Source organism: Ascidiella aspersa, chromosome 3 (assembly GCF_963924565.1).
Source record: "Ascidiella aspersa chromosome 3, kaAscAspe10.2, whole genome shotgun sequence".
In the NCBI taxonomy this organism is placed as follows: domain Eukaryota; kingdom Metazoa; phylum Chordata; class Ascidiacea; order Phlebobranchia; family Ascidiidae; genus Ascidiella; species Ascidiella aspersa.
Window position 1 is genome coordinate 29,427,927 of NC_139449.1, and position 105,731 is coordinate 29,533,657.

Here is a 105,731-nt window from a genome sequence, read left to right on the forward strand (position 1 = left end):
TAATATCATGCCTACTTGATACCTCTGCCATAAACGCTTGAAAAACGCTTCATATACTTTCCTCTAGATTTTTAACTTTTTTATTAAATCACTTGGAAACAATTATTGTGTCCCGTCTTTAGAAACCAGAGTTACAAATGACAGATCAGTGTGATTTCCAAGATGGTACAGCAAGAATCCGTTACTTTAAATTGAACAATTTACACCACAAAGATGAAAAACAACTTTAACTTCACCTGCTATACACTTACATAAGTTTAAAACTAAACTGTTTAAAACAATTTCACAGAAGTGTACAACGTATTTGCTAAAAAAGCCTTAACCACACTGAATTTTTTCATTAAATAATCCTTTGTTTTTTTATTAAAGTTCGGGTTATTTATTTTTTACAGTGGTAGCCCAGCAGAAGATAAAGCACCAGGAAATAACCGAATCCGACATACAGAAACAAATTGAAAATCATCGCTGGAGAGAAAAATTGTAGGCTACAATTGTAAAAACGCGATGAAACGGTTTTAAAATAGAAACTTATTTTTATGCAATAGATACTTTTTTTCATTTAATTAAAGTAAACGGAATTACGTACGTTTGTACATTTCAATTAAATTTAAATTTTTGTTAAAACAAAGTGATGACATGTTTTACAATTTCTATAATTCGTAGGCCTAATTATATCCGATAACACTTACTAAGTTATTGATGCACTTTTGTGGAAGGAATGCTGAAACACTTGAAAAGCAACGCAACTTGACCAGGATCCGCTTGCAAGAAAAACTTGAAGAACGAAGGAAACTAAAACAAACAAAAGTCGGTGATACTGTTTTAGACGAGGTAAAATAAATTAAAAAAGTAAAAAAATTGAATTCTCGATTTTGATATATGTTTAAGCGGAATGTCCACCTAAGTTGGATCAATTGTAATTTGTAAATGATGTTATTAATTAAAGGTTTTATTGTAATTGTAATGTAATGGAGACATTTTCATTCTGTGTAACTCTAATTGTAATAAAAAAAAATTGCCAATATTTTGGCTCAATACATTGATATTAAGATAATTAAAGGTTTAATGCCCTAAACTGATGTTTTTAATTTAATGAAACATTTAGGGAGTAATTGTAATTGAACTGAATTAATGTAGTTTATCCAACTGTGATGTCCACACTTATAGGTGGATACAACTACTTTGAGCAGCACAGACAATGAGGAAACTATAACCCAGGAGGTGCCCTTAGATCAAAGTAACCGCCAAATGCAAACGACAACTAAAGAAGTACTGTACAGGTAATCCTACAACTATTGCCAAAGTCGCAATAAAGGACCTGTCAATTTTTACCCTTACAATTGTGTTTCAGTGGTAACAGCACGGACCTATTCTCGGAGCTGGAAGATTACGCAATACGACTTGAGTCGTCTAACGTTAGCTTTTCTGAACTAATGGAAAATCTGTTCATCAGAGATTTGTCTGACCTTGAAAAAGTAAGTTTACTCTTATAGAGTATGATTTTAGTGCATGGCAGTACGTTTAATACATATACCAACATAAAAAGAAATATAGACGCAAATAAATGTCTCTAAAAAGGTCAAGTTATTTTTCTTACTAGGTTCGCATTATTTTTCACTGGATTTCATCTCAAGATTTAAATTCCATCAGTTTTCCAAACGATTTAAATCCAGACTCGCCACTTGGGTATCTACAACAAATTAAAACAGAAAAGAAAAGCTATCCTTCGTTGTTTGTACGGCTGTGCAGGTATAATGGTGTAAATATTTAATATAAAGGCTGGGTATTTGTGATATATTGTATAAAGTTGTGAATAGTTAGTTTTCCAGTAATTCGTAACCTATTCCTGTGCACAGTATATTTATAATGCAGTATAATTTATAAATAGCCTTCGGCAGGGGTCGGAAACCTATGGCTCGCGAGCTATATATGGCTCTTTTTTAGATGAAAGAATCCTACTTGCAGATAATTCTAAGCTATCATTTCACAGCATGATCGGAATATAATGGCCCACAGCTTTTAAAAAATTCATTTAGTTTGTACGTCCACGTTAAAAATTAATTATCAATATAGACAAGCCTGTGCTACCCTGCGGAAACTGTCGAATGTCAAATGGACACCAATATCAAGTCAATTACTAATACTCAAATCATATAAAGGAAATAATTGAGTCTGGACGTTTAATTTTTGTTACTGTCGTTTTTGGCCATTAGTTATTTATTATCCAGCTAGAACTTTTCTTATGCTTTTAGTGCTGCAGGTCTCTTTGCAAAAGAAATTAAAGGATATGTCAAGGGTCATGGATATTACCCAGACCACAAATTTTCTTCGACGTCAGATCAAAGAGGAACCTGGAACGCCGTACTTCTGGACAAACAATGGCGTTTGATTGACACACATTGGGGAGCTCGGTCGATAATTGGTTAGTCTCGAGTTATCTGCATTTACCCACTGTAACGTACATAATTTTGATTTTTAAACTGTGACCCGCGGTTGGCCAGTGTGCCTATAGAGAGAATATTATAGAGTAATGCAAAAAACTTCCTGGGCTACCAGTATATATATATATATATATGTTAAGAGAATGCAGTAGGCCTACATCAGTTACAAAATTAAATTATTAAACCTTACATCCAGAGTTGCATTAAAATGTTGTGCAGAGGGCGGTATAGAAATCATTTTATGTACCTATTTCGGTGCCAAAAATCAGGCGAAGAAGAAGATGAGGATACAGCTAAATCAAAAAATCTGGTCTATGAGTACGAAGAGTATTACTTTCTGACTGATCCAGAACATCTGATTACTACACACTTTCCGGATGACACTGCATGGCAGTTGCTGCCTGATCGAATTACCCTTGCTCAATTCGAGGTAGGATAAGGTGTTGTTAAGGGAAAGAGGACAACTAAAAGCATTTAATTTAATTTTGAGTAAATTTTACCGTTACTTAAGTTCGAGGTGAAACAAATAAAATAATTAATTTGGTTTGATTTGTCAGAAAACTGGAATTTATTTGTTTTAAATTAAAAACCTCACTGAGACCTAATATTTTTTTAATATATAGAATTTGAAAGGTAGCGCACCATACGTTAAAAAATGTTATAAGTTTGTTTTTACTTCTAACAATAATAATTAGTCCCATAAACAAGATTAGACAATTGAGCATACAAAACATTCGCCATATTTTAAAGGATAACGTCAAACAATGGCCGCTCTTCAGCAAATTGAAGTTGTCGCTAATATCTCACAAAAGTGGCGTCATCCATGCCGACCAACACGGACACGTGCAAATAAAGCTGGGAGTTCCCCCTTTCGCTCGCGGTGACGCCGATTTCTCCACCGAATTGGAGCTCAGGCATAAACGAAGTGAGAAGTTCCCAAGATACGTGATGCATTATGCAAATTACAGCGAAGAGGTAACACCACTTGTATGAAATGTTAGTTTTTTTCTGAAGAACCAGGTAGTCGAACCGAACCCGAACCGTTACTTTATTAGCCGATTTTAGGCCAATTTTCCCCGCATCGTAACCGAACCTGAACAGTTTTTTGTAAATTTTTAACGAGTCGACCAGGTAGGCTATACTCAACCGAATATTTTGAAAAAACCTGAACCTTCCCCGAGCTAAAAACCTAACATAAAAGTGGTTCACTCCACCATGACGTGACCGCATTTTACAGAGTCAAGCAATGTTTTAAATTTTATAAAAGAATATGAATATTCAATACATAAAACGAGCCTTTTTTATATATGTTAATAATAATCGGCTTGTTTTCAGTATGCCTACGTCATCAAACTTAGATTACTCTATACATCTATTTGCCACAATTTAAAGTTTACCGCAACTCATATTGTATCCCATCCGAACTTTAAAAAACGATTTTGAAAATAAATTTATCGAACCGGAATTTTTTTATTGCTCCGAACTGATCCGGAACTGAACCAGATTTCGAAAAACATCTTTGAACCTGAACCGAATAACCAGAAGCGGAAAAGTCGGTTCGACTCCAAGTCCCTATAACGCATATCTCTTCCATAAACTACGAAAACCTTATTAATAATAAAAAATGCTTCGATATACTACAAAACGTAATTTTACTTTGTTTTATGAGAAGAATCAAGGACACATAAAGCTTAATTAACTAACTGGTGTTTTGTTTTAGGTATTTGATGTATTCTTGCCACACCCGGGTAAATATCTCTTTTACGTCTTCGCAAAATCAACAAAATTTAAGTATCGCGATGAGGAGTGTTACAATTGGATATGCCTTTATCAAATCGAATGCTCTAAAGTAACAGCCAAACCATCTGGACTTCTTGTCCCGCCCTTCTTTGAGAATGCGTTGTGCTATGGTCCTTATAAGGATATGTCTGATGTTGGAGTTCATGCTATTAGTCATCCTGGCCCAACAGTGGAGTGTGATGGCAACGGAGAGGCACTACTGAAGTTTTCGTTTGCCAAATCGAGAATGCCAATTTCTTTTATTGCTAACATGAAAGACGTAAATTCGGCGAAAGTGGATAATTCTGTTTTGCGGTCGGTGGAGCGTCTCGTAACCAATGATATGGCACTTTTTGTGTTTGTGCGTGTTCCTGCAAATGGCAAATACTGTCTTACTTTGTTTTACCGCGACGGCGAAGGGTCATCAGACACCCATTCCGCCTTTGTTAAATACCTTATTGTATCGCAGAAACAGTCTTCAAAGTCTCATATTTTGTTTCCTGAGATACAGTCACTTGGACCGAGGCAGCCAAATTTTGACGACTTGAGTTTGGCCATTTCTACTGATTGTGGCAGTTCCCTGTCGCAGCATTGGCTTGCTTTTAAACAGAGCGGAGAATGCACTGTGTTTATTGAACACGCAGAGTCAATCACGCTTCTCGCCGAATTGAAATCTACTAATGAGGAATACGATAAGTACGTTTTAGTAGCAACAGATAGAAACAGTTCGGTAATATCTTTACGTGCTCCACCAACTATTACAGACCCCAGGTCCATACTTGCTTTACACATTTTTGCAGCGCCAAGGGATACAACTGATCAAGTACCTCGTGTATATTCGGCTATAGTTTCAGGTATAACAGAATATAACCAAAGCACACAGGCCTTTATTCCTCCCCCTTCTAACAGATGGGGATTTGTTACTAGCAAAGAAATCCAACTAAATGAGCTATCTGTGAAATTCATCAATTCGGATCCAGCGGTTCAACAAAAGAAGCTACAAGCAGATACGTTCCCGTACAGAAGATATGGAGGTGGAGATGATTTTAAGATAGAATTGCAAACTAACGAACCAATGCACTTTCTCCTAAAATTTTTAATATGTAATGCAAACGAAAGTACGGAAAAAGAAGAGTTTATTATGATTAGCAAAAGTTCTCATAACAAAACTACAATTCAGGCAAGGTTCCCGGAAGCAGGAATGTACAGGCTGTCAATTTTTGCCAAATCACTAAAAGATACTGGAAATTCATACTCACCTCGCCACCATACTTTAATAGAAGCCCTGGTCCCCAGTAAATGTGAAACTCCCTTTCCAAAGTCATACGCTTTGTGGAACGCCAGCTGCTGTGAGCTATTCACTCCCTTAGAAGGAAAGATCAAGCGAAACATTCCGGCCAAATTTCGATTAAAGCTTGCGAAATACAGCGCGACCAAGATTATGCCTTACGGAAAAGTTCTGCTTTTTCTCAGTGGCGGCCAGACCCAAGAGCCAACCAAGTCAGGTCCAGACTTCGTGTACGAGTGGGATTACATTTCCGGGCCATCGGATTCTAACGTGAGTGTAGTTATCAAGGAAAAGCCGGACGACACCACAGTGAAATTCGTTCTACAGTTTGAGGTCATTTAACTGATTTTCGAAAGACAGCTCTTGTGTTCCTGTTTTTTCACTTGCTGGTTTTTGACACTGTCGCTTTGCTATTACAAAGAGTCTGTAAATATTTTTAATGCTAATTAGTATACAACTGGTTTATTTTTTAAATACTGGTATGTTTAAAAAAAGTGTTTGTTTTTTTGGTTTTATTCTATTTTTGCATTCAATTTTAGCTATTCTATATAGTTCGTTTTCTGAACGCTTCTTCCGTAATGCTTGAAATTGTGATTTTTTCGTAGTTCTTTGGTCGTGTGTTGTGAATTAAAAGCTAAAAAAGTATCTTCAGTGAAAAACAGACAAAAATAGTAAATGTTTTTAAAATAAAAGCCATTATTTTAATTCGAAACATTAGTGTAAACAAAAGTGAATGAAAGGTGTTAGATGCATGGAGTATGGAGTTCTACCATAATTATGTTGTTCGCAACTATATTCAGTTTGGAAAATATAGGTGGGGAAACTATGTACGACTTAAATGTGGCTGGGCCTGCGATATTAGACAAATACATAAGGTTACAATAATCTGTCGGGTTAACGTTTGAGCATTTTCCTGCGCAAAAAAAACGGGCGACTTTAAGCTAAATGTAAAACTGGCTTCGTAAAAAAAACTAAACGATTAAAGTACAATAATGGTCCAATCAAATTTTAACCTGATTAAGTGGCCGTAAGCAATAATGCGCATAAAATGGAGGCCGAAATCACTTTTTTTGTATTATTCAGATATTTCGCTATTACTCTTGAAAGCCGCCGGAAAAGTAAACCTAATTCTTAGATTATAGGGAGTTTATTAAACTTTTCCTGGTTTACTTGGGTTATTGGATTTAAGAAATAGGATGTAAAATAGCCTTACATGCAAAAATCGGGGCTTACCGTGTCCACAACCACGGGATTATTATGTTTTAAATCGTCATAACCTATTAACATATATTGTTTCTATAGCTATCTACAAGTACAAATATTAAAATGTTTTATTGCTCGGGTTCATATTTTTGTCAACGATAAACTTTGTTCCGTGAGCAAACCCGATTGCCCCAAATTGTGTTTGTGAAACAAGCTTTACAAACAATACATGACTGATAAGGAACTTTAAATACACATGCAGCTGAGTTGTGAAGTACCTTTGGTGTTCGGAGCGCCGTTGGCAAGGTAACGATAGGCACGCTTACAGCTAAAACATATTCGATGTATTGTAACTGTCAGCAAGTTTACGGTTAAGGTTGTTTCTACCCATCGGATTCTATCGTGAGTGTAGTTATTGAGGAAAAGCCTGACGACACCACAGTGAAATTCGTTCTACAGTTTGAGGTCATTTAACTGATTTTCGAAAGACAGTTCTTGCGTTCCTGTTTTTTCACTTGCTGGTTTTTGACACTGCCGCTTTGCTATTACAAAGAGTCTGTAAATATTTTTAATGCTAATTAGTATACAATTGGTTTATTTTTTTAAATAAGTTTAAAAACAGTGTTTGTTTTTTTGGTTTTATTCTATTCACTTTTAGCTATTGTATATAGTTCCTTTTCTGAACGCTTCTTACGTAATGTTTGTAATTGTGATTTTTTCGTAGTTGTTTGGTTGTGTATTGTGTTTTTTAGTGAATTGAAAGCTAAAAAAGTATGTTCAGTAAAAAACAGACAAAAATAGTAAATGTTTTTAAAATGAAAGCTATTATTTTAATTCGAAACATTAGTATAAACCAGTGTTTCCCAACCTTTTTGACACTAGTGCCCCCTTGGGCTCAATATTATTTCATATCGCCCCCCTCATCTTGCTTTACAGTAAAGTATTATATTAATCGTTGCCTAACATCATATTGTCTTTTTCGTTTCGATAAGCTGTCAGTCATATTTTAGGTTGTCTAACATACATTCACTATGGGAATTTATAGATACATTAATTCACCAGGTTATGTCATTACCAGGAAAAATTCAACTTTCTGCACCAATACTTTAAATCAGGGGTCGGCAAACTTTTTTTGTCACGGGCACCAGTCAAACTGAGAAAGGTCTCTGTGGGGCGCATAAAATGTTGACTAAGAATTGTGTTATTGGAATGTTAGAACAACTGTGAATCAGGTCAGGCGGACCTCGTATTTTTTTCCTCCATAGTGTTAGTACATATGAAAAGTGTAATAAAGCTAGTTTGAGTAAACTCGATAACGTTAGTGTTTATAGATAGTTGTAAGCTCTTTAAGTCCTGGCGCACCTGGCGAGCGAAGCAAACGCGATTTTTGGGGGGGTTATTAACATTTCTTTCAAATTTCGTGCTAGTGTTGATTACATTGCCGAAAAAAAAAATGTTAAAAAAATACATGTCTAATATTTTTTAATACGTTTTCCGTTTTTCGGCAACTGAAAAAAAGCGCTAATTTATTGCAAAGACAGCATCAAAACGTAAACAAACTGCACGATGTAAGATCATTCGCGCGAAGCGCGAAAAATTTTTGCCGGTACTAAGTTAAAATAGTCAAAAAGTATTTAAAATGGACTCGTGTCTAGTTGTCAAAGAGGTGGCGGGCCGTAAGTTGGCGACCCCTGCTTTAAATATACAAACATTTTACCGCGTATAAAACTGTGAAACGCAACAACAACCAACAACTTTACATAAGAAAGTCAATTATTACGTAACAATGGTCGGGAAACTAGTACAAGTTCGCAGTACGAAAGTTGCCATATAAGGTTAAAAGTTACCTACATTGCTGTTTGTTACTAATTTTATGTGAACTTTTTATAAAATTTAGCCTATAAGTACTTTTATGTAACGCCCCCTTATGTGCATTCAGCGCCCCCCAAATTAGAAACAGCCCCAAAACGCCCCCTTGTAGCTCACCAACGCCCACAAGGGGGCGGTACCGCCCACGTTGGGAACCTCTGGTATAAACAAAAGCAAATGAAAGGTGTTAGATGCATGGAGTATGGAGTTCTACCATAATTATGTTGTTCGCAACTATATTCAGTTTGGAAAATATAGGTGGGGAAACTATGTACGACTCAAATGTGGCTGGGCCTGCGATATTAGACAAATACATAAGGTTACAATATTCTGTCGGGTTAACGTTTGTACATTTTCCTGCGCAAAAAAAGGGCGACTTTAAGCTAAATGTAAAACTGGCTTTGTAAAAAAAAACTAAACGATTAAAGTACAATAATTGCCCAATAAAATTTCAACCTGATTAAGTGGCCGTAAGCAACAATGCGTATAAAACGGAGGCGGAAATCACTTTTTTGCATTATTCATATTTTTCGCTATTTCTGTTGGAAACCGCCGGAAAAGTAAACCAAATTCTTAGATTATAGGGAGTTTATTAAACTTTTCCTGGTTTACTTGGGTTATTGTATTTCAGAAATATGATGTACATGCCAAATCGGGGCTTACCGTGTCCACAACCACAGGATTTTTATGTTTTAAATCGTTATACCCTACTTAAAATATAGTTTCGACCTACTACGTTCTATAAAAGTACAAATATTAAAATGTTTTATTGCTCGGGTTCATATTTTTGTCAACGATAAATTTGTTCCGTGAGCAAACCCGATTGCGCCATTGTGTTTGTGAAATGAGCTTTTCAAACAATACATGACTGATAAGGAACTTTAAATACACATGCAGCTGAGTTGTGAAGTACCTTTGGTGTTCGTAGCCCCGTTGGCAAGGTAACGATAGGCACGCTTACAGCTGAAACAGATTCGATGTATTGTAACTGTCAGCAAGTTTACGGTTAAGGTTATTATATTTATTCTTGGGTTCCAGAAATTGGATGTGACAAAAAATCGTTAAAAAAACTATCTTATTTCGTCCTATGTTGCATATACACTCCAAAAATCGCTCGGTATCAGTGCGATAAGAAAGTGAATATAGATGTAGATAGGCGTTGAAACACTCAATTAAGTAAGACAGAATAAAACTTTGGAGCATAAAAGTTGCAGGTTTTGGTTAGGCCTGGTAAGAATATCAAAGCACATATAGAAGTATCGGTAGCTTTTTAAACGTTTGGAATATTTCTTTATTTATTTCAACAGAATACAACTGCTTTAAAACATAGGCATTATATTGCAGTTATTGTTTTGCTTTATGGAACTAACATGGGTTGTTCTGCATCGGTTGGCATACAGGTGAGGTTTTAATTATAAAATCAGATGGAAGTACGATGTACAGTTCTTAATTGATATACCCAACGCATGTTTCAAATACTTTAACACATAGCGTTTCTCAACGTTTCGCGGTGAACCTTATACTGAGCTTAAACAAATCAAGTTTTTCCGACGCAATTCTCTTCGCTGAAGATTTTGCAAGCGAACAAAACAGCATAAAAAAGTACAAACTTAATTAATATGAGAAATCTCTTCGTTTTGCTTCCGCAAAGTTCTAGTTTATTTTAAAACTTTCGCTCAGAACAAATATCAAAATATCCAATCATGTAAAATTACTGCAATCGGCGACCAAATTTTGTGTCGCGATCTATGGGTTGTGGGAGACACTTTAACACATTAAGGGCTACCTTAAGTTTCAGTTGCATTTAATAAAATTTTAAATAACGATTGCAAGGTTCATAAAATTAAATAAATTTATAGACAAAAACAACAGAGATCAAAGTGCTAATGCGATTAAGTGAGCAGACTCTTTACAAACTTTTGGCGTGTACACATCGCTAAGTTCCACTCTTTGCTATCAGGAGCACAAAGAAACTCAAACCAGCCCTGAGCAACACCGACGGTTAACTGACGAGAAAACGTCTTAGCATTTTCACCAGCAGTGCAGCAGGAAGAAGTTCGGAATGAAACCCTTGCGATATCAAGCGTTTCCTTAATTTCCGACAATCAAAAGGAGTTAGAAGAGAATGAGAAAGTGAATGTTACAAATAACATTTTGGAACCGACAGGTTGGTGTGTATGAATATAGGGAAACGGGTACTCTTATATTTTTTTTAATTTTGTACGCTGTAGAGATAGCCTACCTTTTCAATATTTTTTCAAATATTTAAAAAGCAGCTTCAATTCTACTAAGTAACTATTCCAAGCCTTAGTTTCGTTGACAAAGTCCAGGTTATTTATTTGTACAGTGTTCGCCCTGCAGACGATGAAGCATCAGGAAATAAACGAATCTGACATACAGAAACAAATCGAAAATCATCGCTGGAGAGAAAAATTGTAGGCTACAATTGCTTAGGGGCGGTTAAATATCTATAACAAGTCTGAATCTTGTTTTGCTACAGAAATAAACGCGACTTATGTCAATCTAGAAATAGCTAAAGTAATGTATTTAAATTAAACAAAATAACGTAGAGTTGTAGCTACGAATAAGCTTGAATATAAAGGACAACCGATTTATGTCACGCTTTTAATTTTTTTTTCTGGTTTCATTAAGTTAATATAGGTTTATAAACCACGTTATTAATCCACTTTTGTCAAAGGAATGCCGAAACGCTTGAAAAGCAACGCAACCTGACCAAACTTCGCCTGCAACAAAAACTTGAACAACGAAGGATGCTTAAACAAGCAAAAGTCACGGATACTGTTTCGGGGGAGGTAAATATAACCATGAACAACTAACAAAAGCCAGTAAAATCATCAATGTAAATGTTATTTTAAGAGCAACACCAAGACTGTAAGGGATACAGCTACGTCTAGCGATGCCGTAAATGTACAAACTGTAACCCATCAGGAGGTTCGACTGAAACAAAGTAGCCTCCAAGTACAAACGACAAATAAGGAAGTGCTGTACAGGTAACCTTTTAATTGTTTTTATAACCGCAATCACACCCAGCCATGTATAACCTTAAAATTGTGTCACAGTGGTAACAGCACGGACCTATTCTCGGAACTGGAAGATTACGCAATACGACTTGAGTCGTCCAACGTTAGCTTTTCTGAGCTAATGGAAAATCTGTTTATCAAAGAATTGTCTGACCTTGAAAAAGTAGGTAAAACTTACAAGGCAACCTAGTAAGGGTGCACAAAACAACCTAGTAAGGGTGCTCGATGATTTTGGGGAGTACAGAATACCATGGTACACACGGCATCTTGGGCTGGGACGTAGCCCCCGAAAATACTGTATTATTTTGCCTATTTTATCTGAATAAATGTAAAAAAGCTTCAAAAAAAGCGAGAAACCTCATTATGTTGGTAAAATGTCTTAGCCTATTTAATTAAAAATGTTTTATGTCAAAGGCGTCGTATACGACCTATCGCAAGTTCATCGAAAATAAAAGTTTCGGCAACTTAATTATAAATGCGTTTTACGCTTTGCGCGAATCGATTACATGGTGATTGCTTTGTATTGAAACACCTGTCCAATCGAAAACTTTAACCAAATAAACGAACTGTGTAGTGTTTTTTTAACGTAACCTTGTGACGTTACGGTGTGACGTAACTATGCGACGTCACTTTGTGGCGTCATCTTTGAACAATTGTCATGGTCCCCCAAATCAAATTTCTGGATCCGCACCTGAAACACGTATGGCTAATGTGCTAATTGCCGTAAAATTACTTAAAAAAGCGGGAACAGCAAACTGTATTTTTAACGGCACAGAAACTTTCCTTACAAGGTACGCATCATATTCCACTGGATTTCATCTCAAGATTTAAACGCGATAAGCTTTCCAACAGACTTAGATCAAGATTCGCCACTGGGATACCTACAACAAATTAAGAGAGAAACAAAAACCTACCCTTCGTTGTTTGTACGTCTGTGCAGGTAAAAAATGTGTAAATATTTAAAAGTGTGAGTTATGTTTTATACATGTCAACATAAAGTTATGCCGAACAATTTTTCGGGGTTTAATATGTGGCCTGCGTGTATTTAGCACTATATAGAGGGCACCTACTGAAAGAGAAATTAATAAGTAAATATTTAATCATTACCAGCCTTCAAGATTACGATTTTATCGCACATGAACAGTTTGTTACATTGTTCAAGTTTATTGGTTAGTAATTATCTCCCCTTTTCTGTTTATAGCGTTCTAAAACGTCCGAGCGTCTATATAATGATTCGCTTTTATCTCAACCTAATTTGACCGCACTGTAGATGGTATAAGCATTTGCCGAAACGAATGAAAATAAAAGAATGAATCTTTTATCATTCATTTGGGCCACTCTTTTCATACTGAAGATAATTATCCCGTTTAAACATATTTCACATTTTGTGCGATTTAGTGCTGCAGGTCTCATTGCGAAGAAAATTCAAGGCTATGTAAAAGGAAGTGGATATTACCCAGATAATAAGTTTTCTTCGAAATCCGAACTGAGGGGATCCTGGAATGCCGTACTGCTCGACAAACAATGGCGTTTGATTGATACACACTGGGGAGCCCGGTCGATAATTGGTTAGTACAGGGTTCACATACTTTGTAGTTAATTCAGATTTCCGTCTACCTCGGACCTGAGCGTCAGGGTTGTAGTAATAATTCTGTGTTGTTGTACAGTCGCGGGATCGTATACCTGGCAGCTATAGAGGATTCTCACAAGAAAAGCGTTTCCGTTTATTCTTGTGTAAATGTTTTACGTTTTTTCAGAGGAGGACGAGGATATAGCTAAATCTGAAAAACTAGTCTATGAGTACGAAGAGCATTACTTTCTCACTGATCCAGAGTATTTGATTACTACACACTTTCCGGATGACACTGCGTGGCAATTGCTTCCTGATCCGATTACCCTTGATCAATTTGAGGTGAGAGCGTATGTTGTTTGAAAAAGAGAGAAGACAAAAACTATTTAATTTAATCAGGAAATTAAATTTAATTTTGGGTTTGTATATATAAACCTTAAGTTGTGACCAAACTTTTTCCATTGAAATATGTTCAAGTATTGAAAGGTTTTGAAGTTATGAACCGTTTCCTGTAACTATTATTTCTGTTGTTAAGGATAACGTCCAGCAATGGCCGCTCTTTAGCAAATTGAAGTTGTCGCTAATATCTCACAAAAATGGCGTCATCCATGCCGACCAACACGGACACGTGCAAATAAAGCTGGGAGTTCCCCCTTTCGCTCGCGGTGACGCCGATTTTTACGGCGAATTGAAGCTCAGAATTAAACGAAGTGAGAAATTTCCAAGATATGTCCTGCATTATGCAAACAACAGCGAAAAGGTAACACCACTTTTAAGGAACGTTAGTTTTTTCTAAAGCTTTTTTACCTAGGTATTTTTTTCCCCGCACCGTAACCAAACCTGAACCGTTTTTTTTTTAATTTTAAAGAGCCGAACCGGAACTGAACCAAATATTTTACATAAACCTTAACCTTAACCAAACCCTGACCTGTCAATAAAGCGCTTCAGCCACCATGACGTCAAAACTTGCATTTGACAGAGTCTTGTTGTTCCATGCTCGAGATTATATAAAAAATATGAATATTCATTACATACAAAGTTGTTCCTTTTTTATTCTTTTATAGTTCAATATTGATCTGCTTGTTCATAAGACTTAGATTATTCTCCACATTAATTTGCCCATAATTTAAGGTTTAACGCAACTCATATTGAACCGAAGCTTTATAAACCGGATTTAAAAATAAATTTATCGAACCAGGGCTAAACCGGAACATTAAATTGCTCCGAACCGAAATGAGAACTAAACCGGATTTCGAAAAAATCTTTGAACCCGAACCGAATCTGAACCGGAAAAGTCAAACGGTTCGACTCTCTGTTTTCAACGCATCTATCACAAACTAGGCCTACTACGCAAACCTTATTATTATTGAAATATGCTTCGATCTACTACGAAGCATATTATTACTTTGTTTTAGAAGCATCAAGGACACTAAAAGCTTGTAACAAAAAAAAGTAAACCTAATAACTAACAGATTTTTTGTTTTAGGTATTTGATGTATTCTTGCCACACCCGGGCAAATTTCTGTTTCACGTTTTCGGAAAATCAACAAAATTTAAGTATCGAGAGGAGCGTTACAAATGGGTGTGCTGTTATCAAATAGAATGCCCTAAAGTAACACCCAATGCATCTCGACTTGTTGCCCCGCCCTTCTTTGAGAATGTGTTGTGCTATGGTCCTTCTAAGAAAATTGCTGACATTCAAATTTCTGTAATTAGTCATCCTGGCCCTACAGTAGAGTGTGATTGCAACGGTGAGGCAACACTGAAGTTTTCGTTTGCCAAATCGAGAATGCCAATTTCTTTTCTTCATGGCATAGAGGACGTAAATTCGGCGAAAGTGGCGAATTCTGTTGTTAGGTCGGTCGAGCTTCTTGAAACCAATGATATGTACCTTCTTGTGTTTGTGCGCGTTCCTGCAAATGGCAAATACTGTCTTACTTTGTTTTACCGCGACGGCGAAGGGTCATCAGACACCCATTCCGACTTTGTTCAATATCTTATTATATCGCAGAAACAGTCTTTAAGGTCGCACTTCTTGTTTCCTGAGATACAGTCAATTGGACCGAGGCAGCCCAATTTTGATGACCTAGATTTATCCATTTCTACTAATTGCGGCAGTTTTGTATCAAAGCATTGGCTTACTTTTAAACAGAACGAAGATTGCACTGTCTTAATCGAACACCCTAAGCCAATTACCCTTATTGTCGACCTAAAATGTGTTGATGCAGAATATAACGAGTTCGTTTTGATAGCAACAGATCAAAACAACTCAGTAATAATTTTATTACCACCACCAAATGTTACAGATCGCAGAGCCATACTTGCCTTAAATATTTATGCAGCACCTCTGGGAACATCTGTGGATGTACCTTGTGTATACTCAGCTTTAGTTTCAGGTATAACAGAATACAACCAAGGCATACAAGCTTATGTTCCATCTCCATCGAAAACATGGGGACTTGTAACCAACGTCCGCAAGGAAGAGTTATTTGTAAAATTTATTAACTCAGAGCCAGCTGTTCTTCAAAAGGCGGTACAGGGAGATACATTTCCGTACAGAAAGTATGGAGGGGGAGATGATTTTAAGATGGTTTTACAATCTGAAAAACCAATCGAAGTGATTCTTGAGTTTACAGAATGCATTGAAGGGAAAAACGTGGAAAAAGACGATTTTATTATAATAAGTGAAAGTAATTTCAACACAACTACAATTCAAGCAAGGTTCCCCAAAACAGGAATGTACAAATTGTCGGTGTTTGCCAAACCGCTTGAAGATAGTGGAAATTCATACTCACCTCGTCACCATACTCTGATAAAAGCTCTGGGCCTAAGTAAATGTGAAGTTCCCTTTCCAAAGTCATACGGGTTGTGGAACGCCAGTTGCTGTCAGCTGTTCAACCCTTTGGAAAGAAATGTCAAAATAAATGTTCCTGTAAAATTTCGCTTAAAGCTTGCAAAATATAATTCAGAGATAGAATTCAAGCCTTCTTCTTATGCAAAAGTTTTTCTTCAATCAGATGGTGGTTCGTTGGAAGAGCCAAATAAGCACAATTCAGATTTCGTGTACGAATGGGATTACTTTTCCGGGCCATCGGATTCTATCGTGCGCGTAGTCATTAAGGAAAAGCCCGACGACACCACAGTGTACCATGTTCTTGAATTTTTAGTCGTTTAACTTTTTGGCGTGAGCTCTTAATTGCATTCCTTGATTTTATTTAAATCATGAATTGTTCACATATTTTCGTGTGCTGTAAAAGTTCAAATTGTATCGTCTGTTTGAGTACAAAACTAATCCGCATCCATGAATTATTTTATAAAATACCCTTTAAAATAACAGTTTGATTAAACTTCTGTGGATGTTACCTGTTCGTTTGATGCTAATCTTTAACTTAGATTTCCTGTTTCCTTGCTGGGCCGGTGTGGCTATTTCAATCGGCGACTGGTCAAGTAATCCCAAACGCAGTCTCTTTTGCCCTTTATGATTTCACTCCACATCTGTAAATAACAATTATCCTATTTATTACAGTACTTGTAAGATGTGCGATGCTGCGTTGTGAGCTCTATCCAATAAAATCGAAACTATCATGAATTTTTCGAAGGCAAATTAAGGTTGAACGGTTAATTCAGTTGTTTAGTTTCGACTTATTAGAGTACTTTAGTGCCCTCCTTGTTGTTGTTTGAATATAAAAACTCACACCAATGCACAAATTTTCGATAAACGAAGCACATCACAATGAAGAAGATAAACGCATTATATGAACAAGATAACGCAATAGAAAGTGCAATTTGCGCTTGCCGCAAACTGATACAAGTTTTTTTAGTTTTTGCTTAGCCATAGAGTTGGGTAATTGTCTTCAAATTTTTAAGGCTATAGTTATCTCAAACTTGCTTAGCCATAGAGTTGGGTAATTGTCTTAAAACATGCCAAAATCATCTTAAAATATGTTTAACGCGTCACATATGTCCTTTAAATAAAAAGTATAATGTTTGGAACATATCTCAGTTTATGTCACCTTATGAAGTAACTTAGTACAGCAGATTAATAAATAGTCGTTTCCATGCCCATATATTCTAATCAACCTACTTAGAGTCGCGAGTCCGGCTCCGACTCTCCAACCTGTATTTCACCAATCTACTTAACTAAAATACTGTGGATGTTCTGCAATCCACTTATAGGATTGTCAAATAATTTATTTACTCACAATACATGGTTGAAAAATATCCATCATATGCTATTCGCATTTAAATTTAAAGCTAGCGACCATATTAGTTTCAAAGTTTGGTAGGCGTACTGCGCATGCGCACGTCGAAGTCGGGACTTGGGTAGTTTTACGTGATCTTACTCGAGTCCGACTCCAGCCAAATAAACCGACTCCGTCGAGTCCCGAGGCCGACTCCGCAGCCCTGGTTATGAGCTATAATGCTTCGCCTCAAACAATTTCACAATTATGTTAAATAAATACATCATCTTCAGTGATTGTTTTAAACTTGGGCGCGAATAAATCATCTTTAATATATTGTACAAAGGACGCTTTTATAATCGCAAGTTTTTATGTTAAACGTCACGTCTCGAATGTCTTGCGGTCGGCGTAACCGTTTCTATTTACAGAGGGCTGGTTAAGGGTATTTCTTCGCTGGTTTTTAACCCCTCGTATGTTAGCCTAAATAGCGGTTTACATGAGTTTCGCGATGCCAGGTTCGTATATCTTACCATCCGACAAATAATTTTAACACATTGAGAGGTATAGCACCAAAAACCCTATTTTTATTCAATTGTTTTTGCAGAGTCACAGCGTTTTAGCGCAAATGAACAAAGTGACCGAGGGGCGAAACTATATGGGTATTATGCATGGGCTAAAACGTTAATTTGCACAGGCCCTCAAAATGTTCAATTGACTGGCTGCAAGTTGCAACATAACTGTAAGGAAAATTACTCTTACGTGGTGTATTTCCAGAAACTTTAGTATTTCACAGAAGCTTCAGGCTGCCCCAGGTTCGATTTTCAGTTACAATTCTCGTCAGTCATCGCTTTTTCTTGTTTATCTAATCGTTCCACAGAAATTCGCACACAACTGTCTTTAGCCAACAAAAATTATGAACTGTTTTTAAAGTTTTTTAACAATCAGGGCATTCTACAATTACGCATGTTAATTGACTTTTTTATTGTTGGGGTGTTTCTATAGTAATATATTTAACTGAATATGCGCATTATTTGATATGCTAAAATAAAATGTTTAACCAGTTTACATGGTGGTAAACGTAATAAAATTTGTAAGTTTGTTAGTGGTGTACGTAATCTCGTGGATGTATTTATTTCACTTTTTATTTACTGGTAAACAGCTTTGTAAATTTATTCACCCAAGCATAACCGTATCGTGTAAACAAATTCTAAATGGAACTCCAGCCTTAACGGCGAAACTTTATATTATCAAGGAAGGGAAATATAAAAAGACAAGTAAATAAGCAAATTGCAATGACCGGCCCTGGTCTAGAACCTTACCACAGGGTTGAAACAATTATGAAAACAATGTACAATATTTGGGTTAGGGTGTCGGTTAGTGTTTGTTTGAGAGTGGACCAAGTATTTTTATTTTATAATATTTCTTAACCTACCAAAATCTAAACGCTAACCTGTACCCTAACCCAAATAATGTTTGTTGTGGTTGGATTCTAGACCAGAGCCGTTTTTCTAATTTAACAATTTTTGTATGGTACTTCATTTTCAGCCTTGTGAGTTTCTGTAACCTAATTACAGCTGCGTAGGTTTATGGAATAACTTCTGCCGCGCAATTATAAGCTTCATAAACATATCCATGTATATATTTTTGTTCGTCATCTATGTATATTTGCTGTCATAGGTCTGACAAGTGTTTTTAAATGAGCTTAGGCATGTCCGGTCACATTACGGCGACGCAGGCACCGAGGCCCAAGTTCCGCACGAGCAAGCCTTCGTCACGGCACCAACAACACATGATGCCGAACACAAGTGAAGCCAGAGCGAGAGGCTCATACAACAACACAAGTCACAATCCCAGCTACCAGCACAACTTCAGCAGTCCAGACAGTGACACAGAGATCATGGTGGACGATTTCCTCGTTCAGCCGACACCTCGCAGTCGAAAACAAGTCGACCGACAAGGCAGAGCTAAGGACAGGGGTCAACCGAGGCCCAGAAGCCGAGGCCATTCCCTCGACAATTTGCTAACCTCAGCGGAGAAGTCTATGAACTCCCCTGCCTCGTTTGACGCACATGGCATTTACTATGAGGATGACAGCAGCGAACCTGAAATGAGACAATATGTGAAGACTTACCAGCCACAGCAGGAGCCCTCCTATAACCGGCGCCGCACCCGGACAGATGACGGCACTGGAAGAATGTTTTACCAACAAGAAAAGCAAGAACCAGAGTCAAGGTGAAGCATTTAATTCAACTTTTCGCAATTTGTATTAAAATAATTAACCTTCTTAAAATGCATTTTAATAGTAGTCATCAGAGAAATTTGTATATAAATACATAGAGACGTTGTTGATGAACTTTTTTGTGTTTAAGTAAAGTCATATGTGACCAATGTGGTTGTTCTACATTATTCAGGGAAGTGTACGAATTGCAAATGAGGATCCAACAAATGGAAAAGACACTGAGGTGGTGGTCAGATTGCACGGCCAATTGGAGGGAGAAGTGGACTAAAGTAAGAGCAGAAAGAAACCGGGCAAGAGAAGAGGTTGGTAGAAATACTTGCTTTATTACACAATGCTTGACAGTTAATTGTCATTAACAATATTATATATATATATAATATATAAAGATAGGAAAGTCTGATACTTGTATTTTGGTCTGTAAAACAGGCTTAGCCACCTGATTGGATACCAAACAGCATTGTGGCCAAATGATCTAAATTAATTTCAATTAAAACTTGCAAAATTATTTTTGCAAGTTATTAGTCTAAAACTTGCTTTAGCATTAAAAAGGTAAGTTACCTTCTGTGTTTTTTTTTTCAAGTTAAAAATGTCACAACCCCAGCTGAATATCTCAGTCAATTTGGCATCAGGTAGGCACTATCCCACCTTGGTATGGTCGTCGGACAAGTACAAATAATAACACTTGTCCACTTGGCACCTTGTGAAAGCTACCATTTATATTATCAGACAACTGCAACAGCATATCGTGACTAAAAGTATAACTTTTTAATGCAGCTAAAAAGGACCAAGGTTAAGTTAGAAGATACCAGCAAAGAAGTCCTTGTACTGAGAGAACAGAGCTCTGTGCTGCTAAATGAGAATGTTAGGCTGAAGAGTGAAGGTGCAACCCTGGGCAAAGATGAACCATTATCTGATGACAACTTTTCTGCCCTGGAAACCTCAAGAACTCAAGTCAGTAGTATTGTGTATTTAAAACTGGTAAAATGTTACGTTTCAGTGTTATGATTTTGCAGTGGTCTTTGTGCTAATTGGTCCTCACTTACCCAACTAAGAAGTAACATAAAGCAAAAATTGGTAGATGTTATTATATCTCCTAGAATTAGTTTGTTTGTTAATGATCCATGCTTGTATTCAACTTTCAGTTTCTAAATATGTTAATGCACCAAAGTAAAAAGGGAGGTTAAACTGTTGGTGAAAAACAATTAGGTACAGTAAAATATTGCAAAAGGTGAACCTAGCTGTTTGGCAAGTGTTATTTCCTCTGGGCAAGTGCTAAAAATCCAACGCTTACCTGACCGCTGTTAATTCAATATGAACCCTGCATAATGCATGATGAGCTGTTTTACTTGTCTTGCAGTCAGGGGAGTCAACCACCACAAACACAAAATCAACAAGATCGGAGACAAAAATTGTTCCCAAGCTAAGTGGTGAGTGCCTATTTGTGTATGTTTTTTTAAAAAACTACAAAAGTAAAGTGTTTCTTTTATTTAAAGATATGGTATTGTGATTAAAACTTTATTCCATTTTTTCAGAAACTATGTTTATTATTACGTTGCATTATTCACATATTTCGATTTAAATGTAAAATAAATATTGCTAAACAAATGTTAAAAATAAACAAAATAAGATTACCAAAATGAAACTTCCTAATTTTCTAAAAATAGTGATTTGTTTTACTTTTTACTATAATCATTTCTGTTTCAATTTCTCATGTATAGGGTGATTATTTTTTTAATTGTCAAAAAAAATCAAAATTTTGTCAAAATTTGCTATAGTCATCATTTTGAAAAAAAAATATAGTGATCATTTTGAAAATGTTGTTCAGCGAACCACCAATAGTTAGTAAAACATCTAAAACATGTGGTTTATGACGCCAAGACACTAATGCATTACTTCAAACTACAACATGTTATTTAAATCAATGTATTTCCAATAGGTCAAAATTTTATTAAAAAAATATATTTTTAGATCAAAATTTCTCATCTTTTCGGTCAAAAAATAATCGCCTTACTCATGTATAATACCAAGCAAGTTGGTATGCGCTTCACATGTGAATGTTTTTTGCTTGCTTGTGTGCAAGTAGGTGAAAAGAGTACCACATCGGCCAACAGTAACACTTCAGCGTTGGATGAGGACCAATTATCACAAAAGGTGGCCGCACTTCAGCTGAAGGTGGAGGAGTCCGTAAAAACAATTCATGCTGAAAGAAAGTAAGTTCAAGTGCTACCAGCAGATAATATGGTTTTATAACTTTCCTTTTAAAATTTTTTATTAGATTGTGATTTTTTCTGTTTTTATTCATGGTTTGATATAAAAAAAGGCCTTTTAGTCGAAATAGAATCAATTTCCTTTTTATCCAAACCTTTAGAATGATTTTTTTAATTTAGTTATAAGAAAAACTTCAAGAAATAGGCAATCTTTTAAATATATTGTCATAATAAAAATTTAAAGGAAAAATTACATTTTAGTCATTTTTTTTCTTTTTAATACTAAACTTTAAATGACTTTTTTTTAAACTGATTATAGTGAAGAAAGGTAAAATAATAAATTCAAAATATTTAACACACAAATAGGTTTATCATTTTAATAATAAAAATCAATTTTAAGATTTCAAATAATAATATATAAAACTTATTTCCAGTTCAATTGCCGGATTCACCAATACATACAGTAAACACATAAATCACAAACGGTTTATTCTTTTGTGTAAAATATTTACTGTTGAAACAGTGCTAAGAAATTGGAGAGTGCTTGGCAGATAACTCTCCTATTATCTCCCTCTCTTATGTAAACAAGAGTGATCACCACTGAACTCAATGGACTCAGAACCGCCCCCAGCTTTTCAATAAATAGCAAACATTGTAGGAATTTTTGCAATGCTCTTTTTGTATAAAATATGATTTTATAGTTTTAAGCAAGCGTTGATGCATCAAAAAGCATACACCGGTAAATTTTTTGATAAAAATATAAGACAAATGTGTTGTCAAATGTTGTAAAATGACTTTTCCATCTTCAAACAAATGATGTGTAATGAGTGCCACATGTGCCTTAGAAGTTGATAAATGATGGCATGAACAGTCATTGTGTTGTAAATGATGGCATGAACAGTCATTGTGTTCTTGACAAGTAATCGCCAGTCTTTGTTCTACTAAGTGGAGTATATATCTGGAAACACGTTCCATACCCACTCCAGTCAACATGAATGTTGAATGTTAACTTAGAGCACTCTGTAACCTTGCGCCATGTTTCTGCTCGCAGTGCAAGGTTGAGTTTGCACAAGACAATCGAGGACCTCGAACAGCAGCTTTCAACTTACAAAAAGAAACACGAAGAGATAAAAGCGGGAAAACAAGACGCTTTAAAGCAGGTTGGTGGCGACTAGCAATCTAGTTCTCCATGTATACTTCTTTCATGAAATCCCACTTTCTAAGCTTACAAACACCATAATGGCTTGCTATATAATAAGAATATCAAACACCATGCAGAAGTAGGTATCATTTTTCTAATTGATATTCTTATTACATCTTACTGCAGTCTCCAACCACTATGCTCCATATGCTTGCTATATGTTTCTGGTGTTTCCATAAATTAAGTAAGTCAACTATTTTGTTGGGTCGTTTTGTAGCTATCACGGATACAAGAATCCCACCGGTCAGATTTGGTCCGCATCAATCAAAACCTTGAAGAGGAGTTGGAAAACCGTTCTCAAATGGAAAGAAAAATACATGACCTACGCGAAGAGGTGAACCTTTTCTTTAATTGAGTGTTGAAAAATGCATTTTTTGTTACAAAAACTAGCAGCGGTATGTCTAGCCCGGGAGAAAATCTTTCAGTTAATTTCTTAGCGCAATTTTTTTATACTTTTAAAACAAGAAAACAAAAATATCATAACTTGTACAGGTCACCTAAACGTTGGAGAACAAATATAATTACCAGAGGCTCTTTTATGATATAATTGTTTGATAAGTATCAATGCCTGGTAGCAACAGTTTGTGTCAAAAAATAGGTTTTTATTTTAATTAAGGTATCCAGATCTGCCATTTGTTTGTTGTTGTTTTTTGGAAATAGTTTTAATAAAATTTCCAGACGCCCACGCTTACAGCTTTACTCCACGTTTAATAAAATATAACGCAATTATTTAGGCTCACGAAAAGCGTAATCTGTTAAATTTTAACGATAGTAACGAACTTAGTACACCGAAAGCCATCGCAGACTCGCCGAATCTGTCGATCAATGATGCAAGCAGGGCAGGTTAGAAAAACAGCTCTACTGCAGTAAGGCTCAGAGAGGAGCGAGTCTCGACCTGTGTATGTAAGTTGGTAGAGCGTCGGTCCCGCTATGACCAGAGGTCGTGAGTTCGAACCTCACTGCAGGGAATTTTTGTCTAACCTGCCCTGCTTGCATCATTGATCTACAATTCGGCGAGTCTGCGATGGTTTTCGGTGTACTAATGGTACGTAAGCCGTAATCGTTGGTAAAAAAGCAGCTTTAGAAGGACTAGATACAGTCGTTAACATACATATGTTTGTGCATCTTTCATAAGTAAAGAACTTGCGTCTTTTCTAAGATCGAAAGGCTCCAGGAAGAGAACACGAGCGAGTGGGGCAAGCGCGAAAGGCTGGAAACGGAAAAGCTGCAGCTGGAGCGGGAAAACAAGCGGCTGAAGACGAACGGCGAGGAGCTGTCGACGGAAATGGAGCGGCGGAGAAAGTCGACGGCTGAGGAGCGCGACCACGAGTTGCAGCACGCACAGACACAGCTGCACGACCTTACTGAGGTAGGTAGGCGACTTGCAGGCTTTAAATGCTCAAATGCTCGTAGAAAGTTGGTTGTAGTGAAATATAACGCTACTTTGCTGTTTTAAAATGTAACTGCTCCCATGCTGAGTAATATGCATCTAATACTGCCCAGGGAAAATACGGCCCGCGGGCAGCATCCAGGCCGTCAAGCAATTTAATGCCGTTAAGGCTTATTTTGCTTAAAACAATTGTTTTTTGGTATTTTCTGCGCGAAGTTGACAACACATCTGTAACTGTATCCTAGTCTGTTTTGTAAAATGTTCACTGTGATGTCATTGAGGCAAATAAATAAAAAAACGAGACTTTGAATTTTTTTTTGTTTTTTTTGTAACATTTGGTTACACCACGTTTTCCATGGACGGATCCAATGATGACCCCACCAAACTCTATTTTTACCTGTTTTAAATACTAAAATAGAAATTTGTCAGCGAAAGATCACACCCTTAGCAAAACATGTATCCTCACAATTTTAATATACTTTACACTTTCTTGTCTGAGTTAAAATCGGTCATTTTATAAGTTCTAGTCATTAAGAGAGAAATATATTTCGCCAATCCGGTATCATTCGAATTAGGAGACTGATGATGCCTGATTTTCACTCAAACAACAATGAATTATACGACACTCCTATAAGTGGATTCCTGAACATCCACGTTATTTTAGTTACATCAATTGGCGGAATGCAGGCTGTAGAGTCAGGGCTGGACTCGGGACTCGACGAAATCGCACGTTTGACCGAAGTCGGACTCGGGTTGATTTTTTTGGCGAGAGTCGGACTAGGGTTATTTTTACCCGACTCCGCAGCCCTGGTTTACATATACAGTTTGCCATTGTCCTTACGATTTCATCGTGTCGCTTTAAACAGGAACTGAACGATCTGCGACGTCAGTACACCAAGGACCAAAAGCTGCTGGAAGACAAACAGGAGGAGCTTTCACACAGCAAGCGCAGGTCGGAGAAGCACGAGACCGAAGTCAGGGCGTTGCGAAACCGGGTCGAGGAAATCAAGAAGCAGCAGACGAGTACCGAGGACGAGGTAAAACAAATACAGTTTTCTGGCCGCTTTTTTCAGCCACAAATCGTGATCTTATTTTTTTTTTAAACGGGCGTGGGGAACATTTTTTATGCTGCGGACGGCGTTATGAGACAGGCAATGTTTTGCTTAACAGCCTTTGAAACTACACCTGTTACCTGGAAGATTTACCGAAAGTCGGGATATTCAGGAATATCGTGCAAGCAAGACAGGGCTAGAAAAATATAGACTTTGGTCAGGTTCAACCTAACGTTTTAATTTGCCTTACCGAAAGGCTAGATCGCAGTACATGCTGTAGAGCAGCTGTTCTAGATCGGGGGTCTACAAAGAATTTTCAAAGGGTCTGTGAAGTTTTTGAATTTGCAGCAGGATTGATGAAATATTATATTTCAAAAACGTTGGTGCTTTTTTTTTGTATAGTAGATTCGAACATTGGTATTTTTTGTGTTTATTTACCCTAAAAGCATTAAACATTTTCGATAACTTTTAGGTTGTCCGTGGCCGCCTCAAGGACATTAAGGGTCCGACAAGACAAATAAGTAGAAAACCACTGGTGTAAATTGTATAGTTAATTATAATAGCAATGATTTGAAAACTTAAATCAAACTTCTATACTCGGTTTTTAAGGGCTTATTTGGAAGCAAAAGTTTGACAATACTTAAAACAAATTTGACGTTGTTGCATTACTCCAGGTTCATAAATATGCAATTTTGTGCGTAATTTGGCCTTGGTTTTGCGCTTATTTGCCTGTTTTTCAAACATTTTTATGTTGCATATTTTCTAGTGTTTTCGTACTACCATTGCATGCCAGCAGGTTTGTGAAGAACCCGGTTCTCTGAATTATGTGGTCAGAAAATCGCACAAATTAGTCAACATAAATCTTGCTTATAGCAGCAGACACGACAATACGATTGCGCATAATATAAAAGGTCGATTCGCTATTACAACGATACTCTAAACCTAAAAACTTGTTAATCATGCTACAGTCCATTTCGAGTCAAAAAGGGACGCGAATGGTAACAGCCACTGGTTCTTCTAACAAGCGAAATTTGGCAACAGTTATTACATTTGGCACATTGCTGTAATTTAGAAAAAATGGAAATTAAAAAAATGGAAATTTTAGAAAAAATGGAAATTAAAACATGTCGTGCAATGCTAAACAGAAAAGCGTTTAAAATACGAATTGTGTTACGGTCTATATTTTGCCGACCATTTCTTATTTATTATTTCATAACCGCAACGCAATATTACATTACTTTTAATTTTGTTAGCTTGATGTCGCCCAAAATCAATCTAGAAAGCTGTTAAGGGTCGTAGAAGAGAAGGATGAAGAAATGGAGAAAATGCAAATGCAAATTGGCCAACTTCAAACGAGGTTGGTTTGTTTTCTTGAACCATGTTGAAGTTATTTAGGAATTATTTCTAAAACATCAGCTTCAGCTTGTTAATTCGATGTAAGTGACCCCTAAAAGCATTGTTAAAATTTTTTTCTAGAAATATTATAGTAGTATTTCACAGCATATTTACAAATTCGAAGGGTAATCACAAAACTAATTTATAAACTTTTTTTATCCTTAGATTAAGAAGAGAGGCACCGACACCATTATCTTGGCAAAAGCAAACGTTCAGCAGAAATACAAAAGATCCTGATATTACAATTAGCTCAGACTCTTCTTCCGATGTGTAATATAGTATATTTTATCGCTATTAGTGCCTTTTTATATCATTCCTATTGCATCCTGTTGTTCCTCTCCTCTATTGCAAATTGATACATTTTTGTTTCTCTTTTGATCACTGTTTTTATTATTTGTGCCAAAGTCTGGCTGCACTGTTTTACCTTTTTATCACATCTGTACTGTACTTTACTGAAATTATTTTTTTATAAACAACATTTTTTATATTACCAATACAGGAAATCAATTTCCATGTAAACCAATTCATTTGCTTTCCATGCGAGTTTGCTGTAAAACTTCAATATAAATCTTGTTCTGTTCTTTTCATATGAGAGCTGTGTCTATTTTTTTAATATCTGCAAACAAATTTTTAATGCTTTGTGCAATGTGTGTGAAGTTCATATAAAATTTATGTTTCTACTCACTGTAGCTTTCAACCTCAATCTACTTACCATGATGTAACAAGTGTATTTCAATGTGTTATTTGTATAATGCTTTCCTACCTAGCAAAATGCTTTAATAAAAGTAGAAGGTAACTGTAAATATATCCTGTAATACATTTTTATCTTCCTAAAGAAGGTAAGTTATCACTCAAAGTTCAGAAGTATAGCAGATTTATTTTTTTCAAAATGAATTCTATTGCACAGTGAAAATACAGAGCATGATATGACAAAACAATAATAATACACCAACATCAGGTTTGACAAAGCCTTTAAATTAAATGAGATGATTACAATTAAAGTGCAGTAAAACTGGTTAATTGTCTTGGCAGCGATTAGGAATACCAGACTGTGTTAGAAAATGGACTTTCTCTTTCCCAGAAATCAACAGCCTTTACTCTGAAAAACCCTTTAATTTGTTCTGACGCAATAAAAGTAAAAGATGTAAAAATAGTGTTAACCTTGTTAATTGTCTTGAAATTTTTCTGGTTGACAACGGTATATTGGACAATGTATGTTTTAATACATTTAGAACTGATATTTGCATCACTCCAAACAATAAGCACCTGATTAGCTTGTATGTGATGAATTTGCAGTTGAGTGGGTCCATCTGGAAAGTCATTTGGTTTCCAACAAATTTGCTGCAGAGTAACACCAGGCAGTGGTAATATAACATTGGAATGATAAACTCCTTGTTGATCTAAAATCACATCTACTGGATCAGAGCAATGTGGTCCTTCTACTTCATGCAGTTTATCTAGCTGTGCTGCAGTTGGAAATACAGGACTACCGAAACTTTTCCAAACAGCATAGGGGTTTGTATACTTGTTGCTTAACTCGCAGGTGACAGCCTTAATATTGAGAGGCTTCGGTTGGAGATCAGAAAAGTTGTTGTATGTAAGACTAACTTTAACAGATCCCTGACCAGGAAAAGTGTCATTGCTGTTGTACAGCAAAGTTGAAACCTCCATGGTTTTGCAGCTGGTACAAATTGCGGCAATGCCATCAATAGTTTCCTGAGAGTTTGAATTTAAATTTAGGTCAACTTGAACATCTCCCAGCTTTGCCAAGAGCCCCATAACAACCAAGGCAGGCTTCTTTACAAAATGCACATATCTCGGATTAGTGTTGTTTATTTGAAACCTAGCATTCAAAGTGCGCTGTGTAAAGAAATTTGGAGCAAAGCTAAGGAATCCATTGTCATTGCTGAGTAGGGCATATTTGATGTTACTCCGACTTTTGTTGGCAATAATTCTGGTTTGATGCTGCACTATAACTTTGGTGATAATGGCTGCATAGGTAACATCAGCGCGCCACCATTCTGGCTTGTTCCAACCTACCAAAGGGTCAGCTTCATCATTGAAAACTGGCGTAGAAGATAGAGATGGATACATAGAGAAAATTGTATCAAAGGTGTTAAGCTCACCATTTATAATGTTATCTGCCAAACCATTTCCTTTTTGGTGAATTGATATAAAGTCAATAGGAGTTCCAAATTTTCCTGTGATAAAGTTTCTTCCATTGGCACAATGTTCCAATAATGCATAGCAGCGTTTTGAGTGCTCTGTTGTTCTGCATGATCCGCCTGGGCCACCAAATGTCAGAGCTGGATGGGCCTCAAAAAGGCCTTCATAACAGGCATCATAATATTTAAGAAAACCTTCGACAGATATTTTAACATCGTCAAAATCTTGGTTGTCTGGTTCATTCCAGGTCTCAAAATTCCATTTGGCAACATAGTCTATTCCATGCATGACGATATAACGGTTTGCAATGGTGGACACCAAATTCTTAAACTGCGTAACTTGTGTCACATTGTCAAAGTTTGAAAAGACGTTTGAGGGATTGCCCATAATCTCAAATCCAAGATGTAAACCATTTTTGTAAAAGAAAAACACCAGTTGGTCCAACTTGTTAAAGTCATAGTGGCCATCTTTAACAGTTATCAAATCTAACAACCAGTGGATGCGAACTTGCTTTATTCCACTGTGTGGTACTGAAGAAACAAGAAGAAGATTCTGCTTCATATCTTCTGAAAGTAAATACTGACTTGCATTTTGGTGTGGCAAAGGAGGGCACAGGCCAGTGCTTTCCCAGAAATGTTTAAGGGGAGCTTTGTGCTCCAATGTTGTTACAACAATTTCGGAATCACCAAATGCATTAGATACTATACCCAGCAAAAACAAGCAATTTCCAAAAATAACCAACATGCTTTAAATGTAGTTTTCCACATAAATCAGTTAAAAACAATTGAATAAGGGTGAAAGGTAGTTCATCAAATATTTATTGCTGCTTGTTAAAGGTGACGTTTTTAAACATTTGTTTGAACAATTTTGTTGAATAATAGGGAAAATACCCTGATTATTTTTTCGCAAGGTAAATTTGTTTTAAGGGTAAATATTTCTCGGGTGAATAATTTTTAACAAAACTATAAAACAGAATAAAATGAAAGATTTTTTTTAAAACAATTTGTTTTGATCAAATTTTACTTCACCAATTTGTTCAAAAAAGTATACGAACCAAAAACCAGATAATTAACCAGTGAATTTAATATATATAAAGGATCGCAAACACCGCAAGCTGAATCAATCGGAAGGACCGCAACGATTTGCCAAGATTAATGGCGTGGATAGTCCTAACCTAGGGCTGCAAAACATCAGGATTTACCTGGACATGACTGCAATTTTAGGCATACTCTTTGTGTCCACGAGGCAGTCTTTACCTTGAGCAATCCAGTTAGTGGGATAATTTTAATAACGTTTGGTGTATAATAATAGAAGGAAGATATACCTTAAAACAGGAGTTCTTGAACTTTTTTACCGCAGACCCCTAAATTTTTGTTCCTGCCTCGCATGGATCAGTGTAGGCAAAATATATTTAGAGATGACGTCATAAATTTACGTCATAATACAAACAGACTTTAGAAACTTGCTGTTTCCGGTCCAAAAAAATGTGAAATGAAATCAAGTCAAGTCAAAGCATACTCAGTGCAAAAACGTTCATGTTTAACTATAGCCTACTCTTTTCTTTTAAAAATAGATTGATTAAATATACACTAATAGTTCAATTAGGCTTACATGGACCTCCTAAAACTAGTTCACGTTCCCCCAAGAGGTCCATCGACCCCAGTTTAAGAACCCCTGCCTTAACAGCACATTATGAGTGCATCGACGGGTGGGCCCTAAGTGTGTCTGGGATTCTACAGTTTCGAAAATGGTAGGCCTATGCCAACCCTAACCCCAACCACTCTCTCTAACCCCAGCCCCGACTCAACTCTAAACCCTAAGTGACCTATGCGACATCTGATGCAAGACTTGAGATCCTGTACATTTAGATGTACCAGATTAGCTAGACTTGTGTAACAAACTTTTAAGCAAGGAATTATCTCTTTTAAATCGAGCTGTGAGGGGGAGTGGCGCTTTATTAATCTGTAAGAGCAATGTGATCGCTACCATATTCACCAATAAAATGCGCTTGTATCACGAAAATGACATTTTGCAGCTCACAAAAAAGTATCTGCACAGGAGTTTGAACCACGGTAAAAGTTGAAGCAAAAAAGACGAACTTAAATGACAATCCTAAACGTACTTTCCATCAAAAAAGTAAAACCCACGTCTGTATTAATACGAAAATGAACGAAATGACAGACAAGATTTACCCACTGCCGCTTTAGCCTTCCACAGACATCTGTTAGAACCAAAGTGCAGTTCGCAACGGAAAACCTTTGCGGAAAACGTACACAGCAACAATGCGGATACTGAAAACAAACACCTCATCGCAGAGCGAAAGCCATTCTTTAATTACCAAAACTTAAAGCCATTACAATAAAAAAAACTTACGCAGCACATAGTATCTATGGACGACCGCCAAACAGGAGCCTTCAGAAGAATAATCTCTTGAGCTATTCCATGATATTTTTTCTCAAACTAGGGTAGCGCATGTTAACTCGAAGCCATTTTTTAGAACAAATTTTAAGGCGATTTTTTTGCCACGTTTTAACGACGTTAAAGCGTCAATTAGGCTGAGCAAAACATGCCCTTTGGACCAAAGGCCTGGATCAACAGATTAAGTATTGAACATGTATTGATGTTCTAAAAATGTCGAAATCCTGGCAAACTAATTTTAAAACATTAGAAAATTAAACCTTTTTGCGAAAAATATATCTGGCTCATAAATGCCTGGAATTTATGCGCAAATGAAAAGCCACGTAAAAAAAGCGAAAAGCTCGCATATTATGGAAGTGGCTGTAAAATAAATTGTACAAATCACAGTACAAGCAGAGCCATTACAATAGCTTCTCGTTTTGTGCAATGCGTAAAAAAGTTCGGAACTTGAGATATTGACAGGACATACGTTTTAAGTATTTTTAGTTATGGTTTTTAACTGTAAATAGACGCCATTTTAAACAGGATTTTAATTGTTTCTTTGACGATACACTGCACAACAACATCGAAATAAAATTTTCAGCCCGCGCGATTAAGGACGACACGCGTTCACAAATTCGAACTGCCACAGTCAGGGAACGAAGATATTGCCGCATACGCAAAAATGGGACAAAAGCAGTGGACGACTTGCCAAATACGCAACACCTCGAACAATGAGGAGCGGGGCGTGGTTTCGGCGACGCTTTGTGCAGCGCAACCTGTGTACAAAAATAAACACCACTTTCGTCACAAACTCTCGCGTGATTTCCTCTGTTTGCGCCACTTTTTGGGTTCCGACCAGTTTTAGCAGCTTCGAAGGCGCGCTATGCAGCGGTTGGAAATCACCTTCCGCGGTCGGTTTTGCTGAAACTTTTGATCAAAGTCTAGCCAAGGTCATGGCTTAAGGATCACTTGGAAGCTGGACGAGACCTCGTTCTTGATGAGCGACACGGCAAACGAGGACTCGTCCTTCATCGCCGCCACAACGTCGTCGGTGACCAGCACGTGAATGGAGGAGCGCGCTGGCTGGTAGAGAACGCGCGAGATGTGCGGGCGACACGAGGGCTCCTGATCCTCAAAGATACACGCGCCTGTCGCCTTTACCAGCTCGCCGACGGTTGGCCGCTGTAGGTAGAAGGCCTTGTAGATGGCCAGCCCACCAGTAGCGCTGTCGCCACTTGCTGATACTGCTGTTTCTGTGGCAGGGGTTAGGTACAAGGTGAGACGCGGACGCGTGGCCTTGGCCCTTAGAACGTTAAAGAGTCGGATGCCATCGGCGTGGCCGCAAATCTGGATCAAGTCGTCGCGCGATAGGGTCAGCAGGTCGGCGCCGTTAAAGTTGCCGAAGGTCTTGGCGAAGGCAGAGAAGCGCTGCCGCTGCAGCCACTCCTGCGTTTGTGCCACGGTCGCGCCCTCTGCTAATGCGCCGTGGTGCTGGCTGTGGTGATGTTGGTGGTGGTGGGCTTGCTGTTGGGAACTACCACCGTTTCCCAGGTCTGGTTTCGAGCCGGTTTGTTGGGCACTGAGTGACGATGACGTGGGAACGAGCGCCACCGACAGAGAGTCGTTAAGCTGCGTGTTGTAGCTGCCCACGCTCCGACATCGCCTGTCAGAGTAGCTCGAGCTGGCGCCGTTGTTGTGGTGCGGAATGATCGAGTATTCCTGCCGGGACATCACAACGTCGGACGCCTGCTCCATTACGCGCGTTCGCTGTTGTTGCTGCTGCTGCTTTTGAGGCAGGAGCTCTTTGCCCTGGTCGACTTCCTCACCTTGCGAGTAAATGGGTAGGCACTCGCTGAGCAGCGTCGAATCGTAGGACGGCTGGTACTTAAGCTTTTCTTGGGCGGAGCGTTTCTCCATTTTGTCCTTGTCGGTCTTCTGCTTGCGGTCGGCACCCTTGGGCTTGAAAACCTTGATCTGGCAGCTGGCCGAGTGGATGTGCTGGCCAATTTCGCCCGCACCGTCGATTGTGTAAGTGTCGAGCTGAATACGAAAGGGCACTCCCTTCTCACCACCGTGCTTGCGTGCTGTAAACTCGGTGCTAATGCAGTGCACCTGCACCCAGACTGACGCCTCCTTGTCGACATCCCAAACAAACTCAACCAGGTTGATATGATCCGGGTGCTCCTTTGGTTGGATGACGCCCATCGACATCGGCAGATCGATGTTAAGAAGGCGGTCGCCTGGGCGGCTAAACTTCCAATACTGGAACTGCTCAAACTCACTGTACTGCAGCCGGCGGTCATGGAACACAACACGCAACTGGCTTTTAACAAGGTGCATGCTGCCATTGTTTGAGATGTCACGTAGCTGCTTGAGCTTAATCTCGTACGACTGGCCCTGGTTGAGGTAGGTCAGAGTCTCGTCGCAGACCTTAGTGGCAGGTGAGGTGGGTGCACAAAGCATGTACTGCAGAGGGGGAAGGCCCTGGTTGGCGCTGAGCAGGCCGTCCTGCTTGAAGATGGGCAGGTTTAGCACCTCGCTCATGTTGTATGCGTTGGCGCCAATTTCTAGGCCGAGGCCAGACAGGTTCGTGTCAAAGTCCTTTACCAGGTCGGACTCCATTCCATCTAGTTTCACCCAGGACGATAGATCTCCTTTGGACAACTGAAACAAAGCAATCCAATAATTTAGTTAATCATACAACTTTTATTTCTAGGAAAGAAAATGAATTCCATTTAATTTTTGTTCAAGGTTAAGGCTGGCGATAAACCTTGACGGATCTCAACATAATGCATATGTACTGCACATTTCATTTTATCTACTACCTAATTCCATTATTACCTGACAAATGTACCCAGCTAGAGATTGAATAGATTGTACATATTGAATTAAGTAAACCAACGTTCATTGTATACAGCAAGATAATTTGCTTTTTTACACAATCAATGGCCCATTGTTAATATGACACACAACGTAAATAATTACCTTGTAATGCAAATAGCTTATATTCAAAGCAAAGCAGTAACATAATGATTAGCCAGTGGAGGTCAATGGGTTTATATACAGGTAAATAATTATGTGTTGAACCTGCCGAATTCAAGTTTGGCTCTGGCATCATTTATATCTGCTTTGAATTTTACCAAACACCACTGATATGATAATTTAATATATAATAAGTCAAAATACGCTTTGTATGCAGCAGGTGTAACTAGCTTATGTTTGAATACAATCAACTGAAATGTTTTTAGAGACTCTCGACCAACTGATTCGGTAAAAAACACTTATTAGACATTTTAAGCGCTAATTGCATTTTAAGCCAGCGATAGAGATTGATTTGTTACGTCAAATAATGCTTTATTAGGCTTGTTACGACAATAATGGTCATTTTAAAGTTCCGCTTGTGTGCCACAGCTACTGTAATGACGAAACACATATTAAATGCCATCGACCAGGTGAAATGTGGCGATCCACCCCCCCCCCCCCCCCCCTTTGGCTACCCCTGGTATATAGCATAACAATCCATTACCAAAAGCCTGTTCTGGGGTGATATATGTTTTATACCAAGTTTAAAATGATTATCTTAGAATAAAGAAAATAAAACATCAACTTGTTTTACTTATATATAGTAAGGCAGGTTACTGGAGAATGTAAATTATATAACATGTTGTTAGAATGCAAATTAGACTGCAAAAAATATGATTAGCAAACCAATCAACAAATATATGAAAGCTTCATACGAACATTTTCAGTGTTTTCAACTTCAGCAGTGTTGCTCGAACTGGAATTTACATCGCTGCCAGTTCCGCTTGATGAAACGCTTATTATTCCATTTGGGCCGATGTCAAAGGAATGGTGATTGTCGTTTTCAATGTCCTGCAAACTCTCGGTAAGAGTTCCGATAGAGGAAATTCGGGAAGTATAATTTGGTGCAGAACTGGATGAGCTGGTATTGCTGCTTGGTGGAGAGCTGGTATGTGGAGCTGGGGAAGTGAGTTGGCGGACACTGACAATGTGCTGATCTTTTTGTCTTCCCTGGATGTGTGACAAACGTTGGGTCGACAGAGGACCAACAGTGGTCGGAAGCTTTCTCTTCAAGGTCTTTTGCTGCAGCTGGTCATCGTCGAAAAAGTCCAAGAACTGGCTGGTGTTGTTGTCAGACAGCAGCAAGTTTCCGACCGCCTGTCGCTTGCTCTGCTCGCTGTTGGATGGAGCGACTGTGGGAACGACGAGCAGGTAGGTTTTCGATGACGATGAAGGAGATTCAACTTGGGATTTGGAAGCCAGGTTGCCCTTTTTATGGACCTTTTTCATGCATCAGCTAGTCTTACAGGTTTTGCCTACTTTCGCCACACTTCAGATAGAGATTTTAATTTTATTTACAATAATGCTGCAAATTAAGAGGTTTATGTCGTAACCTGATACAACTCACAGTTTAAAAAGAAATTCCAGTTTACATAAACATATATACAGTACTGTTTATTAAGTAACCAAAACAGACAATTTTTGTTAAAGGTTTTTATGAACTGCTGAGACCATGAGTTTAACTATTTAAAAAGGCTCCTATCTTCTTCTAGCCAAATCCTTGTTTCTTTGGACTGAAATCGCTTATTTTACTGATATCTGAGGCCTAACAAACCGAACAGCATGACTTCTTGAAGAGAAACAGTTACAAAAACAATTTATTACTGCAGGTGACTTTCGGAATAACCCAATTAAATTTTCTACGTTTTAGCCTCTTGATATGTCTTCTATTCGGATATTAAAATAAATAGGCCTTATTAATACAAGGTGACTACCGACAGCAACATAACATAAAGTAAATACTTTCGGATATTTTTAGTACAGAAACAATGATCTTGATAGGTTATAAAACAATAAACAGCAAATACCACACTTGGAGTCAAATAAGGACAGCAAGATTAGCATACAGCTTACCCTTGCTGTCAAACTTATAAATAACACCAGCTTAGTTAGTGTTACAGGTTCTGGAAAAACTGTAAATTAGCTATACAAGTGATGTGAAATTTTATATAAAACAAGTGCATAAATATTTCTGAATCTGTGGAATCAAACATTAAATGCACAACCAACAACGCTGAGGCCAAAACAACAACGAACATCAACAGTAAAATCGCTATGTTCCATAGTGTGCACTCTGAAATTTCCTGTCCTGTGATATGCGTTAATTAAAGCAGATTGTTTACAAATGTGTATGAAAGTGATGAATTGACAAACCACGAGCAAATTATCGTAATTTTTTAAGCATGCATTTTTTATGATAAGATTTTGCACGAACTGAACTTGATTTATTAATTTAAACTTTTACAAGATACAACATTTCGCATAAAAAATTGTTGCAACTCTACGCGTCGATCGTTTTAATTTATTTTGCGAACAGTTTTGTTATGGTTGAATGGCTATCACGTTCTGATTTCGGACAAAGCGCAAATTTGTTACATTGCAGTTTTGCAAATAAAATTTGCGAGACTACCACATGACATTAAAGTCAAACTAGGATATAAAATTGGCAACAAAACGCCAAAAACATGAGAAATGGTCAATACTGCGAGTGCGAAGTGTTTATCCCGTTTTCTTCAGTAGTTATGTAACCATCTAGTTTTTAAAGGTGTAACAAACCGATTTTATGTGATAAAAATGAGAATAAAGTCTAAATGCGACGTTTCACGACAACGATCGTCAAAATACAACCGGTCATGAATATGCGTATGCGACTGGGAGAAAGGTTAAGCTTCGACAAAAATCAGAAAATCATGCGGGACATTATAAAAATCTAAACTCAATAGGGGAGACCGGAAATACCGCGTACGCGGGAATGAATCGAACGCAACTTATATTTGTATCTGGCCTGGTTTTAAATTAAGTATTGTCAAACCGGGGCTGAATCGACACTTTTGCTTTGCTACGAAGGAACCGAACCGAATTCCCAAAAATCCTTTAACCCGAACTGAAAATTAAACCGGAAAAACACAAACGGTTCGACTCTCTGCTTTTTTTAGCCAACTTCGTTTGTCTATAAAATTATGGTTTAAAATGTAGGTAAAACAATACAAGCAATATTTATTAGGCTATAACTGCGGTAGGCCTATACGTGTACCATGAGTATAATTTGTTTACCGATTGCCAAAATGCTTTAGTTGTGGATCTGGTGGTGGGATGTAAATATACTTGGAGAAGTAAATTTTATATCACAGTGGGTTATGAGGCAGGCATCTTATTTTTTATTAAAATCACGACGGTGGCGACGTATCCCCGACAAAATTTACTAGATTTGAGAGGCGAGCCTGATAGTTTCAGGATATAAAAAAATGTTTTCTAGGATATTTATTTCGCCCATAAAGGATTTTTGTTTGGGCATGATTTTTTTTTTTCAGGGATGGCGTCGCAAAGTTACGTCATAACACACCGTTACAAGGTTAAGTTAAAACGTGACACCATAAGAAGTAACGATAAGAACAGCACACAGTTTAGATTTGAAGAAACCTCCAGAAAAATTCCAGTCGGGTGCCGAAAATCTATGTGCTTAAATTAGTGGGTTTGTGAATTTCGTTTCTTTTTTGGTAATATGTTAAACACGCAGAATATGTGATAGGTCTATTCTACGTTGCAAGCAAGTTGTCCTATATATAACCCAAAGCATGTCCAAACTTACCCTGGCATCGTGATAACATCGGACATTTGAGTGCCCATTCGGAGTCATTTTTGGTGCTTGTCTGATTGATTTAAAGCAGGGGCGGGCAACATACGGCCCGCGACGGGATTTTAAGCGGCCCACTGACAGTTTCCGGTTGTGGCCCGCGGCCACATTCTGCCACAAATAATAGTGATTGCTAGTTATTCTTTAGATTCTTTGTTTTGTGTTAACATTATATTTAGAATTTACACTAAATATTTCCCATGGATTTGATAAGAAACGTAAGTTTGACGAAGAGGGTCGCGAATTTAACAAGTATTGGATGCAAAAATACTTTTTCACTCAAGTCGACAATAATCAGAATTGTTCTATCGAATGACAAAATCTGCCTCAATCCGAATGGTGAAAACAAACGATTATGGTTGCACATCAATCATAAAGAATGTTTGCATGTTATAAGATGAATAGGCTATATTTCTCTACTAAATACATGATTAGTATTGATACTTTTAGTAGCGAAATATTGTTAACTTATAACATTCAAACATACTGATTTTTTGTTTACCAAGTTCTGTCTTATAGTTTATTTTTTGCGTCGGGAAGAAAGCAGTATGTTGGATGTGCAATAAAAGTGTTGCCGTGTTTAAATAGTACAACTTTAGCCGCAATTATTTGGCAGTACCTAATCCGGCCCGCCAAGTACTTTATTTTCCCATATCTGGCCCGCCGACCGGAGAAGTTGCCCGCACCTGATCTAAAGGAACCCTAAGCCTATCATTTTTCGACAAAGGATTGGCTTATTTAAAGAAGCAAAATTTATACACATATGTATTTTTACAAAAAAGTTATAGACAATAAGAAGGTACGAGCCATCCCCGGTCTCTCATATATTTTCGAATGCGTTCGTATTGATTGCCCTTAAAATGTGATTTTAGTTTCTTCTTTTTTGGTAGGTCACTACTGGACCAGCACGCCATTAATGGTCAATAAGAGGTAAACGTAACTTTAATTATTTTCAGCCGCGAGGTAAAAACTTAAAAAATGTTGCAACACTTTAAAATCGATCACTTCTACGTATTTTATGCCTACGAGGACTGCAATATAGTTTAACAAGATGATCAAAAAAAATAGTGTGGTCAAATCATGACGCAGGCCACTGAGGCAAGTAATGTAGCATCTTGTCTATTTATTTTGACCGAGCACAAAGGCAAGCAAAAACATAACGCTGTTGTTCGACTGCCTGGTTCGCAACAGGTAAAAGGGCGGCTTCGTGACCGGTTAGAATAAAAAAAGCAGGTAAAACACCAACAATAAATAAAATCGAGTGCACGCGTCGATACAACAGGAACACGAATTTCAACTAAAGCAGGCCGTATCATCAAAAAACGTAGGAAAAATTCACATTAGATGACAGTGGCTTTGATCACGCAATTTCCTCTTTAGAGTGTTGGTGAATCTTCGTCGACTTCTCGACGTATTTTGCGTAGGCGTACATGACCCCACCTCCGAAGTTTATTACCTGGCCGGTGACGAAGAAGGGAGTGGCGATAACCCCGCCAAAGACGAACATGCCTGTCGCGAGTAAATTATAGGCTAATGACCAAATGGAGGCTTATATAAGGGCTTGGAGGCTTATAAGGGCTTTGCAGACAATAGAGTCGCAAATAACTTACGCTATAGGTAACTTCACTTTCGGTAAAAAATCAAGTATAAACTGTTGGTTAAGTTTATTAGGTCGACGTCAGAATGGCAAATCGGTTTGAAAGGCGGACACGTAGGCTACGGCGTATTAAAAATAAGCGATTTAAAAAAGAATATAAACGATTTGAGTACATTTGCCGCAGTCCCTTGTCATGTATGCTAGGAAATTGGAAACGTGGCATGTAAAAACTAAAAATGATTCTGACCATAACGTCGGGTTGACCTACAATACAATGCAGGGCGTTTATATAGGTCACAAAAGGTCAAGATACGCTGTAAATTGTTTTAGTGTACTGTGTAAGTGCGCGGGAGACGCGTCGCCATCACTTTTCGTTCAAAGTTAAGAGTTTTCACACAAAACCAATAAATAAACGTGAAGCTCCACTTTTAACGCTTGTGTTGTTCAAACGCCACCATTGGCAGTTGACGTCGCCCAATATTGGTATCGCAAAGTTTGCAACAAATAAAATGCCCAAAAGGTTGGTAGTCATACATCATAAAAAATATATCGGTCCATTTTTGTTGGTTATACATAAACTCGAATTTAAATACCACGCCTTGCTAACGAGCGTTGTCTTTTAAGTTAACCTTATAAGCTGCGTAAAGTTTTGTGATGTTAAGCTTTACAAGAAACTCATAAATGTACTGTTTGTTTAAAAAAAAAATCGAAAGTTAAAGTGTACAGAGCAATTTGCATAGGTTATACATAAAAACGCGGTTTAGTTGACCATAACAACAGATTTACTATTAAAAGGCCACAAAACGCTGCCGCTACGATTTTACCGATTACAATCCATGCAACCCTTTTCGCCAAAGACATTCGACGTGCAATGCTTGTCCAAAGCCCTGCGAGAGACGTCATTTAAAATAACAAACGGTCAATATAGTAAATCTATACTAAAAAACCTATTTCTGGCTTATATTTCGTTAGCGTGGTATTTCGGCAAAAATCGTCCCGGAAAATTGTTTGCCACTAAGTTTGAAATGAAGCCAATGCTTACCTAAAATAGTGGTGAAGGCGCTTTTGATTACGCCTACACAGGTGGTGGTGAGCGCCGAGTTGACGGTGGTGCATAAGAACAGTGAGTAGTTGAGCACACAGCCCGAGAAGGAGACTGTCAAAAAGCTGACAATAAATCGAGCGTTCGTCCAGTGCTCGTACGACAGCACGTTTCCCGCTGAAACTGCAAAAAACAGTTTAAGGAGCACTTATTGTGCGCTGTTTAGTGCAATGCATCAACAATACCCCGTAGGGCTATACTTGTAACTGAAGGGAAACTTCCAGTCGATTGCACCGAGATGGAACTGTGCAAAGGCTTATAAATGACTCTATTTGGATCACTCGTCGTGCCATTCGTCGTGCCATTCGTCATGCAATAACTTATCCCGTATTTAGCGATAAACTGGGGCAAGATGCGAGCAACTTAAAGTTAAACATGTAACAGTACAACGAACGGTGTTGGTTTGGTTTGACAGTTTATCATGGTATGTCTTGGTCCAATTTATCACGCAATGTTAGAAAGCATTTGGGAACGTCGCGTTGGTCATTTTTTGCATAGTATGAGCACATATAAAAATTGTAGCCCCATTTCAGCAGGATTTGCAATAAACTTCAGCAGGATTTACAATAAAAGTGCAACATATTGTGTAAGAGGTATACACTGTAGTGTACACTGTACATAGTAATCAAAGAAGGTATGCCCCCTTTAATAGGTTGGTTTTATTATAGAAAACAAGTTTCAATTACAACATTTAGAAAGATTATGCAGTTTCAATTTCAACCAAAATTCAAAGCTTTTAACTCCAAGATTCTGTCAGGCTAAAAACACGCCGCGGGTTTGCCTTTCGTCGTCTATTCGACGTGTCGCCTACCTGCGCAAATTAAAAAGCTTATCGGAATGCAGTTAAGCGTGTTGATGTAGAGCAAGTCCAGCGTGGAGAGGTGCTCCTCGTTGCCGGCATTCTGCAGCGTGATCAGGTACATCGCCATAAGAATCACGCTCGACAGTCCGAACAGGTACGAGCGCAGGTCGAACTGCAAATCGCCGATGGCTACAAAGATAAGAAGGCGCGTTTATTGCAGTTTTTATTATGGCGCCTTGGCGTGTTTGGTAGGACCGTCGACAACGGAATTTGCGCTAGTCAGTTCGGGCTAATATATTACCTGCTCTCTTATATATAGCAGATGTGGGCAAACTGAGACTTTTGAGCTGTTTTTTGTTGCTCTTCTGGTCGAAGAAAAACATCCAAAAATGATAGAGGTTTTAGCTTATATTTCATCTTTGTCTTGTTTATTAATTTATTTTTTTTTAATAAAACGCCTCACTAAACTAGTTTAACCTGTGATGTAAAATTGCAGTTTTTCTCCTTTTTAGAGAACCAAGCCACAACGAGGCTCGGCTGTTGCTGTGACTTTATATAACAATGTATGTTAAACTCCATACTATTTCGTCTTTTGTTACAACGCTTTTAAAATTATGTTATGACCTCCAGAGGCAACCCTCGCGAGTTTAACACAAAAAACTTTAAGCCATGTTAAGCGTTTCTATAAATTATCACATTTAAAAAGTTGCTCGCGTTCATCCCTGTAATATAGTCTGTAAAAATAAGAAATGTTTAACCAGAGACTCTACTTGGCATTATTGTGCGATCACACGGCAAATTATTATTGTGGTGTCATTTTATTTTATAGTTAAGGTAATTAAAAAAGAGTAAAACGACATACCAGATTTGCGTCACATTTTAATCTGAATAATTAAGTTTGTTATTAATGGCAAAAATGGACAAATAAATGATTACGTACAACTTTAAACTTTCTGTAAAACGCACAAAAAAGATTATACTAGTAGTAGTACTCACAATTCGAGGACTCTATGCCGATTCAATAAGAAAATTTTCCCTAAGGCTCTTGTGTATAGATTTGGTCAATTTAAAATCCTTATATACGGCTTGAGCGAACCTCCTCAAAAGACCCATTTCGAAATAGAATAAGTGGCTTCGGCGTGGAACTGACTTTCCGTATTTCGCCCAAGGGAAATGCTTTTAATAAAACACAGTGAAGCGGTTTATGCCAGGCATTTACATGTGAGTAATTTATTCATCTAGAACAAGTAAGCAACTGTATTTTCGCACTTTAAACTCGCAAAAATTTTAGCAAAAGTTATAAGTTTTTCATTTTATGGCACGAAATAGTTTGGCAACTGTTATGTGCAAGAGTCGATTTTAAGTTACCACGTTCTGGTCCTTCTATACCTTTTTCGAACTGTTATATTTTTTAAAGTTCTACTTTCCCATCCGGTTTTGAATTACACTGCTCTATAAAGAAAACAAAAAAATCCGATTTTGCGAAGTTTTGTTTTCGCTATAGAACAAGAGCCTGTTCCGTATCGGAAACAGCTGTAAAGAGTCTAGAACACAACGTAACTTCCATTTAAATATGACAGGGACATCAATGCCTCGTCGGCTTGACCTAAATGTATTACCGTTATCGGGCAACGGCGCTCTAACAATGCAGTGTTACATTGTTGATTTTTGCCTGCTGTTCACATGTTTAAACTAGTTGTAAATCTCCGGCATCCTGCTATTGTGCGCGGTTCGCGACGAATGCGTAGCACGCGGCCGGCTAATTAGCTGGCAAATCGCATTGCAGCCAATATGGCCTGTCGTTCGCTCAACGCGCAAAAACGCATGACGCCGTTTCGAAGCCGATACTTCCTGCCTTGCGCCAACCGACCTGCTATTACTGTTCCCATGGTGATGACGATGATGGAGCAGATGACGAGGAACGTCTGTCGCTTCGAGAAAACGGCAAAGCCGAGCAGCATGCTGGCCAGGGGAACGCAGCGACGCATCGCGTTGTACATTGGCACGTTCATTCCACCGAGCGCGAACAACGCTGCGTACAAAATAAGATGTTTGAGTTTAAGTGAAACGCGAATGCTGGCGTTCTGGGCATTCATGGTCCGACGCCCACACTTAAACTATAGGGATTTCCGATACTTGACATTCAATTTTGAAATCCATACCAGATGTTTTATACAAAAAGTATTGCGATCTTATCCCATACCAAATGACAGTATTCCTGTACTTACACATGCAAAATAGATGAATTTGACCTGTTTGAACGATCAAACGTATTTGGTTTACCAGTTGTTGCTTTTCGATGAACTTATTGTTCAAAGTAAATCACCTCATTGGATTACATAACAGTCTAAAATTATTTTTTATTTCGTAAAGGATCGGTACCGATACTATATCTTGGCACCGGGCATCAACTCCAATCCGATATTATCAGACTTCCCTGCTTACAAATTCCGTTTATGCCAAACCATGTGACGTTTTGTTTAAGTTCAGTGTTAAAACCAAACTAGGCCTATTTGTAACTGTTAAACATTTATAGACATGGTTGATTTTAAAAGACAAACAGATCGCATTTTTCATAAGGCCACGCGTGGTAGATTGTAAAAATTTCACAGCCATTATTTCTTGAACTATTTCCTTTTGCGTGCCTGTTAAATCAAGGGCCCCAATTACCGAACAGCGTGTTGGAAAGGTAAAATACGCTGAGCGCGCAACAGGACCGGGCGCCGGCTTGCGTGTAGCCGTGCAGCTCAATCCTTCCAGCCCACTTGAGAAATCGAAGACAGGCGCCCAGCATACAGAGCTGCGACAGGACTAGCACGGCCGGGTGGTCGAAGGACCAGGAGGTGAGGAGAAATTTGTTGAGAAAGTTCATTGAGGCCGACGCGACGCCGTAAAATGTGGCGGCGAAGGCCATGGCAAACAGAGAGTGCTTTCCCGCCGACGGCGACATGTCTACAGCGGTTGCTTTTCCGTTGGCCGCTTCTCAAGACTGTTGCCACCTGGACAGGTGTTATATAAGCACCGCCTGCTTTTCGTTGACGGCCTGCTTGATTAGACCCAACACTTAACTGACTATTGAGGTATCTGCAAGAACACAAGGAAACGTCCGTTAATGTATTCGTAAAACCAACGAACGCTCAGTTTGACGTATCAAGTACACTACGTCACAGTTAAGCAAAGTAACGAACGATCATTGAAGCTATCTGAAAGAAGTCGGTATAAGGGGGTTCCTTGTAAGACAAGGTTATTAAATGAATGCATAAACAATCTGTGGTGAGTTTCGAACTTACATGCTCGGGCATGTCGGGTCCGTCGCTCTACCTCAGGGGTCAGCAACTTCACTAGTCGCGGCCCAAAGCCAAACTTAAGGTCTCCACGGGCCGTTTGTCATTGGTAAAAAGCAAGGGCGGCCGTCGCATTGAATAAAACTTTATAAAATTTGTTACTTCCGTTTTTTTTTAATAAATAAGCACTATTTTATATATTGGGGGTAAATCTGATATTCATCTTTGTTAATAGGGTAAAACATACAAAAAGGTTAAAAACACTGCTCTATAAAGTAATTCAAGTGCAAGAAATGTTGTTACAGAGAATTTTAAAGAAATATTGTTAAATATAGAGTCCTGTTGTCGCAAACCGGATCTTCGCTGTTTAAATGGAAACGGTTCCATATTACATAATATAAGGCTATTAGCTTCGGTCATTCATCACTAAAAAAAATCAAATGTGACGTCATAAATACAATTGTTAGCCAGCCAGACGAAACTGCTTCTCCGCTGCTAAATTATTATTGGTTTGTTCTGTTTATTTTTTTCCATTGACAACTAGTCTAGGGCGACCCCCTGAAAACCTCTTGCTATCCCCTTAGGGGTCGAGACCCCATGGTTGGTAACCACTGGTTTAAATGAACAAAACGTTCATTTTCGAGGAAGCGATGAGACACGCGACGCCTTTGGCTGAAAAGATTGTATAAAAATAGGCTTTGAAATTCCAGAAACATAATTGAGCTTCACACAATATTTTTGCATTTACTTTGTTTGAATAGGTTAAAAATAAAATTAGATGGGGCAAGTGGCGTCCTCTCCTGGGCCCGACTTTGGGCGCTTGTGTTTCATAGCTCAAGGTAATTTTTTTCGCTTAAAAAAACGAAGACCTTTGGCTTTAAACAAGTGTAATTCGGTATAGGTCTCAACATATAGCTGGTAACACACAATAAGACCTAAAAAGCAACAACACGTCAAGCAGAAAAATCTATAAAACCATGGTATTTAGACTATACCGACATAATCAAGCCAAATTCACATATCAACGACAGAATAACAACTTAATCGTCTGAATAAGACATTAACATGTTAGAATAAGTAAAAAAATTAATCGGAATAACACCTTAATGGAAAAAATACTGCCTAAAACTGATACGGTATGGGGCGATCAGGGGCCGTGGATCTGGCATCGGCCGGTTTGGTGACGATGATTGGGCGCCCTAGTTTAAATGGCGCTGCTGTTTTGGACCGGATTGTTTAGCCCTGTTTGGGGTTTTTGCTAGGTAATGCGTGGCGTTAGCAAATTGTTTAGGGTTGAAATTATTAGGGGTGGGGTTTAGGGTTAGGTAAAATGTTGTGAATGCCTAATTGTGATCATTTGTCTTATTTCGATTTAGACGAGATTACGTCAATTAGGTGATAGTCCTGTTTTGGTCTTATTACGAACTTTGTTTTATTCGAACATTAATCTTTTTTCTTATTTCGGTCGTATGGCTGGAGTCCGTATAACTCGTATATCTGCAAAACTATTTTTTGGTTATTGATAGATTTAGATTACACAAAAACATACTTCCATTGTTACTAGTTTCACGGCGTCGGCGGTATATGTATGCCGCATTTAGGATGAAAAGATTACCTCAAAACGTAATCATGTTATAGATACAAATAAATCCGAATGACGTACATTGGCGGACGGATCGTAGGTTCCGGACCACTGTTCTACCACAAAAAAATTCGTCTATAGGCCTACATCCGATATTAATTCGGTCGTATAGGGTATACCGGACTCCTGGCTGCCTGTTTAAAGACTTCTAAACTTAATAAATAGTTAAAAATACACCTAAATTGCCAAGCGTTTAAAATAATAATTTATTTCTGTTGAGACTTTTGTTAAGCTTTAAAACTTTTCATATATCTGTTGGGGCATCGTAAGTTTCAAAACTTACACATAATATTTCATCGATTAAAACATATGTTTACAACCTCAATAAAATTTTAAATTGTAACAATACTGGTAGCGGGCGAAACTTGTTTAGGTTGTATATTCACCTGCTTTCTGTTGGAACTCTGCATTTCTAAACAACAACATTCCCGGTCAGTAAGGCTAAAGAATAAATCTCGTCGGCTAAAAGCATTACAGTCCTAAAGCAGTGTCTAATTACCGAGATAACGTGGACTCTAAGCTGCCGTCCAATAATCAGCATTAATTGCCGGAGGCAAGCGCGGCAGAATGTAGTCACTCAGGAAATTGTTGCAAGACGAATTTGCTTTTCGTGCGCCGTGAAATAAGCTTGAACACACGCACACTCTGTTGTTTTGGCGTCTATCCAATATTTAGCTGCGCAGACAATGTACGCCCAAGATATGCCGTGTATTCCTATCACGTTTGTAAATTGCTACTGGTCTATTAGGCCCTCAGACTTAAGCTGTGTTAAACTGCTTTGTTCTGATCAATCAAGACATTGCACAGTATTAGACCATTCATAGCTCGCCAACGAATTACACTGAAAAACACGACGTTAGTTTCACCCGTGGTTGAATCAAACTAGCCAACAAGGTTGGTGTTTTACCAACAAGATATTTTTCAATAAACGGCGTGTTTATTACAAGCTATGGCTGGCTGGCTTGACTTGAATCACCGGGTCGTGAGACGAAAAAGGTTTTTCGTTTCGGTCGATGCGCTTTGCCACATACACTCCGAATGACACTACATATAACACTGATTATAAGTGCCTATTCCATTCGAGGTAAAGTAAGTCAAAGATGACGTCATCTGACAGAATTGCTTTGCTTTAGCGCTTTCAGTTATATATAGCACAGAATATTTGCTTAAGATTGAGGGCCGAAACATTTGACAGGGTTGTAATGATGTCACGCAAAATCGGGCGCGAAAACAACTCTGAGCTATTAGGTTAGCCAAGTCATTTTTGCAAAATAACTAAGTCTAAGTCACGTCCCAGACCAAGTCATTGTCTTTTAAAAAAATGCTAAACATACTCAATTGCTGAGCATTTCCCGTTCTACGTAATATTATGCATATCAAACATCAAAAAGGAAACAAATAGCAAGTTAGGATTTTTACATTTAACCAACCATTAACCAAAAGTGATCAAATTTTACTGATATGTATTCAATTAAAGAACTTATATTTGAATCTAGTCTCTTGCGTAAATGACTCAACCTTAACTCAGGAATAGTGACTGAAGTCATTACAACACTGATAGTTAATACAAATCTTTGTTGACTCAAAGGTATACAATAGTGATGTTACACTCCCTCATCAATGGAACCACTGGGAGCCTCCCTATAACTGCATGCTATCCCTGACCATTCATTTTATTTCAAACTCGAATCATACCCAACCACACCATTTGATTTTTTATTTAGTTATGTTATATTTGCCTTGCAAGAATTCATAAACTCTAGATTTTTTTGTGTTGTCAAAGCTTGACAAAGTTTATCTTTTTCTCCGGTCCGGTTTGAACTTGCGTTATATTAGGTTTGATTTGCAGGACAAGAACTTGAAACCATTAATTCTTAATTATGAACATAGGAATTTTTTTATGAATTTTATACTTATTATAGTTTATGTGGCAGTTCTGGATTAACATGCTTGGTTTTTAAAGTGTAAATTTAAAGCTTCATACAAAATCCTTATAACCTAAATTTTGAAATCTGATTTGTGATTTCAGAAGGCATAACATGGATGCTAAGGTAAATAGAAAACATACACTGTATGTAAAAGATGTCTTGCCTGCCAAAACCACTAGGCATATCAAAAATGCACCAGATATTAACACAATGGTTCAAGAGCAACTATCTGCAGTAAAATCCCTGGAAGAAAAATCCAAAGCAGAGAGAAACAATATAATTGCTATGCTTGGCAATGTTACCGAAGTTCAAAACTACTCCAACTGCACAGTTTTCGGTTACGATTTCCTGCAAGAATTGCTAGCAGAAGTTGAAAGCGATGAAATGGCATTGCGAAACAAAATTCTTGGTAAACAGGAAACTGTGGAAATGTTTAAAACTGCAGTGAACAGTAATGAAGTGGATGGTAGTTACCTAGAGGCCTCTCGTATGGACCGTGACAAACTTTCAGAAAGTCTATTTGTAATTGTAAACAATAGGGAAAAGTTATTTTCTGCCCTTGAGGTTTTTCGTCGAGTTGCTCTTCCCCCAACTCAAGCTGAGACAGATCACAAAATTATAAGCATAAAAGAGAACTATATTTCTTTACAAACTGCTCTGAAAGAAGAACATAAAAAATTAAAGATGTACACAGATTGGCAGAAAAACCCAGAACTAATGTATAAGCAGACAAAAGCAAAGAAAGAAATAAATAAAGAAAAATAAATATGATTCCGCCAAAACACCAATGACAAGTTGCTTGTTACTAAAATCTATGCATAAACTAAATTTTTTTAATACTTGTCCGTTTCAATTGCACTAACTGAAGGAAGCCCTTTTTTAAATTGCAACTAATGTTACTGTATTTCTCTTTATTTTTTAATCATAAATTTTTAGCGCACTTAATACAACATTCTGCAGCAATAAAGCCTGATTTTTTTTCAAACGCATCATATCCTTGTAAAATCATAAAATTATGAATTTTTTTTGTGGCAATATTTTTTCTATTTAGTAAAACATTTATCACCACTTAACAACTTGTATTTTATAAATACTAGAAAATAAAAATCACTGAAACTTGATTTTGTAAAAAATGATTTATTTTAAATAAAATATGAAACATTGCTACACAAAATATAAGGTAACAATTACCATAGTTTTTATATATTACCACCAGAAGAGCAAAGTATGTCTTCATTTCTGGTATCCATAAATTTTGTTAGAAGTAAGTGCACATAACATGTATTAATAAGAGCCAATGTGAATATTACTTGTTTTTCTGTTTTGTTGACTAGACTACAGCTAACCTATATAATAAAAACTCTTTATGTGGAAAGATATTCTTTGATAATGGAAATTGCTTGTTCTTTCCTTTGGAGTTTTACAGCTTTGCCTTGCATCCTGTTGGCCTTTGCCATGCCTTTTCCAACAATTAGTTCAGAAACAGATTGGCTGCATTTTTCTATAAATGTGCCAGGGCCCTTTAATAAAAACATTCCCTCTCCCTTTTCATCTCCAGTAGTGAGGAACAAACATACCTAAAAAAGCAGTCTTATTTGCATAGCAAACTACTTGAGGGTACAGAGTTAATACATAAACAAGTTTTACAAAAAAAACATTTTAAATATATGCCAATTCATTAAAATCAAAACTGCCATTTGAACTTACAGAATCATCCACTTCATTAGCAATAATGTTCATAAATTCAACATTTCCTTCTTTGCGATGGATGGCCACAAATCTAAACGGACAGGATGTTAATCACTATTAACTTTAATAACAGTGCAATCCAATATTACTTTTCATGAAGTTATATTACTTTTCATGTTTCTGGAGATATGATTCATTAATTTTGTGAGCTTCCAAAAGAGCAACATCCCTCAACAAGTTTGTGCAATTCTTTTGAGCAACTTTCATTTGACTAATAGTTCTTTCCACTGCACTAACATGTTGGTCTGCTCCGCACTATAATATACAGGAGTTATTCTAACATTGTGTACACAACAAGTATTAAACAGGTAATTTACTTTCAGGTGTTTTGTTAGTTGCCTTTCTGTTGCAAAACATTTGTCGGCATAGGTCAGAACTCTTTCACCAGCCAGAAATAACAAGTTTGTTTTCCCTTTTTTTCCTTTATCAGCAGATAGCAACTTGATACATTGCAAGTCAGAAAGATTTTTCACATGAGTGCCGCAACACATGTTAGCTTCTATGCCTTTCATTTCAACAATCCTAAATCAAAAGAGTAATGTTGACCTGGTTTTCTTGATTGTTATTCCTAGGAAATGCACAACACAATCCTGATAAATGTAATGTATTTGAATAGTTGAGAAGACACATTGTATAAGTCTAGTTTTAATTAGTATTTTATTTTAAAACATTTTAGGTGAAATATTTTATGTTATGTTCTACCTAGACTTTAAGTCATTTACAAAACTGAAATATACCGTCACCGGTTTTAACTTTGTGTAAACAGTATAAAATAAATCTAATAAAATTGTGGTTAAGGATTGCAAAAAGGTGGTTCACAGTAAAAAAATGTTCACAAAATCCAGGTTCGTCCTGGATTATATAATTACTTCAATAATTACAAATAACACAAGGTTACTGTATGTTTAACTTGCCTAACATCACCAACATGATCTTCTGGTAAGCCTCTGGTACGCACTGTATCTAAAAGAGGTGAATTTGCTTGAGTGACATGAACTACAACAGGGGTCGAGTCTCTTATTGCCTTGTTTATTAGTCTAAAAAAAGTTCATGTTATTGGAAGTCAGATGTACAAGTGATGGTATGCTACCTTTCAATGTGCTTTATTTGGCACTCTTTCATTTCTGGTGTGTCCAACTCAATAAAAGAAACTGATTTCCCCAAATCCCATGAAGTGGTTTTGAATCCGAACTCATTATCAACAATTGCAGTGATAAGATGTTGTCCACTACAAAGGTATAAAGGTAAATGATTTTTTGTGAAGCGATAACCAAACTTAAATTAAAAATTAATGACCTATGCTGTTGCATGTGATCAAATCTTCTTTCCCAATCCAACACAATATCTACATCTTTACCCACAGTAATTTCAGTCTCTACAAAATGGACCGCCTGCACAAAATACTCCAGGAAATAAACAAATACTTGCAAATTTAACTACAACGTTTCATAAACAAGTTGAAAGCTATGTACCTTATCAGCTTTCCTAGTCACCCTCTTAACAGGGACATTGTTTATAGTGCCTCTGTCATCCGGTTGGCCCCCGCCTTCAGGAAATAATATTGTATCCTCCAGCACAATGTTAAATCTGAACAACAAAGCAACTGCAGTATTTTTATCTTTAAGATGATTTTGCATTAAATTGTTTATAACTACCCAGTCGTTTTTTGTAGTTTTCCGTTGGTTTCGACTTTACAAGTAGCTGGTTCACAAGATATAACGCTGGTGTTAAATCTAGTAGCATAGCTGTCAGCCTGGCACATAAATACCATTTTACTTGAGAAAGATATTAAACTCCTTTTTAAAAAACAATGCTTCAAGTGGAAATAAAACATATTCTTCACTTAGGGGGATTCCGAATTTAACAACTTTATTTGTTTTAACATTTTTATGTCGTGATTGATTTTATAGTTTGCTGTTTTTTACAGATTATATGATCAAACTACAATATAGAAAAAAATAAAATGTCTTATTTTATTTTAGATTTTTCGTGTACGCTGGAAAATTCAAGAAGATTAAAAAATGGTTTTAGGAGAAATGCTTCAGTTGGGTCATTAGACCATGACGAAACTACCTGAGGGCCTGAGGCTAGGGAGAGCGAGGGGATATTGTTAAATAATCATCATACGATGCATCATCCACCAATATTAAGACTAAGTTGAGGTTTCGGTTTACAGCTTTTAACTAAGAAAAGTACTGGGCACTGGTCTAGAATCCTATCACAACGCACATTATTTGGGTTAGGTTGCGGTTGGATTCTAAACCAGCGCCGCAAGCACTTATTTTATTTCAATTTAAATAAGCAAAAATAATAACGTACATGTTTAAACTTTGGTAGTGATTTGTTCGTTATTTTTACTAATTGTATTTTTCACAGATAATTTTATATCACTTTGGTGAATTATAAAATGGAAGGTGAGCTTTATAAATGGAATGGCTATTTGACTGGTTGGACAACCAAATACTTTGTGTTATACAATGGTTCAATATGCTATTATCCAAACAAGGTTACTTTTTTTTATCATACTATGATTTTTTTGTTGTCAAATATAATTACCTTAAGGCAGGAGTTCCCAACCGTTTTGCGACCTCGTACCACTTGGACGCTCTGTACTGCCACGCGCATACCACTTCTCGCAGAACAACTAATTTGTTTGAATTGTATTGTCCTATTTTTAGCTTACAACTAGCAATTATTGAAATGCTTTATGTAGCTGAAGCTATAAAACAGTAGTTGATATTTATCAAGAGCAATGAAAATATATCTATTTCTATATTTGACATAATTAACGCCCACTGTCCCACAGCGTTGTACAGGGTTTAAAACAACTGTGCACAATTGACATGACCTATATTTTGAAGATCATAGGCTTCGGTATTATTTTTTTGTAAAACAAACCAGATAAACAAAGCATAAATTTGTGAATCCATTTTTTTGTGAAAAAAAACGGAAGCTACTCGCGTGCCACCTAAAAAGCCTTCACGTACCACTAGTGGTACGCGTACCACAGGTTGGGAACCCCTGCCTTAAGGCCTGTTTACACTACAGCTCCACATGAAATTTGTACTATGGCTGCATAACAGATTGAAGCAAAATCACTTTTGCTAGCTATATGGGGCTTGAGTTTAGCAAAGCGTTACGCTCGCCACAATAGAAATTAGTTCCAAATTATGCTGTTCTCAGCTCAGCATTGTTAGAATGTGTAAATGTAATTGTTTATCATTTTAATTCTGACAACACCGTATGATTTGGGGTATAGTCATACTAATATGATTTCAAGACATGTTTTAAAAACATTTTAACTTGATTACTTTTAGATTGCTAGAGATGACAACAAACCAGCAAGTGAAACTCTTAACATGGGTCTATGTGAAATTGTCCTTGACACCAACTCCACTACACAGTGGGAATTAAGGACACCAGCACAGTCTAAAATATGGTATTTACGTACCGTATCAACACCAGAAAGAAACCAATGGATAAAAGCACTTGGTAAAATAATGTCAGAAAAATATTTTATATTTTTAAAAATCGTTCAATCCTACTTATAAATACTTATGGTTAATTTTGGGCACATAGTTTTGCAAATATTTTACCATAAAAAATATTATATAGGTTTCCTTAAAACACACAAATAAACTAAATGTTGAACTACCGTATTTATTTGCAGGCTAACTGATTTAACATAATGGTTTGTTTACTGTGCCATGCAAAGTAAATTTGAAAAATAAGACTTGCATGATTAAATAGGTTAACTAAAAATACCTCAGACATATATATATAAAATCATTATCTTCATTTTCAATCTTTATATTTCCTATAACAAATATAGTAATTCAGACGTTTTTAACACTTGAAACCTAGGTTCAGCTAAGGCATGTTTGCTTGATACCACTTCTCTCCACTCATTTTCACGAAGCACTTCAGTTGAAAGTTCAAGTCAATTGATATCTTCCGAGCTTGTACAAACAGAGGATAAGAAGCAAGATCAGTCTCCTTTAAATGAAGATAATAACTTTGACAACTTAAAAGAGGAATCAGATGGAATTAATGATTCAGGTTTTCAACCACTATAGAACATATCTGATTAAGGTTGTATTGTTTTAAGTCACAAGCAGTCAAACATAAATTGGAACTACAATGGAGTTTGAAGTTGTAATTTTATTTTGTTCAGGAAATGGCAGTATGAACAATCTTTTGGTTAATGTTGATTCTTCAAGTTTTATGTTGGATCAAACCGTTGATTATCCGAACCATCTCAATGATTCCCTTGCAAAGCAGTGTGATAATGCACTGACACATGTAAGTTCGAAAATGCAACTTTTACTGCCAATTAAAATATAGACAGGATGGGTTTAGTAGTGTGGGGTTTTTTATTGGGCGACTATTATTTAAAAACAAGTAACACATTTGCAATAAATGCTAGTTGGTCTGAAAACAACAATTAAGCTAGAGAGTAAAAACATTCTAGTCTACTATACATGTTTAAACTCTTATTTCAATTCAATATGTCCTCTTCTTTTACATGGTAGATCAAACAACTGCATTCCTGTTTGACCTTACCTGAAGCACCAAGAGACATAAAAGATGTAATAAACGAAGTTGAAGTGTCAATCGAAATCCTTACTGGTAGATTAGCAGAATTCAAATTAGCGATCATGACTGCGTCTCAATCCAGCACAGAAGGACAACGAGTTCTTGATGATTTTCCCAGCAGTGTTGACAGCATCTCAGAAATTGTAGAACCTGATGTGAAAAAACAAGAAGAAATCTTTCCCACCTTTTTTTCCTCCTGTGAAACACACTTTGGCGATGTCTTGTCTGCCTCTTTAACAGAAGAGGGTCAGTCACAAATTCCATTGAAAATTTTTCTGGATGCTTGTCAAAGCTACATGGATTATTTTGAAAGACTGGCCAGTTCGTATATGACGCCGTTAAAAACTGACATTCAGGGTAACATTGACAAGATTCGCAAAGTTGCCGCAGCCAATCCTAGTTACCTAACCTTGCAAGTAAGAGGCTCTTATTGATACACGCTTTTTGATTGTTTCACAATGTTTTTTATCAGTGCTTTGAGGCCCCTCAATTTTCTTCATCTGTCTCTTAAAATATAGTTAACTTTTTTAACTACGGCAGTTTATATATATGGATAAACCAGATCATGCCTTTGGTTTCTTGTTTACTGAACCTCACAAGAAACTTGCTTGTTATACTTTTTAGGATATCCTCAAGCATGAGATTTCAACAAATCAACACACAGGTCCCGATACTGGAACTCAGGCACTTTTGTGGCTGAACAGGGGCTTGCGTGTCATGAGTAAGTATCTTCTCAATCTGTTTTTGGAAGATAGTGAAACGAAGCATGACCCTGCTGGCAGTCTTGTATCAGCCTATTCAAAGCTACTTTCTATGCATCACAATTGGATGGTACAGAGATTGTTTAAGTAAGAGCATTTGAAAATATGACTACGCTTTTATAAATCTTGTATTGCAAAAATAAACCATAACACATTAATAGGGTATTCTAAGTAATATATTTAGTGTATTGTGATAAACATTGAAGTTTGGGATATAGTGGTAATCTATTCAAAATGGGCAGATTTTACAATTCTGTGACTTTATAATTGCAAATTTTTTGGTGATAAACATTAAAAATTCAAACTTAAACTCTTTTAAAAACAGAATGGGATTAAAAATGGTTCCTAACTATGAGTCATTCAAAGAAAGCATGGCCAACAAGGATGCCTTAAAGGAGTTAAAAGCAAGCAAAGAACAATGGGAAAGTTACTTGGATGAAGAAATTAAAAAGCAGGGTATTTTGTACTCAAATGACATGTGGACTGTAGCAGAACGTGTTTGTGCCTTGTACAAAGCATACAATATTAAAGTTTAACCGTATTATTTGTTTACTAATGCTTTTGAATCATTTTATTTTTTTAGTATTTTCTATGCACTATACATCGTTGTGCCTTTTTCTTGCTTTTGTATCATATTCAGCAGAAATGTGCTTTAACTAATCTATGTCAACATATCAAGACAAAACTTGGCGGATGTATCATGTTTAAGTTTTTTTTGATTCTTTGCGACGCACTGGTTATTAATTGTTTATATGAAATGAGTTTCAACATGCCGCTTTTTTATACAAAGCCTCAAGTACACGTTCTATATTACTGGATGCTTATGCTTGCAATTAAATAAAGATGCATAATTGCATGCTAGTAACAATTACAACCTGTTCTGCTGATGGCTGACATATATTTAAATCACATGAGGGTAAGCTGGGTAACAGCCATTCAAACACAAATAGCTACTACAGATATATGTATTCTTAATTAATTCTTCTGAAAAACATAGAACCAAGCATATTTATGTGTTTCATAAAACTGTGTTGAAATTTTTGTCGAACCAGTTTTTAAGGTGTGCACATTGCTTTAATTGGCAATGTTTCTTCAATGTTGACAGCACAAGGGCGTCTGCTATAGTTGCTTCGTTTGTGACCAACCATGGTTGCTTGGTGATGGCCTTCTCAAGGCGCTGCAATGCAGAGGACTTTTCTTGTCCCGTACAGGTGGAAGAAGAAAGATTGTCGCATAAGTCCATGTATTCGTCTGAAAATGTGGAGGACACCAACATATCTTCATCTTTGTTGTAAATGTTTAGCAATCGCCCAAACAGTCGCAAGGCATTGCTTTCGCCTTGGATTGGGATGCACATAGTGGGACTTGTCACCATAAATAGAGCACCAGAAACTAAAAAATATTGCATATATGGTTAATGTTTTTCATACCATCTACCTTCATTCCATTTAATAAATATTTTAAGCTTAAATTAAGTTAATAGAGAAACAGCGTGGGAGTTTTTTTGTTTTTGATGTATATGTTGATAAGCTCTATATTAGACAAACCATTTTTCCAAAGAATTGTGATGATTATTTTTTTCTGGCCTCTGTTCACAGAAATCTCATTCACAAAGCTCTCATCAACAAGGCAGTTGTTTGGCAATGAAGAATGGCGGTGAACTTTTAACATAACATCAAACTGAAACAACAGTGATTAGTCACTTGCTTTTTAGAAACATTTTCACTAGGTAGCTTGTACTCTTTAGTCCACAATTTACACAGTAACTGTTACTTGAACTTTAAATTATTGCCGCTTGTGTCGAGAAACCTACCACTTTTTTACAGTAAGGAAACATTTTGTCAAAATTGAGAATAAACATAATATTAATACTTTACCAACCAAAAACAATGTAATCAATATAAATGCTTTGACGAAATGTGGTAGGATTCTAGACCAGCAACCAACTGTGACTTGTCTATAGAGAAATAAGGTAGGCTTTGCAAAGCACATACAAAATAAAATATTTACCTTTTTCCTCAGCAATTTCACTATATATTTCAAAGCATGGGGTGGGTCATTCGGATTGACATGGATAACAAAATCTTGTACTACATCCTCTCTTTTCTTTAAAATTTGACACTGATTAGTTCAGAAAGTAATGTTAGGTAATAATATTACTGTGTTTTTACCTGAACTGGTTGTTTACATAAAGAATTAGTTATTAAGCTCTGATCCTTATTTCCGATTTTACTTAAAAGGTGTTCGATGTTTTGTAACAACCTTTCTTGGCGAAGTTTCAACTGCTTCAGTTCTGGAAGGACCTGAAGTTACAAAAAATACAAAAAGTTGCAGCATAAAATGTGTTGTGTTGCAACTTCGTAATTTGTTGCACAAGGTGGATAAAAAACTTAAACATATTCAACAAAAAAGCAAAACATTATAGCTAGCATCAGTTAGAAGGTATAGGATAGCATGTGTTTTTAAGGTGCTATGTTGTGTCTTACATTTGACGCTTCTCTGGCAATGATCGGAGCAACCGCGTACATGACATCTGGTAAAACCACGTTATTATTCGAGAAATTGTAATGTGGACTGGCCGTGTACATTGTTGTTCCACTATCCATCCTAATTTTCTATTTTAAACGCAAACGTATAACTAAAAACGGAAGGTATGTATCAACACGCTACTACAAAGCATGGATCACTGTTCGAACTTCGAAGTCAAACGCACGCTGGACCCAGACGAAATTTTCTTTATCGATTCACTTTTGCGCGATTAGTTGCGTACCACGTGACGTCCATTTCAGAGTGATTCTATGGCGTTGTTGTGAACGGCCGAAGATATTGGTGGGAAAAATTAAACAACGTTTGTTCACTAGGGGGCCACGCTAGAAATCTGCACCAAAGTTGCGTGCCAGGGGAAGTTTTTAGCGGTTTGGGCCCTGCCAAGATGCCGCGGATTTCGCACAAGAAGTATTTGGACGATTTAATGGAGACTTCGCCGTCGGACGGGCGGCTTCGTCTCGAACTACGCAAGCTGAGCAATTCAGACGGCTGGATTTCGGCCACCCGAGAGTCCAGGTAGGGTCGGGCACTTTTGCTATTTTTGTAAACAACATTTTGCATGTTTACTCATGCATTAAATGTTATTTTAAGTTGAAGTGTGTGTTTACCTTGTTTAATTGCGTTCAGTTGTTACTTACCTTTTGAATTCCTTTGTTACAGTATGTTTTAAAAGTCGTTTACGGCCAAATTGACTTGTTTCTCATCTCATGAAAATTAACTTTATTTTCACAAAGACAGAAAAAATGTTATTATTTGTTTTAAATTTTAATTACTGTAAATGCTTATACAGGCCATGGTAAAAAATCTAGTGTTATGGCATTCAAATTTGGTTGCACCTCACCTGAAGAACGGTGCAATGTAATTTGGTTGACTATTGACATACAGTAAACTTTATGATGTATCAGCAGCATGCATTACTACACTTTTTCTGTAAGTTACTTTCTGTAATCCTTGGTTGTCATCATTTACCCAACCAATAATATTTAATACTGGCTAACCAAGTTTCCAAACCATTTTTGTTGGTGTTCAATCATACAACTAAACTCTTCAAATATACACCAGCAAGGCACATGTGCATTTTTCAAACACTGTGCTCAAAACCTAAACTGAACAGATCTGCCAAATTGCATTCTTTATGCTCTGAATTTTTTTTTTTTGCTTTTCAGTAACAGCAGCAGTAGAGCTTCCACTCCTGTCTCCCATTCTTCTAATCCAATTGGAAATGGTGGAACTAGTTCAGGGGCAAAACGCGGAAGGCCCAAGAAGAATTCGCTTGGAACACCGCACAACCACAATGCTGTCAAGAAGAAGAAAGGAAGGCCAAGGTCCGATAAACCCAAGCAGTTCAAGATGGTGCTGGAAAAAGATGATGATTTTGAAGTCGACTACATTTCCCCAGATGATGTATGATTTTTTATTATTAAAGCAAAATAAAAATATTTTTTAACATAAGTGAATTGCTTGTAACATGTACTTTAATTGGGGATAGACCAATATATTGATTTACAAATCCTCAACCCTGATATTTATCTTTTACTTAAATATTGGAATCAAAAAAATTTGGTTGATATTTTGGCCGATATTTTTTTTTGTGAAAAAGAAAAAAGAATTGTATTATTTTTACAAAAAAAGATCTCTTGTTCAGCATTATGACAAGTTAATAATATCGCAAAAAAGAGCTTAATAAAAGCAGGTCACCTACATAAACTGAAATGTTATTTGGATTTCAAATCGTCATGAAACTGAAAAAATTTCTGTTTAAACTATTGAAAAAATTTGTTTTCCAAAAAATGTTTTTGAATTATATTTTTATATATCTGTATGCAATACAATCTACATCATTCAGGCCTTTTTTGTAAAACCAACTAAATTTAAATTATGTGTGAAATACATAAATGTCCATTATATATATATAAAAAAAAATTGAATAATTTTACACAGTTTTACCAGATGTCATGTCCATAGCCCCTAAAAAAACATTAAATGTAAATTTATTAATAGGCAAGTATCTCTGAAAGCGAAGATAAGGAAGCCACATCTGTTGGATCACTTTCTGATCATGAACACTTCTTGGATAATGAAGATGAAGATGCTTTATCTATTGAAGGTTAATTGAAACTATTTGTTTGGCTTTTGAACAACGTCATTAAGTTTCTTTATACCACCCAGCTACCCACACACCTGTTTTGCTGTTATATGTTTTCTAAATTGATTTCTTACAAAGCCTAAAAATGTAGTCATATTTAGGCAACTCTTTTTTCTTTGTGTGTGGAATGTCCATGTTGTCATTTTTCTGTTTCTTCTTTAAATCTTTATATGTCTTTGAATTGATTTATGTTTTGAAAAGTCTTTGAAAAACACAATATTTTTCTAAAATTCCTAAAATAGTCTTTAAATTGATTTTATTTCCAAAAAGTGCCATTAAAACATCAAGAAAAAATCTTTGAATGTCTTTTTTTTTCTTTTTAAGTAAATTATGTTTTTACTATACAGGATTTACTTCTGCATTCTGGTCCGAAGAAGAAGAGGAAATGGATGATGATGAAATTCCAAAATTAGAACTGCCAAAGTCTTCCGAAGACCTCTTGATTCCAAATAAATTAGTGTTGCCTTGCTTGGCTGTCTATGAGGTAAATAACATACATTATTATTTTAGTAGTACATTATGTTTTAAAAATACTTAACTGAGCTATTACAACAATATGTTTGGTTGGATCACACTCAATATTATTCATTGCTTTAAATGAGTTTTCTTATATATCTATAAATATGTATGTATATATAACTCCTGTTAATTATTTGAGTTTAGTCCAAAATTCAATTTATATTGTTGTAATTGTGGAAAGTTTTTATGCCATGGGAATTTCATTCTACAAAGAAAACGCTATCTGAGGTTGTTTTACGGACATCTTATGTTCTTTACAGGTTTTAAGACATTTTCGTAGCACTCTCAAATTGTCACCAATGTTGTTTGAAGACTTTTGTGCAGCACTTGTGTCTACAGATACAACCATAATGCTCAATGAGGTAAAAATTGTTATTCATAATTCAAATCAAAATTGTTTGGGTACATTTATTAATTCATTGACTGAGTATATAGTTTTAAAAGTATATAGTTTTAAAATAATTTGAATATTTTAAATCCACAGTGTCACATTGCACTTCTCAAAGCATTGATCAAAGAGGAAGATAGCCTGAACACGACATTTTCGCCACAAGACCAAAAAGATGCGTACAATGTTGCCTTCTATTTCATTGACTATTTAACCTGGCCCGAAGTGCTCCGGTACTATGTTGAGAGTTCCCCAGAGTTTCATTCCGTCTTGCCTATTGTAGAGAACAAAGACTTTCCCTCAGTGGACCCTGAGCAAAAACTAAAGGTACATGGAGTTTTAGTTTACCTTATTATTACTTTCTTCATATTAGATTTTATTATCTGGCATAATTTATTTTTACCCTTGCAAAGAGATGTGGTAGGCCAGTTGTTAGCATAATTCACTGAGCGGACATTGTTGTATTTATTGTATTCTTTCCGATGTTTCAATTTTTTCCAAATTGTCCTTTTGTCAAAAAATGGCAAACTTTACAAAAAGTAATACTTATATAGGTACTTCAATTCCTTTGCAACATGTATGTGTCATCCACTAAAATTCGCGACGACCTAATGATGGACGGAACGATTCATTATGATGATCACTGCCGTGTTTGTCATAGACTGGGAGACCTTTTGTGCTGCGAAACCTGTCCAGCAGTTTATCACTTGGCATGTTGCAACCCTCCACTCAAAGAGGTCAATAATTGTATTTATTTTTTTTCTTGTTTTAGTGGTAGCACAACCGTGACTTGAGTCATTTTAATGTACTTTTGTGCCCCAGCATGTATTGAAATAATGAGCAGGGGGACCTGACTGAGTCTATTTATTTAGCTGGAGTTAGACTTGGTAAAGTCTTAAATCTGACGGTTGTTTATTGATCTTGACAGAAACGGTAAATTGTGCCGAACTCAGAAGTCTGACTAAAGTTTTTCTTACGCCCAGAGTTGGACTTGTTTCTTTTTTAAACGACTTCCAGCAGCCCTGTTAATTATAAATACATATTTTTCAGAAGCTTGACAAAGTAATAAATATATATATATCGCATAATTTTATAAGTAATTTTTCACACAATTTATTTTTCAAACTGATAACTGTTGCTTTCCTAGTTTAAATATTAGAAAAGTAGTTCATACAAAGTTTCTGCTTTGCAGCAATTTTTGGACTTTGTTAAAAAAATAAAATTATTGATCATTACCTATCCGGTAGTTAGTTACTTCTACTACAACAAAAGAAAAAATAAAGAAGAAATGGAAAAATGGAAATTTGCTTTTTAATTCACACAGTATGTGTCCTGAAGTGACCCGATAAAACTGTAATATTGGACATTCCTAAGATAAACATAGTGAATTGTTAAATATTTTCACATTCTTCTCTCTTGCAAATAGGTTCCAGATGATGAGTGGCAATGTGAAATCTGTGTGGCTCACAAACTGAATGGAGTCACCAACTGTGAGTCGGATAGGGAGACCAATGGTCAGTATCTACGCCACGACCCAATCGGCCAGGATCGCTACGGAAGGAAGTACTGGTTTCTAGCACGCAGACTCATAGTGTAAGTAAACTACTTGGTTTTGAAATACTACGATACTGCACTCAACAAGTTTTGCCTAAAGATCACTTTTTCCATTTATTTTTATAAATTTTACACTTGTAAGAAAAACTCTAAAAAAATGTCTTAACAAAAGTGTTGCTTTGATAATACTAAAGCCTATTCTAAACCACCTTATGATTGACTATAATTCAACTAAAACATATGAATATAAACTAATTTTCAGTAATCAGTTTACTGTATAATGTACCTCCATCAGGTGTGTTAAATGAAGGTCCATAATTAGTCTTAGGAAACCAGAGCACAGAAATGAAAGCTCTGTTTGTGACACACATATTATTTTTTTTAAGCATTCCAGCTAACTATTTTGCCAAGTGTAACTCTGTTAAAAGTATTTAACATACCAGATTTTCCAAAAATCAATTTCCATTATCAGTACTAATATTTTCTATTTTATACTTTATAGTGAGGATGAAAAGGAGACTCTGTATTACACAACATATGATGAGTTTCTTTACTTGAGGAGCAAATTAGATGCTGACAAATATGAAATGGCACTGTGTGAGGTAACCGGTCAACGTTAATCAAAATAGTGTTTATATTTTATCTTTTTTGTTCTGCATATTTGGATTTTTTTATATTTAACAAAATTGATTTAAATTTTTATAAATAAAAAAATTAGAAACAAGATTTTAACTCAATATATTTCCCTTTCATACATAATGCTAACAGCCTTAACTGCACACATGCATTACTGTTTTGCATTGTTGATTAGGCACTGTTAGATGTGGAAGAAGATTTTCCGAGACAAGCAAAAGTTACCGAGCAACTCACAAATGATGCCAAATGGGCAGAAGAAGCCACCACATTCATACAGAAGCAAAAAGGTGAAACACTGCTGAAAAACACATACACTTTGTTTGTTGATTAGTGCTGTAAAACAATATTGTTTGCTCAGATCATGTCAAGCTGAAGATTGAAGAAGAAAAAAAGATCGAAGATGAAAGAAGGGCGGAAGAACAGAAAAAGAAAGACGCAGAGATGAAACTTAAACGGGAGCAACAGGAAAAAGAAGAGGCAGAGATAAAGGCTAAAGAAGAAGAGGCAGCAAAAGAAAAGAAAGAAGTGGAAAAGAAAGCCACAGAAGAAGAGGCAGCTAAAGTGGAAAAATCACTTGATGAAGAAGTGGAAAACACTCTGGTTAAATCAGAAGCAGCAGCACAAGTGGAAAAAGCTTCCTTTGAAGACATTTCTAACAAAAAAGATGGACTGTCAGAAAAACCATTGGAGGATGACTTGAAGACAGGAGCCCTGAATACTTTGACAGAAAATCAAAAAGACATTATTGCCAAAGAAAACAATGACTCCCTTCAAGATGAGGTAAAAATGGAAACAAAGGAAGAACAACTTTCTGAACCGAAATGTGAGGCTTCTACTCCTGCAGCTACAGTTGGAAAAATGGATCCTGAAAAAAAAGGAGTAAAACAGGAACCTGTACCAATGGAAATGTCAAAAAATCCTGAAGGTATATGTTGTGTACCTTACTTTGCTTTATATTTGTATAATCAGTATGATTTCCAATTATTTTAGTATATACCAAAATAGCCATAATTTAAGAAGGCTAGTTTAGTGGAACAAAAAAATCAATCAATATATTACTTTTTGCATGTGTGTAAACTCAAATTAAAAACTCTAAAATAGTGGATTGTGGTCAGGATATTCGGTTTGCTCTTAAAAATACATTCATCTTTTTCAGGAAAATCTGTAGCATCGAACGAAGAACCACCAACTACTGGTACAGAACCGCCCAAACCAGAAGTTTTGCCTTTAAAAATCACGGAAGAAAAAGTCCCTGTTGAAAATGGAAAAATTGCAACGCAGACAGCAAAAGTTGAATTAACTGAAATGCAACAAAACTCACTTGCAATGATGCCTAAAACAACACCTCTTGCAAACAAGCAAAACAGTCCGATGCCAATTAGATTGGCTAACATCAAAGTTCCACTTGCTAGATGTGATGCAATGGTGTCTGCTGCCGGTATTACAAAACCACCTTCGAAATCTTTAGCTGTAAGTGTATTTTTTTGTTTTTTCCATGCAACTAGAGCAGGGGTTCTTAAACTCATTTTACCGCGGACCCCTAAATTTTTTTTTGCTTCGCGTTTTCCACAATAGGCAAGAAATTTTCAAAAATGGCGTCCTAAATTGACGTTACAATCATATGGTCTTTGAGAAATATGCTGATGATTAAAGTCTAAACACATTCAGTGCTAAAACGTTTTTATTTTTATTCAAACTCTTTTGTTTGAAAAATTGATTATTTCTTAAATATGCATCAATATTTCAATTTGCCTTTATGCACCCATAAAGTTAGTTCCCAGACCCCCAAGGGGTCCATTGACCCCAGTATAAAAATCCCTGAGGCTTTATGCCGGATGCATTTTAAGAGAAAACCGAATATCACTGACCATTGCCTTCTCCAGGCTGTAAATATCATGCCAAAGATCCAAGCGAAACCTGCACCAACTTCAGCAAACCTGACACAGTTACGCAATCTGTTTGTGCTCGGAAAAGATGGAATGCGGACTCCAATAACTATTGGTCCTGGCGGAAGGATTATTACTGGTCAGCCACAGAAAATTTTGTTGCTGAACCCTCAGCAAACAGCAAACAAAGTATGTTTTTATGTTATGAATCACTAGCATTTATAGTTTCTACAGTACTTAAATATTTTTTTTTCTTGTTAAATTTTTTTGTCACTTAAATTTTTTCCTACTTAAAATTTTTTCTATCTTAAATATGTTTTGTTGTTTTAACCAAGAATCAAACTCCAAATTCTACGAAGATTAGCAGAGAACTTCGGCGATTGCAGTTTAGTGGACCTGGTCCTAAAATGCAAAAGATGGTGACTCCCTTGATAAAAAGACCCCCTGGAAATGCTATAGGTATTTAGCGTACAATCTATCATAATTTTAGTTTAAGCGTATCTAAATAATATTGATATATTTTTTTAACATTCTTCCAGTAACTTCACAAGCTCAAGCCAAAGAAAGCAAGCCAAGCCCACAGAAGGAAAAGATCATGGTCAAAATTCCGACAAAGCCATTTAAGTAAGTTGTTGCCAACTAAACATATTTTGCAGATGCAGTTTACACATTAACATATTGAGAAAAAATTTTGTAATTTTAAACTTGAGTCTTCTAGATTTATATAGCAGGAAATAGGAATGTTACATGAGTTTGACATTTTATTTCAATACTGATACCAAATATATTTTTTGGAGTATCAAAATTCGATGCTATACCAAATATTGTCAGTATTTTCGCAAAACAAGCAAAATTAATAAAATATGTTGTTGTTCAGAATATTAGACCCAGTTTGGGTTTAGTGTAAAGTTTGTTATCTCCAATTGCTTTGTTAATCTATTTTAATATTTGATAAAATTACCTTTGAAGGTAGAATCGCTGCTAATAATTGCAATCATGACTGAAATTCCTATTTTAATTTATTATCGCATCTGCACCGATACCACTCAGCCACGGAAGTACAGATTCTACCACTTGGCATTAGGTGTTGGCTTCGATCTGATAAAATTGGCCATTTCTAGTAGGAAATAACAAGTCCTACCGATAACTTTGTTATTTACTTAAAAAAATCAATTTGTTATTGCGTGCAAATACAGTTGGCCATTAGTCATTCAAAGCCCTATTACAAAGGATTGGGTTGGTTGCAAATAAGAAAATTTATACTCTTATATCTCAGGTTGGGTGAAGATGGTGGTTACAAGCATTACAAGAACTACTACACTGAGAACACCCTGGCATTAAACAAGTACCAGCATAAAGAGGATAAGGATAGAGACAGGCATGTCGGTCACAAGTTCTGTGTTGGTGGTCCGGTGGAATTTGAATGGTCTGGAGAGCAATATGGATCTCGGGTACGCGAAATTTGTTTTAGTTAAGTAGTGACAGATAACTGTAAGGCCTGGCAATCAAGAGCCCGATAACTGTAAAAATTGACAATTCAGGGCCAGATATAAGATGTTGCTGTGCTATGTGCTTTGATTGTTAATGTTATAAACAAGGGAAACATAAATATTTAATTAGATAGAAACCTTTAGAGAGATTTATGAAATTTTTGTTCAGTTTTAAAAACATTAATTTTAATTTGAAATTGCATCCGGAAACATTCAAACAATATTTTATCCTCTTAAGGGCAATATCCTAATCAAAGTTTTGTGATTTGGACCGTTGGTGTACATTAAAAAATATTTGATTTCTTAAACCCGGTAAATCAGCCATTGGTTGTATTTCTGCACTAATGATGAGAACACACACTTACGCAATAAACTTTGTTTTGATGTGCGTTTAATAATCTTCTCTCTGAAGTAGCAAAATATTCTGCCAAGGCTGTGTCTTAATTACAACTTATTTCTTAAACGAAAATTTTAACCTTGCTTTAAAATTGACCAGACGGAAATTGTCCACACTCTTCGCTCTGCACTGTTCCGCTTCGAGCAGCAGATTCCGCTTTGTTTCATGCATTCCAAATGGGAGCAATATCGCAAGATGTGGGGTCGCATGTTCCTCAAGAATGACTCTCCGAGGGCCTTTGCTGTCGTGCTGGGAATCCTTGAGATGGCCATCAGGGCCAATGTCAAGAAATCTGTTTGGAAGGAATCAATGGGACAGTCTCGGTAAGTTTTTATTGATTTTTGTATGTAGTTGCGGTGTATCGGTGTTGAAAACGGTGTGTGTTGAATGCCCAGGGCTAAAAATCTTTAAAATGCACAGTAAATACAACATGTAATACTTTCGTTTTCTAGCATGAGGCGACTACTTGCTAGTGAGAAAGAGTTGCATGAAAAAAAGAAAAAGCACAGGATCAAAGCTGAAGAAGATACAGCAAACCGTAATGCTGTCTGGTGCAAATACCCCTTGCCAGTCAGAAGTGTGCTGGTCAGTATTGATTCTATTGCTTATCATAACCTGTTTGCTGTCACCTAACATTTAAAAAAAAATTTGCACAAGCTAAACTGTATGTTCACGATGTAACATTTTTTGTACTGGACTTGAGGTAATTATCATATGGTTTTGCATTTGCTGAAAATAACAGTCTTAAACTTTTTTACTCCACCTAAATCGTATGTTCAGTGTTCACACTAATATTTTTTGTGCGGGAGACTTGAGGTAATCATCAGGTGGTTTTGCAATAATCTTCAATATTAATTTTTAGGTCTGGAAGCAAAAAGGTGAAGAGTATAGGATCACAGGCTACGGAGGATGGATGTGGCTCTCATCCTCGTTCAAGTCAATGAACAAACCATACAAGCGGAAACCACATACCACTGTCAGAAAACCCAAGATCAAACAGGAACAGCTAAATAGCGAGAAGGAAAAGTCCTTGGAAAAAGATCAATCTCCTCCTGAAACCCCGTCACTGGCGACTGAAACTCCGTCAGTGGCGGCTGAAACTCCGTCAGTGGCGGCTGAAACTCTGTCAGTGGCGGCTGAAACTCTGTCAGTGGCGGCTGAAACTCTGTCAGTGGCGCCTGAAATTCCGTCAGTGGCAGCTGAATCTCCATCAGTGGCAGCTGACCCGCCATCAGTGGCAGCTGACCCGCCATCAGTGGCAGCTGACCCGCCATCAGTGGCAGCTGACCCGCCATCAGTGGCAGCTGACCCGCCATCAGTGGCAGCTGACCCGCCATCAGTGGCAGCTGACCCGCCATCAGTGGCAGCTGACCCGCCATCAGTGGCAGCTGACCCGCCATCAGTGGCTGCTGACCCGCCATCAGTGGCAGCTGACCCGCCATCAGTGGCTGCTGACCCGCCATCAGTGGCTGCTGAAGCTCCACCAGTGGCAGCTGAAACTCCACCAGTAGCAGCTGAAACTCCAACAAGTGTGACACCTTGTAGTGAAGCTCCAGTTAAAACTTACGAAACAAATGAGTCCCCCGACTTGTCAGTCAGCAAGGAAGAGCCAGAGAAGATGGAAACCTCCGAAACCCCACAAGACAACACAGAAGCTACACCGCCAGCTAACCAAGAAGAGGTGGAGAATACTATACCATCGACAAATAAACCTGATGAAGATCCAGTCATACACAATGAAACAAAAATGGATGCCTCCCCGAATACAGTAAAAGAAGAGGTTGTGATAGAAGCACCAGCGTCCAAAGCAAACCAGGAATCTGAAGAATCTATTGCAACGACAGCAGTTAGTGATAGCCCAAAAGCTCCTGTAGAAGAGACCGATACAAAACCAGAACAATCGGCAAGTGAAGCAACAGATAACAAGCCATCTGAACCAGCACCTATTGAAGAAAAGACTGGGGATCCCACTCAAGATACAAAACCTTCCTATGTTGATTTGGCAGCTGAGGTTGATGCGTTAGTTGCCAAATGTGATGTCATTGACATTTCGAAGAATTTGTTAGTACGATCGGTACTATACAATCTGAAATGGCAGCCAACAAAGATTGACAAACTGCTACGTTGGAGGTATTTTTTAGATTAAAGTAATCATTCATAAACAGTTGGAATTGTAGAAAAAATTGGGCAAATCTTTGCAAACCTATTGCTAAGATAAAAAATTTAAATATTGTTACTATGATTTTTATGCAAATTTAACTAAACCTTTACAAGTTGTTGTTATTTCGGATATTTTAAAATTTCAACTAGGATTAATAACCTTTCTTTTAAATATCTTTTGTGTTATTCTATGTGTGTAACAATGATTTTGTTTAACTTCAGGATGCTTCAAGAAAACGTTAGGTTAAAAATGTTGCAGGAAGCCAACAAACCACCGACAGACAAGCCGCCAATTGCAAAATCAGTCGAAGAAGACTCAAGCAATTGCACAACAAACTTAGAGATCAGTGACTCGGAAACTGATTCGGTTGCGAGTGCAAATTACTTGGATGAGTCGACAGAATCAATCGACAAACCTGCAAGCGTCCCTGGTCCAAGTAACTCTGATTCCGATGTTGCTAGTGGTGAAACTAATCCTGAAACTGTGAGTGAGGATATCGCTTCGGTCTGTCAAAGTACTCCACCTGTTGTCAGCTCGGCTCCGATGGTCACAGATAGTATTCTTGCTGACAAAATCACCAAAAGTTCTGAAATTCCTAGCACTACGCAGACTCAAACTACCTCTCCCAAACCAAGCACAGACCTTCCGGAGGATAATATGGAAGTAGATGTTGTTAGTAAACACTGTCCGAAAGACCATGATTCAGCTCTAGCTACAGAACATGGTAAAACAACCACAGACTCTGTACCAAATACAGAAACTGTTTGTAATGGCCTTGACAGCCCAATTTCTTCAACTACACTAGAAAAGCATGTGACGACAACCACGACTGTGACCACTACGATGACCAAAACAGTTCTTGTCGATTCTGAAACCAGTCAGTCGAGCGAAAATCAAATCTCCACGGTTACAACGTCAAGCACCAAAGTCGAGACAACAACCACTTCCAAAATTGATGTGGTATCCACCAGTGTTGCAACGGATTCAAAGTCAGCAGCTACTGAATTAAATTCATTATCACAGCCACCATATACCTCAGCAAAGAATGAAAATGACCGTATTTCAGAACCTGAGAAAAGTAAAGTTGTATTCGGTTCCTACGACTCTATTTTTAAATCATCTTCAATGGAGGTCGACCCATCTTTAGGTCTCACAACTGAAGTTACACACCGACAGGTATCCAGGCGTTTCCGTACCGTGAAAAAAGCCGGCATCACAAAGCACATCGAACTCTCTAAGGTGACGCAGTCAGCAACGTCAAAAACGTGGAAGCTTAAAAGATCACCTGCCGACACAACGAAAAAGAAGCTGAAAGATGTCAAGGTTAGTATTTAGCGGCTAGGAAAGTTAAATTGCAATATTTTAAATTTATTATTCGATTTTTTTATTAATATGACAGATGCCTCTTCCCTGGAAGTTTTCTTGTGGAGTTGGAAGAAAAAAGAACATATTCAGGTAAGTTGTGTTTTTTTACCTAGCGTAAAGGTTTCGGTTGTAAATTGTAATGGGTAGTACAACTTTGTTTGTAGCAATGTTTTTATTCTTAGTCGTTGTGTGTAAAAATCCAAATGTTAGATTAAAGTCGTATGACAATGAACTTAATAACGTTTTCCTTTTAGACTTCCTTTAAAATGCATCAGAAATTTGGCTTTAAAAGGAGGGATTGCATGGAATCCAAAAGGTTTTCACATCACTCCAAAGTGGCCTGCAGGCATTGGTAATTCAGATAATAAAGAATACTTATTGTAGTAAAATTCCAACCGTTTTTTTGTAAAATTTGTATAATAATGTTTTCTGGTTTTCTAACCCTAAACCACTGTGTCTTGGACCTTTATTACTGTAAAAGTCCTGTAAAGATTTTGTTGCTTGAATATTGTAAAATAAAACCCTTCAATATGCTTGATCCTTGCATTGCAAAACAAGTGAAAAATTAAAATTTTTACTGTTCTTGTACAGAGCTGTTTTGGCCATACCCATGTCCACGTCCGACGGTTGGAACAGTTTGGAGGTACAAGATTCAAAACGCTGCCACTTTGTCGGCGATAGCTCACTTGCTGCGAATTCTTTGGCACAGCATTAGATGGGATGACATCATTACCTCTCCACCAACAGAGTAAGGATTTTCTCAGTATACTTATAGGGTTAAACAGGCTGGCAGAATCTTGCCAGCCTTCCGGTGCCGAGAATTTTTGGCCTAAATTCTTTGTTTTTTTGGTTGCCCCCTTAAAGTTAAAATAATGTGTTTTCCCGAGAAATGTATAAAATTTGCCATGTTAAAGTGATTAACAAGGCTGTTAACAAGTAAATCATATTCCAAGACGTGGCGCAAAATTTTTGTGTTACTTTAACAAATATATAAATAAGAGACATGCTAAAGTACAACCTGGGGTCTGGAGTAGCACATGTCCGTTTTTTTCATTCCGCAACAATGTTACATAAATAAGCAGTATTCGGGCGAACTCATGAGCAAACATGCAGCGCAAAACCAGATTAAAAAACGCGAAACAATTTTTTGGTTAAATAGGGGAAATTTTTAATATATATTGCTTAAAATAATGATGTTTATAATCAAATTTAATAGGAATTGTTTACCCAGTTTAGAATCACACAGTCAAATGCAACATGCCATAGTATGATTAGTGGCTATGGGCTGAATAGATTTGCCTGAAACAGAGACAGAATCATAGCAAACCAAGGGTAAAGTTTGCGCAAACCGCGAAATTTTTTTGCATTTACGTAATTAAAATAGCCAAAAATATAGTTTAAGGCTTAAATGGAACAGCACGGCCTAGCTCCCTAGTACATCCTCTTAAGGCCCTTGCGAATGTTGTATACCTGTCTATTTAACAAGAATGGAGACTGAAACAACATGCTTCTGTAACTTTTTTAAGAATGACACAATAAAATTAATTTCTCCAAACTGTAGGGCGTAATGTTACTACATATTCTGCATTTCAAAAATATATGTGATTAAGTATGTGTAGAAACAACAATTTTTTCAAGGAAAAATGGATGTTTTAAAAAAAAATTTGGGGGGGGGGTAATTTTTTTTTGTACCAATTTTTTCGGTTTTCTGGCTCATTCTTTGGCCGACATAGTCGCCAATTCGCCAGCATTCTGCCATACTGGGGTTAACGAATGGATGATTTTCAAGGGTCCTAAAAACTGTAGTATAAAGTGACATGTTTTGGGTAAAATCTATTTATCTTAAACTTAGTGGAGAAATTGCGAAGGAACAAAAGCAATTCTTTAGCTTAGAAAGAAAGTTAAAACGGTGCCAGAATCTTACCTTCTTTCTTTCTCGTCAGGGATAATGTTCACGTTGTTCACAATGATGAAGATATCATCACCACTGAGTTGCTCAAGCGTCGTGATGTCGACAACAGTGGCTTACATTCAGAATACTTTGTCAGAAGAATACAAATGCCAACTGCTGAATATGACGAAGAAATTCCGCAAAGTGAGTAATTATTAACTTTGTGATTTTTACTGATTGATTTATATCTATTGATATGTCGCCTGGTGAGGCGAATTATGTTTTGTGATTTTAGTTTAAGTGTGTTTTGGCCACAATTTACAAGTTATCTCCAGTGAAACATTTATATTTAAAGAAAATTAAAATAAAATATTAATGTTCAGTTTTGTGTATGACCACTAGTTCAAGCATCTTCCATCAGACCTTAATATGTTACTATTAACTGTGTTATATATATGTCAAAAATTTGCGTTGACCCCACTAAGGTTGACAGCATTCGGATATATTGCTATCTTGACAGTGATATTTAGTACAAACTATTAAACATTCTAAAGATTTACAATGGTCGCACCAACAATACCCTCCCTAACAGAGACTGTTATTTGTCAGGTGAAGCTTACACCCCGTCATCCCGTTCAGGCCTGCGTGCCAGGGTCCGCAATATGGGCTTGAGAGAAAGAACGAAGAGAGAAACTTCCTCAAGCCCAAGAGTGGAAACGCTCTGGCTACCCGAGGATCGTATTGCTCTTTGGCAGATCAGACAGTTCCATGCAGCGTACGTTGGTTTTTTCTAATAAACGGGTTAATCCTAATCAGGCTTGTAGCTCACCAGACACCACTAATACAAACTGTAAAGTTTTTTTCAATTTTTAAGACAGATACGTGTGTGTTGGTGATAAAGTCTTAAAGGTCACGTTGTATACAGTATTTTTTGCATTATACAGTTATTTCCACAATTTTATAAAACTTCATCTGACTATGTTCGTTGGTTATACAATATTTTGTATGTTGATAAAATGTTATAAAGCGCTATGCTCCGGATATCAGGAAACTTTTCAACTTATACCTTATTATAAAGGAGAACAAAAAGTATCCTGTTTTTGTATTGTTTTCTAATGCAACATTAATAACATAACTAGTAATTAAATATTGGAAACTTCCAGGCTGAGGACACAGCTACAGCAGAAGACCAACCATATCTTCACCTCCACTAACACCCCTCCCAGTATATCGTCAGTGTCTGGTACAAGGTTACGAATCACGCCACACATGGCTAATCAAACGCAAACGCCAGTGGCAACTAAGCATGTAAGCATGTCTGATAATGTTGTTTTATCCGTCAAATCACCTAAAGGGTGGTCCCTTTTTAATAGTGCGTTAAATACGACTGGCTGTCTCTTGGCAGCTTGCGTTTATCAGCAAGACAACACTCTGTGCCTGGCCTTTTCCTGTGGCCAGCTTCAATTTTTCATCTTGCCACAATATTATAGAGATGCTAGTGCTCCAGCTATATACATATAGTTGGTTTGCTTGGACATCTCTGACAACTTTTAAAAACACTAGGATGGGGTTTCTCCTCCAACGTTAATATTTAGCCGTCCCTGTAATCTGTATAAAGTAGAATCAACAGTGTTTTAGGTTTCTAACCAATATTTAACCATTTCTTTCCTCCAGGTAACCGTCACCCCTGCTTTGTTACAACAAGCGGCTGCCCTTCATCGAACACAAATGGACACTTCGGCTAATCAGAGAAACCTTGATGCGGTATTTGACTGACACCATAATAAATATTATATTCTAAATCAGGGGTCAGCGGCCTAAGGCACTGATTATACAAGGTTTAAAATAACAATCAGTTTCTGCGTGTGTTTGGATTTACATGCATGTGAACCACCTACATAATATAACATTAAACAAAAGATGCAACAATGCCTAAAACTTTATTACGGTTTTAATCAGCCATAATCCGCACATGCTTAAAACAACTGATTCACGATTTAATGTTTGTTCGTGTTAGTAAACCAGCATTTTTTTTGTTTACTTCTATTTAGCTTCGTGAATATATTACAGTTTTTTTCTTATGATTATTAATAAAAAGTTGTTTTTTTATGAAAAGGTTTTTCAAAATTGTTTGAATTATTGGCAAAAAAAACAACTTTTCTCTGCATTTGTAGATGAAGAAGTTCGTGGTGAAGACGAACTTCGGTAACGCAGCAAAGCCAAATGAACAACACCTTATACGTACTCAGCAAGGTGCGTCCTGGAAAACGCTCTTTAAAATTAACGTCATAAGCTAAAAACCACCAAAAAGTATTTAAGAATAACAAAAGACAAATACTAGTGTGCAAAAATATAATAACGAACATATTGCGGTAGGGAAACATCAGTGTTTATTATTTTTTAGGTGCCATGCGCACGATAACTATCAAATCACCGAATACAGGCCAACAGCAATTCATTACATTAAAGGCACCCACACCAGGTATGGAGTAAAATAAATAAATAAATTTTTATGTGTCTGTTGTATTTTTGCATTTGCTTTCTGTCCAATGAAACAAGTATTCAAACACAACGTGGATAGCATTGTTGAAACTTTTTAATATGCATAACAAGTCTGTGTCTCTGTCTTCTCAACTACCACTATTATGGGAAAAATTAAATCTGCGTTTTTTGTCACACGTTTGTTTTTTGCGTCTAATCATACTAATCTTACCTTTATTTTTATTTTTGATTAGTTTGAAAAGTCGGCGAGGTCGAACTGGAAAGTTACAGCTGCTTTCTAATAACTCGTAGAGAATAAATCAGGGGTTCTTAAACTTTTTTTAAATACAGACTCCTACAAAAATTGGTTCGCGTGGACCAGGGTCGCCGTAAATAAAACAAGAAATACTTAAGAAAATTGCTGTTTTGAGTTCAGCAAATAGGAAACTCAAATGAAGTCTAACATCAAGTAGAAGGCGCCATGACGTTTTTTTTTCAATTCGACTATTTATTTTTAAATTATGCACTACTATTTTATTTAATCCTTTTGGACCCCTAAAATTGTCCACGTAACTCCAAGGTGCTACAGACCCCAGTTAAAGAACTAAAGTAATCCAGCGGAAAATGGCGTGTTTACAGGTCAAAACCAGTCGACCCCAATCTCTGGCGCTTCGGTTGGTAACACATTCATTCAGGTGGCTGGCGGACAAGCTCTCATCAAACCTAGCACCCAGTACATTGTACAGGGAAACAAGATGATACCTGGCAGACAAATCATCTTCAAACAGAGTAGGATAGTTATTTTTTTATTTTTTTCCACACTTCCAACTATTTCGGCTAACGCTAACTTTAAGTTACACCCTTTTTTGGCTCTATTATCCAATTTAAGAAACTATGCCATGTCATTATAAACACTTACTGTTTTGGCAAAGTTAATTTTTAAAAAGAGAAGAAATCTCCTTGCCCTCGCATGTAAATGACGTTAAATAAAAATTTTTCTGTCTCAACAAAAGTCAGTCGTTTCTTTGTTCTTAAGAGAAATATATTTCGCCACAAAATAAGGCATCATCTGTCTTAACTGTTTTGTTTGTGTTACTTTATTTAAAACACAGTTACATTTCGTAAAACCGATTTGATTTTACAATACTTGAACGTTGCAAAATTTTTATACATTTTATGACGAAACCACCTTGCTTGATCAATGATCAGGCTTTGACGCAAAAAAATTTCAGGCATACATTTTATGAAAAAAAAATTATGTCACTCTATACGTATTTAAACATTTGCTCGGAATTAGTAGCTACTTTATGTTGGATAAGGTAATTATGCTTTAGTTATTTTATGCATACAATCATATCTTCCCAGGTCTTTCGGGTAATTACGCTGCTGCCAACCAACAACCAAAGGCAGTGCTTGCACCTTCGCATCCCACAATCAGGTTAGTTGCAGGAAAATGTATAGAACTGAATAAAAGTTATAGCAGTTTAATTCTCTTGTTGTTCAACATACCGTGACGTTTTTCGTGTTAACAGGTTGGGGAGCAAGCCGTCTCCTGTGATTGTTACGCCAGCTCCCACGCCCCCTAAAGTTACCCCAACTCCACAACCTCAGCCCCAGCAACAGGTAACCCTTAAATGATCATTTTTACCCTCTTTACCCTATAACTAAGGATTTTGTTTTGGGGGGGGGGGGATTAAAATATATAGGGAATGGTAGCTAACCTAGCTGTTTTCGTTGTGGCAGAAAAAATATAATATTATCTTAATATCCGGTATGTCTAAAAAGGGCAGTAGGAGCTAAATCTTTGCCACTGAAGTTTTTTATATCAATTTGCAAAAGGCCCTAATTTAATTGCCAGAAGTACGTTAAAAATGCCTAATTGTGTACAATTTACAATTTTAAATCATTGGTTATAGTAGCGTTTTCTGGTATAGCGAAAATGTGATTGCATCGTTGGCCGCACGCGGGCCGCATTAAAAGGTTGTGCAGGCCTGCTTTACAGTTACAAAAATACAGACACTTGTATGTTCTGACAAATTCACATCGAGAATTTTCTCTGTACGCAGAGCACCCCGGTTGCGGCTGGCAAGTCGTCGACTAGGATGCAGGTGACACTTTCCAGCGCCCAACTCAGCCAGCTTATGAAGGTTGGAACCGACACCAGGGTTCGAGTCTCCATCAAGCTCAGCGACGGAAGGCCAGGTGAGATTAAATGCACTGAAGGAACTACCATGTTGAAAGGAGTAAAGAGATATTCGAAACGTTTAAAATGCTTTCTACTTCTATATGACCTATTCTTTCCACTTGGGAATAGTTTTTTTTATAAAACTCGAGGAGTTGTTTTCTGTTAGTGCATTGTACAACTAAACGGTGATGTTACACATATAAAAATTATCTCACTTTACGACTTTTGATTCATTTGATCAATCTACTGCCAGACGTAGCTTTTTTTATTGACATCCTCGTTTTACAAGTAAAGCAAAAAACGAACTTTATTGTTTATCGTGATTGTGATTAATAACAATAAAGCTTTTTAAATCCATATCTGTTTTAGACAACGTATTCACGAGTAAGGTAGAAGTTTTGTACAACGCCTAACGTTAAAAGCATCGTTTCGAGTTGTAACGCTTCCAATGTCAATCACCTAGGTATCGGGCAACTTCAGGTGATTCCCCCCGGGAGCCAGGTGAACCCAACTCAAGGTCAGCAGTTGATGCAGTGCAAGGTCGGCAACGAAGTTCGAAAGTTCCTACTCACGGCCCTATCGGAAAAAGGTCGGTTTCAAGTCGAACCCTTTGTCTGCCGTTATTGTGAAGAACTGGGAGCCTTTGCCATTGGATAAAGGGCGATTTGCCGGGCTTGCCACTCTTTTATTAGAATTAGATAGGGGTTGTTTCGCCTGCGCAAGTTATTTTTTTAGTCCAGCGAGTTAAACTGCCTCCTTCTTAAAATGCGCATGGGCGTTTTAAACTTCTCCGACTGTCGTTCAAAAGTATACCCTGTGCTACAAATAGGTTACTTTATAACTTAGACTATTTTACCAAATTAGGTAACGTTTTTTATCTTATAAATTTAAACACAGCGCTTAAGCCTACCTCCTTTTCTCCAACAGTCCCATCAACCCCCTCCACTCCTTCGGCAACCACCCCCACTACCCCGGCGCCGCTCCTGCCCCCCATCTCGGCCCTGCTTTCGCCCCCCGGCGTCACAGCGGCCAACGAGGTCAGCGTTGAGGCCCCGACCCTCAAGCACCGGCTCCTGCAGCTCCAGCAACGGCACCAAGGCCTGATGCGTCAGCCCGGAACCGACGTTAGGCAGCTGTTGACCGACAAGGACCCTCTGTGGGGCGGAAGGTAGGGGTGTTCTACAACTACGTTTTTTATGTTTTGGTGGGTTAGTTCAGGGGTGGCCAATGAGTTAAGGACCAATAGCCGCATGTTATACTTTGTTAACCGCGAAGAGCCACACTTTACACATTGGCATCAATTTTCGTAATCGCATTGCTTAAGTTTGAAACCACCTTCTTAGGCCGTCGGGCGCCAGCGAGAAGGCTCATGTTCCCGAGCGAACGTCGAAGAAAGAAATGTCGGAAAAACCAAGAAGAAAGCACATTCTCTCGAGAGAGACGAGGGAGGAACAGCAAAGGTTTGTTCAAGTTGTTTGGTTAAAGCAAATTTGTGTTCGCAATCCGATAATTTTCGGTCAGGCAAGATAACACTCTGTGCCGGGCCTGCTTAGTGGCCTGTTTCAATTTTTCGTCTTGCTACATTAGACCAAGTCGCTTACATTTCCTGTGTTTTGCATGTTTAGCCAGGGTGTAAGTTGACTTGTACAACACTCTAAAAAGCATTAATGCATGGTGGCCACGAGGTCTTTGATTGTCTTTAAACTGATTTACGTATTGAAAAGCCTTTAAAAAACCCTGTGTTTTTTTAACACTTTCTTATTGTGTTGCCTATGATATTTATAATGTTCAGGGTTGTTCCTAAGCAAAAATTTACACTCGCCAGTTTGGCGAGCGGCTATCAATCAGCACTCGCCAGGACGAAATAACACTCGCCAAATTGATTGGCACGCCGTCTGCAAATTTCCGTCCTAGCGCGGTCATTTCTTGGGTTATCGTTAACCTGTCTTTTCTATACGTAAACATCAGAGATTGGAAACTTTAGATTTTGCGCGGGAGAGACAATTTTGCAGCTTGGCTGTAATAATTGTAATAACGTCTTTGGTTGTTTGCCGGTAAACGACTTTTTTAAACGGGCCAAAGAGTCTTTATTACGAGCTTCGAGCGTGACTTCGACCAACCTTATTATTTGTGTAGTGTTGAAGGTATTTGCGTCTTAGTGTATAAGGAAATAACTGGCGCTAAGTAATATTTCGCTTAGTAGTGGTGCTTAACACAAGTTGTCCTACACCAACTAATTAAATTTCTCGCCGGAGCCAGTCGCCAGTCTGGCGAGTGGGTGTCAATCAGCACTCGCCAGGAGCGATTTGCACTCGCATTGGCGAGCCCAACCCTGATGTTTTTTTGTTTTTTTCGATTTATATTAAAAAAATCATTGTGATTTTGTCTTTGGAAAGCGATAATTTTTTTTGAAAAGTCCTTAAATGTCTTTGAATTGTTAAATAAAAATGTGTGGCAATCCTATAATATCTAAAATTAAAAAACAAGTTGTTTAACTTAGACAAGCAAGTCTAAACATATCAAATATTCTCGAGTCATATGGTTATAAACACATAGTTACAAATTTAAAAAAGAAAAACAACTGTCATTAGCGCGTAAACGGAGAACACAATTTAGTACAGGCGTTATGACAATCCTTGTTGTCAATTGTCATTGTTGTTTTCTTAATTTTTTTCAAACCCCAGTGAGTATTAAAAAGTATACGGTAATGTGGTAAAAAAGCAGTAGTTCTTCCTCCTTAACTAGTCTTTGTAAATGGCCGTGGTTGACTAATTCTAAATAGGGCAATCATGTGGCGCTATATAAAGACAAATCGCACAACCGCATATTAGCATTGTCAGCCACTGCAACTGAAACAAACAAGCATCAGTAGAAAGGCTAGAGCTCCTTACTGCTTGAAGCACATACACAACATGAAGAGCAAACCAAGAATAAAATCACACGAGCCCAACCCAACACATGAAATAAACCACAGAGAGATCAGACAACATAGAAAACTTAACAAAATTAGATAACTTAACAATACTGATTTAAACCTAACGAAACTAATGTTTATCTTCCAAGGACAGTTGGCGTCCATATCAGTTTCGAAATTTGGTAATGCGTATGCGTACGTCGGACTCAGGACTCGGGTAGTTTTACGCGGTCTTACACGAGTCCCGAGTCCAACTCCGACTCCGCAGCCCTGGTATATGAAAGAATTCGTTTTTCCTCGACTTGTACACCGATACCAAGTGCGTCATTTTTTTATCTAAACCTAACGACTGAGATGTTTGTCTTCCCAGGAAAGCGGTCGTCCAGCAGGTGATGAAGTCGCTCTTGGATCGGATCGAGCGCAAGGAGGAGCTGGATGCTCGCAGGAGGAGAAAAGAGGCGCACATCGAGCAGCAGAAGAGGAAGAGGGAGAGCCTCGACGAGGTAAAGATCAAATAAACGAAACAGAACTGTGTTTAAGTGACTTTGAGATTGCATCCGTTGGAAGCAATTATTTCTGTTTTACTGGTTAGTGAGAACTGTGCCTTCTTACTATGTTGAAAACGAATAGAGAACGTTCAAAATGGTACCTACTTCTCTGTGGGCTGATATTTTTATTACGTCGTACTACAACCTCCAACCATTATGCTCAACAACGTTCAAAATACAAAGCGATGAACGTTGTTTTATCGCTGTGTAGTTTGAACGTGTCTCGCACATTTTTTATCTCTTTTTTCTTAGTGTCATTTTATTTTGCGCCCTGTTGGCTGTGTGTGTCAAAAAGGCTTGCCGTGTAGGAAGCCGAAACGTTAGTTGAAGAAATATATGCCAGACGAACCTATTTCAAATATACTATGCCTGGTAGCAACAGCATATTTATTTATTTACACACATTGCTGATAAAAATAAGGGTCTAGTAGAAATCAATGCTTTGTTTGCCTTACTAACATATCGCAAAACGTTTGTGTGTCCATTCCCACTTTGGCATCGCCTTGAAGCAATCACAAACATAATGTCATATTGTGCGACACGCCATCATCTATTGTGTAAATAGGTGCATTATGCAGTGGCGCGTTAGTTAAACGTAAATCAATTAATCAATGTCTACCCTTGCTTCTCTAAACGAGTGCACCGCGACCCTTTTTCACTTGCGGCACACTTAACAGAGAAAAAACAATTCGGCGGAAAATCTACAAAATATATATCAATCGATAGAAGACAACATAAACAAATATTCAGGGCAACTGAGAGAAAAAGGACCCTTTCAGTCCAAAAATTTGACGTAATATCTTACGGCCTTTCTAAATCATCTATGCTTTTTAAGCAGCAACCAGGTTTTAACTTCTGCAATGCGAACCAAGAAGAAAATATAGGACAAAAACTGCAAATTATAGAATGACAATTCATGGTTTTTAAGGGTATGGTTATTCTCCCCTTCAGCTTTGGTATAAAATTCGAATATCTTTGTCTTATATTGTATAGCGTAGACGCGCGAATCACTTGGTACTTTATTTTCTTAATCCGGCAATTGAACGTAAATCTACTGATTGTAGAAATGTTGCCTTCCTATAATGTTACCCTAATTCTAGTGATTCTTTATATGTACCCTTATAAAAAACGCAAGTAAAACACCTACGGAAACGCCGCGGCGCATCTGGCATCTTCTCGCGTCACACCAGTTAAGGAGCACTGTTGTAAACCTCCCTAACTTTACCAGGTGAAGTCGCAGCAGCGTTTCCACCACCGACTGTTGAACGCGCTGCGCAAACACGAGGACCAAGTCAAGCAGGAAATCCGTAAGCGACGCAGCATCACCGAGAAGTACATGACCAGGGTCGTCGAGGTGCGTACTTTAATGTTTTTGTAATATTTAAAACAGTTTCCTCTGGCAATATATATATATGCCTGGTAGAAACAGCATATTTAATGTTTTTGTTGTTGTTTGGTAATATATTTCGGACGAGCATAGATCGTTTGCTTCCTTGATTGGCTGCAGTGGTCGTATGCTAAGTTGTAAAAAACTAGAAAAAGTGGATTTTTGTGTTGAGCTCACATGTGTTGGTATGTCTTCGTTACTGTGCGTTTTTAGGGCTAATTTTCGTACAAATAAACAAATTCAGTATCTAACTATCTTTTACACGTTAAGGCAATCTAGAAAATGTGAAACGATTCCTAATTAGAAATTATTGCGGCAACCAAATGCTAAAAGCCAAGGCAAAACTGCTATATATTTTGAAAATTACTATTTTATTTTAAAAGCCATTTTCAAATGTGAATAACCAGAAATTGAAAAAAAAATGTAGCACTGGTTTCCAAGGTGAAACTCAAATCAAAGAAACAGCGCGCTATAGGTCTAACAAAGCACACCTTACTTACCCAATACACTTGGCGTGGTTTAGAACGAGTTGTACGAAGACCAGCTCAAGCTCGGCAGGAAGCGCCCGATCGCCTCCAGCACGCCCCTAGCGGCCACTCCGGTGCGGCACGCCACCAAGCGGCCGCGCAAGTCAGGCAACCTTTCGGCGAGCGAGTTCCCGCCGAGCAGCTACGGCAACGTACTGGCCGAAAGCAACCGTCGCAAGTCGAATTCGCCCAAGAAGGGCCAGCAACGCCTTCTTCAGGAGCAGATAGATCCCGTGGCCGCAATCAAGCGTGAAGCCGCCGCGTCGATCGAGGATGACGTCACGGCCGGTGCGCCAGCCAAGAAGAAGAAGATGATCAACACGTCGAGCAAGCTCTACTGCGTCTGCAAGACTCCCTACGATGAGACCAGGTAAGCGTAAAGCCGACTTCCGTAACCAAGTATGCCGCCACTCAGTTGTCAAGCCTTATTTTTATACCGCTTTTGATTTCTGTTTTTTTTTTCGTCTCTATAAAAATGTGTTTTTTAGATTTACTGAAACGTTTCACAAACAGTAAAGGATGAGAAACGTGTATTTCGCAGAAATAAAATCTGCCCGTTGCTCATAAAACCTATTTGCCTATAGTTAGTCGTGTGTTTGAATTAAAAGCTTTGGAATACCACTGTAATCGGGAGTGATATTTTTCTCGAGCTTGCTTTGCTTGCGTAATTTATCTACCATTAGGTCTAACGGATTTCGCCCTTTAACCTCCAGGTTCTACATTGGCTGCGACCTGTGCATGAACTGGTTCCACGGCTCGTGCGTCGGCATCTCGGAGAAGAAGGCCAAGGCGATGGAGACCTGGGTGTGCCGGGACTGCGCCAAGGAACAGTCGGCACCGCAGCAGGAGCTCTACTGCTTCTGCAGGACGCCCTACGACGACGCCCAGTAAGTTATGGCCCCGTTAGTTTTTTTTGTTACAAACGTTTTTTTAGTATTTTCCTAGTTTGAAATGTGGTAGGTTTTTCTGTCGCACCCTTCGCCAGTCAACACCATTTTACATACAGATACAAAATTTTATAAATTTGCCCTTTATAAGATTGGCGCAAAACCAGCGAAAACAAGTTGTCGACTTTTAATAGTTTACTATAGTCCTGGTATCCTCGTACACAGCTAGCATGATAAATATTTTTCTTATTCTGCGTTAAATAGACTAACTGCAAGATAACACTCTGTGCCAGGTCTTTCTCGTGACCTGCTTCAATTTTTCGTCTTGCAAAATTGAATTTTTCGATCGTTCTTTGTATCTCCAACTTGTTGTTAGTTGTGAATGTGGATACATAGTTCGGTCGACACAACTGAACGTCAACGGCAAAAAAATCCTTGCTAGGAACAACTCGAATGTTCTATGTAGTAAATGCGAGTTAGAAATTTGCTTGAAATGTGCCCTAAACTCGAAAGACACCGACTTAACTGTAAAAAAAAACAAGAATCTTTATTTACAACCTTTATTTTTTTTTTATCTTTATTTTGACGTGAGTTTTGCTTAATCGTCACTCCCCGTAAAACAAACTATCAAGCTTTCGACTTTTAAAAGGTAAATTTACTTATGAAATTGAAAAATTAACAAACAAGCTAAATAATCTTGCCTACCTTAAACCAATTTGTTGCCATATAACCTGAATAACATGACCTTGACGTATTCCGTTTGCCCTGCTTTTTTCCAATGTTAATGGCATTAATTGGTATAAAAAGGCTGTTCTCACTCTGATGTAATATATCGGTCATCGGAGTAAACTACGTAGTAAGAATAACAAAACCCATACAGAAGTAGGTAACATAATAAGCAAATAAGCATATGCTACCTACTTCTGTATGGGTTTTGATATTCTTACTTACTACAACCTCCAACAATTCTACTCCGGAGTAAAACACAATTTACCGGGCATCTCTTTGACCCGGCGCACCCCAAGTAAACAAACCACCACACCTCAGCTGTGCTTAGCTAAAGTGTAAAAACAACATATTAAACATCAACGAGCTATAAACACTAAAGAAAACACCTCTCCTGTACTTAGGTTCTACATCGGGTGCGACGCATGTCAGGACTGGTACCACGGCTCGTGTGTTGGTATTAGCGAGGAAGAGGCGTCGGGAATCGAGAGCTACACTTGCCCGAGGTGCAAGGAGAACTCGCGCGACGCCTCACAAGAGGGCGCACTGAGCGAGCGCGACAACTTCAACCTGACCAAGATCGTTCGCCACCTCTACGTGAGTCATGTTTAGGGGATATCAAAGTATGTGAAAAATTGAAATTCAGGCTGCATTTCGTGTAATTTGTTAAATCAAACAGGATGCTAATCCTCGTTTAGTCCTAACACATTTGCAATTGACTTATAATGCAATATAAAATGTTTAATGTCATACAAAATGCGGCCATTGTTGTCACGAACAGACATTAATTTCATGCTTGTGTAGTTTTTTTAATTAAAACGATTCTTATCCTTATTGGCCCGAGCTGACTTCATGTCCAACGCCTCCCTTGTTTAACTCAAGAAGATTTATAAATGGATGAATCGTCCGTATATGCTCTGCTTTTTGCTTAGTGTTGCAGCTGTATAATGGTGTTATTTAAAACCATTGGCTCTTATAAAATGGATTGAAAGTTTGTTGAATAAAAAGCTGCTCCGAACAAATTATTCTACAGACCATAGATGTACTATAAACTTTCTTATCATCCAGGCAACTCGTTATCAACCGATTTTCATTGTTTTTTTATCCTAATTACCAATGATAAGTAAAGTGTGACTTGGGCAACACGCAGTCCTTCTTCGACTGAACACTTTGTCGTTTATTGTTTCAGGGCCACAAGATGGCGTGGCCGTTCCTAGAGCCAGTTCGCGAGGAAGACGCACCTAACTACTACAGGGTGGTCAAGCGCCCGATGGGTAAGTCTTTCTGCTGCGTAAACCGTGTCTTCTGAGTTATTATGGCTAAGTTACTGTCAACACCTAATCAAAAAATAATGTGTAAGAGTAAGTGAAACGTTTTTAAGGGCGTAATAACTGCGTTCTATCGAACTATTTTTCTATGTATGGCCAGCTAAACTAATATGCGCAGAGAGTGTATAATTTAACTTAATCGGTTGTGTTATGATTTCACAAAATCATAGTAACTTAGCTTTAAAATTATGCAAAACTCGTAAAACTAAAATCGATGAAATTGTGTATAGATTACAACAATCGAAATTCTCACAATTGTTAAATTTCGCCTTGAGTTTCGGTAATGGCTTCCGCTATAACTCTTTGTTAACCTGTCAGAGTCGTAGACCACTTCTGTATCACCTTACCAAATCATATGCCATTCTTATTTGCGTAAGGCCCCTTTGCGTTAGTTTTCCTTGTGGGTGTCGAGCTAAACCTAGTTTCTTCGGGTCGTCACGGCCATAGATATATCACATACGCAAGCCAACACTCTGTGTCGGGCCTTTTCAGTGGCCCGCTTCAATTTTTCGTCTTGCAAGATTATAGCGTCTCGGCCTAGAAAAAACACCCGCTATCTGTAACCTTAGATGCTGCATTGCTGTGTTTGCGGAAGTGCTAGTCGGGAATATCGTGGTCGACACAATCCACCTTTGACCACAGGCTGCGAACTGTTTTGGTCACCCTAACCGTGTTTGTTAAAGGTTTACAAGCCACACATTTTGTTTTTAACGCTGATGTGACAATTATCTTTGTCTCTTAATATTTATTCTCAATTACATTTATCAGGGTATGGCTAAAAAGCCGAAAAATGGTCTTTATTACAAGAAAATAAAATAAATCGACCGTTTTGAGTTGGCCCCGCTAACCGACCTGTTAAGCGTAAAATCAACGGCCCAATATTTGCGATCGACCTTCGCGGCTTTTGACAAACAATTACAATAAATTAAAAACGTTACCTTTTTTCTGAATGCCCAAAGCGGAACAACCAAGAACACAAATATAAATTTAAATGCGCGCGCTTCCAATGTATTGACGCACGAAAACGTCACTTAGCACGCCGCAATGTTGTGTTATCTGTTGCGGTTAGATAGCAATGGTGTTGGCTTTAGTTTTGTCCCGCGGTTCAACGTTGTTGTGAATCAGAGTGTAAGCGAAAACGACAACACAACTCCTTTTGTATGTCTGAAATAGATAAGGTTCTGTGTTGTGTAATGTGTATTGTTGCTTGTTTCGCGGAGTAAATCCCAGCGCTCCTCTAAAAATAAATAAAGACGAAATAGATTTGTAGTAATATTTTGTCACGCTTGGCCAATTTTTTGTATTGGTTACAAAAAATCTGATTTAATAGACATTTAAACAAAATAAAACAACATTGGAAAATGTAAAATATACGTACCAACTGTTGTATCTTAAGAACTTACACCGACTATTTAAATCAGTGGTTCTTAACCTATGGGTAATTACGCACATGTGGGTAATTTAAGGATAACAGTTGGGTTATCAGCTGAACCAGAATATTTAGAATTATAGATGTAACAAACAATGTCACAGATGACTTTTTTATTGTTTTGAGTCCGTTTAAAACAGCCAAACAAGCACAGTGATATTTATCATTTTTAAGAATTGTTTCGTCATAGTGTTGCTTTGGAATCGAAATCCCGAAACAAGCTGTTAAATCTGGAGTCAAATTTCGCGTTGTGCAGTATCTAATATTGCATCAATTGTATACAAAAATCAAGAGCAAATGTCTCGGTTAAGAACCCCTGATTTAAATAAAAACTACCGGAAACTAAGCAACAGATGTTTTGAACTGTTTACGCCTGTGGTTCTCAACCGGGGTGCCATTTTTAACGCTCAAGGGTTTCGAGGGATATTTTATTTTTTTAGGATTCTTTTTTTTTTTTTGCAAGGTTCTTTGGTACGTTTTTTTGTGTACGAAAAAAGTGCCAAAATTTAAAAAGTTTTTTTCCACCTTGTTGCACACCTAATGCGCTGTTTCAATCTCCTCTATTGTAACGGTACAATAAACCACTCAGCAAAAACACGAGCAAAGGGTGCCGCAAGCCAAAAAATGTTGCGAAACACTGGTTTACGCCAAATTCAAACAAACCTATCCGGCCTCAATTTTAACAGCAAAACAATAGCCACACCCGACTCTAATTTTCCCCAATCTTGTTTCGCAGACCTACAAACCGTGCTGAAGCGCCTCGAGTGCCGCTACTACATGAAGCTATCGGAGCTGGTCGGTGACGTGTCGCTCATCTTCGACAACTGCCGGCAGTACAACGGCGCCGACTCGAAGATCGTCAAGTGCGCAGAAATCGTTGAGAGTGTGTTTGTGGGAAAAATCCGAGACCTCCGCGGCAGAGAAAACGTGCGCACCTGATCCGGAGCATCAAGCCCTGATTACATTCCACTGCTTCCCACCAGAGATCTTTTGCGTGGAATGCTTGCCCAAAATACGCCAGTGACGTCGTTTGGCGAGAAATATCGCCGGCCTCGCGAACTTCCAAAAAACTGTCGTTTTGGGCGTATATATCGTCCTGTTTTGGCGTAGGATTTCAGCTGAAAAATTTTTTGGCGCAAATCTTTAAAAAAAGTCCCAGGATAGTCTCAAGTATCAGGATAGTCTCACCACCCCCCTTGCGTGGGATTTTGCGTCGCTTCCTAAAATCAAACTCCCGAAGGCACAAACCTGGTTTAAACTCACCTGAGTATATCCGACTTTACCTACAGTCCGGTTCGGACGCCTCAGCTTATAATTTGCATCTCATTAAGCTCTTGTACATACGTTTTATTTAGATATTTCTTTTAGATTATACTAATAGTTAATGATTTCGCAACACCGCGTATGAAAATTATAACAAGAAGTTCTCGATTATCACTTATTCGAACGTGCTTTGGTCTTAATAACGAGATTTCCCATTTATTAAGTAAAGGACTTCTCGGCCTGCTACACATTTAATCTTTGCCGGTGACCCAAAACAGGCGTTGAAGGCCTACCGTTGCTAATTGCTGCCTAGTATCTGGTTCTGTGAACTCTTTAATTACGAAGGGCTGAATTTTTCGAGCGGCCCAACTTTTATAGTGAGCGTTCGTGTTTGCCGTGTACCTTGAGTTTTTTGTTACCGCCTATTGTCAAGGTCCCCAAGCTAACCCTGTTATTGTGCATTTTTCTTCTTCAGAAGTATCGTTTATTGTTCAAACGCTCGTTGTTAGCTTTATCGCCACTTTACCGTAAGTTTGTCGTCATTTCGTTTTCGCGACAGGAATGCTGTATTGTCGTCATTTCGTTTTCGCGACAGGAATGCTGTATTTTAGAAAAGCGCGCGAAAAGTCGAATAATAAAACGTTTTCTTTTCGTACAAAAACAGTGTGTCATATTTAACAAGAGTTTGAGGTTGACGTTTAGGAAGACTGTTGCTGCTGCCTTGGAGTCTTCTTGTTGTCAGTTGATTTCCCGCTAGCTGCTCCACTGCGACTCGATTTTCGGGAAGACCTGCTTTTAGCCCTTTCACTTCCACCGCCTAAAGTAAAAAAAAAACTAATCATACATTTTAGTAAAAATCGCCATATATCAATCCTTGACCAATTGGGATGGGCTTGGTGATAGGTTTACCATTTAAGTAATTTACTCCCTTGTCTCACTGCAAATATTAGTCAAAAACTTACATTTAATTATAAGATACAACATTTTACAATAAAACGACCTGTAAAGTATGTTCAAATAATCCTGTATAATGTAAAAACACCTTGTGACTCCCGTTCCTCCCAAAATATTTCCACTTTCTTGCGAATGTTTTTGTTTTCCTCTCTCCAGTCCTTTTGCCACTTTCTCAGCTCGGCAACTTCAGGTTGACATCGGACCTGAAATACAGATAGGATGCCCTTTTATTAAAGTTACATATTTCCCAAGGCCACCTTCTTATTAAATGAATAACTTTCTGATTTAATTAAAGTTTAAGCCAGTGTTGTAAACAAGTAATTTTGAAATGAATTAATTCCAGTCAAGTCATAATTATTGCAAGTCAACTTCAAGTAAAGTCCTTGTCAAAAAAATAAAACGTTAAACTATTAAAGTTAATAAACTCGTTAGATTATGAACAATACATGTAAAAAATAAGTAAATTGTTTATAGTGCAAAAATTAGGATAACTAACCAAATTTTATAAAAACTTGCTCAATGAAATTGCTCTATTTTAACCCAAGTCATTTCATCCAAAATACTTTAATAGATTTGGCCCAGAAGACTTAAGTCAAGTCATTTGAAAACAGTGACAACATAAGTCAAGTCATTAACTAAAGTCATTACAATACTGGTTCAAGTTAACAATGTTGTAATTTTACAAAAACTTTTTAGTGCAAGTCACACTGCTTTTGAATCACCGGCCTTAGTCATTTATTGCAAAAAAGTAAATAGTTGTTAGTTGTATTTTTCTTAATTTAGGTAACTTTAAGAGAGGAAAACAGAAGTGAAAAATTTCAAAACTTATATATTCACCTGATGACCGCGGTAAAATGACTGGATGATAACAGCAGCCTCCTCATCATTCCACATCAATGATAGAGGGAGGGGTTTGCGGGGACTAGATAAAGTAATTATAATACATTCATCATCAAGTTTTTTGACAATTTACACAAACAAATAACATCATAAAAAAGTTACATATTGAAAAAAAATAAGTTTACACATAGGTTGTAAATTCTATGTGAAGGTTATAAAGTCTTAATCTTGGTTGGCAAACTTAGTTTGAATATTCTATACTTTACCTACTTGAAAGTAAAGTGTTAACAAAACAGTTCTTACATTTAGTTTAGTAACTTTTATCAAACTTGTTTGCAATGTAAATTTTTAAAAGACTGAAACAAAAAAGTTTAGTTACAACATTTTTCATAAAACAACTTGCTTACTGTTTTTCTAGCCATGCCTTTACGAAAGGAATAACCAGAAGTGATATGGATTCTCGGCTTGAAGAATGTAATGGGTTGTTTCTAAAAACATTTAGTGATTTGTTAAACAATATTTGCTTTGAAGGAAAATCAACCTATTATTATCTTACTTGTAAAGGTATTCTGTGAGAAAGTCACACCCATTGAACCGTGTCCTTTTTTTCTAGAAATGACAAACTATTACAGCCAGAAAAAAAAAATTACAACATTACAAACTGTATACCTCAAAACATTTTTCAATCTTTGCTTGCTTTAACATTGCAATCAGAGCTGGTGTAAGCACAGGAAAGATATATGCTTCTAAATACTCCCTTGGACTGCCTGTGGAGTAGTATATATACATATATATATTATGATATATATATATATATATATTAGTCCTGTAGATTTTCTTTATTTGTACTTTTATTTTTAACCACATACTAACCTACCTTAAAATATTATTTTAAGAATTATAAAGTTGAGGAACTACAGGGCAAACTCCTAATAAGCTAATTTATTCAGGATATTTCTTAAAACAATTATAATTAATTTCAGTTAACATTACATCACATAAACAAGGCAAACACATTAATCGGCATATGATATTCAATAATTGCTTAGACATGTTGCAAAGCAATTTCACACATACAAGTTTTCGGGTCTGGAGGAGGCATAGGTGGAGGGGTGGGCGGTGGTTTTGGTTTGGTCAACATGGTTAGACCAACTGCAGCTGGGTGGCTAATAGATGGGTCGAAGTCTTCGGTGACATCAGCATCTGAAATGTTTATTTTTCGGGCAAGGATAAAGTTGCATTTTTTAATTAATGTCAACTGTCTTAAAACAGATACTAAAATTTTAAAATACATCTGTCAAAAGAAAATTTTTTATGGTAAAATCATTATGTTGGTAGATTTCCATGTCATAGCCCCTACAAATTCCTTAGGAAAAAGGGGTTTTGGGTTGTTATCTTTCTCAACTTAAATAAAAAGTTAAATTTGCATTGGTTGGAAAACAAATGTTACTATAAGCATCATCAAACATTATTTTGTGGCAGACAGATAAAAACTGATTTTAACTACCTATAGGAGTTTGGTGAACCATTTGACCATACACAACCGGTGTGTGCCGCCTTGCAGAATATTGTGTAACATCTGTTGCAATGGAAGCTGTATCTTCAAAGCCTCTATCCTCAAAGTCAACATTTTGCACAGAAAATTCTACAAACACAACACTAATAAACAACAATACATGCCAAGCCATTTTACATATACAATTTTGGTGCTGGTCTTGAATCCTACCACCTTTTGAACTTAAATGCCCCGTCTGGAAAGTATGGCAGATCTCGCGGGTGCACGGCAGAAAAAGTTGGGGTGACCGGGTGTAACTGAGGTCAAAAGTGCACCCCGCTTTTATAACATATAAGAAAACCGGGTGCATATTTAATTTCCAGGGGTGCAGATCTAGTCTGTTGAGAAAAAAATCGCGGGAGCACTTGCCATACTTTCCATAGTGGCTAAATGCTAAGCCCCACCAATGCCACCATAACCCGAAAAAATATTTGGCGCTGGTCTAGAACCTACCACAGTTCTAAAATCAACGCACAAAATTTGAGTTAGGGTGCGGGTTAGCGTTCGGGTGTGGGTGGGTCAAGTATTATTATATTCTTTGTTTAATAATAATACTTGACCCACCTTAACCCAAACGCTAACCCGCACCCTAACCCAAATGGTGTTTCGTTGTGGTAGGATTCTAGACCAGCGCCAAAATATTTTATGTCCAGCCAAGTTTAAGCTTGATAAGATTCTACACCAGCGCCAATTTTTTTACTTTTGCGTTAAAAGTCGAACATTTCTTGAAGTGTAATGTAAACAAGAAAGATATGGTGCTTATGTGAACAGGATTAAAAATGCCTCACCAACCTTCACAAATCTCTTCCCATAAACTCTTTTTCTTCTTTTCACCGAAAAACTTCGGAGAAGGAGTCGTCATTTTCCACTTGCCGATAAAAATCTGTTTAATTACAAGTTTAGGTAGCGTTAGTTGTTTAGTAACAAACCATTCGCGTGGAACGGCATTCGTTTAATTTTTTTAACAAGGGAAAGTTTTATTTATAAGTTACGCAAGAATGTTATTTAAATTTAATTTCAATTTAGGCAGGAAACCATGCAAGTTTTTGTTATGCCTCGGTTTCTTGCGCATATTGCTGAGGTAAAAGGTTCATTTTTTCGCTTTCCGTTCTGAATTTTATTGGCTCACTGCGATTTAAAGGAGTTGACTTGTACCGTCAAAGTTCAGTTTACAGGAGTCTGTTGGTGTTCGAAAGTGTCAAGCAGTTAGTTAAGCATCTAGTTGCGGGAAAAATACCACATAAAATATCAGTATATAGATAGCTTTCCGTCAAATATCAGATAAGCCTAAACAGTTTTCTTTCTTGTCACTTTCGTATAAAGAAAGCCTTTTAAATTTGTCACTGTCATGGATTTACGCAGCTGCTGAAATTGGTTAAGAAAATTTGATTTCGGTTTCGCGAATCGATATAGCCTATGCCAATTTGGCCCAAATCAATATCGTTCGAAAAGGCGCGACAAAGGAGGCAAAATATTGCTACTCTATTAAGTTTGGTAAAATCACGCCCTTTCGAGTGATTGGCATTCTAATAAAAAAACAGCTGCCTCAAAAGGAAGGTGGGCCAAAAATCTTCGGGTTTAAGGAAGTTATAAACCGACGTTTACCAACTGACCTTATCAGGATTAATAATAATCAATTTAGCGGTATGTGCTGCCGAAATATCGGTTTATAACTTCGTTTACAGCAGAAGAGCGATTTCTATCTACAGCATTGTTATGTTAATTGTCTGGTAGAGCCATTGGTTTACGATTGACAGCAACCGCCAAGTCTCGACGGGCGTTGACGAACACAAAATATTTTAGTTGAGACGTCGGCAGTGCTGGTGAGCGCTGGTCACCCTCTGCCGCCAATAAGTAGGCGTAAAGAACTTAGGCCAAGCCCTGAAAAGTTTTTGTGAATTTGGCTGCTGCACTGCGGGTTGGCCCAAAGGGGAATATTGCAAACCGCGACTTAAATTAAATCTTACCATTTCAAGCACGCTGTATAGCTGGCTGACATTTCAATCGCCTTTAGGCTATAGGTCGACAAACTATTCTAGAGATGTATCATGTTTTTCAGCTACAAGTGATTAGTAAAACGCGTAGGCATGGTTTGTTAAGCATTGTTTGCAGAACATTTAAAGACAAGCAATCGAGCATTATGTCCACTCGACAGAGGCCTAAACTACTGAGTTGGAGCGGAATTTGGCCAGCGTTGATAATCTTGTTTCTGGTTGGCCTCACGTTCGTTTTGCTGTACGGTAAGTTTTGTGTTTTATATATTGCGAAAAAGCAAACTAACCGTTCCAAAGCTAATCAAATAATACTTGGTGCTGATTTCATAACATGTTTTTCGTATTTTTTAGCATATGTTACGTATCGTTTTTTTTAAAAATAATATCAAGTATCAAAATCATGTTGCATCGCTAATGGGCGTTGGGCGACCACCGACCAGTCTTGTACAGATCTTTTATCTTTACATTTCCTCTCTCGTCTTTAGTGACGTCATTGAAAGTTTGTACGAGAACTCCTCTTGGCACCTATAAATAAATATAATTGCTTAGTGTCTTTGTCCACGTGAATTTGCTTTATTTAGGGTGACGGTGATATATGCGGAGCTGGGCCTGGACGTGACTATTTTAAATATTACGTTTAACAAATCTATTTTGAGCACCTGGTTGTTGGTTACAATGATGGTTTCGTAAAAGAGTTTGCCATGCTGCGACGTGTCAACTTTAGGAGACAAATGCAGTTGGACACTCTTGCGTTAAATGTTGGCGCCATTCCTTTTAAAAAGTTGCCATCAAAGTATTTTTTTGACCTGAAGTTTTTAAACTGCAGAAAGTTTCTCTAAAATGGGTAGTTTAACGTTTTGTGGGAGTAAGTATGACAGTGGTATAACATTATTGTTTTGATTGCGTCAAGGCAAAAAGGTTACCTACATCTGAAAGCAAACTTTTGATTCATTTTTAGATTATTTGTTCATTGAATAATGGATTTTGCGTGATTTTAAAATGAGGGTAACTGAAATCGAAAAGTTCTCTTTGAGGACTCATTATTCACACAAGTGTAAAGGGCCACTGCTACGAACAGTATAGCATCGATGGAACTTCTTGGGTGACTGCAGTTGCGAAAAACAAAGTATGGCTTTGACCTATCTGTCGAATGCCTAAAAGCTTTTAGCACCCTCCCGCAACTTCGCCGCTAAAAAACACGACGCGTCAAGGGAGGCCACGAACGAGCTAATAACAACAGAGCAGAGCTGTAGGTTTGCCTCTTGTTGCTTTTGGCGAATTCCGTTAGCGTGGTCCGGCAAATGTCAACGACTGTATGCCTTGTTGGCCCATGATAAGCCGCCGGACCTTTGCCATAACAATACATCCCAGGTATCTGTTACCGTGACTCGACAGCGTCACGTACATCGCTAGCAACAGATCTAAACCGTGATAGTCGGGAGTTCAAGCCTCAATTATCCCTACGCCATGTTATAAATGTAAAGCCCCGAAAGTCGCTGTCCTCTTGTTGGCCCACCTAATACCACAAGCGCGTGATTTGAGTGGCAACGCGGCCTTTCTCGGAACGTCGCCTATTAGCTAACGGTTAATTATATCGTTATGCTTGCTATTTTCGCTAAGGGCTTAATGCCGAGATAAAAGTCAGCGTCGCCTCCTGGGAAGGCCTGGGTGGGAACGTTCAAGGCGACCGCGCAAATATATATATATCACCCGTCAATTTACAAGCGCGTCCTTTCCGAAGCCGCGTCACTTTATTTGCGTCACCGACGGCCCGCGGCAAGCGATTTCAATACGATTCCGCCGCGACGTCAGACAACAAGGTCTTTGTCGAAATCATTCGACGCGCAATCGAGCATATACTAAAACGTTCTCGGTCGAGGCGAGGTTCAGTATAATTGAATCGCGTCTAAACATAATTGCATATATTCTTTGAAATAGGCCTTTATGAAAAAAATACAATAAAACATCTGGTACGGGTTCCAATCTCATTTAGATATCTTTATAACAGCACCCTCCTTGTGCAAAAACGTCAGCTGTTATATTCGACGTAAAAGCGGCTTTTTGCAAGCCGGCGTGAAACGAAAGCATTTTAAAATCGCATTCAATGTGTTTTGCGTTTGTAAAATTAACTCGAAATTTAGTTCTATTTACAAAGCTGTCTGGTGTTTTTACAGTTCCCGAATAACTAGAAGTAATAGGAAAGTTTAATGGTTAGATTCAGATTATTTAAAGGGTGGCGGTTATATTACCCTCTTGTTGTACGTATGAACACTGCGTTTAAAGTAGTAATTAAGGCTCTTTTTGAGAAACAATTTAAAGTAGGTTGTTCGCTATAAAAAACTTTTTTATCTGTGATCATGTAATCTTAACTTCATACCCCGGAAACAGTCAGTGTTTTCGGGACGCTTTATTGTCACAATTGCCTTGACACTTGTCTTATCTCCACATTCCCACAAATGCCTTGCAACGCAGTAAGTGACGCTGCGTTGGCTGTTAAAACACTTGGCTTAGCAAGTTTCCGAAAAATTTAGCGCAACCCGCTTTCTTTTTACCGAGATGAATAATTCAAGGCCTCCCGGATGATAAAATTCCGAGCTGTCGCGATTGGCGCTTGCTTTAGCGAGGGAGAAATCGCGCTAAACTGAACGGTCATGCGCCTATATGCAGGCCAGCATGGCCGGATTTCAACTGGAATAAAGCAGCGGCGCACCATTTTGAATCTTCCACCTGTTTCTGTAGATTCGTAATCGTATGCGATTGGAGTTTACGAATTGATTGAAGGGCCAAATTGCAAGAGGATCTAAAATGCAACCTGACCAACAAATTAACAGTTTGTTAATTCACCTGATTTTTGTGGATTTTACTCTAATAATAACAAAAGTATGTTATATACTAAACGTTGCAATTTCGTCCGAGTCTCTACTTAAACGACAGGCTTCTGCATTACGTCTAGCATACGAATCGCAGATTGTCAAGTTTATTAGTATTAATGTCAAGTTGAACAAAATCTGAATGCCTTAACCGCTTAACGTGTTTTAAAACGGTCATCTTTATATGCCAGCAGCCGTGTTTCTTGACGTCTTTGGTCTGATAAATTTACTTTTTCCTTGCACTTTGAATCTGTCCAGCGTACCATGGTTAGCCCTGCAGAGGCTAACGCCATTTATATCGATAAAACCTAATTTATTTAATTAAACCAATTTATCCCTAATGGAGAGTAAAGAGATGTGTGGCGTGGCTCTACATTGATTTCGATCGCAAACGCTCCTTCTCTACTCTTTTTTCTCTCTTGTTGGTTTCTGGAATGTCTCATACAAAGCAAGCTTGGAGACTTGCAGCCCTTAAAGCAGGGGTTCTTAAACTTTTTTTACCGCGGACCCCTAAAATTTTTCGGGGGCCTTGCGTGGACCACGGTAGGGAAAAAAATCAAAAATGACGTCATAACTTGACGTCACAATACAAATAAACTTAATAAACCTGCTGATTTCGGTCCAAAAATGTAAAAGTGAAATGGAATCTAAATACATACAGTGCAAATCTGTTTTATTATTCATTAAACTGTTTTCTTTGAAAAAATGGAAACTTATTAAATATACACCAATATTTTAATTAGGCCTTCATGGACCCCCTAAAACTAGTTCACGGACCCCCAAGGGGTCAATGGACCCCAATTTAAGAACCCCTGCCTTAAAGGCTGATATTTGCTTGTGTAACAGGTCTGACCTTTTTGTCACATTTTGATAACAAAACGACCCCCCCCCCTTCGTATCTTTGAGACTGTAGGTTGGCCTGAATGCAACTCCCAAAACAAGCCAAATTTACATTTTAAAATAGACGTCTTACGGATGTTACCGGACCTGTCTTTGTGCCAAGCTATTTGTTTGGGTATTTAAAGTTTAGAGCTCAGAAATAGCGAAGGGTCAAAGCTGTAAAAAACTTCCGCAGAAACGTCACTGTTGTGAATCTCTACAGACTGATGGCGACTTACACGCTGCAGTCTCGGCCAATTTCGTACTACCGACAATCGCCTGACAATCCAAGCTTTCAGCAAGCCATAGTAAAGTTGTTAAATGCGCACAATAAACCCGACAGGACAAAGCAGTTTGCACAAAAGCCGTCCCAAAGCAACTACCAGCGTGTGAGCGAAGTATAAACGTCCATTCTTGGTCTGTAATCTTCGTATTTTCAACAGGCTTGGACTTGGCCGTCGCTGAAGAGCAGGAGCCGTTCGATCGCGATCAGTTCCTGGAAGAGAGTCTGGCCTGCGCCGACAACTTCACTGAGCAGCTAGCCAGCCTGCAAATCGACAGGGCGAAAGATCCGAAGGCTGATGGCTTCTTTAAAGACTTCTGCAGGTGGGCTTCAGCACGGTCGAGCACTAAACGTCTTTGTTTGGCGAATTGTAATTGACTTGTTTTGAACTTTTGGATAGTAAAATATTGACCTTCCCAATTTGTTTAAATAAAGTCCGCGGGTTAGGATTTTATATAGAAATGAAACGTATTTATTTCACAATTATTCTACACCAAAACAAGTACAATGATCTTTTAACAAATAACACAGTTTTTTAATAATAAATCTCTCTTCAAAACGCAAATGTGCCGTGCGTATATAACACCATATATATAACACCAAGTGAGTCGTGTGCGTTGTTGCACTTAAGGGAGGCGCCATTGTTTTTTTGTCTTTCGACACGTCGCCGACTGTTTTAAGACTTATTCTGCCTGTGCAGATATTGGCGTCAGCAGCGGGAGTGCCGTAACCTGGTGGCCTTCAGCATGGGTGTCGAACTGAAAACGGAAACCCCGCACCCGGTATGCGATGAAGACCAAGACAGCTGAGAATGCCGCCTATGGACCTACACGAAGCGTCGATGACGTCGTTTTTTTGTGTTGCAGTACGCCGCAGGCGGAGCCAACTTATGTTTGATTGCCCTCGACTGAAAAACTGAAATAATTTTTTAGAGACTCGCGATCAACTGGTTAAGTAAAAAATGCCGCAAGAACACTCATTAAACATTTTGAGCGTTAATTGCATTTCAAGCCAGCGATGGAGGTTAATTTGTTACGTCAAAGATCGCCATATTAGGCTTGTCCCAAACAACAACTGGTCATTTTAATGTTCCGCTTTTTGCGACAGCTACTGTAATGGCGTTAATATATTCGATGCCATCGACCAGATGATATGTGGCGATCGACGTGTTAGCTACCCCTGGAATGCTCGATCCAGCGTATATACGAGCGCGAATTCTTCGACCACAGTGTTCTGTCGTATTTGCACAACCGCCAGAAAATGCAACACCTACAAGTCGCATAGCTGTTTAAAACTGAAGTGATCTATAAGATTCTGTATCATGATTTATGAACGGATTTTTGGTTTATTTTTATTTATTATTCGACTTTATGGTTGTATTTCACGTCGTCGTACGTCATACATTTCTGTGATTTTGTGATGGTGATGTTCACATTTTAAAGGTATAGTTGCGAGTTACATTGACAGTCCATGTCTTGTGCTCAGATTGTATTTTTACTACTTTGCTGTTTACCCGGTATTTATATAATAAACGCTCATGCAAGTGTTAATTTTACCACGTACTAGTTTTAAAAGCTATATTAACAGTCAAACAATGCCAGGAGTGTAAATCATTTTGACAGATGACATGACTTCAATGTTTTCGATAAATGAATTAGGTTAAAATAAGGTGTTTTCATGAAGCTTTTTTTTATAAATTTTGGTAAGTTAAGTATTTTTTGTACATAAAACAATTTACTTCTTATATTGCCTTTTTGTTATTTTCTAGTTAGGTTATTGCTCATGTTTGGACGAGTTTACCAATTTTAATAATTTATTGTTTTTTTTATGACAAAGGCTTGACTTGGAGTTGACTTGCTTTTAACAAGACTCACTGGGACTTGACTTGGGCATCTGATGACTGGTCTTAGAGTTGATTTATTGTTTATTTAAAAAGACTTGACTTAGACTTAGGTCATTTCAAAATGACTTGTTTACAACACTGGCTATTCACGCAAAAATAATTTTAGGATGTGAACAACCGTACGTTCCAGGTTTTCGTTTTTTGAAATAGCCTTGCTTTTCACCCGACAGGCTTAGGGGCCATTTCATAATTATTGATATGCCAGTGTTGTAATGACTTGTCTGAATTGTAATTAAGTAACTGTTTTATAGTAACTTGTCTTTTGGGGGGCAAAGTGAATTGACCCAGACTTAAGTCATTGAGGCAAACGACTTGACTTAAAAAATGTTATTTTCTTCAATTTTATAATTTTACATTGTTGTCGTTTGCTTATTACCATATCGATTCAGTGAGGACGGGTTTAACAGTTTTAATAGTATAATTTACCATTTTATTTTGTTGCAAATTACTTGACATAATATGATAATGACGTCTGATAGGCCCCTTGACTGCTTTTTGCAAGTTTACTCAACTTGTACTCAAGTTTTTTTTAAATCACTCGACTGGTACTTACGTCATTTTAAAATGACAACACTGTGATATGCAAACGAGCCCAACCGTACTCTAAATGCCAGCAACATTTACTTAAAACGCAACGATCGCTATATATTAATCGCGTGTAAAGAAAAAGAAGATCAATTGTGACGTCGGATAAATAAAAACGACAGGGGACAGCGAAAAGAGAGAGGAAACAAGGGCCGATCTAAAGCGACGTAAAATATTAGAAGAAAACACAGAGAAACCTCAAAAAAACAGTGTCGACACGATTGAACCCGACTCGGTTGGGCGCTATATACCGAACAACCTCGCGTAGAGGTTCTTCGCCATTTTGTTTCGGTAGTTGTACACGATCTGCTTGCGTCCCAGCTTGAGCCACGATTCGATCAAATCCTTGTCCGAATCACGCTTCTCCACCTCCCCTCGCTGCTGAATGACGTCACCGGATTTCGGTTCGCTGAGGAGACAAGAAAAACGGTTCGGTGAAATTAAGTCCTAAAAACATGTTTTTTCCACGTGCTAAATTTTTTCTGTACAAATACTATTTACAAGGTATATTCAACAACAGCCAATCACTACGGTGTGAACGAGAAGGTTAAACAACAGAACGAAATACCGCTGAGCAAATATAACAGATGGTATTTGTCGCCTGAAGTGGGTAACGGGCGCTCAGCAAATACGTTTATTTGCTCTTTGCTGCCGATAACGGCTATTTATTTTCGACGTTTATTTTGTCAAGTATCGGTCAATCGATATCATATATTTGCATTTTCAATTTTTTTTTAAATCCAAAAATTCATTGAAAATTCACGCTTGACATCATTAGAATTAAACTTGTATCTATCTATATAGTGGCATATTGGTATAGCCCGTTGTTTTTCTGTAATATTGATATCAAGCAAAACAACAACTTAAAAATAAAAGATCGGTTTTACAAGGAAACATTCTTCAAACGGCAAACAAAGTTGTATAGACTAAATGCATTATTAACTTGGTATAAATAAATTACGTTACTAGTGTCGAGCTGTCGACTTCATTCGCATCAATCTGTTTACCGGCCGAAAAAAGCTTACAAAAAAAGGTAGTGCAGTCTTGGGAGTTTGATTGCTTTACTAACTCCAAATTCAAAGAAGATTTTTTATACAAAACATTACAAAATAAAGAAATAAATTACATATAACCTTTTCAAAAGTACGAAATCCGTGGTTTCCGAGTGTTTTTCGTCTTTCGGAGATTCGTCAAAGCCTTGGTCAACTTCGAACTCCGGATTTCTAAAATTTCAAAAAGGGGGTGAAAAAGTTTTCGTTTTTTGTAGTATACGATGACGTCATAAAATTGTTAAGTGTGATCGCCTTTTCTCAAATACTAACTTTTTTTTACCCTATTAACTAAAGCAAAAACATAGAACAGCGAAATCGCTTTTAAAAGTATCAGCTTTAACTATCCTATAGAGCAGTGGTTCTCAACCTTTTTAAGCTTACGGACCGGTAAAATTTCAAAAGAAATTTCGCGGACCGCTGGATCTTCAAAACTTAAAATCTACCCAAAATGTAATTACGACAAAAGTATGCATAAATTGAAACTTTAATTGAATGAGCAATTTGCTACTGTCTTTTTGATATTCTATGTGTTGTGCAGAGTTCTATTAAAATTTTCCACATAAAACTGGTCTTAAAGTTTAAGACTTGAACAGGGTTGTACTCCTAAACAATTAGGCACAAAACTTGCAGCATTGTGACGTACGATAAAGTCAAAAGTAGGCCATTAACTCTATGTTACGTAACAATGTTGCGGATTACATAACTGGCGAAGTTCTAAATTTTACATTTTGAAATTAAGATATAAAATTGTAATATATTTGGCGGACCGGCAGGAAATTAGACACGGACCGGCGGTTGAGAACCACTGCTATAGAGCGCATTATAAAGTTTGCCCTTTATTTAGATGCCCGTCGCAAACCTAACGAGAATTCGCAGCTGGACAAACCAGTGATTAATATTTTTGTTGTGCGCAACAATATCGGAAATTCAGGTATGTTAAAGAAATCCGGTTTTATATCTATATTGGGTTGTTTTAATTTCGTGACGCAGCTGCGGCAAGCGTCGTTACGTCAACACACTTTTAAAAAGGTCAAACGTCCCACTGCTGCGTTATCTTTCAACAGCATCTCTAATAAACCTAACCGCAGGGAAAAAGTCAACCGCGCAACCTTACCCGACTTTTGCTTGGAATACCGCCTTCCAAAAAGGAGTCCGGTGCTCATACGTTGCGGTAGGCGATGGTGATGTCACCCAGGATTCGAGCTGGAGAACAGACAACATTGTGATAATATTTGAATTTGTGCTGGCACCTTTCACCAAGACGTCTTGCAAATGAGCCAGTTGATAATGCATTGCTATCCATGCGTTTATCCGACAGTTAACAATAGCCATTAAGCAAAATATATCTATTAAAAATATGGCTGGACTGTTGCTCACCAATGATTTTAATTCTTCGTCGTAGGACGCCTGGACTTCAGAAGGAACTCGGTCGAATTTCGGCCAGGGCATTGCACTTGCGGTTTTAAGGGCGACCAGAAAAAGTCCGATATGTAGAAGGATCACGCTGAACGGTCGGAATTCCATTATTCGGGTTCCTGCGAAGAAACAAATTTGACCATAATTTTGGACTGCTTAACGTTTTTGCTTAGGAGCTACCTGGCGTTTGACTCCCTTTCATCGAAGTAGTTAATAATACTTTTAATGTTGTTACCACCAAAAAATAAAAGGTTTTCAATTACTCATGCTTAATAATTAATCAAGACTGGAATGAACTATTTGAGTTTAACAATAAAAAGAAGCAACTACCTTTTCCTGTTGAGCGTTCAAAAAAAAAAAAAACGTTTAAATTGACGAATTATCCCTTTGGGATATTCTCCCTTGTTAAATCCACTATGGTAAATTTACAAAGAAATTTTTGTCGTCTGTCGACCTTTTGGGGTTGTAGGAAATTCGCGAAAGGATCCGATAAAAAAGAAAAAAAAAATTTTGGGTTTATTAGAAAACTGTTCGCGATTTCTAATTACTCCTGACGTTCCTCAAATAGTTCCTTTAATTCGCAAAAAGATAAACTCTTAAAATATTTTGTCTTTCTGTCTTGCGATACGTATATGTTTAACTTTAACCGCCTACGCGGTGCGTCAAAATGCACTTATTTAGCTTTAACGAGGCCGACGCGCATTATTCTTAAATCCACCCTGACCACTGATATCCGCGGGAGTCGATACGTGTACATTTTCTATCTATAAACCCAAGGTCTGGCCACAGCTTTGATTTCTATTTTCATCTTCACGTATTTTAACTGTTTTCAAAATACATATGCTGACAAGTTACAACCGAAAGATATTCGCGGAGCACGATTGTTTTCATTCGCTGATGCGCAATCCGCCTAATCTCACGAAATTGGAGTTTGAAAAAGTCGGAGAAAGCGGATCGGCGCTTTCTCTTTGCGCCTGGAAATCCAATCCAATCCGATCTGCAATAATCATCTCTCGTCTATCATGGCGCGCCTCGCCTTGGAGATGCGTTTGAGATAGAACGATCAAATGCGAAATCGTATCCGTTTTCCCGTCACGTTGAAAGTAGCAGATGATGCTTTTCGTTATTCGTCCACTCAATGGCGACATCAAAAATAGATGAGTACGAAAATTGTTCGCCGTTGAACGTAACCTTCGAGCGACGAGAGCGTTCGAACATAAGCGAGCTTCGGTGGCCTTTTTTGCTAAACGGTCATGCCGGCGCTAATTTGACGAATGGTACCCGCCGGGTTCCAATGTAATATACCGAGCATTTCGCAAGCCGGCCAATACATCTAAATAACGGAAACTGGGTTTGGCTTTCGCTCTGCCAGCAAAGGATTTTGTTGGCCAATAGAAAGTTACAACAATGCGCGCAACATTATGTCGAAACCTGTGCCGTCATATAATGACATCTGCGTTTAGCCTTCTAGTTTTATTGCATCCGGCCTGATGAAGTCCTATGCGAAAAATGTCACTTTTAAAATAAAAAACTGATCGATTCTTTATATCGGTATTATTTTTTTTAATGTTTTAAGGTCTTATGTCGCACTCCTGAATAGTTACCTTGCTTTGATACAATGTCAACCAAAAACATTACGACGAAGAATCTTAACACGTAAGGTTAAGGCGTGACTTCTTATGTGTTATTCTCGATTTTCTTTGCTTTCAATCGGATTTTTTTATAAAAATGATGCATTTTTTTACAAAAATATTTTTTATAAAAATATAATTTTTTTTTAAATATAAAATTTCAAAAATATAAAAATTCATTTTTTTTATAAAGTATATTTTTTTATAGATAGTACATAAAAGATAAACCTCCATGCTAAACGGTCTGAGGCACAAAACTCACTTTTCTGTAATTCTCGTCCTCGGTCGCTCTTATAGTTTTTTTACGTCCTTATTTTTGCTTTCAAGTTATCTGGTGAACAGTTTCTTCGGCTTCGTTCGTTCGTGGCTTGTTGGGCGCTTACGGCAAGTTGTAATCCTTCGACGCTCACCTCTGGTTTGTGATCTCCCAGCGACGGCGGGCGCCTTTTAGCCGCACGAAGCCGGATGCCGAATCCGCATCGGGCTCAAATTGAAAACGCATCGTTCGCGGTCGCCGGGACTAAATTAATCGATCCGACTTGATCTGGCGGAGTGGGGCCGGGCCCGGGGTCGGCGGCCCCGCGTTTCAACCAGGGCCCGGGGCGGGGCGGTGCCTCGCGTGATCCTCGGAACCAACGAGATGTTGATTTACGTGCCCGCGGCGCCCAAATCGGCTCGGGCGCAATCAACTGGGCGCCACGCCTTTGGGCCGATCGATCGCTGGCCTCTTGTGTCGAGTGTCTGCCGCTTCGATCTCGCAAATACTTCTCGGAAGAAGCGCGGATTTGCGCTGGCTTAGACCGACGTATACGCAACCACCTTCGCCTCCCATCCTACGACAGCTTATTGCGGCAAGCTGTCGCGCGACGCTGATGACGCTCGACTTTGACGCGCGACGTTGCTAGGGCGACCGGAAAAGCTTTGCGCGTTCGGGATTTTTTCGCCACCCCTTTCCTTATTTTCGAAGCCGAAGTGCGCGCATCGTTGAAGAATGCGTCTATTTCTGTGGCGCTGTGCGTAAGAAGGACGCTGGTCGCTGTTTGGACAAACGAAATATTTGGTTCCGATCCAAAGGTCGAATGGCACCGGGGTTTGCTTTGAATGTCGTTCGAGGGCAAGCGTTCTAGGACACGAACGAAACCAAACAACCTGTTTAGCTGATATAGAACTGTTAGAATAAGATTAACTTGACCGAATGCCCGGTCACTCTCCCTGAATTTATTGACACCACCATTGCCGGCTACGGACTGAAAACTCCATGGTGTCCAACGTGGACAATTGGACATTGATGGTTTCCCCTTTTAAAGTTTTCCGCAATTTGCAGCTTAACAATATTATCAAACATTATACGATAGCTTAGGCCTGCATGTTTTTTTGAAATAAATTCTTTTCAAAATGAATGTGCAACACCCCGGTATTACATAGATATTATTCGTAGCAAAAATAACCTTGTTTTGTAAAAAAACTCAGCAAGCGTTAATAAAACAAATCGAAAATGTCTAGTTTATTTTGGGTA

At 37.7% G+C, this 105,731-nt stretch overlaps 12 protein-coding genes across 14 annotated transcripts; 5 read left to right on the forward strand and 7 right to left on the reverse strand.

Moving 5' to 3' along the window:
* The first annotated feature begins 19,064 nt into the window (after window positions 1-19,064).
* LOC146161454 (coiled-coil domain-containing protein 102A-like) lies at window positions 19,065-27,615 on the forward strand. The gene is made up of 11 exons (XM_083385457.1): window positions 19,065-19,598; window positions 19,784-19,913; window positions 20,386-20,562; window positions 20,969-21,038; window positions 21,692-21,821; window positions 22,870-22,978; window positions 23,237-23,353; window positions 24,179-24,388; window positions 25,276-25,446; window positions 26,715-26,818; window positions 27,022-27,615. Exons 1-11 carry the CDS (start codon window positions 19,069-19,071, stop codon window positions 27,128-27,130), a joined length of 1,857 nt encoding a protein of 618 aa, XP_083241583.1. The 5' UTR covers window positions 19,065-19,068; the 3' UTR covers window positions 27,131-27,615.
* Window positions 27,616-27,719: 104 nt separating this feature from the next.
* Window positions 27,720-29,862, reverse strand: LOC146161455 (alpha-L-iduronidase-like). The gene has a single exon (XM_083384733.1). It carries the CDS (start codon window positions 29,764-29,766, stop codon window positions 27,892-27,894), a length of 1,875 nt encoding a protein of 624 aa, XP_083240859.1. The 5' UTR covers window positions 29,767-29,862; the 3' UTR covers window positions 27,720-27,891.
* A 2,054-nt stretch (window positions 29,863-31,916) lies between these two features.
* Window positions 31,917-35,804, reverse strand: LOC146161456 (transcription factor CP2-like). Its single transcript, XM_083383707.1, has 2 exons — window positions 35,164-35,804; window positions 31,917-34,086 (listed from the first exon to the last, which is right to left on the reverse strand). The coding sequence occupies exons 1-2, from the start codon at window positions 35,731-35,733 to the stop codon at window positions 32,374-32,376; spliced, it is 2,283 nt and encodes a 760-aa protein (XP_083239833.1). The 5' UTR covers window positions 35,734-35,804; the 3' UTR covers window positions 31,917-32,373.
* A 3,411-nt stretch (window positions 35,805-39,215) lies between these two features.
* LOC146161457 (uncharacterized) lies at window positions 39,216-46,251 on the reverse strand. The gene is made up of 5 exons (XM_083384189.1): window positions 44,309-46,251; window positions 43,509-43,670; window positions 41,648-41,827; window positions 40,777-40,959; window positions 39,216-39,646 (listed from the first exon to the last, which is right to left on the reverse strand). The coding sequence occupies exons 1-5, from the start codon at window positions 44,586-44,588 to the stop codon at window positions 39,498-39,500; spliced, it is 954 nt and encodes a 317-aa protein (XP_083240315.1). The 5' UTR covers window positions 44,589-46,251; the 3' UTR covers window positions 39,216-39,497.
* Window positions 46,252-48,600: 2,349 nt separating this feature from the next.
* Window positions 48,601-50,010, forward strand: LOC146161458 (uncharacterized). The gene has a single exon (XM_083383988.1). The coding sequence runs from the start codon at window positions 48,604-48,606 to the stop codon at window positions 49,255-49,257; it is 654 nt and encodes a 217-aa protein (XP_083240114.1). The 5' UTR covers window positions 48,601-48,603; the 3' UTR covers window positions 49,258-50,010.
* Window positions 49,384-52,044, reverse strand: LOC146161459 (alanyl-tRNA editing protein Aarsd1-like). The gene is made up of 9 exons (XM_083383987.1): window positions 51,897-52,044; window positions 51,714-51,828; window positions 51,538-51,632; window positions 51,332-51,469; window positions 51,156-51,278; window positions 50,559-50,763; window positions 50,351-50,496; window positions 50,200-50,272; window positions 49,384-50,069 (listed from the first exon to the last, which is right to left on the reverse strand). Exons 1-9 carry the CDS (start codon window positions 52,010-52,012, stop codon window positions 49,857-49,859), a joined length of 1,224 nt encoding a protein of 407 aa, XP_083240113.1. The 5' UTR covers window positions 52,013-52,044; the 3' UTR covers window positions 49,384-49,856.
* Window positions 52,045-52,376: 332 nt separating this feature from the next.
* LOC146161460 (pleckstrin homology domain-containing family A member 8-like) lies at window positions 52,377-56,927 on the forward strand. 2 transcript variants are annotated; one of them, XM_083383966.1, is made up of 7 exons: window positions 52,377-52,655; window positions 53,559-53,733; window positions 54,106-54,300; window positions 54,416-54,543; window positions 54,774-55,253; window positions 55,462-55,685; window positions 55,924-56,927. In XM_083383966.1, the coding sequence occupies exons 2-7, from the start codon at window positions 53,601-53,603 to the stop codon at window positions 56,132-56,134; spliced, it is 1,371 nt and encodes a 456-aa protein (XP_083240092.1). In that variant the 5' UTR covers window positions 52,377-52,655; window positions 53,559-53,600; the 3' UTR covers window positions 56,135-56,927. The 2 variants fall into 2 exon arrangements, with proteins under 2 accessions (XP_083240092.1, XP_083240091.1); XM_083383965.1 differs by having other exon boundaries at window positions 52,625-52,747; window positions 55,924-56,925.
* LOC146161461 (aminoacyl tRNA synthase complex-interacting multifunctional protein 2-like) lies at window positions 56,550-58,320 on the reverse strand. Its single transcript, XM_083383967.1, has 5 exons — window positions 58,085-58,320; window positions 57,770-57,901; window positions 57,609-57,719; window positions 57,146-57,278; window positions 56,550-56,990 (listed from the first exon to the last, which is right to left on the reverse strand). The coding sequence occupies exons 1-5, from the start codon at window positions 58,202-58,204 to the stop codon at window positions 56,617-56,619; spliced, it is 870 nt and encodes a 289-aa protein (XP_083240093.1). The 5' UTR covers window positions 58,205-58,320; the 3' UTR covers window positions 56,550-56,616.
* Window positions 58,321-58,430: 110 nt separating this feature from the next.
* On the forward strand, window positions 58,431-88,801 carry LOC146161462 (nucleosome-remodeling factor subunit BPTF-like). The gene is made up of 43 exons (XM_083385162.1): window positions 58,431-58,661; window positions 59,312-59,549; window positions 60,147-60,252; window positions 60,639-60,775; window positions 61,071-61,172; window positions 61,295-61,525; window positions 61,753-61,935; window positions 62,625-62,791; window positions 63,255-63,354; window positions 63,564-63,675; window positions 63,771-64,313; window positions 64,545-64,858; window positions 65,272-65,463; window positions 65,610-65,733; window positions 65,814-65,898; window positions 66,551-66,725; window positions 67,261-67,484; window positions 67,614-67,746; window positions 68,024-69,291; window positions 69,544-70,645; window positions 70,722-70,777; window positions 70,942-71,039; window positions 71,279-71,435; window positions 72,631-72,782; window positions 73,188-73,353; window positions 73,742-73,886; window positions 74,253-74,342; window positions 74,753-74,831; window positions 74,983-75,060; window positions 75,699-75,848; window positions 76,425-76,497; window positions 76,592-76,682; window positions 77,126-77,261; window positions 77,708-77,833; window positions 78,172-78,412; window positions 78,588-78,704; window positions 80,529-80,661; window positions 81,935-82,060; window positions 82,617-82,990; window positions 83,334-83,507; window positions 84,638-84,830; window positions 85,423-85,507; window positions 87,727-88,801. Exons 1-43 carry the CDS (start codon window positions 58,531-58,533, stop codon window positions 87,927-87,929), a joined length of 8,910 nt encoding a protein of 2,969 aa, XP_083241288.1. The 5' UTR covers window positions 58,431-58,530; the 3' UTR covers window positions 87,930-88,801.
* A 45-nt stretch (window positions 88,802-88,846) lies between these two features.
* LOC146161463 (IQ domain-containing protein K-like) lies at window positions 88,847-92,478 on the reverse strand. Its single transcript, XM_083383713.1, has 9 exons — window positions 92,395-92,478; window positions 91,555-91,692; window positions 91,125-91,250; window positions 90,717-90,814; window positions 90,604-90,656; window positions 90,455-90,535; window positions 90,045-90,129; window positions 89,296-89,410; window positions 88,847-89,070 (listed from the first exon to the last, which is right to left on the reverse strand). The coding sequence occupies exons 1-9, from the start codon at window positions 92,462-92,464 to the stop codon at window positions 88,952-88,954; spliced, it is 885 nt and encodes a 294-aa protein (XP_083239839.1). The 5' UTR covers window positions 92,465-92,478; the 3' UTR covers window positions 88,847-88,951.
* Window positions 92,479-93,665: 1,187 nt separating this feature from the next.
* LOC146161464 (uncharacterized) lies at window positions 93,666-99,172 on the forward strand. The gene is made up of 3 exons (XM_083385696.1): window positions 93,666-93,842; window positions 97,789-97,951; window positions 98,329-99,172. Exons 1-3 carry the CDS (start codon window positions 93,743-93,745, stop codon window positions 98,435-98,437), a joined length of 372 nt encoding a protein of 123 aa, XP_083241822.1. The 5' UTR covers window positions 93,666-93,742; the 3' UTR covers window positions 98,438-99,172.
* Window positions 99,173-100,190: 1,018 nt separating this feature from the next.
* On the reverse strand, window positions 100,191-104,610 carry LOC146161465 (uncharacterized). Of its 2 annotated transcripts, XM_083385837.1 has the most exons (5): window positions 104,478-104,610; window positions 102,546-102,703; window positions 102,283-102,371; window positions 101,250-101,339; window positions 100,191-100,525 (listed from the first exon to the last, which is right to left on the reverse strand). In XM_083385837.1, exons 2-5 carry the CDS (start codon window positions 102,690-102,692, stop codon window positions 100,360-100,362), a joined length of 492 nt encoding a protein of 163 aa, XP_083241963.1. In that variant the 5' UTR covers window positions 102,693-102,703; window positions 104,478-104,610; the 3' UTR covers window positions 100,191-100,359. The 2 variants fall into 2 exon arrangements, with proteins under 2 accessions (XP_083241963.1, XP_083241964.1); XM_083385838.1 differs by lacking the exon at window positions 104,478-104,610 and having other exon boundaries at window positions 102,546-102,705.
* Between the last annotated feature and the right edge of the window lie 1,121 nt (window positions 104,611-105,731).

Excerpts from the sequence above, each read along its gene's own strand:
- LOC146161454 (XM_083385457.1), top strand. The coding sequence starts at position 19,069 with ATGAGCTTAGGCATGTCCGGTCACATTACGGCGACGCAGGCACCGAGG. Across the intron at positions 20,563-20,968 it reads TGGAAACCTCAAGAACTCAA|TCAGGGGAGTCAACCACCAC; the intron begins GTCAGTAGTATT and ends CTTGTCTTGCAG. Across the intron at positions 22,979-23,236 it reads AACAAGACGCTTTAAAGCAG|CTATCACGGATACAAGAATC; the intron begins GTTGGTGGCGAC and ends GTCGTTTTGTAG.
- LOC146161455 (XM_083384733.1), bottom strand. The coding sequence starts at position 29,766 with ATGTTGGTTATTTTTGGAAATTGCTTGTTTTTGCTGGGTATAGTATCT.
- LOC146161456 (XM_083383707.1), bottom strand. The coding sequence starts at position 35,733 with ATGAAAAAGGTCCATAAAAAGGGCAACCTGGCTTCCAAATCCCAAGTT. Across the intron at positions 34,087-35,163 it reads AAGTTGAAAACACTGAAAAT|TTGTCCAAAGGAGATCTATC; the intron begins GTTCGTATGAAG and ends GCTTTGTTTCAG.
- LOC146161457 (XM_083384189.1), bottom strand. The coding sequence starts at position 44,588 with ATGTCGCCGTCGGCGGGAAAGCACTCTCTGTTTGCCATGGCCTTCGCC. Across the intron at positions 40,960-41,647 it reads AAGCTTTTTAATTTGCGCAG|TTTCAGCGGGAAACGTGCTG; the intron begins GTAGGCGACACG and ends TGTTTTTTGCAG. Across the intron at positions 39,647-40,776 it reads CGCCTTCACCACTATTTTAG|GCATGTTCGTCTTTGGCGGG; the intron begins GTAAGCATTGGC and ends TACTCGCGACAG.
- LOC146161458 (XM_083383988.1), top strand. The coding sequence starts at position 48,604 with ATGGATGCTAAGGTAAATAGAAAACATACACTGTATGTAAAAGATGTC.
- LOC146161459 (XM_083383987.1), bottom strand. The coding sequence starts at position 52,012 with ATGGTATTTATGTGCCAGGCTGACAGCTATGCTACTAGATTTAACACC. Across the intron at positions 51,279-51,331 it reads CAAATAAAGCACATTGAAAG|ACTAATAAACAAGGCAATAA; the intron begins GTAGCATACCAT and ends AACTTTTTTTAG. Across the intron at positions 50,273-50,350 it reads TATCTCCAGAAACATGAAAA|ATTTGTGGCCATCCATCGCA; the intron begins GTAATATAACTT and ends CTGTCCGTTTAG.
- LOC146161460 (XM_083383965.1), top strand. The coding sequence starts at position 52,649 with ATGGAAGGTGAGCTTTATAAATGGAATGGCTATTTGACTGGTTGGACA. Across the intron at positions 54,544-54,773 it reads GTGATAATGCACTGACACAT|ATCAAACAACTGCATTCCTG; the intron begins GTAAGTTCGAAA and ends TTTACATGGTAG. Across the intron at positions 55,686-55,923 it reads ATGGTACAGAGATTGTTTAA|AATGGGATTAAAAATGGTTC; the intron begins GTAAGAGCATTT and ends TTTTAAAAACAG.
- LOC146161461 (XM_083383967.1), bottom strand. The coding sequence starts at position 58,204 with ATGGATAGTGGAACAACAATGTACACGGCCAGTCCACATTACAATTTC. Across the intron at positions 57,902-58,084 it reads TTGCCAGAGAAGCGTCAAAT|GTCCTTCCAGAACTGAAGCA; the intron begins GTAAGACACAAC and ends TTGTAACTTCAG. Across the intron at positions 56,991-57,145 it reads CACAATTCTTTGGAAAAATG|TTTCTGGTGCTCTATTTATG; the intron begins GTTTGTCTAATA and ends AATATTTTTTAG.
- LOC146161462 (XM_083385162.1), top strand. The coding sequence starts at position 58,531 with ATGCCGCGGATTTCGCACAAGAAGTATTTGGACGATTTAATGGAGACT. Across the intron at positions 61,173-61,294 it reads CAACCATAATGCTCAATGAG|TGTCACATTGCACTTCTCAA; the intron begins GTAAAAATTGTT and ends TTAAATCCACAG. Across the intron at positions 65,464-65,609 it reads CTCAGCAAACAGCAAACAAA|AATCAAACTCCAAATTCTAC; the intron begins GTATGTTTTTAT and ends GTTTTAACCAAG.
- LOC146161463 (XM_083383713.1), bottom strand. The coding sequence starts at position 92,464 with ATGACGACTCCTTCTCCGAAGTTTTTCGGTGAAAAGAAGAAAAAGAGT. Across the intron at positions 91,693-92,394 it reads ATGGGAAGAGATTTGTGAAG|AATTTTCTGTGCAAAATGTT; the intron begins GTTGGTGAGGCA and ends TTGTGTTTGTAG. Across the intron at positions 91,251-91,554 it reads GGTTCACCAAACTCCTATAG|ATGCTGATGTCACCGAAGAC; the intron begins GTAGTTAAAATC and ends TAAACATTTCAG.
- LOC146161464 (XM_083385696.1), top strand. The coding sequence starts at position 93,743 with ATGTCCACTCGACAGAGGCCTAAACTACTGAGTTGGAGCGGAATTTGG. Across the intron at positions 93,843-97,788 it reads CACGTTCGTTTTGCTGTACG|GCTTGGACTTGGCCGTCGCT; the intron begins GTAAGTTTTGTG and ends TATTTTCAACAG. Across the intron at positions 97,952-98,328 it reads TTCTTTAAAGACTTCTGCAG|ATATTGGCGTCAGCAGCGGG; the intron begins GTGGGCTTCAGC and ends CTGCCTGTGCAG.
- LOC146161465 (XM_083385837.1), bottom strand. The coding sequence starts at position 102,692 with ATGGAATTCCGACCGTTCAGCGTGATCCTTCTACATATCGGACTTTTT. Across the intron at positions 101,340-102,282 it reads GTATTCCAAGCAAAAGTCGG|AAATCCGGAGTTCGAAGTTG; the intron begins GTAAGGTTGCGC and ends TTGAAATTTTAG. Across the intron at positions 100,526-101,249 it reads GATTTCGTACTTTTGAAAAG|CGAACCGAAATCCGGTGACG; the intron begins GTTATATGTAAT and ends TTGTCTCCTCAG.